This window comes from Leopardus geoffroyi, chromosome B4 (genome assembly GCF_018350155.1).
Source record: "Leopardus geoffroyi isolate Oge1 chromosome B4, O.geoffroyi_Oge1_pat1.0, whole genome shotgun sequence".
Lineage (NCBI taxonomy): Eukaryota > Metazoa > Chordata > Mammalia > Carnivora > Felidae > Leopardus > Leopardus geoffroyi.
Genome location: NC_059341.1, coordinates 123,666,202 through 123,810,380, shown reverse-complemented (window position 1 = coordinate 123,810,380; position 144,179 = coordinate 123,666,202). Strand labels below are relative to the sequence as shown.

The following is a 144,179-nucleotide window of genomic DNA, read 5'->3' as shown; positions in this document are numbered from 1 at the left end:
AGGGTGTGGAGAAACTGGCTAACTCATGCGTTGCTTGTGGGAATATAAGATGGTCCAGCCACTCAGGAAAGGAATTATTTATTTTAGTTTCTAATAAAGCTAAATATTCAATTATCACACAATCCAGCATTGTACTTTTGGGGATTTACCCCAGAGAAATAAAAACCTATGTCTACACACACACACACACACGCGCACGCGCACACACACACACACACACACACAACCTGTATACAAATGTTCATAGCAGCTTTATTTATAACAGCCAACGACTGAAATAAGATTGCATGTCCTTCAACAGCTGAATGGTTAAATGGGTGTGGTACACATACACTATGGAATACAACCCAGCAATAAACAAAGAGCAGGCTACTGGTACACAGAACAACGTGGACAAATCTTCAGGGAAGTATACTGATTGGGAAAAAAGAAAGCCAAGCCAAAAAGATTAGATTCTACACAATTGCACTTCTATAACTTCTTTAAAAATTACAAAATTGTATAACCGAAGGGACAATTCGTAGCTGTCAGGGGTTAGGGATGTAGGGAAAGAGGAGGGTCTATAAAGGGCAACAAGAGAGATCCTTGTGGTGATGTGCCCGGTCAGTATCTTGACTGTGGTAGTGGATACACAATCCTGCACAGGTGGTAAGATTGCACAGAATTAAAGACACACAGAACTGAAGATGAGAATAATCACACTCATAAATGGGTGCATTGAATAAGATTGGTGGATTATAGCAATGTCAATATCCTGGTTGTGATATTATACTATAGTTTTGTAAAAGGTTACCATTTGTGCAAACTGGGAAGAGCGTACATGGGATCTCTATTATTATTTACAACCACAAGTGAATCTACCATCATCTCAGTAAAAATTTCAATTAAAAATCAAACCAAATCATACACTTACCCTACAATCCAGCCGTTCACTTTTCAGGTATTTGCCCAAGAGAATTGAAAGCATTTGTCATACAAAGACTTTTACATCAGTATTTATATCAGTCATAGTCAAAAGCTGTTAACAACTTCGATGTCCATCAACAGGTGAATGGATAAACAGAGTTATGTTGCATCCATACAATGGGAAACTACCCAGAACTGAAAAAGAATGAGCTACTGATATACACAACAACACGGATGAATCTCAAAATAATTATGCTGAGGGGCGCCTGGGTGGCGCAGTCGGTTAAGCGTCCGACTTCAGCTAGGTCACGATCTCGCGGTCCGTGAGTTCGAGCCCCGCATCAGGCTCTGGGCTGATGGCTCAGAGCCTGGAGCCTGTTTCCGATTCTGTGTCTCCCTCTCTCTCTGCCCCTCCCCCGTTCATGCTCTGTCTCTCTCTGTCCCAAAAATAAATAAACGTTGAAAAAAAAAAATAATTATGCTGAGTGGAAGAACCCAAACAAATAAACAAGATGAATACATGCCGTATGTTTCCATTTCACAAAAATTCTAGGAAATGTAAACTAGTCTACACTGACAGAGAGCAGATCAATTGTTGCCTGGGGAGGGAAGAGGGGTTGAGGTAAAAACAAAAACAAAACAAAACAAAACAAAAAACAAAAACAAAAAAAAGGAGGACTTAGAAAAAGGCCCCAGGAAACTTTTCTGGGTGATAGATCTGTTCATTACATTAACTGTGATGATAGTTCACAGCTGCACATATACGTCAAGCTTATCCTATTATCCACATTACACACATGTAATTCATTGTATATCAATTATTCCTGAATGAAGCTGTTTTAAAAAGATGATTTAGGAAAAGGTAAGCGAGGAAGAGATTATTATTTCCGTTAGCCTAAGAACCGAGGCTCAAAGAGGTTTCCCCCTAAGTCCCACAGCTAGTAAATATTTGGAATTCAGGATTCTAAACTAAGTCTATCTTATTCACAAATCTATATTATTTCCATGACATCTTATCGAATGGCAAGATGTGCGCATGAGTTATCACCACAATAATTCTGCGTAACGAACCATCCCCAAATTAAACATATATCCTTGCTCATTCATCAGCAAGTCAGCTGGAGGTCTGCTGATCCAGGTTAAGTTCAACTGGGCTTGGCTCCTAGGTGAAAGTTTCATGCAGGTGGGTTCCACAGAACATGCTGTCTTCTAGGCAGTGTCAGTAGGGCAAGTGTACAAAGCCCAGCTGCTTAAGCGTGACTCAAGCCCCTGCTTCTATCCCATCCCATTGCCCCAAGCAACTCACCTCCACAGGAGGGGCAGGAAACGTGCTCAAGTGGGAGGAGCTGGAAAGCCACATGGCAAAAGCAGTTGATACAAAAAGTACAAAGGGAATGAGAACAATAATGCAATCTACCCGGGCGCCTGGGTGGCTCAGTTGGTTAAGCCTCTGGCTTCAGCTCAGAGCCTGATCCCACAGTTGGTGGATTCAAGCCCCGTGTCCAGGCTCTGTGCTGCCAGCTCAGAGCCTGGAGCCTGCTTGGGCTTCTGTGTCCCCTCTCTCTCTGCCCCTCCCCTGCTCACACTCTGTCTCTCAAAAATAAAGAAATGTAAAAAAAAAATTCATTAATTAATTAAAAAAATAATGCAATCCCAACGCTTGATCAATAAAAGGAAGAAAAAATGAATACCATTTCAAGATAGAGGCAACACTGGAGTGGATCAAGGAGGACCACTTCTGTGATGGTGACCTCAGGTACTGGGAGGTGGCAGCAGGAACCGGAAGCCAGGGTCGGGAGCCTGACACAGCCATACCCGAAAGGACAAGATGACTATTTCTTTTTTCCCTACAAGCATCCAGCCGGCCCATACTTCAGTTAAAGAAGCCTAATTTCCATCAAACGAAATTTCCTTCCACTCCCTCTCGGCAAGTAGGGCCACGGCAACGCATTCAGACTATCTCTGTGATGCTTTAACTCTTGAGTGGAGTGAGGTCCGAGTCGTGCCGGACTCACCGCAGCGGAGAACCCAGGAGGACCTTGCGTCCTGGCCCTCAAAGATGTCTCTGCCCTGCTCTCCACCAAACCTGCTTCTTTGACCGTTCTCTAGTTTTATGAGCCTCCCCACAGCTTTCCAACGCGCTTCCTTTTTCCTCACGTCATCAGAGTTAACTGGCTTGCAGCCCAAAGAACAGAGTAACAGAGTCCACGTTCCTGTTTGTGGTGCCCCAAAGACCACAAGGTCTGAATCAAGTCTCCGGTGGTTCCACAGCCACGGTAGCAACTGCCCCCTCAGATGGTCTTCATCACAACTCCTCTGTACTCAGGACTCAGTCCCTCTCTCTGCCTCCACTCCACCTTCTCCTCCATACAGGCCTTCCCTCCACCCGTCAGCTGATTCCCCTTCCTGGTCCATATTTCCCTCAGGCTGTCTCCAGTCCGACGTCCTCAAAAGAGGAGAGCTGTCTGGGCGCTGAGGTCACCATGAGGCACTGAGCCCCCTTGCTGGCCAGAAGTCATAAGCCACAGCCCTCCTTCTTAGGCTGCCTATAGATGGCTTCTCCTGGGGCAGACACCTGTGGTCAAAGTCAGGCAGCTAGAAAGCATCAAGACTTACGCATGAAGTGGCCTCTCCCAGGAAGGGCTGTAGGCACGCCAGCACCGGGAGCCCTGCCCACGTACCAGCCTTTGAGTGATGAAGCAGCGAGGGCGAGATGTGGGAAGGGATGAGAAGGGGAGGTAGAAGGCTAACGTTACAAATGAGGGATCCCCAGGGGTGTGGGCGAGGGAGCCAGGCAAGTGTTTCTGCGGCCCATTAGAATACCCCGGTGAAGACCTTGACAGACGTTCTGTCTTGCCCCGAGCTGCTGCTGCTCGAGCTGAAACAGGTCTAGGGAAGCCAGCCGCGCGGCAGCTCGGAGCCACCTCTGAGCCATGCTCTGATGCGCGCTGTCGGGTCACGGAGTGTGCAGACGAGGATTAGCTAATGAGGGATGTGTCAAGAGACCCTGAGATCTTACAGAGCCTAAACCAGGCTGCTGGCGCTCCCCCTATTTGGGGAGTGGTGCATCCAGGAACTCTTGTCCCGCTCCCTCGTGGCGGGAGCTTTTGTCCTCCCTCCTACGTGGCAAATCTCCAGCCAAGAGAGTGGCTCTGCCTTTAGGGCTGCGCGGAGGCTTAATTACAGCTGGGGTCAGACCTGGGTGATGTTCAGTTAGAAAAAAAAACAGGGAAATCACCCTGCCTTCTGAGAGCACCTGATGCAAATCAGCCCCAAAATAAAATGCACTTTTAATAACTGGCATTAATTAAAACTTTGCACTTTAGAAAATGCTTTTAAATACCTAACTATAGATCATCTTTGAGGTCTCGCTTACTCTTGGCAGATACGGAGCTAAATGTGTTAAATATATAATCTTATTCAATCTTTTCAATAAATTCTTAAAGTAGAGGATATTATCTCCCTTTTACAGATTAAAAAAAAAAAATCAAGGGCTTGGGAAGCTTATACAACATGTCCAGAATCACACAGAGCCAAGACTCTAACTTAAGGTCGTTTAAACCCAAAACCTAGCCCTTACCACTACATTCTACTTCAATTTTCTAGAGACTCATAAAAATCAGTGAAGATGACATTTATTAGCTCCATTTTAAAGAGGAGAGATTTCAGCAAAATTAAGAGATCGAGAGACTTACTCCAGGTCACATCACTTAGTAGAAAATGGACCAGGACTAGACCCTGGGTCTGACACCAAAGACAATGCACCAGGCACAGTAGAAAGATCATGTGCTTGAAATCAGACAGACTTGGTTCAAATGCCTGTTGCAGAATGTATTTACTGTGTGATGTAGGCAAATTTCTCGACATCTCTGAGTTATAAGACAGAATTTTTATACCTACCCCAAAGGGGAATTGTAAGGATTCAATGAGGTAACTTACATGCTATCAATGTTAGCTTCCTTTTTTCCTCTCCAAAATGATATAATCTCCCTTGGTGATCTTTTCACCAAGCTGGTAAAAAATGGCATACTCCCAGCTTAAACCCACAAATATATTCATAAAAACTAGAAGCTTAACTTATCAATGATGGTATTCAAAAGATTCCTTTAGCAGGTATTATTTAGAACCCTGGATGGATTTTCCAATAGAAGTAATTCAACAGTGGGTTAAATTGTGTCTCCCCAAAAAGATACATTGAAACTTCTGCCCCTGAAACCTGTGAATGCGACCTCACTGGAAATAGAGTTTTTGAAGATGTAATTAAGATGAGGTTGTACTGGATTGAGGTGGATCTTAATTCAATGTCTGGGGTTCTTCTGAGATGAGGGAAGTTTAGACAGAGGCACAGAGAAGAGAACACAATGTGGTGACACAGGCAGACACGGGGGGGGGGGGGGCAATGCATCCGCAAACCCAAGGAACATCAAGGATTGCAGGTAAGGATCAGGATCAGAAGCTAGGAAACCCGGCAGGAAACAGATTCTCCCTCACCATCTCCAGAAGACACGAACTGGCCAATTTCAGACTCCTAGTCTCCAGAATAGCAGAGAAAAAATTTCTGTTGTTTTAAGCCACCTTGCATATGCTACATTGTTACAGAAGCCCTAGGCGAGAACACAGTATATTACATGGAGTGTCAGCTTCTGCTGCCTAAAATATAAAACCAGCATGAAGCTTCCTGGCCTAAAGCAACAGGTATTTATGTAGCCCATGCTTAGTGAGTCAGCAATTTAGACTGGGTTCTGCCAAGCAGTTCTTCTGGTGCTGGCTGGGCTTATTCATGCATCTGCTGTCAGCAGGGAAGTCAGCCAGGAAACAGCTGATCTCTGTTCCAGCCACCGCTGGGATGGCTGGCTTGCCTGGCTACTTCTGATGGGGGCAGGACAACGTTCCAGAGGTGCACAGGGTAGAAACATACAAAGCCTTTTGAGACCTAGATTTGGAATTGGTACACCACTCTTGCCATATTTGGCCATATTTGGCCAAACAAGTCATAACTCCAGTCCAGATTCAAACTGGGGAAATAAACTCTATCTGTTGGTGGGAGATCTGAAAGCCAAGCATCAAGGGGGCTTAGTCACCTGGAGGGGAATAATGGTGGCCATTTTTACCAACAACTCCCCTCAAAAGGCAGAGAAAGCCACTATCCCCACTCAGGAGGAATCTCTAGTGGGTTCTGATGAGGACCTCTCCTCCTAACAAGTTACAGGACAAGGGGATTTTCCTTTGCCTTCCCCTTTACCGCAGTAGCTCTATTGGGCATCTGGGGCCTCACCCTCCCTCTCTCGGGTCTACAAGCATCCTGGGATACCTGGGAGAGAGCTGTCCTGATAGATGTGCAAGGTGGGAATGGAGAAAGTCTTGGGACACAGCTCTCTCCCCACTGCCCCACCTGTGCAATGCAAGGTGCTGGGGCTATAGAAAGGATGTCCACGTCAGAGGCTGACCATAAAATAAGCTCTCTCAGTCTTGGGTCACCAAGGATGGCGGATAATGCTCACTCATGGGAGGGCTTGGCAGGCTACAGGTGATTCCATTCCCGGGTACTCCATAGAGGCCCTGCATCTCTAATTCCTGAATGCATGGTATTAGCATCCCATTGACCTTTGTCACTCTTTCTTCTAAACATTTCATTTTACCCAGAATTTCCTCCGCTACTGAATGTGCAGGTGATGGAAATGAGTCAATTGGACCAGGTAGGGGCTGTGGCCCACAGGGGACCCTGTCTCTGCCATGTGGGAGGGTAGGCCGTTGTACCCAGACTATCCAAGTTTTTCAAAGAAGACAGCAATCTGAATTTGTATGTGAAATCCAACTATTTTTACATATTAAAACAGTTAAAATTCTAAGCATGTGTTAATATAAAATTCTAAGATGTGTTAATTGGAACCTATCTTCAGGATAGATTTGGCCTGAGGGGCACCAGATTGTGAAATTTCGGAAAGGAAGGAATATTCCTTTACTTCTGCTTCCAGTCTTCTCAATCCTTTCCCTGAGGCGGAGTACAGAACTGACTCTCTTTTTCACTAAGACCTGATGAGGGCTGGAGGGGCACAGGGGATGTTGGAAAATTGTGGACCATGAGGACCAAAGCATATGATATTATCACTGGTGAAGCCTAGTGTGAAGTCAGCCTGTGGGAGTTGAAGGCATGGCCCAACCCCCTTCAGAACCTGGCATCTGGCAAGTGGATTGATCCCTTGTTAATCAAAGTATGGTCCAGGAACCAGCAGAATCAGCACCATCTGGGAGCTTGTTAGAAATCTCAAGCCCAACCTAGCTAGGCCTACTGAACAGGAACCCACATTTAAAAAAAAAATCCTTGATTCTTACGCACATTAAAGTTTGAGAAGGACTGAATTAACACATCTAAGTCTCAGGCTCCCATTAATAAAATGGGGAGAACCATAGTAGACTCATAGGATATAGAAAGATTGAATGAGTTAATGAGTGTAAAACATTCAGCACAATGCCTTGCCAATACCACACGCTCAGTCATCTTAAACAAACAAGGCTTAGATTTCTAGACCTCCGTAAAATGAATGATAAGAATGATAAAAAGAGTCATATGTGAGAAGCTAACTCCACCGCCCCACCCCCCACCATTGCCAATGTTTTTTGGTATTCTGAATTCTGGCTGAGAACACAGGGATTTGTCTTTTTCTTCCCTTCTCTGTGTGGCAGCCCCAGGTCCCACCAGAGAGGACCTAGCAGAGGGGGCCCCTGGATAGGATTGCAGTGGGGGTTCAGCAGCCAAAGTGAAATACTGTTTACCAAGTGCCCAACATCCTGCCTGGCACATAAAGGGTGCTCAATAAATGGCATTTTTATATCCCATCATTAACTTCCTATGAATGAATCTGTGAATCAAACCCAGCTTTATTCTGGGCTTTGTGAGTCAAAAAAAACCCCCAGACTCTGAAAAAGTACTTATTCCCTAAATCATTTATGATGCATACTGGGAGTAGGGAAGGAGGGAAAGGGAGGCTGCTTGTTTGTCGACCTGTTGCTAGATTTCATACCATTTGCATTTTCCTGTTTATATAAATAAAATGCACTCTCACACAGGAAATGTTTAAAAAGATAATTAAAACCATTTGAAATCCTGCTACCCAGGAATGTTAGCATGCTGTTTCTTTTCTTTTCTACTCTCTCTGGGTGGTTGTATATACCATATTTATACAGTTGGGTGGGGGACGTACTGAATATGCAGTTTCCGGATCCCTCTTTTCACATTTCACTTCACATTTTATTGTGATCATCTCCATGTTAATAAATAGACTTCAAACAAACACTTTTTTTTTTAACATTTACTTATTTTTGAGAGACAGAGAGAGACAGAGCAGGAGTAGGGCAGAGTCAGAGAAAGGAGACACAGAGCCCGAAGCAGGCTCCAGGCTCTGAGCTGTCAGCACAGAGCCCGACGTGGGGCTCAAACCCATGAACTGTGAGATCATGACCTGAGCCAAAGTCCAACGCTTAACCTACCCAGCCACCCAGGCGTCCAAAACAAACGCTTTTTGATGGAGACTCTAATAGTTCTCGTTATGGCTCCACCATCATTTATGTTACGATTCCTCTGTTGTTGGTCACTGAGCTTATTTCCAGGCTTTTGCTATGACAAACAGTCCTTCAATTATGGTCTTTATAGATAAATCTTTGGCTATATTTCTGATTGTTTCTTTCTGATTGTTTTCTTGGATGTTAATCCCAATGAGTGGTATTTCTGTTTTACAGGGTATGAGATTGTCAAAATACTTTTTTTTAATGTTTACATTTATTTTGAGAAAGAGAGAGAGAGAATGCGCATGTGTGAGCAGGGGAGGAACAGAGAGAGGGAGAGAACCCCAAAGCTCAGAGCCCAATCGGGGCTCCATCTCACAAACCATGAGGTCATGATCTGAGCTGATATCAAGAGTCGGCTCGACCAACTGAGGCACCCCAATTGTCAAAATTCTTGAATGTGTGTTGTAAAATTACTTTCCAAAGGGCTACATCAACTTGGATTTCCCAATTGCTGTTGAGAAATATTTATTCCCATGGTCTGAATTGAGTCTTACCAATTTGTTAAACTTTATATTTTAGGGGTGCCTGGGTGGCTCAGTGGGCTGAATGTGTCCTTTATCTATTTTCTGTTGTAAATTTTTGGTAGTCTACTGGTTTATAAAAACTCTTTTCCTTGGACAGAAGACATAAATAGACATTTTCCCAAAGAAGACATCCAGATGGCTAACAGACACGTGAAAAGATGCTCAACATCACTCATCATCAGGGAAATACAAATCAAAACCACTGTGAGAAACCACCTCACACCTGTCAGAGTGGCTAAAATTAACACAAGAAACAGCAGGTGTTGGTGACGATACAAAGAAAGGGGCACCCTCTTGCCCTGCTGATGGGATTGCAAACTGGTGCAGCCACTCTGTAAAACAGTATGGTGGTCCCTCAAGAAACTGAAAATAGAACTACCCTACCATCCAGCAATTGCACTATTAGGTATTTACCCAAAGGATACAAAAATACAGACTTGAAGGGGTACACGCACCCCAATGTTTATAGCAACATTATCAACAATAGCCAAACTGTGGAGAGAGCCCAAATGTCCATCAACTGATGAACAGATAAAGAAGAGATGGTGTATATACTTGCAGTGGAATATTGCTCGGTCATCCAAAAGAATGAAATCTTGCCATTTGCAATGACGTGGATGGACCTAGATGGCCCATGTAGGATGGACATGTTTCACTTACTAAGTGAAATAAGTCAATCAGAGTTAAGACCATACCATATGATTCCACTCATATGTGGAATTTAAGAAACGAAACAGATGAACATATGGGAAGGGGGAAAGAAAGAAGAGAGAAGGAAAAAAAACCCGCAAGAGACTCTTAAGTATAGAGAACAAACTGAGGGTTTATAGAGGAAGGCGGGTGGAAATGGGTTAGATGGGTGAGGGGTACTAAGGAGGGCACTGATTGTGATGAGCACTGGGTGTTGTAAGTAAGTGATGAATCACTGAATTCCGTTCCTGAAACCAATATTGCACTGTATGTTAACTAGCTAGAATTTAAATTTAAAAAACTCTTTTCTTATTGAAGGTACCAAATATTTATCATATGCGTTGCAAATGTTTTTCCAGATTGTCTTTCACTTTTTAATGTGATGATGGCAATTTAATATACTGAATTTTAAATCGTCCTTACAGTCTAATTTATTTTTTTTGTCTCATGTGTTTTCTTTTTGTCTTTGTGCTGAAAAATGTCTTCACATTCCACAAATCAATTAAATGAGGATGTACTTTGTCTTTTAATTATTCATGGCTCTATTTTTTTATATTCCCTCCAGTCCCTCGCCCAAGCCAGATTTTATTGCGTTATAGAGTAAGTAAGGTCAGAAGGTCACTTACTGTTTTCTCCTCAGCCAATTTTACCATCATATGTTGAATAAAGCATCCATTCCCAACTGATTTATAGTGTTCCACTATCTCATACTACTTTCTTTTTTGAAATATTGTTTCAAGATGCTGTATTCCATTCCACTGATTCATTTGTTAACTTGTGGATTATTACCATACTGTTTTCATTATTGTAGCTTTCCAAGAATCTTTAACTTCTGGCGGTTGCACTCAGACTTTTGATATAATTACTCAGTTAGAACTTCTAAACATTCTGGTAACACATGAAAAATAATCACTAACCATCAACTCCGACATATAAGAGCCCTTGTGTCTTAACTCGCTAAACAGACAAGTTTATTCGTGTAAAAAAAAAAAAAGCTGAAATAACTTGCCCAAGATTTCTGAGCTCACTAGAAGCAGGGCTAGAATTTGACCCCAGGCTGCTACAACCAGTCTAGAGTACTTTCCACCAGTTCATACGATGTTTTGCTTTTATGAGGCATCAACAAAATGCAATATTGAATGGTTTCAGTTCAGCCAGAGTGAGCGTTAAGCAAGATGCGAGTACTGTAATATGGTTCCTGACACTGGAAGCACTACTATTCTACAAGTTTCGTCAATAAAGCATCCAAGTGTGGGAGGTGTCGAACGAAGGGTAGAGAGGGAGGGAGAGAGTCATTCCAGCTGGAGGTTGGAGGTTTCCAACAAGGGATGACCTCTGTACGGAGGCTCGAAGGATGGGTGGGACTGAGATAGAAAGGAGACAATGAACAGTACAGAATGGACGAAAGCATAAAGCATAAAGCAACAGGATTTTCGGGGGCTCTTTTATTCTGTTCCCTCACCCTAACGCCACTCAGCCAGTCCATGAGCTCCACTGATGACTCCACTTTCAAAGTAAATCCTGTGCCAGCTCGTCATCATGTTAGTGATCATCTCAGATAATTGTGTTCCTTCAAAATGAGGGGCGCCTGGGTGGTTCAGTCGGTTGAGCGTCCGACTTAGGCTCAGGTCACGATCTCATGGTCCGTGGGTTCGAGCCCGGCATCGGGCTCTGTGCTGACAGCTCGGTGCCCGAAGCCTGCTTCCGATTCTGTGTCTCCCTCTCTCTCTGCCCCTCCCCCGCTCACGCTGTGTCTCTCTTTCTCTCAAAAATAAATAAACATCAAAATGCTGCTTATCCCTGTGGTCCTGTCTGGCTGCTGAGCTCCCAGAGCTGCCTCCCTGCATCCTCCACCTTTCCTCTTTACCTCGTTATTCCAATAAGCTTTCATTTTTGCATCTGAAAAAAAAAAAAAGAAAAGAAAAGAAAAGAAGAAAGAAAAGATCTTCACTTCTCTCAGGAAACCCATTCTCTGCAGAATCAACCGTTTGGGATAATAAGAGTGTATTTCATTAATGACCCAATGAGGCTTTTAAATTAAGTACAGCAGGTGACAATGCTTACTCGTAATGTAATTTTCCAAACCATCCATTTTGTCAGATTCTTGAGCCTGCTTTTCCAATTCACCAGCTTACATGACAGCAAAATGAGACAACATATATGAGAACACTTCTTAAAACATAAGTGGCTGTAGAGATGCAAACTGCGATTGTTCCACGGTTGTGAAAATCCTGTGCAACGGCCCTTTTGACATGTACAGCAAGCCATTGTCTGTCAACATCTGATCTCGCTTTCTCTTTCATAGTAATGGAACCATTGTTGGTGGGTTTGTGTAGCTGAATGCTTGACTATATTAAAAAACAAAACAGCTCAACATTTCCCAGACACCTTTGCAGATAGATGTGGCCACGTGACTAAATTTTGTGCATGAGCAGCGAATGTGACTTCAGGGTGCATGCTCCTCCTGTCCTTGGCTGGAAGGCGGATGTGGCCATGGGCCATCTTGGACAAGATGGAACAAGACAACACCTTAAGACAAGTGAAGTAAGATGAAAGGCTCTGCGTTCCTACCACGATGGATCTTCAGAGCCATCCCTGGACTTATTACATATTGATGGTTATGTGTGACAACTCATTTTCCAAACTTAGTTTAGCCACTATTATTTTGGATCTCGGTTCTCCACCCTAAGTGATGCAACATGGATGGGCCAGAGGTTTTACAGTTTCTGTCATTTTCAACCCCTTACTCTGAAACGCTGGACCTCTGCTTAGCTCAGTTGGTCAAAGCACAGTGCTCAGATAAGAAGTACCACCCCTGCCTGGGTCAGGTAATTCCACAGTTTCCACCACCTCTAACGGACTTCTCCTGTGTTGGAAATGAGAGTGTGGATAGATCTAGGCAAATATATCCCTTCCATCGTGGGTGAGAAGATTTCAATGAATACAGCACCTACAAACAGTAGTACTCTGAAAGACACAACCAAGAAATGGTACATGATCCTATAGTCTGGTATAAGTTGGTTAGGTTATTGAGGAGGCTAATTTGGCAGTATATATTAAAATTAAAATGCTAATGCTCTGTAACCCAGTAATTTCACTTTTCAGTAGCTATCCTAGAGACAGACTCGTTGATGTATGACAAAGAGGTATGCAAAGCATTTTCATGGACAGTCAGGCAACACTGACAGACGACGGATGTCTTTAGAATGTAGATGCATACTTTGAAACTCTGTGCAGCCATTTCTTGAATGAGGTGATTCATGTATACCGATTTCACAGATATTATTGATTAGGACTAGAGTAAAGTAAGAATTTAAACAAAAGGCATGAGTCCATTTTACACATCTGTGGCAAATATAATGAAGTCGTAATTTGAATGAGTTACGTTTGTGATACACTGACAGTCAGCATCCCACAACAGGCTTTACTATTCTGTGCAGAGCTCAGTGTCTGAAGAATGGTTATCATGTGTCTTGTCTCCCCAACAGCACAGACCTTGCTCTCCTTTGCATGACCACGGTTGTGCATATAGCCTGTGCACAGAGAGCTCTTAATGAGATATTGCCTTTGAACCAAGTGACAGCTAGTTGCTTCGATATTGTAAATTGTAAGATGGCTTTCCTCAGTGACAAACAGCCCTTGGGAGGGTTATGTTGGGGCTGACCTGCTTGCTGTAGGTCAGCAGTTCTTGACCTTGAATGCACATACGAAACACCTGTGGAGGTTTGTAATCTCTCCGTGCCTAGGCTGCACCCCAGACCAATTAAATCAGAATCTCTGGCCAGGGGGACGAGGCCTCTGTACTTTTGTAGTTCCCAGGGGACTTTTGACATGTAGCCAAAGTTGAAAACCACGAATCTGTGATAAAGCTGCCACCAGCTAGCTAAGTGACTGAAGGACAGTTGATCTTAAGGAAAATGACGGCCCCAATAGATTCTTAGACTGTGAAGGACTTCACTGTAGGATGTTCTCTCTGCTAGAATGCTTTGCCTTTGTATAAATGCGTCGCCGACTCTCTCATTTCCTAAAGGTTGCCACCAAATCCCACTTTCTCACTGAGACTTACTCTGACCACCATATTTCATACTTCAGTCTGCCTCGAACCCCACCCCGTGGGGTTCCTGTGCCCCTTATTCTGCCCTCCTCTTTCCTAATTACCTTATAAAATGTACACTTTACTCATTAATTGCCTTTATTGTTTATGATGGGCTCATCCCTCTAGGATATAAGCTTCTGGGGCACAGGGATCTTTGTCTGCTTTCTTCCCTACATATCTCAAGAGTCTGGAAGAGTGCTGTGTACATGGTAGGCGCTCAGTAAATATTTGCTAACTGAACAAAACTCAGAGCCAGCAAAGGCCTGTGAGATCGTTTGCTCAACCCAACCTTCTCATTGAACTGATAATAAAACCGCTGCCCAGAGAAGGGAAGAAAATGCATCCAGGGCCACAGAGCAAGGCAGTGGCCGAACTGGGACTGGACCCCAGTCCCATGATGCCCAGCCCAATCCTCCCTCAATCCAGTAAGCAGATTTTCTGTTTAGAAGTGTGCATGCAGGGGCACCTGGGTGGCTCTGCCGGTTAAGAATCAGACTCTTGGTTTCAGCTCGGGTAACAACTCACTGTGAGTTTGAGCCCCACATCGGGCTCTGCACTGACAGCAAGGAGACTGCTTGGAATTCTCTCTCCCTCTCTCTCTGCCCCTTCCCGGATCTCTCTTTCTCAAAATAAATAAATAAACACTAAAAAATTTTTAAATAAATAAAAGGACGTGTGCATGCAAATAAGTTCCAAACTGTGAACCATGAAGAGAAGGCTTTGTTTCTGCCAGCATTTGCAAAAATCTCTTTGCTTTGAGAGGGCATCATTGGCATTAGGCCTTGATGAATGTGATTCAAAATTTGGGAACACCACTGTATGCTGTCTATGTAATCACTCAGAACCTAGAGACCGTATAGGCAGATTGGTTTTTACCAGGCTTTTCTCCCTTCCTTCCTTCCTTCCTTCCTTCCTTCCTTCCTTCCTTCCTTCCTTCCTCTTTCTTTCTTTTTCTTTCTTTCTCTTTCTTTCTTTCTTTCTTTCTTTCTTTCTTTCTTTCTTTCTTCTCCTCTCCTCTCCTCTCCTCTCCTCTCCTCTCCTCTCCTCTCCTCTCCTTTCTTTTGTGATTTTTGTTTGTTTTTTGTTTTCCCTAATCTGGGCTGAAATAAAGAAGCCCTGAGATCTGCTCTTTGGATGTTGTAAATGAGCCCGCCGCTCATCGCACTTTCCAGCAAGATAAGGCACAAATGGCATTTGCAGAAATGCTTCGCTATCTCTCAAGCAATCCGGCTCCTGTGTGGGCCCCTTGGTAACAGCTTGGCAAATCCGCAAAAGGAATGCGACTATATAGTTTGTGTGTGGACTGCGGAGTTATTATGGCTTCCAAATTGCCTAGCAGGTCATTAATCATAGGCCAAGATAGGCCATCGCCGCGGCAGTGGAGTGAAAGCGTCCAGCATAATGCCGGCGAAATCATGTTTAACATGCAGCTCTTGGCGGTGTAGATATGGAAGGGGGAGAGGCAAGGAAAAAAATCACTCCCCTTTTAGGAAAGAAAACTTCTACTTATCTTTGATTTGCATTCAGTCTTCCCTCAATAGTCCTTAAGCCTGTTATTTAATTCATTTTGGTGCCAGGGTTCATCACAAAGCAAAAACCCTAAGCGAGACCTATGCAGTCTGTGACCTCCAAACCCCCTGTCTTTTCTTGTCAGTTCTATGTCATTTGTGCAGTTGAACTCCACCAATTTGAAATGCTGACCTCTTCCATAGACAACCTTATTCTCCTCCAGTGAAAGAAAGGCCCAGGGCCGACAAACCACTCAAGCGGAGATGGCAAGAAAAGAGAAAAGTGGTTGACTCGTAAATCAATTTCCACAGCCCACCCAAAACCCACACACACATTGAATTTGTATAAATTAAAAAAAAAAAAATTGCTGAATGGATCTATAAAGAAGAGGGCTCCAAGAACAAAATAAAAAAAATTATGAATCAGGGCCAGAAAGAATGGGAGTCGGATCCCCGCTCCCCGTGGGCCCAAACAGGACTGAGCCTCCCCCCACCCCCACTTCTTTTACACCTGGACTTCCTTCCTGAGGTTGTTTGAAAAGAAAAGTTGAAAATAAAATGCAGGAATAAAGTTCCATGTCACTGGCAAAGGCAACAAAAGAAAGGGGGTGGGGAAAGTGCTGGAAAAACAGAACTTGAGTTGTGGAGCCCAGAGCTGCTAGGCACAAGACCTGGGAAGTGCATACGGCCCCCATGCACCGTGTTCCATGTATGCACAGGTAAGACAAATTCCCCAGGGCTGTGCACGGGTCCTGTCTACCCACAAACACAGAACTAGATCATCCCCTGTGGCCTGTGATTTTGCACAGCCAGTGTTTTTTTTTTTTTTTTTTTTTTTCTTGCCATGACTACCACTTCCTTTAGATTTTAGATCTTTTCCCATCAAAACCAATCACCAGCTAGATAATGTTATTTAATTACAATCGGCACTTACTGAGCACAGACTGTGTTTCTGCAGTAGGCATTCAGGATATAAACCACAGTTGCTTTCCCAAATATCCAACAATCTATTGTGAAAACAAAATTCAAAAGCCCCTCTTATGGGAAAAAAAATATTATGAGAATAGAAATATGAGTTTCTCTTTTAACACGTGAATCCGTTTTTCGTAGATTCTTTCCATACCCCCCCTATTCTTGCTACCTGGATTTTTTAGGGTGAGAAGAAAAGCCCAAAGTCAGCTTGCATTTTGCTACAGACTGTTCTTTCTGCTCTCTTCTGACACCTAAAGAGAAAAAAAGAAAGAATGAACGAACCAACGAAAGAAAGAAAGGAAAGGAAAAGGAAAAAATAGTTCTCTTCTTGTGTTCTCAAAATTGAGGGTTTCTCCCTAATTTGAAGCACACACTAATACCCCTTATATTCAGCTACTTTTAAAACTTGTGAAGCATTGGTAGACAATTAATGAGGGTTCACAAATTGTTGTAGTTGAGAAGCATCATGGAGTTTCCTGGCTCCTTTTCTTAAGAGCTATTGTTCTCAGAGCTACAAAATGCTCATTGTAACTCCTGGTGGTCAATATGAAAATTGTCATCATTTCCCTTGTTGATACAGCAGAGTCTACTTAATAAAAGTGATTAGTGCAGTTTTTCTGAATTTTAAACACAATTCAAAGTCCTTTTGTTTTAATCATTTCTTTACCCAAAAAAAAAAAAAAAAAAAAAGGGGGAAGATCCATAGTCAAATAGAGGAGGGAACATTGTGATAAGGGCAACTAAATAACAACAGCATATGTAAGAGTTCCGGAGAAAAAGTGATTCATCCGTGTAAGGTGAGGTCAAGGAAGGCTTCCTGGAGGAGGCAGTGTCTGAGCTGGAACGTAAAGGGTAAACGAATACACCAGACTAACAAAGAGGGCATGTGCAAAGGTAGTGAGAGGAGAAAAAGCAGGAGCATGCAAGGGATCAGAAACTGATTGGTGCTGCTGGGGTTTCAAGGTCCACGGGGATGACTGGAGATCTGGATGGGGCTGCAGGCAGAAGCAAGGTTTATCAACCATTCATAAGTGAAGCACTATCATGGGCAGAGGGAAAACCATAGAAGTGTCTTAAACAAGAAAGATACATGGTCACATTTCAGAATGGTCACTTCGGTGGCAGGGGTGTGGTCTGCATATTATGTTTAAAGTACTCAGTTGTGCACAGTACAGATTGGATGTGACACAACAAGGGGAGAGGCAGAGACCCAGGGAGAAAAGAGAAGGTCTTAAACAAAGGTAGGAGCAATGGGGCTGGGAAAGCAGGAGCTGAATCTAAGAGATCAATCTAGGGTGTCTAAAAAGTCTGGAAACGGAGAAAAAAAACTATGTCTAAACACTAGATTTGCTACATTTTCAAATAACATGCTCCGTATGTTTCCTTCAACTGCTAGATGCCTTTACAGGCAAAATATCTCTAAATTAAAGCCTAATGGGTCTAACTTTTAATCTGAGGAGTTCAATAACAATTTGGGTATGTTCCCTATTTTTATAGATCTTTCAGATATTATATAGCATCTTTTGGATTTAGTGATGCTCCCTGGGTGCCAGTTGGAGAGGATGTGAGAGAGAGTCTTGCAAATGACTCTTGGGTTTCCAGTGGAAGACACGGGGTGTGTGGCAATATCAGCCACGCAGATTTGGAAACTAAGTTCCGTATGTTCTTTCAATTAACATATTCAAACCTCCTACACACCTAATGACCCTTAGAGGCTCCAGGAATGGAAAAAACTAGGAAGAACTGAACATGGAGTTCCAAACATCAAGGTCAGTGCCATGGGCTTAAACGTAGAATCCAGCAGCAAAAGGAACTAGTTAGAAAAGATGCCACCTGGTCTTGATGGTTTGAGATTCTTGCCATCTTGAAATCTGAGAACATAACCCTTTGAAAGGATATACCTGGCATTCTGTCCATGTGTTCTAATCTTGGAAATACTCCTTCCTAGCTGTGTGGTGTCGGGCAAGTCAGTATCTCTGGGCCTCCGTTTCATCATCTGTAGCTCACAGGACTGAAAGAGGACACCTTCAAACATTCAGTGAGTCCACAAATGAAATTGGTGATGCTGTATTGAGAAATCTGATCTAGTTTCCAACTTAAAAGTAGAGACAAGTAAGGGAGGCTGAAAGGACTGAGAACAGATGTGTGCTTGGCGTGGGCCCCAGGAATCAGTAAAAAGCAACTCTTGGGGTAGAATCTACTGTAGAGGGACCTTGAGTGCCTTTGAGACCCAATGTTCAGCTTCCTCTTGTTGGCTAACAGAATCCCATTTGTGTTTGAAGCAGCCACATTCCCGGCTTAAAAAGTTGACTTCTGGCTTTTTTTTTTTTCTCCCATTCCATAAGCCATTTGATATAGTTCTGGCCAAAGGGATAAAATCGGGGCTATGGGAAGAGGTTTCAGGAAAGCACTTCAGAGGAGAACAGCTTTGGTGGGCACAGCCCTCCTTCTCCTTACGCTCCCCTCTGCTTGCCTTAGAAAGCAGACATGATCTGGAGGTGGAAGGGCCACCCTGGGGCCACAGGGCACCGAGCCAAATGCTAAGTAAGGATGGAAAGGTAGTCAGCACGGGTGGCCTGGGAGCACCATGAGCTATCACCCCAACCCTAATTCCAACAGCCAGACTTCTTGCTCAGAGAGAAAGGAAAGGAGGGAGGGAAGGAGGAAGGAAGGGAGGGAAGGTGGGAGGGAGGGAGGAAGAGGAAGGGAGGGAGGGGAAGCCCCTCGTGTCTGGCTCACCATCATGGGTTGGCTATTTTGCACATATGCTGCCAAACCTATTTCTGATAAAAGTGACGCCTGAGCTCCCTCCTATCGTGATGAATAAACGCATTTCCCTGCAGCATTTAGTAGGCTTGGGAGACCCAGATATAATAAATGACTGCTTCTGGAGAAGAGCTTGCTTATAAAGATAAAACTAATTGCAATCCTCCAGGACAGAGACGCTATTTTATTCATCTTTACAGCCCCAGTGCCCAATGTGGACATGACATACTTTAGGATCACAGTCCCCGAGTTAAATGAATGATGAAGAGGAGACGATCTTTTTCCGTCAAGGAGTTATTCTATCTATATGACAGCAAACATTCCCCTGTGATGATTTGTCAATGAGTCCATGGCACTGACTTTCGGGCCCCCCACCCTCCAGGTCACATAAACCAGCCTATGGGAATGTCACATACAAAATATAAGAAGCTATTGATTTTTTCACCAGTGTGGTTGACAAGCCTCAGGAAGAAACGAATCTCTAGGCTCCTGGAGTAAATTAAAGGCTCTTCTGGTACCATCATGGCAAGCAATGATGACGCTTGCCCTAAAAGATGTACCAGAGCTGCAGAGAGAAGCACCTGGGAGAGCCAGGGGGCCCCTGGGGTGACCGTGCAGGAAGGCAGAGACAAAGAAGGCTCTTCTTTTGCTGCCTCTCCTCTGCCACACTCCTCACCTGGACAGTGTCTCATCTAAGGCTTAGCTCTGAACTTCAATTCTATTCAGATGCAAACCGTTTCTCTGTTTTTAACCCCCCAAACTAGGAAACAATTTTCAGAGAAACCAACAGTCTCCAGTGGCAGAGGCACCGAATGAGGGGAGATATCCTGCCAGAGCACAATGTAAATATTGCTCCTATCTCCACCTGCATCCATTTCCAGCCAGGACCCGAAGGACAGTTTCTAAAGTTACCCTAGTTGTCACCATCAGCATCGCTCTAGAGCAAGTAGCTGCAAACTATGATCTGAAAGCCAAATCCCGTCTTTGCAAATAAAGTTTTATTGGAACACAGCCACCTTTTCATTTCCATATTGTTCCTGCTCCTCTTAAACTGCAATTGCAGAAACCATCTGCTTGTTACTCTTTACAGATAGTTTCATGATCCCTGCCCTAAAAGCTGTTTGTTGGCTTTTATTGTTACTTTTTTGTTTGTTTGCTTGTTTCTTCTTTTGCTTTTTTGGTCTTTGTGTTGTGCTACCCAGCATCTGAGTGTCCTTCCTTGCATGCTGCTAAGCATTTTGGTCGAAAGCAAAGCCTATCTGCTGCTCTAAAAGCTGGCGAGGCCAGACGCTGCCTTCCTGTCTCCCCTGCATCTATGTCTCAACCAATCAGAAGCTCCTACTCCAGCTGTGGACTTGACAGCTAGTGGCACAAAGAAGCAGGGCCGGCAGAGAATTCATCTTTATCACAATCGCAGCTGGGGCTATGGCCGCGGCCGGCCAATTTCACAACCAATATCTAGTGCTGGAGATGGTGTCAGCATCAATGGTGGTATCCGGAGGCTGGAGGCAGAAGGGACTGCAGCTTTACCCAACTATTATGGAGAAATATGTTGGCCATGATCTTGACTTCTGTCAGCCTCATTTTCTGACCCCCGGAATCAGCCTTTCCAATAACTCTGTGAACAACTGAGAGCCTTTTAGTAAGTTTCTTTTCAGTGTAAGCCACCCAATGCATCTCTGTAGCTTACAACTGAGAGCTCTGACCAATGAAACCACCTTGGGTATTTTTTGGGGTTTTTTTTTTTTACACTAGTAGAGCCACTAGCAGATTACAAAACACCATCACATAACCTGTTTTGTTCTTAAGACAATCCTGTGAAGTGTGTTTTTATGCCCTCTTCACAAATGAAGAAACTGAGGCTAGGTGATGTCAAGCAATCTCTTTGAGTCAGTCGACCCTTGGAATCCCTTTTGCTGCAATCTCTTTCTATTGTGCAAAGCAGGCAGAGCTGTTTTATAACATCAGGGACATGCTTATTGGTTATACTTACAAATTAAACAAGTCGCATCTCAGCCTCAAAGGGCACAGAGGGTTGAAAGCTCTGTTAATCTTGTCAACTTTTGCCTCCTTTATTCCAGTCCAGGTGGCTTTATTTTTGCATTTGAAAATGTCATCACCGCGTCATTAGCAATGCACTGTTACCTGGCAGTAGGAAGAAGCATCCTGGGCCATATGGCTGAGTTTAATCTACACGGTCACGGTGTAATCCCGTTGAAATGGCTTCCCTTTGCAATCAAAACCGAATTTCACACTTTACCAAGATGGGGACAGCTCTTGTCTTCCCCAGAGTAATATAGATCTCCCCAGGCAGCCAAGGCCAATGGAAATGGCTTTCTTCTCTAGGCCAGCAGCAGGTGGGGAGCAGGGCTGGGAGGTCAGCATGAATGGGACGAAGCTGGAAAGGAGAGAGGCGGGAACACTAAGGGAGTCAGAATCCAAAGTAATCCTTCACGTTCCCCATCTATGGATCACCATTGGGAACATGCAATCTCTGGAACTTCAGAAAAGTAACTTTGGGATATAAATCACTTTTATGCTATTGGTGGTTTTATCCCATTCACCGTTGTCATTTCTAATGTTGGTTCTCTGACTTACCTCCCCAGGAGGGCTCTAACATTAAAATCACTGTCCACAAACAGGCCTTACATCAGAATCATTTAGTTCATCAGAATCTCCAGGAATATGTATGTTAGGCAGATATGCCCCCATTTCTTATAATGCAGCTTCATTATAATGCAGTCTAGTATATGAGAAACACTGGTGTAAATAAATATGGAAAAAAATTGAATGTCACTAATGATGTAAGACAAGCAGAATGCAAGAAAGAGATGTTGCTTTTAAAAAAGCAATTGGTAAGGTTGTTTGTTTGTTTGTTTGTTTGTTTAAAATATAATATTATCTAGTGAGGTCATGGTCTTCATCATTGCTGGTGAAATTGCAACTGATTCAGCCTTTCTGAAGGCAATTATGTAACATGAATCCAAAAGTCTTCAGAAAACACATTTCCTTTAACAGAACCATTCTCCTTCTTCTCATATGTCCTGAGGATATAATTATGTTTGGTTATAAAGTTGTTCATCACAGGATTTAGTCACACATGGCAAAAATAAAAAAAATAAAATAAAGAAAAAGAAATCTCTTTGTGTAAAACTACACAGATTAGTTAAGATGTTATGGTACATTCAGTCAACATTTGAAATGATGTTGTAGAAGACTGTGATGAATCAGAAATATGTAACTACAAGATTTTTTTCATGTCTTTCTTACCGCACAGACTGTAAGGGCTGGGGTCATGTTGGTCTCTCATTCTGGTATCCTGAGGGTCTAGAATAGGCCGTGGGAAAATACGTGTGGAATTAATAGCTAAACTGATTAATGTTCATATTTTAAGTAAAAAAGTGAATTATATGAAACCACTTTGCCAAAAAATATATAGATAATTGTACATTGGTTTTCTCTGGCTGGTAAAAGTATAGATGATGGCTATTCGTTTTACTTACAAGATAGTTATATCACAGATTTACCAATCTACATAAATTTCCTAAATATATATCACTATTTACAATTCTGCACAATATACTATCGTAGAATCCTGCCAATACGTATTTGAACCAAAACTCCAACATAGAAGTTTTGGGTTGTTTTAAATTCTTCAACACTATAAAAATAAATAATAATACTACAACACTCTTTGCTGTGTGTCTTTTGAGCATATCGGATTTTTTTTTTTCCCCCCTTAGGAAAAGTACCTAGAATTAGAATTAGCCTGTTTTTTTGGGTTTTTTTTTTGTTTTTTTTTTTTTTCATCTCTAGAGGATCTCTGTCAACATATAAGCTGTTCACTGAAATGTTTACCCTATTTAGGTGCCACGGAAAAAACTGCCCTTTGTTTGTGTATCCCAGTGAAGCAGGGGAATATTCCTGAGGGTGGGAAGGTGGGTACAGAGCAAGCTTCTTGGCCACCCTGACAGGAAAAGACTGGGAAAAGAACATGCCCAGAGCGGACTCTGCCTTCTCCCCAAGCCTTTGCCTCCATCCCCTTGGAAAGTGGAGACATTAGGAACTGTCTGAATCCTGAAGCTGGACTGGTCCAGCCTGGCCCCCTCCCAGGGCTGCGATGTTTGCTCATTCTGTTTTTTTTTTTTTTTTTTTTTTTTCCACAGAAAAGATATCATCATCAGTTTATATAAACCACTACTGGCTGTATCCCTGCAGTAAAAGAAACCAGTTTTCACTTCAGCCATCTTCGATCATGTGCTTGAGGAGGGGGGGGCACTCCTAAAGATTGGCCTGCCTTTCAACATGACTGCATTCTGAACATACTCAGGCAACGTAATATTCTCATAAAATATGCTCAGAGTAGACCCTGTGTTTACACTCCTCCATGATCACGGCCAGCAGTCCATGAGGTAATGATTATTTATCAAGGACAGACTCTGTCTTCTGGAAGATGGAGAAGGCTGTTCAGAGAATGAGTGAAAATGAAAATGTGGGAGAGACAAAGGACGTGACAATCATTCACTCCTGTTCTCTGGAAACCAAAACATCCCCACAAGAAATCGGAGGAAAAACAATGATGGAGAAGCTGACCAACTGTTGCAGAATTATTAAAAATTCCTGGGCTTATAAAAAAGCTTTATTGGTTTCCTTTCTTTCTTTTCCTTTTCTTCCTTCCTTCCTTTCCTTCCTTCCTTCCTTCATTTTCTTCCTTCCTTCTTTCTTTCTTTCTTCCTTTCTTTTTCTTTCTCTCTCTCTCCTCCCTCCCTCCCTTCTTTCCTTCCTTCTTCCTCCCTCCCTCCCTCACCCCTCCTCTCTCTTTTTCTTTCTCAAATTGGTGGTTAGGAGCCTGGAAGAACTGATTGGTGGAATTACAGAGATTTGAGAGTTGATACAAATGTAAGCAATCTCAGGAAGCCCAGGTGGCTCAGTTGGTTAAGCAGCTGACTCTTGATTTCAGCTCAGGTCATGATCTCACGGTTTGTGGGATTGAGCTCCCTGTCAGGCTCTGCAACGACAATGCAATGATTCTCTCTCTCAAACTAAATAAACCTGAGAAAAAAATGAAGTCATCTCACCAGTGCCAGATGCAATGGCAGTGATGGCCATCCTTGAATTTCTATGAATGAAATGTGCTTCCTTTCTCCTGGCAAAGCGATCACTTCTTGGAGCTACATTTTTGCCTTCCACAAAATGGGCTGATGATTTCCTGCCTGTCTTGCTGGGGAGCAATAAGCCACAGCCAAACCATTCGGCTCTTACTAGACGGTGACTGCTCTCTTCTTGGGGGCCCTGGAATTCTTTCCCACCACCAGACAGTCTCCCTAAGACCCATCCGCATGGATTCTGCTGTAGCTCATACCTTCCCGTGGTAGGAGCACCACAGAGCAACAATACAGAACCGCCTGATGGCTTAGCCATAGCTGTCATCACATCCAAAGGTCATTTTTGTTTCACGGATGTAATTGCACACACAGCATTTTTCTCCTGGTCCACAAAAATAAAGGACTCAATCCTGCTTAATTTTCACCTGAATTTTCTTGAGCAGCCTACTGTGTGCTACATACCAAGCTAGGCACTTTTACGTGGTTTATCCTATTCTATCTTTGTAATTACTCTCACGGATAACTGTTGTTATCTCCGCTTCTGCAGATGAGGAAATGGAGATTCAAGTCCCTAGCTAATTGATGATGGTACATGGAGAACCCCAGCCTGATTTCTTGATCCCAAAATCAAACACCTGGAACCTGGAACAAAATCTTGTTCAAAGAAAATCAGAAGCACCATTCTAAGGAATCCCACCCTCCCTTCCTCCTTTCATTTCTTCCTTCCTTCGTCTTTCTTTCCTTCCACAAGGTTTTGAGTGTCAAGATGTGGGCCAGATGCTGTTCTACAAGCAGGAAGTGTTCTTGGGAATACAAGAAAGAACATGCTTGCGTCTTGGTCATGTTTTCAGAAGCAGACAAACGGAAAGTTGGTCTCTGGATCTTATTGGAAAGACTACGTATGGGCTAGATTATGGTTGAAAGACGTGGAATTGGGAGTCAGGCAAAACTGAGTTCACATCCTGACTCTGCCACTACTTAGCTTTGTGATCATGGAGAAGTCATGGAGCCTTCCCTGAGCCCCTCATTTTTTTCCATCCATAAGGTAAATATAATAACACAGCACCTTACAGGATTGCTCTCATTATGAACAAAAGGAGACGCCTGGCACTTGGAAAATGCTCAGTCAGGAGAGACGAGGGTCTGGCCACGTGCGCCCAGCCGCACCACGGCCATTGCCAGAAAAGGGCCTCCTACACTGCCCTCGTCCGGGAGGCCCGTGTGCCCATCCACAGGACTATCTCCTATGACCTCTCCCAGGCATCTGGTGCTGACTCTTAGGAAGAAGAAGCCGGAGGTATGTTTGCACACCCCCGACACTGAAGGAACCCCACTCGGGACCCATCTCCTTCCGCTTTCAAATCTGCGCCCCTTCGGCCCGGCGGGTGCTTCACCGGGTAGCCGGGCCAATTCGCCATGGCGGTTTGTATCTGCAGCATGCCTGACAGGCTGGGAGAGGAAGGCGTTAATGTTTTCTGACAGGCGACCCCTAATTGTGGGAGCTTTTCTTCTCCGGCTTTCTGTGAAATTCTGACTTAGGCGAGCAGCATAACAAAGTGGTAGGGCATTGAGTGGGGCTTGCACTACACTGAGCTGGGGGGGTAGGGGGGGTTGGCCCAGCATTATTCATGAAGACTTTCAGCTGTTTTTGTCTTTTAACTAACCTTTGAGTTTGATCAGAGGCCTGGCCGGCCTCCCTTTCGCCAAAGGCCTTGCTGGCATCTGCACAATGGGGACAGACTGTTTTTCCTAGTAAAGAGCGATAGCTGGGGGAGGCCAGGGCTGTGTGTACTGGAGGTGGGAGGAGAGGGGGAAGCCAGCTTTACTTCTGTCCTGGTCTTAGGAGAGGGGTGATTACTGATAGAATTTCCAAGCCCCAGCGCTATCGGCCACTCTGATGGCTCCGAGACTTTACCCAGGAAAATGCACACAGTGGGCTGTTTTTCCCATTTGATTTTCAAATGCCACACTCCCTTTCGCCCTAAATATTTTTCTTCCTCACCCACTCCCTCCTTCCAAAGGGTCCATTGGCTGGAGCAGGGGTCCCATCTAGAAGTGTTTGGGTGTTGTTAATTGAAAATAATGATGGGGGGAAAGAGGAGACAGCAAATGAGGGAAGAAAGGCGAGGGGAAGGAAGAAATAAGGGGAGAAAGGGAAATGAGAGTGGAGAGGGAGAAAGTGACTCAAAAGGCAGGGGAGAAGACCCAAAGGAAGGCTGGCCGAGGGATCCCGCCAGGCAGGGCCTGGGAGGGCGGGCTGAGCGGCGGCAGAGTCCACAGGCGGCGGGGCTGGGCAGTGCCCGAGCCCAGAGGCGCAGCCTCCCCGCCCTCCCTCCCGCAGGGGAGTGTGGGGGGGGGGGCGTCGAGACGCGAGGGGGGAGGTGCCCTCCAAGCGCTCTTGCGTTTGGCAGGTGCCGCGCTTTTGTCCCCGGAGTCCACTTCCTGCCCCGACTGCCCGGACCAGGGCCCAGTCCTCTCCAACGTACTTTGCAGAAAGTGACTCCCGTCAAGGAGTGTGGGTTGGCGCCTTTTCCCCCCATCTCATTCCCAAAATAGCCCTGGTAGCCAGCGCATCAAAGGCGGCTTTGTGAGCGGCCGCCTGCAGGCTGCCTGGAGGGGGGCGCACGTGGGACGTTCTGGGAGCGCTTCCCACTCCCCTCTCCAGCCTCTCTCGATTCTCTCATTCATTTCTCCCCCCTCCTTCTTTGTCTCTTTTCCCCCTCTGGTTTTCTCCTCTTCTGTCCCCTCTCACCTCTCGCTCTCGCCTCCCCTCTCTACCCCGGACTTCATTCTCGAGTTTTTCTTCCTCCTCTCTCCTGCCTCCCCTCTTCTCCCCCCTCCCCCCATCCCAATCTCTCTTCCCCTTGTTCTCTCCCTCTCCTCTCCCCCCACATCCCCCGTCTCTCTCGTCTCCTCTCGCTCACCTTCTGCCTCTTCCGCCCTTTCACACCTCCGGGCTCCGGCGCCCCCCGCCCCGCTCCCCTCCGGCCCCTACCGCACCCCTGCAGTCAGGTAGCTGGGCGAGGCAGGCGCGCGCAGCTGACAGCGGACGCATGCCTGGAGCCAATCAGCGCCCGGATGCTCTGCAGCTTGAATAAATCATTAAACCTGACACGCGCTCGGGGCCCGCGCTCCGCGCTGCAACTTGCTTCCTGCCATTAACCTACACACCCTCTTTTGTAACAACCTAATCTTGCATACAAAGGAAGAAGGAATATAACTTCGACCTGCCTTAGAGCCCAGCCCTTTGCACGCGCAGCGGGAAAAGAACGTTAGCGTCAGTGAAACCACGTCCCTCCCTCCCGTTGACTCGGATAACCTGGAGTTTCTGGGGGAATCCGAAAACGGATCATTTCTTGGCCCGGGAGTGGAAAGAGGGAGAAAAAAAAAAGTTCAGAGCCTTCTCGACAGTGGCAAAAGGAACATAGGATTGAGGGCACTCAATACTATCAGAGACGCATCCACAGTGTTCTGAAAGGAGGTTGCAATAAAACAAGCTTCTCAGAGAGTTCACTCTAGCAGATACAAGTTAGGACAATGAAGTCCTAGAAATGTGGGCTAAATTTAGTAACTCGTTCCTCCGTTTCCGTGAGGACATAAATGGCTGAGTGAATGAACGAGTGGCTCCCCCAACCTTAAGCATGGCCTTTGTCTTCGTGGCAAGCCTCCAGCACCACCTTTCTATCTGGTTCAGGAAGATAGGAGAAACGGTTATTTCTTGCAGTAACGTTTCTTGTGCTGTCAGCTCTAAAGCCCTTGTGTTTTCTATTTACCAAGAGAGGGTGTTATCCTCATTTTCCAGAAGAGCAAACTATAATTGACTTCTTTTGCCAACGCTCTGCTAAGTCATTCCTAGCTCAAAAAGATGAAGTGATTCTCCAAAGTTAGGTCCTGAACAGACCTAGGTCCACCTCTGACCTAAGAAGTTTCTTACTGACAGACCTATGAGTCCCTGGAAATCTTAAACAAAATGAACACATCCTGGAGATCCTGTAGAATAACCAGTGTACCAGCCAAGGTCAACAGGACCAAATGGCACACTTGAAAAGGTAAATGAAAGGAGTTTAACGGGGAGACAGAGTTGTGGGTGGGACTAAGGGAAGCAAAACCGTGCAGCACCCTGAAGACTCCCAACAAGGGGGAGCCATTACCACCTCTGTGCCTGAAGGAGCAGGATGAAGAAACTGTTACTACATCCCAGCAAGATCTGCAGTCGTGGGAGAGAGGCCTCCGGACAAGAGCCATGGCCTTAGACCAAGGAGCAGAGCCACTGCCAGAGCAACCGAGCCCAAGCAGTGAGGAACAGGTCTATAAACCTCCCAGCCTACCTCCCCTACTACCTCTCAATCTCCTCTTGGTGCCTCCCACTGGCCACACCCAGCAGAAAGCCGGAGGGCAAGGGAGCCCTCCTGAGGAAGTCCACAGCAACCAGCCTCCTCAAACACAAAGCAGAGCGGAGAACGGGGGAGGGGGGAGACTGGAGGAGGAAAGGAAGGTTAAGTAGCTCAGCTATGAATCCAACAGGGCAGACCATTCAGTCAGCAAATACCTATCTCCACAGCAGGGGCTGTGGAGATTCCAGTGCGCAAGACGGGTAAGGTCGCTGTCCTCATGGAGCTTACTGTCTAGCAGGGGGCGACTGACAGCAATCCTATAAACAAAGATATAGCTTTCTCACATAGTAGTAAATGCCAGGAAGGAGAAATAGCGTAATGGGTAGAGAGTGACTAGGGCCAGCGGAGAGCTGCTTTAGATAGAGTGTTCAGGGAAACTTCTTGGAGGAGGTGGATTTGAAGTAAGGTGACCCGAACTTCCCGGTAAGGCGGACCTTAACTGCACGTCGACTCCCAGACTTCTTTCTGTTTTATGGGTAAGCCTCAAATCTAGGCTGTGATTTACACGCATCAGCTGACCGTTCCTGTGGAAACTAGGGGCAGGACTGGAAGTCAAGAATTCACAACCACAGGCTCTGCCATTTCCATATAGCTTGTAAACTCCCCCAGAAGGCAAATGCTAACTGCTTTCCATTGTCTCCTCTTGCTGCTGTGGGGACCATCAACACCAGGTTACAAACAAGAATACTGAAACTCAGAAGGAATCGAATTGCCCTGGCTTCTGTGTTCCACCAGCCCCAGCCCTGCAAAAACAGCCAAGTGGGAATGCACAGCCACTCCTTTCTTATTACATCTCAGCCCTATTCCTTTGATGCTCTGTGCAGAGAACAGACCCATTTCTTCACTCTCCCTTGGGCCAGCCTGATGTGAACTAGAGATAAGTCCTCCACACACTCACAGTCCTACTGCCAATTAAAAAAAAAAAAAAAAAAAAATTTAAGGCTTTGTTTGCCAGGGAGGTGCAAAGTGTGTCCCAGCAGCTCCAGCTCAGCCTATACTACTCGCGTTCAACAGTTCGGCCGCCAGCGAAAGTCTGCTTTTTTCTTTAGCTCCAGCATTTTGCACTCCTCCTCGTCAATTTCAGGCGTGCCTCCGGTCTTAACTCGGTGGTCTCCAGGCTATTCTTTGAATAGGTAAGATTTCTCAGTCAATAAAGTCAAGGCAGTTTTCTTCTCCAGTTACCCCTCTCCAAAAAAAAAAAAAAAAAAAAAAAAAAAAAAAAAAAAAAAAGTGAGGTGGGGGCTAGGACGGGGGAGAGGCCGCGATTGCTAGTCGCTGGGGTCTACATTTTGTATTTCGCTGACAGCCCAGGGCCGCTGCAAAGCCCGCGGCGCAGCCAATGGGCAGCGGTGATTTATGGAGCTGACTAATGCTGGCTGAATGCGGCCTGTCAGAGCAGTGTGAATGGCTTCCCTTCCCCGCACAAGCCCCGGCTTTGTGTTGCTAAGCGATTAGAGCAGATGTAATGAGATTTTGCCCAATCCCCGCTTTGCCCTTTCCTAGCTTCGGCAAAATTGTGTGTGTTTTTGTGAATTTTTAGAGTTTGCCTTCGCATTGTGGCAAACAACGGCTAACTTTGCCTCGAGTTTAACGAGACTGGATATTTCCCATTCAGAAGTGAGTAAAAGAACACCTGTCTTCACGAGGAGAAGGGGGGAAAAATCCCCTTTGTGGGTGCTGAAACATTATCCTAATGTTATATTCATAGCCATAAATGACTTGCTACACTTTCTTTGCATACCTTATCTGGAAACTTGCAAAGGAGCTAAATTAAAAGAAATTGGGGGGGGGACCCCAGCTCTGGTCCTCCAAATGAGAAGATAAAAATAAAGGCAGGCATCACAAAGGCATTACTTCCCTCAAGTAAGCTCTAAATTGGCCCACTGCTGGCAGAAAGTCCGATTATTTATGGCGATGAGGAATTTACTGATTTTTTTTCCCCTTAATTACGCTCATCTCTTTGAAAAGGACTGAAGCTTCAATGTGCATTCTATAGAGGGTCATTTACCAAAATGACATCAGACGCTGTGGCGTGCTCCGTGCATCGCGGCTTTAAAAAATGATTATTCTGTGCACTAAATGGTATAGATGTACCAACACAGACTAGATTTTTAACTCTGGAAGACATGCTGGCTCTCCGTTCTTTGTTGGGTTTTGTAAGATGCATTTTGCGCTAGGCTTTCCGCTTGGCTGGAGACACGCAAACTGAATCTGCAAGTAATGCAGGCAGGAGCGAAGAGCCAACGAGAGAGGGGGTAGGATTCTGATCACGTCCTTGCTAACTGACAAGAAGCAAGCCAGCCAAAAACCCACCAATTTCTTTTTGAATCTTGGTAATTGGGTACTTTTACACGCAGCTCACGCTATTCGGAGAGAGTCACAAACGTAGATAGGCCAGTGTCTCAAAGCGACCACACATTTCTAAGGCTTTTATTCATTTAAATCTAACTCCTTGTGCAAAGAATTCATATCATAGGTGCTCCTTACTTAAAATCAATATGGGAAGTGTGTGGAGTGGGGAAAAGGAACAGAAAATGTGTGCCTAGAAGTGAAGGAAGAACACACCCACCACTGGGAGCACAGCAAAGACTGCCTCCCCCCCCCCACCCCTGCCCTGCACAAGCTCTAGTACCAGCAGCTTTACCCCCACCCCTAATATCCATTATCTCATCCAGCTTTTCCATGGTTTCACAATGAGAAACTCTCCAAATGGGGCTAAGGGTTAGAAAGTGAAGGTGAGGATCCTCTCCTTCCAGTTCATTTTTCTGGGACATTTTTTAAATATACAATCATGTCATCAAAAGACATTGCAGCCATTACTCACCACCTGTTCTCTAGGTGTGTGTGTGTGTGTGTGTGTGTGTGTGTGTGTGTGTGTGCACGCTTGCGCGTTTGCAGCATAAAAGTGGAAGAAAGTTGTCTTTACTTACCTATCTTTTCCCTCTACGTTTGTCATAGAGTCACCTTGGGTAGGACTGGTTATAGCACTTATCTTTGTCAATTCTGCCACTTAGCATGCTGTATACCACCCTCTTCTCCCCCACCCACTCCTCCCCTTTGGCATTTCGAAAATAACTTGTACAGGGACCGTGGAGTCAAGGAAGACGTGGAGGAGGCTGATTGTTTTCATTTGTAAAAAAAGAAAAAAGTTTTATTATGAAACTAGTTTGTATAAAACAGGGTTATACACGTTTCTTGTAAGTCTGTAATAAAACAGTAAGGAAAAAAAAAAAAAAAAAGGCAGTGATAGAAATTTCCCAAAAGGCAACCTATCAAAACCAACTGGCTGCCACTTTACGTTTGGACAGTAGCTGCATAAACTTTGTTCTTCTTGAACAGTATTTAATAACATCATTAATACATTAACAAAGTTTCTATAAAGTAAGACACATTGGTGCTGAAGTACATCTGGTGGCCTCTTGATCTCACCTGTGAGGAGAGTTCTTTACAAAACCACGTGGGGAAAATGGCAGTTGTAAGGTGAACTACACATCTAAGATAGGCAGAGGTAATAGCATTACATGTTAAAGTATCAAGATATACACATTTTAAACCATTTGTACAAAACTCTATAAATTTTTTCTCTCTTTCTCTCTTATGTACAAAAATATCTTAATATATCCCCAAACTGGTTAGGATAGATACAAATAGATTTTTCTTATAATAAAAAAATTCACAAAAGATTGGAAGCATTCTATGATGAAAATGGTAGAAATGGTGTGAGGAAATGGGGTTTGGGGAGCCCCTCCCCCCCGGGGAGGATCTGGGTTTCAAAGGACTGAGTATAGCATAATTTCACTGCAGACAAATGTCCACAGCATATTGGGATGGGGATAATGAGAAGAAAGACACCAACCCATTTCTACAGGGCTTAGAACTGCACTTTCAGAGAGGGCGGGGAGGTGAGGGCACCCCAGCAAGTGCTTTCAGTTCTGCCTGTTACTGGTGGGTGGGAGTTTTCTCTAGGGCTGTGCTGCTCCCTTCTGCCAGGAGCCCACTGCTTTTGCACGCAAGCTGCATTCTGCACTTTGACTCAGGTCCTAGTCACCCTTCATATCTCCGTAAAGAATTGGGAGTGCAAAGATAGAGTTCTGAGCGCATCCCTGTTTCGAGAGAGCCTTGCTTCTCAGGCATGCGCTGCTTAGTTGGTCTTGCGGTTGGTTGCCTGAATTTATTTTTTTCTTTCCTTCTTCTCTTCTTTTTTCTTTTTTTTTTCCTCCCTTCCAACATCGCTGACAAGAAAGCACTAAAGATGTAGGTTGTGCGGTGACCCTATAACTTGAGAAGAAGGGGAGAGGTTAGTATGAACTCGGAGGCTGGCAGTGGGGGAAAGTGGAGGTTTGAGGGAGGATCTGTCAGGTGCAGCACTTCTTTTGACAGGTCCTAGCACTTGGTTCTCCATCGTTCGCAAACCGCCCCCCCCCCGTTATCCCTCCCTCCAGCCACTCTTAGAGGCCAATACTGAAACTAACAAACCAGGGTTTGAAACCGACAAACTTTAAATTAATTTACAAATTCTTTAAATCAACCCCTCCCCCCCATCTCCGTGGAGACAGTCCCCCTCCTACAGACACTAAGACGGAGGAAAAAGAATGAAGGTAAGAATATCACACTGTTCACTCCCAAATGCAACCTACCTGCTTCCAAAGTCCACTCGCACCGGGGCCAGGACAAGGCCGAGCCCCTCAGAACCAGTTGGTGAAGTCGAGCAGCTCTTGCTCCTCGGGGCTGAGTGGGTCGTAAGAGCCCTCGTCGGACGAGTAGGAGGAGACCGGCGAGCCGGCCATGGAGTTCATGTCGTTGGAGTAGTTGGGGGAGATGGTGGGCGACAGGACGCCAGCCTGGAAGGCGGCGCTCACCGCGTCGTGTTCGTCCAGCAGCTGCTGTAGCGCGCGGATGTACTCGACCGCGGAGCGCAGCGTCTCCACCTTGCTCATCTTCTTGTTGGCCGCGCCGTTGGGGACGTGCTCCCGGAGCGTGGCAAAGCCCAGGTTGACCAGTTTGACGCGGTTGCGCTCGCGCTCGTTGCGGCGCGCCACGGCGGCCGGCTGCTGCTGCGGCAGGCTGTAGCCGAAGCCGCTGAAGTTGAGCCGGCGTTTGCAGCGCATCAGTTCGGGCGAGGACGAGCGCTGTCGCTTGACTTGCTTGGACGCTGACTTGTGACCGCCCCCTGAGGGCTGGCCGTCGGCCGCCGGGCTCAGCTGCGGCGCCTGCTGCTGCTGCTGCTGCTGCTGCTGCTGCTGCTGCTGCTGTTGCTGCTGCTGCTGTGCGCTCTGCGCCGCCGCCGCCGCTGCCGCCGCCGCCGCCGCCGCGGCCGTGGCAAAGAAGCAGGCTGCGGGCGGCAGGAAGGGCTGCTGCGGCTGCGGCTGCGGCTGCGGCTGCGGCTGCGGCTGCTGGCCGGCGCCGCCGCTCTCCATCTTGGCAGAGCTCTCCATGCGCAGCGGCCGCCAAAGAGTCGCCGAAGGGGAGCAAGCGGGGACGCGAGGTGCGGGCGCGCGAGGGGACACAGACAGGACTTGGGTGCACGAACAGAGAGGGAAAGAAGGGGAGAGATGAAGAGGCAGTCCGGAGGGAAGTTAAAAAAACAAAACAACAACAAAAAAACCCAAACAAAATCCCAGGGAGACTTCTTTGGGTGGGAGCAGCGAAGGTGCAAACGCTTTTCCTCCTCCCTCCACTCCTCCTCCTCCTCCCTCCCCTCCTCCCTTCGCGGGTTGGCTTCAGGAGCCTCGCGTGGCGCTCGCGTGTGAGCCTGCCGCTCGCGCCTTCTTGTTGTTTTTTTTTTGTTGTTGTTGTTGTTTTTGTTTTGTTTTGTTTTGTTTTAAAGGCAGAAGGAGCAAAAGTCAGTGGTGAGCACGCTCTGCTGAGTCTCCCGTTCCTCGCCCCCTAGGGCTGCGCTCGCTTGCGCCGGGGTCTCGGTCTCTCCAGCCGTGGCTCAGGCTGTTTTTGTTTTGTTTTGTTTTTTTAAATTTTGTTAACTCCCTTTCTTTCTTATTTCCTTCTTGCCCTCGCCCTCCCTGGCCGGTGCCCTGTCGGTGCGCCTTCCACGTTCCCTGGCCAGAAGTGAGAGAGTGCTGGGCGGCCGGAGTGCGGCCGCCTTTTCAATGGGACACCCAGCCCCACGCGCAGCGCTGGCCCCGCCTCGCCCCCCACTCCCCGCTGCTGTAGCGAGCGGCTGCAGCCCCCACTCCCCCCTCCTCCTCCCTCCTCCTCCCACCCACTCCCTAAACTCTCCCTCCTCCTCTCCCCTCCCCCCGCCCGGTCCCTGCGCCGGCTCCTTGCAAACTCTCCATTCAGCCGGGTTTGTTGTTGCAGTGCGTGCGCCTGGCGCGTGCCGGACTCCCGGCTGAATAAACAGGCGGCGCGCTTAGGGCGGGCTGCAGCCGGGGGGTGGCTCTAGAAAGGGGGGGCCGGCGTGTCTGGACGGGCGAATGGCCTTGGGAATTGGGGGTGTATGGGTGGAAAGGTTTGGGGTGAAGTGCCTCGGGATTCTCCTGAGAACTTGGAGCAAAGCTCAGGGAAGGCTTTGAGCAGAAAAAGTGCCACGAGGCGGTGTGCGGGTTGACGAGACTGGGGCTCCATTTTTCCTGCTTTCTTCTACCTACTGTCATTCTCTTGGGGGGGGGGGGAGGGGTCTTCGCCGTTCTTGGGAGCTGAAGCAAATTTGGGATCGAAGGTTAGAAAGATGGGGAGAACTCCGTGGGAATTACTGGACTGCGAAAGTAAATAAAAGTACCGTTAAGGCTGGGTTCTAGTCCCAAAGCATCCTCTCGCTAGCTCTGTGGCCCTTGGTGAGTGGAATCCGCTCCGAGCCTCAGTTTCCTCGTCTGTAGCAACAGAAGTTTGGATTGGATGGTCTCTAATGTCCCATCCAGGTATAAAAACTAGGATATGCTCCTCACAACTGAACAACTGTGGAGGGGGCCGATAAAGACGGGAGGTGATCTCCTTGAGGGTTGGTTGGGATCAGAACTATACGTAGGTGTTTGGCCGCGATGCCCCCCAGGATGACCTCAGTGGCTTTATCCCAGAGGATGATTTCCGGACCGGCTGGGGGATGCATAAAGCGCGGGGCGCTCTGGGGTTTCCCAAAGTGGGTCTGAGAAAAGAGTTGGGGGTGGAGGTTGAGGGGCCAGAGGAGTTTCTCTGGTCGTTGGGCACCGCCGCAGTTACCTCGGCTGCCTTGGCGCAGCCTCCATCCCGCCCCAGGCGTGTGCCCGGCGGGCCGGTGGCAGGCGACTGGGAGCGGAGCCCGGCGGGGCCGCGTGCTGGCGCCGCGAGGGAGGGGGAGTCGCTTGCAGCCGTCGCTCGGCCGCTGGGACTGCGCCCACCCAGGCGCCCTTCCTGGGCCTCGGCCCTGGCGCTCTCCGGCCGGAGCCGGGTCCAGCTTCGGGGCGCCTTGGGAAGCGGCCCTTTGGAGAATGCGGACCCAGCCGCCGCTCCCATCTCCGCACCGCTCTGCTGGAGGCGGGGGAAGGAGGCTGGGGGCACGTCTCAGGTCGCGTCATAGAAGAAGAGGGAATCGTCCGCTTGATTTGTGCAGTAGAAATAGACAGTTTTGATCGGAGACCTGAAAGCAGGGACGATTGTGGAGAATTACCCAAATAATTGCTTCTCATTGGACTTCCCTTTGGGGAGATGGGTCTTTCTAAAGACCTATGGGGGTGACCCAAGGAGCCACCTTTGGTTTGTGTGCCTAGCTTCGAGGGCTGCCAGAACAGTAGCGGTGGCGGTGATGGGCAGTGAGGACGAATGGCTCCGAGGTGAAGCACCTGTCTTCTCTGCCTCAGTTTCCTCTTTGAAAACGTGTGGGTTTGGGAAGCACGGAACCTAACCGTGCCAACAGAGACCAGTTCTGTAACCCTCTTTCCCCACCCAGCCTCCTTCCTCACAGTAACCTGTGGCTTGTCGACCCCACAGGACTGATGGACTCGGTGGCATTTACACTTCTGTCCTCTCCCCTCACCCCCAACCCCCCGCCCCCCACCCCAGGAAAGGAGTTGAGAGGACTCCAAGATAACTTTTGTCTTCATTTCTGGGAAGTATAGGAGGCTGTGAGGCCTAAAACAGCCACATCACCGCTTTGCTACCCCAAGAAGCCCCTGGTAGACCACCTGACCAAATAGCGGTTATTCAGGCGTGTCTCCCCACCCTCACGCCCCGGCGGTGAGCCCCGGGTGCAGGCCGCTAGGAGGCGTCCACGAAAAGCCGCCTGTGCCCCATCCACTCCTCTTGAGCAAAATGAGCGGAGTCGCCAACACGGACCCATCGAAGTGCGTTTTCTTTCGCAGGCTGATTCAAGCGCCCTTCCAATTCAGACGCTATCATTCCGTCATTTGACAAAGCCCGTGGTCCTGGCTCTAGCACTGTTTCTGCGTTTTAACCTTGAACAAGCTCCTCTTTCTCTACGGCCCTCAGTTTCTGGATCAGTGCAAGAGCGGCGAACACCAGCTCATTTCCAGTGGTGTGTCTAGGGGTGCGGAAAAGTTGCCAATAGCCCGCGCGCGTCCTCGGTTTCTTTTTCGGGGTGCGGACTTCACTCGTGCGCGCGGAGATCCTAATTGTCAGAGACTTCAAGGCCACAGCCTAAGCCCAACCCCTAGCCCCCCCTCCCACTCCATCACATGGGCTCCCGAATACTCCCACTAGTGAAGCCATGCATTGTAGTGGTCCTGCGTGTTGGCCTCCGCCCAGGAGAAAAGACAGCGAGCGCTGGGATCCTTCCGGCCAAAGCCACCAGAACGTTTGTCCCTTTTCTCCCCGCTCCAGCCCAGAGCCAGCTCCCATTCTCAACCCGCCCCACTCCCGCATCCTCAGCCTGAGACCTTACCGGCTTTGCAAAATCTCCAAAAACCCAGGCGTTCCCTTCTGCCTACTTGAGTGAGCGCAAAGCAGGCTCCTCCTGCCACCCACCCTTCCCAGCCGGGCAGTGTCCTCTCCATCTTCTCCGACCACAAGGTTCAGTGGGCTAGCTTCCCTTTCGAGGGGCTTGGCCTCTGTCTTTGGGGATTGTGCACCACCAGCAAGAGTTTGCCACGGAAATTGCCCTTCTGGTTGTTTCATCAGTTTGAAACAAACACTGAGGCTTAAAAGGACATTGGAATCCTGCTTCTGACCCTGTGACCTAGATTAGGACCCACCCCTGCACACACACACACACACACACACACACACTCACCCCTGAGAGAACTGCCGTATACTCTCTGAGGCCCAGGGAACCTAGACTTTGCACTGGCAGATAGAACAAATAGATTTGATTTGGTATCCAGGCTCTGTTGCTTAACAGCTACAACTTTGAGCAAATAGCCTCTGTTCTAGTCCTCATAGCTAGGACTTGATACAATCCTCACCTGCCCTATGCTCGAAGTTATGGTACCTACTTCCAAGAGTTGTGAGGTTTCAACCAGATGTATGTGGAGCGCTCTGGGCCAGGGGTAAATAGGAAGGGATTAATGAGAATAGCCTTTCTAAAACTATGAGGAAGTCACTGCTCACACAGCCCATCCAGGAAAGGGATTGTGGGAGGATGCTTCCTGGTACCACGCTGTGATAATCGCTGTAGCCATTGTCCAGCCATGGGATCGTCATCACCACCCTGTCCCACTGTCCCAGCACCTGGAAGTGGGTAATTCCCGTCATTTTAGAGGAATGGGGTGATGCTCAAAAATCAAGGTGGCACTGAACCCAACATTTTAACATAAAACAGAAGCAAGTGAGGTCAGATACGGACAAGCTTCACGGCTTGCGCATGTAGGGGCTTTAGCAGAACCACTGGCCCTGACCTCTAGCTTTCTGTGGCTCTCTTGGCAACCAGGGGGCCTGCCTCTGAGCAAGTCCCCTGGGCTTTACTTGACTAGGACACTCAAAATGCCATTTATCTAGATGCGGAGGGAGAAGAAAACTCACAAAAGGAGTGTTTAATACCTTCATCCATAAATGGAGTAGTGACACTTTCTTTGCTCATCTGTCAAGGCTGTCAGGAGAATTAAATCTGATGTTTGTGAATTCACTTTGTAAATCCCTCCACACATATCAGGGATTGCCATTCTTGTAATGGGGTGGCAGGACATTGACCGCCTTTGGTGTGTATTACCCAGAATATAGACATCCCAGAAAGATGGGAAGGTTTCTCTTTCTCCTGCAAAACAATGAAAGCCGTTCTGTTTTAGCATTGCAGGCCCCTCTTCTATGTTAGGGAATCCTGGAACTGGACCATACTTTAGTTTAATCCTGGTCTGCCTTCAGCACTGGTATCTACATGGGGAGCCGGCTTTCCTGGTGATACAGGAGGATCTGCTGCCCCGGAGACCTGAGGCCCTGGTACCCCAAGTCTGTTACCGTAATTTCCACTCACAGTTAAAGGCAGACCAGTGCTACCTTTGCTCACACACTCTCTTCAAGCTCCAGAATTGTGCACCTTCTCTCCACGGAAAGGAGATATGCCTTATGTCTTTTAAAAGGTTCCATCCATCCTTTTTGTTTGGGGGGAAGGGAGTTAACATTAAAAGTGAAACTAGATTTTCCGTTGAACAGATCACTTAACAAAATTACATTTAAGTACAAAGATGAACACAGGCCTTGATTCTTGATTTGGAGACAATATCTTTAGCATAAACCTCAATTTCAGTGAGCGCTAAGTCCCAGAAGTCACAGATGCGTCAGGAAAAGAGGGTATACAGAGTATTCATGGCCTGTACTCGACACCGTCCTATCCAGGAAATATGAAAAGTTTATTAGTGCTTAATCTGTTGTCTCCAAGCTCACCCTTCCCAAGGTAACTTCAGAAACTGTTGCTGCCCAGCCCCGAGTTAGGTCTGACCGGCCTGGGATGGCCTGGGGAAGGGGGGTGGTGGTGGGGGGGGGGGTGGGTGAGGCAGAATAGCATGAACCACAGATTTGGCTTGGCTTCTTGGTCACAGCAGCCAGGCCTGCACCTGCATTAAGGAATCCAGGCTTCAAACAAATCTATTTGCTTTTTCAATACGCCTTAAAAAGGAGAAAAAGAAAAGCTGGGAAAAAAAACAAAACAATAAAAGCACAAACTATTATTTTATTGTGGCTTTTGGGTTAGGGAGGGGGGGTTTCGGGCGGGGTGAGGGAGTAATTTGCAGCCACTCTCACAAGTCCTTTTGAAGTTCTCCAAATAGGAGAACTAACGCTGCTAAGTCTTTATTTTTTCTAAAGCCCCATTTACATTATGATTAAATACCTTCCTGGGATAAGCATAAAGAAAGTCGTTAATCTATATAGCTCTCCAAAGAATCAATACATTCTAAACTTTTGTAGGATTTGTTACACTCTATTTTGTTACAGTAGGCCAGCTCCTCTCGGTCTAGGCACATGGCTCTCTGTCCCTCCCCCCCACCCCACCTCCTCCAAGAATGAAAATAAAGTAAAGGTCTTTCACGGTAAACAAAACCAGCTGATTCTTCACAGAGACCCCATGAATAGCTGCAGAAGAAAAAAAAAAAACTTACAATAAATGGTGCATTTTTTTCTCTGCTGGGTATAGTATTCAAGGATCAGGGCAGTATTCAAACAGAGGTCCATTTTTTGCTCAGCAAGAGAGTTTAGAAAAGAAGCGTGGGGTCCATTCAGAGCTTTCCCCCCTTCACAATCGCAGGGTTCTATGAAACCTATATTCCATGCCTTGTCGGAGTGTTTCTGGGGACCAATTATTGCTTTGTTGCACGGCTTCTTTGCTGAATCTTTGAGCAGCAAGAAAAAGAGCTCTCGAGGCTACCCTTATTTTGACCATTTCAGTCATTACTCAGTGTAATAATTAATATGACAACTGGACGCTTGAGTTTGTATAGAAACACCTCAGCTACAGGAGCGAGCGTGCAGTGGGTGGTAACGAGCCGCACATCAGCCAGGGAAGCCACACACACAAAAAAAGGAATGAATGGCCAAAGAGAAAGAGAAGGAATAAAGATAAAATAGTTGGCACAACGCAGAGGAACATAAAACAGACTCGAATGGAGGGCGGGAGGGGGAAGGGGGGACAATTAGAAGGGGAGAGGGGGGGACACCCTACCGAGGTTAACTTATTTTGAAACTGTTTTCTGAATAGAGCCCTGGACATGAGTGGCCGGCTTGCAGCCGGGCGCCTTTCCCCCCAATTTACCAACTCTCTCGGAACGCGGCGGGGGTAGCGGTGGGGGAGAGGGGGAAGAGGGCTCCCCCCACCTTCGGGCTCTCCCCAGGTTCCTTCTGGGAGGTGCACCCAACATACCACCCAACCCAAGCTCCAGCTCCTTGTTCTTTTGCAAAAAATGCTGTTTCCTTCCCACCAACTTCGGTCTTTAGATTTGCTAATTCAGAGGACCCGGAGCAAGTATAGACTGGAGAGGCGAGGGCTGCACCACGTCACTGGGATGGATGCGGGGGGGGGGGGGGTTCTGGTACGCCCCAATAATTCTGCCGCGTTGCCCTGAGGAACAGCTCCCCGCGGGGCTCCTAGCAAGGAGGATCTCACCCTGGTAGCTTAGAGTCGCACTGGGCGCTGCGCCCCAGCGGCGCGCAGTGTCCGCCTCTGCGGGTCCCCGCAAGGGCGCCCCGGGGTTGCGACCTGCTCCGTGACGGCATAATAAATAATTAGAGGGTTTAAGCGCGTTCGCCACAGCTCATGCTAATGAGCCAGATAAGGGCTCACGCTAACCCGAAGTGACAGTTTGCATATAAGGAGGGAAGAAAAAAAAAAAAGCCTTGCTATTTTTTCCCCAACTTGATCGCTCCTTCTCAAATTCATACGGCCTCCACTCCCATCCCCCCTTCCTCTCGGTTGCCTCTCCTCCTATCCCTCCCCCCCCCCCCCCCCCACCTCCCACAACACCCTCTCCACCCTCTTTTGGCCTTTCCTCTGTCTTTCGCCCTGCCCCGCCGCGAGGAGGCGTCACCCAGTCCCTGGGTGCCGGCATCTGACACGCGGGGAAAGTTCGTTCCCAGCACGTCCTGGCCAGAACCAGCCCCAAGGAAATGGTCCTTGTGCCTGTCTTCACACAGTGTGCACCGCATCAAGGCTCCCGTGCTCCAGGAAAGGCTTTAAAGCTCAGGGTGAGGGGCCTCAGAGCTCTGGCGGGGGTGGGGGATGAGCGCCCTTGGGTGCTCTCTGCCCTCAACAGGGTGACACGAGCTACGGGCTGGGGCGAAGGACGCAGGCGCCCAGGGTTCCAGAGCTCCTGAAGCTTTCCTGCCGCTCTCTGAAAGCAGGGGCAGTTTGCCGAAGTGACTGAGGTCAGTCGTGTGTCCCCATTGTGTGGCCACGTGTCCTGTGTCCATCATCACCTCCCAAAGTCCGAGCTCAGCCCGACTCCTTGCGGCGCGGCCCGGGAATGCGCTGGCCTATAAATCAGCCAGGCGGCTGTGAGCCGTCTCCACCTCGGTGCAGACCTGGCCGTCTGCCCCAAGGGCCAAGGGCGTTTGCTCACTTGAGGTGAGGAAGGAGGCCACTGCCAGGGTCCCGGAGTCTATTTGGGAAACTGAGCCCCCAGGTGGGCCAGTTAACTCTTTCCTTCCCCCCCAACACTCTTCCCTATGCCCAGTATTGCAGGGTCTTTGGGGGGCGAGGAGGAGGGAGAGGAAGAGGGTGATTTCTGACACATGGATATTTATTGACAGGGAACCTTAGAGAAACAGCAACAGAAACGAAATGAAATGAGTTAGTATTTGTAACATTCTGAGAACAGTGCTTGGCACAGAGTGAACACTATATGCATTTGCTAAATAAGTGTGAGCATACTGAGTACATAACAGGAGGAATGTGCTATTCATCTAAGGTGTTAGAAAATGCCACTTTGATCCCAAAGTGATCAGGGTCGATATGCTCATTGATGCATCAACTAACTATAGAGCATAGTTAGAGGTAACTAAGACAAGCATTGCCTTCACTAAGCTTGTAGTTTAGCAGGCAGAAAAGGAGGTGTGTAAGAAAAGGAGGTCCATTAAAAAGTCACGGTGGGGCAACAATGGAGAGCCCTCTGACTCAAGTTCCATTAGTCTAGACTCTCACCCTCCCTCATCCGCCAGCCTACCCCCATTGGGTAAATACACAATCTAGTTAGGAAGGGGAGATTCTTCTTGGAATCCTAAAGTCAAACAGCTTCTCTTCTCCAACCAAATGGTCATCCCTAGCTTCTCCCATATGGCAAGTCATGAGCAGACACTGGTGAACTGCAGACACATGCATACCCGTAGTGTTAAGGACAGTGCAAAAGCAAGCCACTTGAATTCAAAGAGATAGACTCCAGGTTCTGGAACTTTCTAGCGCTGTGTCCTCAGGCAAATTGCTCACCTTCTTCCTAGACTGGTTTTCATCCACAAAATGAGGGACCGAGTAGGATACCTCCCCTCCGGCTCTGACTATATAGACAATACAGACATCACCACGTGACCCTTTCGTGGTCATGGCTCGCTTCTTTGAGCAGACAAACATCTTTTCCAGTTTTTTATGGAAAGAACCTTCAGGGGGCAAATGATCTCATCCACAACTTCATGATGTAGACCAGTACCTACTGGTACCAGTACCTGCCAGACCAGTACCTGCTGGCCTCCTGAGGAAAGGGAAAGACGTGGGTGGGCCATTGCTCATCAGGAATCCGGTGTAAAGGGAAGTAACTCACCTTATCACTAACAGCTTTGCTTAAGAAACAGGATTCTTCTTTATTGGCCTGAGCAGTTTTTGGTCAGGGATTTGGGGACCAGGAAAACTCACAGTCCTCCACTGCGGGTTGTGTGAGTCGCTCGCCACCTGCCGGTTGTTTCTAAATCTGCAGGGAGTACTGTGTGAAAAACCTTGGCATTTCGATTCATTCTACTGATTCTACTCTGTACAATTGACTTCAACCATAGAGTGCTGTGCGGCTTGTATCGCGTCCCCACAATACCCACATTAGAAACACACGAGGGGCGCCTGGGTGGCTCAGTAGGTTAAGCGTCCCACTCTTGATTTCCGCTCAGGTCATCTCACCGTTTGTGAGTTCGAGCCCTGAAATGGGCTCTGTGCTGACATTGCAGAATCTGCTTGGGATCCTCTCTCTCTATATATGTGTTCCTCCCCCACTTGTGCTCTCTCTCTCTCTCTTTCTGTCTCTCAAAGTAAATAAATGAACTTTAAAAAAAAAGAAACATATGCGGTGATTGTTAACGTTCAGATTCTGAAACTTCATTCCTGACCCATCAAGTTATAATCTGGGGCCAATTGACCTTTTTAAAAAATGTTTATTTTTATTTTCTTTAGAGAGAGAGAGACAGAGAGAACAAGGGAAGGGCAGAGAGAGGGAGACAGAGAATCCAACACTATCAGCACAGAGTCCAACGTGGGGCTCAAACTCAGGAACTGTGAGATCATGACCTCAGCTGAAATCAGGACTCCGGCGCTCGATTGACTGAGCCACCCAAGTGCCCTCCAATTGGCCTTTTTGACAAGTTATAGAGTAAAATTTTTGTACTCTGAAAATGGAGTACTCTAGAGGTATTCGAGATGATGAGACACAGTCCATTATTCAGAGCTGTGAAGAAGGAATCTCTTCTGGTAAAGAAATTACACTAGTCCCATAGATACACTCTCTTTGGGTAAAGGGGATGCCCTGGTGACTTCTGAAGGGGGTGGAGAGGTTTGGTAAGTTATTACAGAGATAGTCTTTGATGATGGCATGAAGAATGGTCAGAACTGTTCCGTCTGAGTAAAAGGGCCATGGGAACACCCAGTACCCAGCTTCCTTGACTTTTGAAACTCAAGCAAACTTCACTTTCCCTTTGGCCACTCCTTTTGAGGCTACGTCTTGGACTTTGCACCCAGAACAGCTCCACCTTGGAAACCTTAGCTTTCCATTCTCCACTTTGATTCCTTCTCATCCTTATTCCTACTGGATGTCTCTCCAGCCTCCTTTTCCAAGTTCTATTTCTTCCCAATCTGGTCTCTCCCCAGCTGAGTCTGGAAGGTGTGATTGATTATTTCATAAACCTGTAGCATAAAATGCTTACCTTCCCATCCTAAAAATCAGCCAACCCACTCCTTGATCTTATGACCACCCTAAGCTGTCAATCATATTTCTTAGAACAGTAGTCTACACCACAGTTCCATTTATTTAATTCCAAAGGATGCTCCGAGGTTTGTCCCCAATGTAGGTGGGGAGCACCCAATTCACTGAAGGCCAGAATAGAACCAAAAGGGAAGTAAGGGAGAGTCCCCCCCACCCCCCTCTCTCGTACTCTCCCTGATTGTCTTCAAGCTAGAACATTGGTTTTCTCCTATCTCTAGACTTGGACTTGTACTGGAACTTACACCATTTGTTTTGCTAATTCTCAGGCCTTTGGATGCAGGCTGGAACTACCCCATCTGTTCTCCTGGGTTTCTAGCTTGCTGACTGCAGGTTTGAGGACTTTTCAGCCTTCATAACCACTGACCAATTTCTTATAGTCTCTCTCTCTCTCTCTCTCTCTCTCTCTCTCAGTATTTATCTATCATCTATCTATCTATCTATCTAATCTAATCTATCATCTATTTACTAGTATAGATATAGATAGATACATATATAGATACAGATCTCTCCTACTGGTTCTGTTTCTCTGAAGAATACAGACTAACACACTCACCAGTACTCCACTTTGTTAAATGTAATAGCTACTTCCGGTCCTACATTACTTGGCTGTCCCAATGTCCTTGGCCTTATTGATTGCTCACCTCTTCTTAATGTTCTCTCCTCCTTTGGCTACCATGATTCTTCTCCCTTGGGTAATTTTTTCTCAGTACTAGTTTTTAGTTTCCCATCTCCAGTTTCCCAAGGACACATGTTATCTGTAGATTTGAGCTTCCACATCTTTTGCTGACGACTCTCACATTCCTTTTAAACTTTTAAAAATATTTTTAATGTATGTTTATTTTTAAAATTTGTCTTTTTGAGAGAGAGAGAGAGAGAGAGAGAGAGAGAATTTTTTTTATTTTTTTTAGGTGAATTCTACCAAACATTCATTTATTTTTTTTCAGGTCTTTAGATTTTAACTTTTTTAATTTAACTAATTAATTAATCTTTAATTTTATTTTAAAATAAATAAAATTTATTTTTAATAAATAAATATAGTGTAATAATGGTTTCAGGAGTAGAATTTAGTGATTCATCACTTACATATAACACCCCGTGCTCATCCCAACAAGTGCCCTCCTTAATGCCCATCACCCATTTAGCCCATCCTCCACACCTAACACCCCTCCAGCAACCCTCAGTCTGTTCTCTGTATTTAAAAGACTCTTATGGTTTGCGGCACCTGAGTGGCTCAGTTGGTTAAGCTCCCGACTTGGCTCAGGTTATGATCTCACAGTTCCTGGGTTCAATCTCCACATCAGGCTCTGTGCTGATGGCTCAGAACCTGCAGCCTGCTTTGGATTCTGTCTCTCCCTCTCTCTCTGCTCCTCCCCTGCTTGCACTCTGTCTCTCTGTCAAAAATAAATAAACATTGAAAAAATGTTTAAAGAGACTCTTATGGTTTGCCCTCCTCTCTGTTTTTATCTTATTTTTCCTTCCCTTCCCCTATACTCATCTGTTTTGTTTCCTAAATTCCACATATGAGTGAGATCATATGATATTTATCTTTCTCTGACTGACTTATTTCACTTAGCATAATATACTCTAGTTCCATCTGTGTTATTGCAAATGGGAAGATTTCATTCTTTTAGACCCCTGAGTAATATTCTGTTGTGTGTGTGTATATATATCTATATATCTATATCTATACAGAGATATATATATACCACATCTTTATCCATTCATCAGTCAATGGACATTTGAGCTCTTTCCATAATTTGCCTATTGTCAATAGCACTACTATAAACATGGGGGTGCATGTGCCCCTTCAAAACAGCACACCTGTATCCTTTGGATAAATACCTAGTAGTGCAATTGCTGGGTCATAGGGTAGCTCTATTTTTAATTTTTTGAGGAGACTCCATACTGTTTTCCAGAGCGGCTGCACCAGCTTGCATTCCCATCAGCGGTGCGAGAGGGTTCCTCTTTCTCCGCATCCTCACCCACATCTGTTGTTTCCTGAGTTGTTAATTTTAGCCATTCTGACACGTGTGAGGCAGTAGAGACAGAATCTTAAGCAGGCTTCACATGTGAAGCCTGATGCAGGACTCAATCCCACGACCGTGGGACCATGACCCTGGGATCATGACCTGCGCCGAAATCAAGAGTGTGACGCTCAACCAAGTGAGCCACCCAGGTGCCCTGACTCTCAAATTCTTATTTCTACCCTGGACCTCTCCCTGGGATCTCAAAGTGCACCACCAACACGGCTACTGGGGTGTTCCCCTGGTGTATCCACTACAACACGTGTAACACGGGGCTCATCATTCTGACTCCCTCAAATCCTTACCTCCTTTTTGTTCCATAATTCAAGGCTTGGCATCATCCATCCACGCACTCAAAACAAAATCATGGGAGTCGTCCTACATTCTCACTGCTCTCTCACACCCTCTCCACAATGGCCAAGTCTTAACTATATATAACCTCTTTCATCGTCTGTTTGTATAATTTATATATTGTTATATCGATCAATGTATATATTTAATTATGTATTTATATGGATTTAAAAATATATATTTATATAAATAAATATTTCCCTCCCGTCTAGTGCTAATATCATTGCCCTATGACAACAGTCTTCCAGTTGGTCAACCTGCTTCGGGTTTTTTCCTGCTTCCAGTACAATCTCCCTCAAACATCGTCACTGCTGCCAGAACAATATAAGTAGATGACGCAGTCAAATGCGTAAAAGGCATCGGAGTGCAAAGAAATGGTACTTTATGTCGCAGCTCAGGCAAAGTAAGTTTTTCAAAGTGTAACGTAACCTATTGCTCCTCTATTCAAACCTTTCAATAGCCTCCCAATTTTCTTAGGACAAGAATCCACTGCCCTGACTGCTCCATAATAGTAGGGGTTCTGCTTGGCCTCCTTTTGCATGCTCAGCATGGTGTCTGGAACAAGGCAGGTGCTCAATAAATGCTTGTTGATTGAATGAATGGACTTGGTGGAACTAAAGCTGCTTGAATGTGTGCATCTGTGATACAGAGAGTGGCATGCAAAATGCTCTTAATGAAGAATTTAAAGGATTCAGAGAAACCATCCCCCTCCTTTGGGGTGTCTGTCCCCTCACTTCCACTTGCCCTAGGCTCCCTAGAGTCAGCAGTGATCTTTTATGTGAATAGCTTCCTCGCCTCTAGGAAAGCAATCAGATCTTCTCTCCAAGGAACACACAGAACCTGGTATTTAGCAGGTACTTAGGATTCGGTGTACTTGACATTGATGGGGTCACATAATGAGGGTTGTTAACGTGTCAGAACTCTTCGTGTCTGTTTTCACACACGTGTGAGCAGGGGAAGAATGGGAGGAGTGGGGGCCATGTTATGGTGAACGGTAAGGGCTGGGTTGGGTTGGTTTGGGCAGGGTAGGCTGGGCTATGGGAAGCCTTGAATGACCGACTGATGGTCTAAGTGTGGTGGTCTGGGACATTCTAAAACAGGAGAGTGACACCATCATATCCATGGGGTCAGTCTGGAGCTAAGGAAGAGAGATGGGTGGGGACAGACTTTGATTAGCTCAGTTCCCTTTCCTAACATCTCTTTTAGTGAGCTGTTTTAACATACACACTACCATTCATTCATTCTTTCAACAGACACTAGAATGTAGGCCCCAGGAGGGCAGGGATTTTGCCTGTTCCGTTTATTAGTGGGTTTTGGTGTCCAGAACAGGGCCTGACACATGACAGGAGCTGAATAAATATTATTTGCAAAAACATTTATCGAATACCTCCTCTATGCCAAGCATGTAGTATGCTCCAGGATGCAAAACTTGAAAAAAGACTCAGTTCCTGTGTTCTGAGAGCTCACGTAATATTCCTTTTTGCAGGAGGGCAAGCAAAAAGGCAGTTTTCAATGCAAGACCAGACCGAAGGAAGGGGCAGTTGACTCTCCTTGGTGAAGTTGGGCCAGGTAATTCAGGGAAGCAGTAAAGGAGGAGGAGCTCCTGAGCTATTTCGAGTCATCAAAGCTTTCATTAAAAGCATTCATGAACCTTAGATCAGCTAGTGAAGATTTCATGCCACACTTATGTGAGCTCAGGCTCTTCTTTCTACCTAGGAATTTCTCACCTCACCTTGCTGCTTGGGTACCAGGGATCCCCTTCCTTTCCTAACCATTCCCATGTACCGTAAACACAGTAGGGCACTTCCGATGCTCTCCCACACCACTTGGCCTTCACCTAGCCTAACCTGTACTCACCTGCTGCTACTGTTTGTTTCATGGTCTATTTTCTCACTAGACTTTACGTTGGATCCAGGCAGGGCACTTTTTTTTCCTGTCTTAACCACGTAATTCCTATGCGGGGACAGATCCAGATTAGGGGACTCTGATGCATATAAAACTTTGGGGGCTCTATTTAGGAAAAAGATAAAAAAAAATATAAATATTATGTAGAAAAATGAATATACCTTTAGAGCAGAAATATAAACAAATCACACATTACATAAAGCTAGCAAAATGCCACACAGTTCAGACAAATTAACATATTTTTATAAATTAAGTGCCTGATAAACTTCTACAACTTGTTCTATATTTTTGGTGAACACCCTTATCATCTCATCAAAATGTTTACTCTTACCTACAGAGCAAATGAAAAGATAAATCATTTTTTCCTATAACATATGGTTGATAGTTTGGAAGCTTAAAGCATATTACTTTACAAACTAAAGTTTACAGAACCGCTGTAGATTTGTGCCATATAAACATGAGAATTCTCATAAATTTATTTCACAAAATACTTATTGAAAAAGGAAAAAATGATGTGTTAATAATTTTCATGCTTTACTGTCAAGTATATTCCTAATAAGGAAGGAAATTCTGATTTTTTTAAATTAGGGGAGGGGTTATCCAGGCATATATTTTTCTTCAGCTTTGTTGAGGTATAATTGACCAATAAATATGGTGTATATTAAAAGTACACAACTTGATGCTTGGATATTTGTAACACCACAATCAAGTTAATTAACATACTCATCATGTCACATAGTTACCACTTTCTTTCTCTTTTGTTCTCCTTTTTTCTGTGTGTGTGTGTGTGTGTGTGTGTGTGTGTGTGTGTGTTTAAGAGAGAGAGAGAGAGAACACTTAAGATCCACCCTCTTAGTAAATTTCGTGTATACAACACAGTATTTCTAACTGTCGTCACGTTGTATGTTAGATCTCCAGAAAGGAAATTGTTTTGACCAGGGTTGGAAGAAAACTGGACACTTAGAACATCGCCTCAAGACTTCTGTTCCCAAACCTTAAGACTCTCTGACTTAGGAGGGTGGACAGTGGGAGTGTTCCCGGAAACCCTTCTTATAGCCAGACAACCAGCAATAAATCTCCATGAAAGCGACCACAAAGATAATAAATGCATCCACCAAATGCAGTTAAAATGCACTTTCATCTTAACTTCTCCTTAGGTCGATCTCAAAGATGTCTGGACCACTGGACACAACAAGTGTGATATAGAGGATGTCAGAGTAGAAAGACAGGGCAGTCTTGTCTGACTGTGGTATAAGTATCTTTGGAAAGCTTTACAAAATAGAAGCCCACTTATGGCCAGATGAAACTATTGCTAGGGTCCCTTCCAGGGCCATGGAGTGGTGTTTGTAGGCGCAGGGCCCCGATGAAGCTTTAGCGACATTAGCTCTGTGACAAATCTGCCTTTGGTGCCTGTGAGTAGGTGGTAAACATAGAGAATGAATGGCTGAAACAAAGTTTTAAAAGCATGGAATTTGGATTCAGATGGCCTGTGTGACTTTGAACAAATCACTTATATATTCAGGGTTTATTTCCTACATTTTTAAAACAGGAAGAGTACTTCATATCTTACTGATAATGTGGGTGAAAGTACTCTATAAATAAAAAAAGCAAAATACACATAGAAAACTTGTTTTTAGAAATACAGCACGTAAAGGGAGATCTAGCTTCTCCACCTTTAATTTAATATCCCAATGAGTTTCAGTTCCACAGGGATCTTCTCAATGGCTAGCTAGAGAGTCCAACTCTGACAGAGCTCCTTGGTCTGTCAAGAGCAGGGACACAACACCTCCAAGAATGGTACTATCTTGGTCGACTCAGCAGCTCAGTATTCATCTTTGACCTGTTACTCCCCTTCACTCCTCATATCTAAGCTGACTCCTTTTTTCAATCTTCTGACTCTCAAATCCATCCCATTTTCTTCACCACCGCCATCCGTCATCGATGCCACTTTAATCTGAGGAACCATGGCCATTTTTCACCTGGACAACTCTATTCATCTCTTAACTGCTCTTGTTGCCCTCCCTCCACTCTCCACACTGAAGCCAGAGTGGTCTTATGACCATTTATGGTCAAATCTCAGAGAAGCACCTTCTAATTATATACCTTGCTGGCTTCCCAACTTTTTTAAGATAAAGGTTTTAAAAAAACCAAAAAAACATGGAGTTCCTCGGTGGTTCAGTTGGTTAAGCATCCGACTTTGGCTCAGGTAATGATCTCATGGTTTGTGAGTTTGAGCTCCCCATCAGGCTCTCTGCTCTCAGCACAGAGCCTGCTTCAGATCCTCTGTCCCTCTCTCTTTCTGCCCCTCCCTTGCTCATTCTCTCTCTCTCTCTCTCTCTCTCTCAAAATAAATAAATAAACTTAAAACAAAAAACCCTCAACATGGTCTACAAAGCTGTCCCTAGTTCTCCAGTGGCATCTTCAACCATGAATCCTATTGTTTATACCACATGAATTTTGCATACACTGCTTATTTTGTGCGGAGGTGCCAGGAAGTTCCAAGTTCTTCTCTTTCCCTTTTGTCTGGGGATTTTCTACTTCCTAAGTTTAGACTGAGAACACTTCCTGTGGTGAAGTTCTTACAACAGCACGTACATCTCCTTCATGCCATTCATTGCAGTTGTAAATTTAAATGTATTCCTATGGTTTGATTAATATCCATTCTAAAAGAGTATTCTAAAAAAGAATATAAATTCAGGGAGGCGGTTACATCCTTGAACCTAGAACAGTGTTTGTCTTACAGCACAAGCTTCATAGGTATTTTTAGGTTGTATGGATGAATCTCACTTACTTCTAGTTCCCCAAATGTCTTCTCAATCTTAGAGTTCATCCACCTGCCTCCCTGATGAGACAGAGGCAGAAGAATCCAAGCTTCAGAGCACATATTTGTCTTATCAAGAAACCGAGCACTCCATGGTCTGGTGGGTTGAGTGCCTCAGTAGATGTTTCCCAAAATTATTACTCAATGAGTAGTGACAGCGGCCTCCAAGACTTAGATTTCAAATGGTCAAACCTACTGAGGAGGCTCCACAGGGGCCAGGAGTGTTTGAATGGACAGGGATGTTTATACCACCGTCTTCTTCTGCAGAGGAAGGATTCATGCAGGAGTCAGAGAGAAAGGATAGGAGGTAATTTTCCCAACCCTAACATCACCACCCCAGGTCTTTTGCCCCCTACCCCACAAGACCACAATATCCTCATTCATCCAGTGAGAATGCTAAAAATCTATCTCATTGGATTGTAGAAAGCATTAAATAAGATGACCTCTGCAGTATGCCTGGTACTAAATAAATATTTAAGTGCTGAATAAATATTTATCCATTTCTCTTCCCAGAGAGGATGAGATGGAAAGAATAATGCTGAGGGATGGCTAACTAGAAATCCAGTATGGCTCTGGGCAAATTCTTTAGGTAAGCTACTTTTTCTCTTTGCAACTTTTCTTCCATACAAATATAAATGTGAAAGCACAAAGATAACAAAAAAACTCTTTCCTAATCCTACAATCTAAAGAAAACACCTCTTTCCCCTCCTTTTTTGTGGTTGTATGCCTCTTTACATATTTGCACAATGGGAAATACAAGACTTTATATTTTATCAATCACCAATGGAATTGTGAGCGTTTTGAGATACACAAATTTTTAATGATTTAAAAAATAATTTTTATGGCTGAATCTAATATGAGAATGAACTGTAATTTAATTATTCCCTTACTGCTGAAGTTTTCATTTCTCCCTAAGCTTTTTTGTCCCAGACATTTTTGTCTTTGTTTTTCTACATTTCTGATTAAACTACTATGAGTTGGGTGCTTAGTATGCACTAAGCATCATGCTTAGTCTTGGAATTTGAAAAGACTAAGATTTGGTCTCTGGTCTGAGAGCTCTTTATCTAGAAGGAGGAGACAGAAAAGTGAAAATAAGACATGAAAGTTGATGAGTTTAGTTATAGCGGAAATTTCAAGATGCTGTCTGAGTTGACTGGGGGCAGTGAGAGAGAAGGCTTTTTGGAAGAGGTCGTACTTGGGTTACGACTTGGAGTACTAATTACCTACTTGGTGTATACACTAAGCCTTCCTTCTGAGTCCCGCCATTGAGGCGCCTTCCCTAACTTTGACTTTGGATTTTTCTTCAGACTGAATCTTACCCTGATCTGCTTAGATTTGATGGTGTAACTCCACTGACCGGTGACTGAGTTCATTCTGCCCTAAAATGTCTTCAATCACTGAGTGACATTGCTGTCCTGCCCTCTGAGGTATCTGGCTTCAATCCGGTTCTACTTGTGGTTTTGCTGCCTTAGTTATGGTCAGTGGGATGTGGTAAATGTTTATTTAGCAAACCACTGACTCTACCCCTGATTTGTAGTGTTGGCTGATTTCCCTGGTGTAAATATTCCCGCTATGGCAGATGTCACGCTACCAATATGAACACGAAACTGAGAAGGGGTATGCAGTAACATTTAATATAGTATTTCTACCACACAGATATCATAGGCATAAATAACCTTGAGAGCATGGACAAGAAATTGGTAAAATAATTGTGAAATAATGAATTTCGAGTATTTATTACCTTTGTTTTTAATACACTTCATTCAATCATAAGTTTAGGTAATTTAGTTTTTAATCATGGGTATGTTTAGCAACAGGCTCACCAAACCTCTGAAATATCAGCTCTCACAAGTCTGTATGAGCTGACCTTCGGACACCACTGGTCATAAATACAGGAACTGGTTCTGCCCCCTCTCCAAACTCAGTGCACACTCCTTTGCCCTCCATTCTTTCTACTTCAACCACAACTGGCCTCTGTCTGCCCTTCAAAGAAGTCCCACATGTTCAATATCTCAGAGATTTTGTACAGAAGTTCCCTCCACTGGGAGCCTCTTCCCCCAGATCTTTTTATTTAGAATGAAGCCTTCTCATAATTCAGTTCTCAGCTCCAACAATGCCTTCTTGAATAGGTCTTCCTCGTGTGTCCCACTGAAATCAGCCTCTCCAAAACAGTCGATCTCTTTTACAATACCTCTTTTTAAAACTTTATTTCTACTCGGTGCATCTTGCTGTTTTTTTTTTTTTAATACTGCTTGTTCACTGGTCATGTTCCCTAATAGAATCAATGAGAGCTTTGACTGTCGTGCTTGTTACTATGTGGAACGGTTTCTGACACCTAGTACATTCTCAACAAATATTTGTTGAATCAAGTGAACGTATGAATGACAACACTCAGTGACCTTACGCTGATGTTGCCAAGAAGGAAGGCTAATGTAATGACTTCAGAGTCTTCAGACTACACATTCATTCACACACACACACACACACACACACACACACAATAAACCTCTGATCAAATACACTTGATTTACCAGCTGATTTTATTATAGTCTGAAGAAATGTCTAAGTTTTCCTGAGAATTCCAGGAAGAGCCCGCTTTAAATTTTATTTTGGTTAAAACCACAACTTCACATGTTAATTGCATTTAGTGTGTGTGGGCACCGGTCGGCGGTGATCTTCAGATTTCTGGATCGTCTACATGGGAAAAGCTAGACGAAGAAGAAGTGTGCCACAGAAATGAGGATCTGAAGAAGCTCACAGTTAACTGATTTTGCTGGATGGGAATTTCCCAAGTTTTTCCAATGAGACATTGCATTGTTCTCTAAATTCTGATGACAAAAGAGTGGTTCTTGGACAGAGAAATCCATCTGAAGTATCATTTCCATGCTTCTCATATTCTTAGAATTAGATTTGGCTGTGAGTGACAAAAATTTCAAAATAAAGGCTTGAACAAAACAGAAGTTAATTTTTTTCCTATATCAAATAAGTCAAAAGTCCAAGGCTGCCGGAGTGATGCTCCATGATGTCAAGAACCAGGCTTCTTTTACCTTTATCCTTCTCTCTTCTTACTCTGAAAAGCACAGCCCCCACTCCTACATTTACCTCATAATCCAACACGGCTGTTCCGATTCCAGTCAGCATTTCTGCCTTCCAACCTGCAAGAAGGAAACCATAGAAGGAGAAAGGCATGCCTCCTGCAGATACACCTCTCCGATGTTGCACAGACCTCTATTCCTTGCGTTTCTTTGGTCGGATATGAGACCTGCAGTACGTCTAGCTTCAGGGAAGGCTGGGAAGTGTGGGTTTTTATTCTGGAAAGTCTTGGGGCTGGCTAGCTAAAATTTAGAGCTTTTGCTTCCATGAGAGAGAAGGAAGGAAAATGCTAGCCATCATATGCCACATCTCTGTGCTTTCTCTGTCAAGTAGGTCAAGTGGTTCCTAAACATCAGTGTGACTGTTGGGATATTTGCCATACTTCCGTGAAATTGGCCAGCAGGGGATAATGAGCCCAGTGGTTTAAACAGTTTATTGTTCAGAGCACAACAGACATATGCGTCATGTTTACATGACTCGTCGCCCACGTCCTATGGATGTCAAAGCACAGTGGATCTGGTGAATGCTGAGCAACCACTGGATCTGTGTCACGGAGGAGGAACACTGAGCTTAGGAAAGTTACATCTTCTCTGGGGCTGCTGGCAACTTCTACAACCTTCTCTCCAAAGAGAGGCGTTTTCTTTACTCTGGGATGTAAGCACATTTTCTTCAGGGAGAGGGGAAAGACTTTATTACCATGGGATATTTTGGGGGATGGATATCTTCTCTATCTTTCATACTGGTCAGGAACCAAATCTGCCCTTTGACCCAGAAGGAGATACCATCTCCTTCTTCCAAGGCTGTTTCTGTGCAAAGATCCTTGAAAAGATGGTCCAAGGTGGGTACAAATGCCAGGGAAAGTATGTCTCAACTTTCACCTTCTCTAAATTCTGCATACATGCATAGACTTCGTTAAATATTTAAGGGAAAACCTCAAATTTAAAAACATCCATCAGTCCAGTTAATACTCCAATTATATGTTAAATGTGATTGTTTTGGAATATGAGACTTTCTATACAGGACATGGGGAAACCCATTTTGCAATCCTTGGCTCAACACTTATTGTAAAGATTTATAAACGGAGACTAAGACACTAGCACAGATGACTGGAAAGAGAGAATTTTATTAAAGAGAGTTCTGTTAGTGTGCTGTGATATTTCTCTTTTCTTTCCAGAAATCCCTCTCCTTCCCCTTGTACCAGGTTAAGGAGGGTAAAAAGAACCTATCAGAGAACAGCCTATGTCCTCTGAAATTTGAGGGCCGTAGGGATTCTACCTAAGTCATGTATAAAGGCAAGAAACTGTCTAGCTTCTCTGAATATTAAGTATAGACAGATGGCCACAGTGAGGACAAGCTGTGCTTCACCATTGGCAAGAGAAAGGTATATAGTTTACTGTGAGATGGACCTCTCTTAGCGTGGATCACAGAACCGTGTTTCAAAGTCCCTAGTGAGTAATCTCCAAGGCACATACAAAATTCCCCACTAGAGAAATCACCAGAAAGTAGACATATTTTTTTGGTACCAAATGACAACAATGCTACATTGTAACTGTAGATGCTTCCATGAAGAGCACGTACCTTCCGTGGTTTAGTGTATCTGATTTTGGGGGTGGAGGTTAGGGATGAAGCCTAGGCCAACGTACCACCTGATGATTTTAAAAATAAGTGGCAGGGATATAATCCAAGGTATAGATGGTTCACGGAAAAGTAAACGCAAAGACAAACCTTGCTCAAAATAAAAGATATTGTAATGAAAAGTATAATGAGTTTTTTGTTCTCCAGATGGTCAGGGATTTAAAAATTTGGTAAGTTCAGGAGCCTCATGGCTGGTCTAAAGGCCACATGTCTGGGCATCTAACATTTGTTCTGGCCCCACAACAATAAATTCTTAAGTGTTCTTAGCTCAAGCAGTTTATGTTGTTAGTGTAAGGAGTTTGAATGTGATGCATGGGAAATTGGTTCTGAGTTTTGTGCTACATATAGCCTCTCCACCAGCCTGTGGAATGTATGGCTGAGATTAATGAGTTATGTCTATTTTAGAAAAGACTCTGTCCAGAACTGCTTTAATCTCATGGCCATTAGTTGGGTATAAAGGTGGTGGTGGCGTTGAGCTTCCAGAAGGGGTGATACATCTCTCATTCCCTCCGGTGTTACCATCCACAAGTGTGTGCTCCTTGGTGAGGGTTATGGGCTGGAAACGTAGACGCCTGCTTGTCCCTAGATAATGTTGACGATCTTTTTGCTGTGACTGTTGACTCAGCAGGCTTGTTTGATTTACCCAAGTGATATCTGGTCTTTTTGTGTATCTGAACTGATCTGTGGACCTTTCTTTTTTCTTTAAACAGAAAAGCACTACATACGCTTGTTGACATTTCTTAATACTGAGGTAAGCAACCTCCCATGGGGTGGAAACGTTATAAAGAAATAGAAGCTGTCACATTTTTGTTGTCGTGGGTAAATTGGCAGAACACGTGTGTATTGGGAGACCATACATAACAGTTTGCCTGTGATAGTCCCAATTTATACCCGTTGTCTCACTATATATACCACGAGCGCTTCTTTTTGTTCTCAAAAAACTCCAGTTTGGGTAATAAATTATATGGGCACCCTCTGGAGGATTATTTGTCAATATCTACTAAAGTGGTAAATGCCCATATCCTTCGACGCGGAAATTCTGCTTACAGTATGTTTTCATACAGACATATCCTTCCGGGTATATAAAATGTGCACACACGTGCACACATGAAATTATTCATCACAGCATTAGTCGTAACAGCAAAAGATCGGAAACAATAACATTAACAAGTACTGATTAAATTATGACAACCCATACAAAGAAATACAATGGAGCTATTAAAACAGATCGAGGAAGATTTGCATGTAGCAAGCAGGTGATCTCAAGATACATAAATTAAAAGTTTGAAGTGGCAAGGTACATAACCGTGGCCGCTATGCTGCCATTTGAAAGGGAGAGGAACACAGGCGCACAAACAAACACGAATCAGATGTGTTTAAAAATCCCTGAAAGAGGGGCGCCTGGGTGGCGCAGTCGGTTGAGCGTCCGACTTCAGCCAGGTCACGATCTCACGGTCCGTGAGTTCGAGCCCCGCGTCAGGCTCTGGGCTGATGGCTCAGAGCCTGGAGCCTGTTTCCGATTCTGTGTCTCCCTCTCTCTCTGCCCCTCCCCTGTTCATGCTCTGTCTCTCTCTGTCCCAAAAAAAATAAATAAACGTTGAAAAAAAAAATTAAAAAAAAAAAATCCCTGAAAGAAACTGATAACACTCGTTGTCTTTGGGGAAGAGAATCAGGTGTCTGAAGGATAGGGAAGTGTGAGAGAATTTTCACTCTGTGTGTTATAACTTTTTTCTTTTTGATTCATATGAGTATTTAACTCTTCAAAAATAAATAAATGACATAAAAATTATGTCTAACTTAAAAAATGAATAAAGACTTAGAGATAACCAGTTTCTTAAGCAGTGTGGGATGGCACGTTTAAACAACAAACATTTATTTCTCACAGTTGTGGAGGCCACCAAATCGGAGACTGAGTCGCTTGCAGATTCACCCTTTGGTGAGGGGCCCCCGTCTGGTTGGCAGATGGCCATCTTCTTGTATCCTCAGGCGGAGAGAGAGGAAGAGCAGAGGGAGAGGAAGCAAGTTGTCTCTACTGGGAAGGGCACTAATCCCATTTATAAGGGCTCTGCCCTCATGACCTAATTACTTCCCAAAGTCCTCAAATACCATCACACTGGAGATTATACTTTCGACAGAGAAATTTGGTGGGGTCAGGGGACAAACATTTCAGTCCTTCATGACCAGAAAAGGAATTAAAATAGAAAGGAGAACTTTCAAATCAGCAAAAGAAAACTTGACCTATGCCTCCAGTGGAAGGCTTAAAAAGAGAAAACGAAACAAATGGAAGTGTGGGAAGTGGAAAATATGAGATAAAATGGCAGAAATATGTACTAGCATAAAAGTTTTTATAACAAAGTAATGGGCTAAACTTACCAGTAAAAAGAAACTATCAGATTAGATTAAAATACAAGTTATACACACACACACACACACACACACATTTGTATCTATGTGTAAATGCAGGTTCTACAACTTTTTTCTCTGATTTATGTATTAATTTATGAAATAGGGATTTTAAAATATAATAGATATATGTACACACACACACACACACACACCACATATATACCTTCAAGAAATAAAGAATACCCATTCTTTGCTAGTATACCTGAACATTTATACAAATGGACCATATGTGCCTGGTCACAAAGCTTTGATAAATTTCAAAGAGTAAAATCATGAAGACTGGCTTTTTAACTATAATGTAATATAGTTAGAAGTTAAAAAAAAAAGAAAGAAAACCAACAATATCCCAAATACCTTGACTTTAAATAATACACTTTTAATAACTCTTGGGTTATTGAGAAAATTACATTCCAAACTTAGAACTAAACAATGATAAAAACACTAACTGTATCAAATTAATGAGACACAGCCAAAATGGTACTAATAGTACTTAAAAAAATATTTCATTTTAAATGTTTTCTTCAGGAAACAAAGAACTTTGAAAACAAATAAGCCAAGGGTTCAACTCAAGAAGTTGGGAGCAGTGCAATAAATAAAGCAAGCTCAAGTAAGGAAATAATAAAGAAAACTGGGGAGAAACAATTCAATAGAAAACAACACAAACACTAAAGAAGATCAGTCTTATGAATGCTGAGTCTTCACGGACAAACATCTGGCAAGATGGGGAAAGACACAAATAAAATATAGAACTAGAAAGAGAGAATAAAGACAGACAATATAACTTTTAAAAACAAGGAAAGAATGTTATGAACAGGAATATGTCCGTTTTGTTGAGACCTTGATGGACTGAATTAATTTTGGAAAAATATAGAATGAGAAGAGATAGAAAGCACAACTAGGCCAATAATAGTTAAGTAAATTGAAATATAATCTACTACTTTTCCTGGCCCTTCAGATTTTAGATCCATTGTATTTATTTATTTATTTTTTTTTTTTTTAAACTTTTTTTTTTTTTTTCAATCTTTATTTTTTATTTTTGGGACAGAGAGAGACAGAGCATGAACGGGGGAGGGGCAGAGAGAGAGGGAGACACAGAATCGGAAACAGGCTCCAGGCTCTGAGCCATCAGCCCAGAGCCTGACGCGGGGCTCGAACTCACAGACCGCGAGATCGTGACCTGGCTGAAGTCGGACGCTTAACCGACTGCGCCACCCAGGCGCCCCTAGATCCATTGTATTTATAAGAAATATTACCAAATTTTCAAGAAACAAATAATTTGCATCTTCTGTAGTTTTTCCCAAAATTATAAAAACAGGGAAAAATTTTTTTTACAACTCCTTGTGTAAGGCTATTGTAATCTTGATTTCAAAATAAAATAATGATGGTACAAGTAGTAAAATGGTTTATCTTAGTATGCAAGGAGAGCTTAACATCCAAAAGTTTTGCCAGTATAATTTTCCATGTTAATAGACTAGAAGGAAGCCATCGCGTAATTTTCTCAGTAGATGCAGAAAAGGCACTTGCTAAGTTCCACACTTCGTGATGAAAACAAACAAACCTCAGCACACGAGGGATAGAGAGGATTTCATAAATTTAATGATGGTTCAGACACCAAAACCCTATAACACACATAATAGGAATGGAGAAACTTTGGCTGCATGTATGTCTGCTATTAATGCTATTGTTTAACACAAGCATCCCCTGATGAAGCCAAATCAGAGCCAAATTCAGAGCCAAATCAATAAAAATCTCAGCTGGAATATGGAAGAATAAATGTGCACAACAGATAAGCACACTTCGGGAGAAATAAGAGAAGAAGGGGGACTTGCCAACTTGATATTAAGATACATTACCAAACCATACTGTGATATTAATAAATGCAGCAGGATAATGACACAAAAGGAGGCATAACAGAATGAACCAATGGAATAAAAATTAAATCTCAGAGACAGACTCAAATATAAATGGCAATTTTGAAAACTGTACATGTGGTACCAAAAGTCAAAGGGGTGTCTCTTATTATGCATCTCTGAGAAGGGGTCATTTCATCTCAGCTGAGAAAGTTCTGACATAAAAAGTCAATGACGAGGGGCGCCTGGGTGGCGCAGTCGGTTAAGCGTCCGACTTCAGCCAGGTCACGATCTCGCGGTCCGTGAGTTCGAGCCCCGCGTCGGGCTCTGGGCTGATGGCTCGGAGCCTGGAGCCTGTTTCCGATTCTGTGTCTCCCTCTCTCTCTGCCCCTCCCCCGTTCATGCTCTGTCTCTCTCTGTCCCAAAAATGGATAAACGTTGAAAAAAAAAAGTCAATGACGAAAAGTCTTTGTCCATGTTGTTGAAAAACTGACTCATGACATGAAGAGAGGAGAGACAGAAAAACAAAAACAAAAACAACTCTGGGTCAGTACTCTATCCCACCCACAGAGAGGTACAGATAGATTAAAGATCCAAATGTGAAAGATAAAACCAGTGATGAAGAAAGGAGAGAATATTTTTGTAACTTGGAGATGAGGAAGGACTTCTTCAACAAGACACTAAGAGTACAAACCACAAAAATTTTGAAAGATCGATCTGTATTACATCAGAATTATTATTTTTTTTCTCAAGGAAGAACACCAGTTGTCGACTGATGGTGATAGATTAGCGACTGAGAAAGGCATATGGCTGACATCTAGACTATACAAGTTATGCCTGCAAGTCAACATGGAAAGACAGGAGTCCTAGTAGAAAAATAGGCAAAGGATATAACGAACTATTGACAGCATGGGAAATCTAAGTGGCATAAATGTCTAAAGAGATATTCAAACTCAGTTGTCACAAGAGAAATGCAAAATAAAAACAGCAAAGGCATACTTTTTTCAAACTGATCAGATTGACAAAGAATCAGACATTTAGAAGATGCCAGGTACTGGGGATGCTCAGCAACAGGAACTATTTGGCCCTTTTGGTAGGGGTGTGGGCTAGTACAAGCCTTTCTAATGGGCAATCTGGCAGTAGTTTGTGCAGTTAAGAATGTATGTTCCCTAGGATTTAGGATCCTACCCCTCCATCCAAGACAAATTCTCACACAGGTCTCTAAGGGGACAAGGAGTAAGGTGTTTCTTGCAGAATTGTTTGGGGTGGGACAGCCGAGGTGTCCATCACTGGGGAATGGAGAAATCAAATATGGTGGAGTAGTCCACACCAGTTAGGAAAGCAAAGAACTAGATGCACATTCACAGCGTGGTTAGATCCTAAGGATATGGTCAAAGAAAAAGTTAGAAACTGTGAAATCTATAGTCCATCTATGTTCTATAGTAATACTATACCACAACATCACTCACATCCACGAAAAGTACATACAAGCACCAATATTTCCATACATTCTAAAAATCCAAGGCTAGGGGTGCATGGCTGGGTGGCTCAGTTGGTTAAGTGTCAGAGTTCAGCTCAGGTCATGATCTTGAAGTTTGTGGGTTCGTCCCCCGAACGTCAGGCTCTGTGCTGACAGCTCGGAGCCTGGATCCTGCTTCAGATTCTGTGTTTTCCTCTCTCTCTGCTCCTCCCTCACCCACGCTCTGTCTCTTTCAAAAATAAATAAACATTAAAAAATTTAAAAAAATAAAAATCCAAGGCTAAGTATTAAACACCAGGATGATACCTCCGGGGGAAGGGAGTAGAGGTAGGGAATGAAGATGAAAAAGAATGAATAAATTAAACAAGACAGGACCTTGTAGGTTTTGATTATGTGCCATGAATTCATAGATTATGATTAACTCAACTCTCCGCATATGAGGTTAAATGAAAGAGATTGATAACCTGCAGTGGTTGGGAAATCTTCAACTTCCAAATCGGTGAAGGTCAGCTCTAAGTGTACCATATACACAACTTGCGACATGGTGGACCTCTCTGTGGCCATTCACGATATCTCAATGGTCTGCACACTGCATTCTTGGATGCTCCTTCTAGACTTGCACCGGGGTCCAAAGCAATTTTTTTTAGGACTCAGCACCACCCTTGTTATAAGAGCAACACATTATATTCCACACACATTTAACAAGAAGACAGCTTAAAAATCACCTACAAAATTTATATAACCACCATTGGGAGTTTTTATCTTCGTGCATAGAGTAATGTTCTCTTTTTTGCCAGAATAATGTTTTTAAAAGAAGGCATTCGTGTTTTTCTCTAAAGTAACTGAAAATTAAGTGTGCTCTAAAACCCAGGTCTGGGGCATTTTTATGTGGGACTAGCTGTCATTGTTTGCTTTTATTTATGGCATGCCTGTTATATGGCAGTTGCCATCACATCCGTTGCTGTCCTTAGGATGCCAACAACATCAATGGATGAAATGATGCTTGTGAGGCAGTCCTGGGGCTGAAGAAAACTCTTCCTCTCATGTCTACCATGCTAAAAAAAGTATTGACATTAGATAAAGGATAGATTCTCCTGAGGGTGGAAGTCAGGGTTTGCCCTTTCAGGTTCAACAACATTGATCTCTCAGTTTACCGTAGGAAATACCAATCAGACACTCAAAGACTCCTTTTGGACCAAAGCCACATTTAATTATGTCTATATTCTTAGCAGCCAGTAGAAAGCCTGGCACATCATAGAGGCTCAAGGGACCCTAAACAACAACCCTTAAAACCCCCATTTTGAAGACGAAGAAACTGAGGCATGGATTTGTCCAAAGCTACATAGCATGGCTAATCAGTGATGGAACCAGGAGTGAGTCCATTTGTTTTGGATCTCAAATAGAAGATTTTTTTTTTTTTTTTGGGGGGGGCAGATGTTTGGTCATTCTGTCACAGCATCGTGGGATAGGAGGGGGTGGATCTCTAGCAACCTCTATTATTGGCTTGTTTTCTCTCCTGGGTAAATATTAGGCAGGCCCTCGAGGCCTTGATGCCCCTGATTTTTTCACATCTCTTCTGAACCTCTGACGTGGCTGTGTCCTCGTTATTTTGTTTTCCCGCTGGCAACGAATGCTTCATCTCAGATTCCTGCTCTGAAAATATGGGAGTGAATGACATCTTCCTGCTCATTTGGAGGAGTCCAGTCTCCAGTACCCACCAGCTCTGTCCTAGCCCGTCTCCTTGTTTTATATTCTTCAGAAGGCTTAGCTCTGCCTAAATGTATTTATTAACGTATTCTCTGTCTCGCTCACAGAAAGGCAGCTTGGCCGGGGAGGCGGGGGGCCTCTGTTTCATTCACTGCTTCACCCTCAGTGCGGAGAATACCTCCCCACACACAGTACAGGTGTTCGATGATTATTTGTGGTCACATACTTTTAAACAGGATCTTCCATTTATTGAGGGTTCAACTCTACGGCGAGAACTGTACTCAGTGCGTAATACGGTACCTCGTTCTCATTCTTACTCATATTCTCACAGCATCCCGGCCAGGTGGCTCTCCCACTCTCCTTTGGGCGCTCCAGGCACTTGCGTGAACAGCTCCAGGGCGTGCGAATGCATTTCTGAAGTCCCAGCACAGAAAGTCTTGCTTTCTGAAGTCCCAGCACAGAAAGATGGTTGGCTTAATGGTTAATAGAAAGGACCCCGCCCCCCACCAATGTAAATCTAAATTAAGATCCTGGCTGTGCTCCTATGGGGAGGGGGGTTGGGGAAGAAAGGATTATTTCTTACAGGTTTTGTCTTCAGGGGATCGCGGGGTTGTTCGCGCTGCACAGAACCCGCTTCCCGTGCTCTTGCGTCCTGGAGGTGCCAACCCTGTCTCATCGCCAGCGCGGAGGCGGCCCCGCGCCCCACCGAGGGCGGGCAGCCAAGTCCTGCCTCCCCGCATCCGCCACACCCTCCCCTCTGGGCGGTCGGGCCAGGTGACCCCGAGCCCACTACGTCAGGACAACGCCCACCTGGGGCTTCACTGTGGCCGGTAAGTGGCAGGGGACATCCTTGCAATCTCTCCTCTCCTCCTAACCCCAGGTTAAAAACCTCAGCAGCAGCACTTGCTGTTTGCGAAACCGCCTGCCACCGACGCCCCGGAGTTAGACGCCTCACTAGCGCGGGGAGCCAGCATGTCGGCTGTGGTCCTGGAAAACCGAGGTTTTGGCAGGAAACTCTCTGACGGACAGGTGAGCCGGGGCTGGCCTCAGGGAGGGAGGGACGTCTGGTCCCCGGTAGGAAAGGGTCTGAGGAATGTTGTTCTTTCCTACTCCCTTAAGCACACCGAGAAGTCTGAATTTATTTGAAGAATGATGGAAATGTCCAGGAAGGCAACAGATAACACGTGTCCTCAACGACCGCTCCCTAGGGAAGGACATCTGTCCTGTGTGGCTTTCAGGGAAAGAGCACTGCTTTAGGAGATGGGGATCTGGCTTCCAGAGCTGCCCCCAAGTAGCTGTGTGTCTTTTGACAAGTCACCGGCCCTCTCTGTTGCCTGCTTTCTCTTTCCTACAGTGAAGGGGCTGGTTCTCCATGATCCGGTATGGGAGGTGGGATTCTTCTAGATCTGCTCTCCTGTGGTGTTTATGTAGCGCTCTCAGCCAGCTTTCAAAATGGCAACGTTGTAAGAAATTGTATTCTTTTTTTCACCTTTGGGAGAAAAGGAGGCATGAAGAAGTCTTGGACTTACTCAGACCTGGGGAGGGAGAAAAATTAAACAGAGAGGGAAATGAACAGGACTTAGCCTTGGACTTGGAATGTGAGAGAACCCTAAACGTGACTTGGGGATAACACTCAGGGTGCATTCTGTTCTTCGGGACCCGTTGCCTTTCTCTTGAGGTGAAAAATGGCAGCATACATTCTTGAATTGACTTATCACACTTGCAGACTCTGGGGTTCAGACGTAAAACCCAGCCCTGGGAGATAACGTGAGCTTACAGACAGCTGTCATTTACAAGATCAGTGAGACCCGTCTAGAGAACAGAAGCTGGAGGGGAGAGGATAGTTGATGTGTTAGCATAACTAGAGAGACCACAGAACTTTGGACTGACTTTTTTTTTTTTCTTTCTTTCTTTTTTTTTTTTCTTTCTCTGTGAGAAAGACTTCCTTTGAAAAGGTAGCACTTGGGAGACAGTTTGTGTTGAGGAGGGACAGTGTGGTTGTCAGATGGACCACAGAATAGATTCTGGCCCGGTCATCATTCAGTCCTGGTGTTTCTGGCAGTGGGGCCCCTACAACCATGGGAGGAAGTTAGGGGCTATGATCTGGTTAGGGAGCCATGGGGGCTTAAAGCTCTCTTCATAGAACACTTAGAAGATTGAGAACCACAGATGATCGCTCTTGATGACTGGGGGGTAAAAAATGAGAGTTTACAGCATGTCTTACCTTTGCATGGAAAGCAGGGTATTTAACTTTGCAAAGCTGCAGGTTTATTCATTTGAAAAATTAGGATAAAAGCACCCATGTCCTAGGGTTAGGATGAGAATGAAATGAAATAGTGTCTGTAAAGCTTTTAGCACAGTTCCTGGAACACCGTGTCTAGCCAGAACTGACTTACTTGTTCACCGAACTGGGTATGGAACATTGGCAAGAGACACAGGCACTGAGTCAAGCGCAGTGGTTGGTATAGCTACACCATGGAAGGATGCTAGACATGCAGTCAGCAGACATGGGCTCTTGTCTTTGGTTTACCGAAGCTGTGTATTGGGGAAGTCATCTAACTGGGGCAAAGAGGCTCAGTTTGGTATTTGTAAAACTGAGGGCGGGGGAGTTGGACTGGAATAGTCTTAAGCATTCCTTCCAGCTCTGAAAGTCTGCAAGAAAGACCTACTTTACGCCCTCTCGAAGCTCCCGACCCAGATGAACAGCACGTGCTGGACGTAGTGCTGACATAAGGCTGGAGAGCATGTGATGTGTCAAGTGCTCTACCCACGCCACAGGCACAACAACCCTGCGAGAGATGTTCGGCTCATTCATTCACCCAGTAGGCCTATTGTGCACCTACTATGTGCCAGGCGCAGTGGAATTTCTGCGCTAGTGAAACTTACATTCTAGTGGAGGACAAAAGTAATACAAAACTAATCAAATGAACAAATAATTTCGGGTAGGGGAAAGAGCTGTGAAGAAAAATAGAACAGGGCAGTGGAATACAGGATAAGAGGAACTCCGAAATCATAGCTCTGAATGGTGAAGCCAGTGTTCAAATGTAGATCACACTTCAACACCCTGGGCGCTCGCTGCCACACTTCTTCCTCCTGTAGAAACACGCTGGAATATGGGGTGTAGTGTGTCCATGGCAGGATGTCTGCATCTTTTTTTCCGGTTGTTTTACACTGTGCATGTGTATACATATAATCACACTTGCAAATACAGGCCTCTTACCATGACACTAAGATTGAAGGTGCCCTTAGAATACCTTGCTAAAGAGTATTATTGTTTGCAATTTTGAAAAATGCTCTTTTCCAAGGATAACAGAATGCATTTGTTAGATAAAACCATAGGGAATATATTTCTGCTGTTAAACGTATTGCCCAATGATCAAAACTCTTTCCATCCTGGGCGCTAGTAAAGTTCATTTTCCCTGCACTATTTCTTCCTATCTGGTGTCTGAGCTACTTTTCTCTACCTCTGCCCATCCCGGGTCTACATGTGTTTCTAAGCCAACTCATACGCTTTTGGGAAACAAATAAGGCATGGATGAAGAGCCAATACAAATATATTCTGGAAGAGACTTGCCCAAGGTCCCATGCTGGATCCACATAGTGATGTTGGAATCAGAATCTACCCAAGACCACCTTATTTCACAAACTCCCTTGAGCTTCTTTTCATTTAAAGTCCCTCAAGTTTTGCAAAGGGGAGCTATATGTTGTCTCCCTCGGGTCTGTCACTGGGAGGCAGAATACGGATTTTGGAACTGTTGGACTCATGTTCAAATCCAGGCTCTGCCACCATTGGTGGGCTGTCCTTGGACAATCCACTTAAGCTGGCAGAGTCTGTGTCCTCCTTTGCAAAATAACATCACCCACCTCATGGGGCTATTGTGAAGACCAGATGAGCTACAACTTGTAGACTCTTATAACGGTACTAGCCGCTGCCAATGATGATGCTTATTGACTATAAAAATCACCAAGTATGGCTCCTGGCACATAGTGGGGATTCATTCAATGCCACGTCCTATTATTAATATTAATAACAATAAAGAGTAGTACCTTTCCATATGGCAAATGTGAATTTGCAGACGTATTTGGGAAAAGTCACAATTTAAAAACTTGGGCTGTGTATTTATCAGTGGTTTCAAAATCTTCCACGGTGAAGAATCATCTGGGACCTTTTGAAAATGCAGATTCTAAGATCCTACCCCACATACTCAGATGTGATGGGCTAGGGCAGGGCCCAGGAATCTGCATTTGAACAAAGACTCCCCAGGTAATTTTGGAATGGAGAAAAAAGGAACACTCATTGACAATCTGATCTAGAAAGTGAACCGGGGGAAAGAAGAAAGTGAAGGGGGCAGGTGTGGATTAGTATGGGCTGTCAGGAATGATATTGGATAACTGGTCTGCAAGACACAGAGGCCTTAATGTGGACATAATGCACATAGCAGAAGGAATTGTACAGAATGATACTTAGGAGCCTGGGTTTTTGACCTGCTACCCACCACCTGTGTGACTTCAGAGGAGTCACACCTTTCTCTCTCTGGCCCATAGTTTCCCCATCTGCAAAATAAGGGGGTGGAACTAGATCAACTCTAAAGACAGGGCCAGCTCTGCCAGTCAAGTCCCACATGGACATCAGAAGCTAAATGGAATGCATAGGTCAAGGAGGGATTATTCACTTCAGCTGGGGAGGACAGAGGTCTTCTGACAGAAGTGAGACCCAAGAGGGCTTTAGAGGCAGACTTAGATATTTGAAAGGGGAGTGTGGAGGCTGGGGCAGGGCATCTGTTCTAATGAGCTGAAAAGGCAAGAAGAAAGATGATTTGCTAGAGAGGCAGTTCCTGTGGGCGGCCTCGGGAGATAAGGTACCAAGGAACTCTTGAATATCAGAAAGAGGTATTTTCTCCTGCTGGCCTTGGGAGCCTTTGGGGAATTCTGAGTAGTAGAAGGACACAAGCAAAATTCTGTTAGAACCAGACTGATACAGATCACTAAGGCTGGATCACAGTGGTGGCAGTAGGAACAAAAGAAGGACCTGACCCCAAGGGGCACTTCTAGAGGTCAGGTGGGACTTGGACATGTACAGGAGCGGGAAGGTGGTGGTGACAGAGTTTTGAGCCCAGGTGCCTTCAGGTCTGAGTTGTCCCAGTTATGGGTGGCACCTGTTGAGGTATATCTGGAATGTGTTATTTTCTTGGAGGCCAACAGAAGAGAACGTTGCCAAGTGAACCAGAAATGGAAATCTTTTGTCATTTCAAAGAAATCAGAAAAGACTAAGGACTCAGTGTTCTCTGGGAGGAAGAAGATGTATATCAGACACTCCTCCGCATGTCTGTGGCAGGGTTTAAAAGAGGGAGAGGCAGGATAGAGTCTTACGAGAAGCCGTGATTCATGGATGAATGCTGGGCTCAAATGGCGTGGGGTCTCACCCTGGCTCCATTGCTGACTGTATATCTCTGAGACTTCATTTTGTCATCAGTAAAAGCAGACACCTGCTGGATAATAAAACCTGCCTCCCAATTGTATCAAAATTAAATGAGATAATCCAAATCAAGTGCCTATTATAATGCCTGGGACATTACAGGCTCTTAATAAATGGTAGATTAACTCTACTGGAATTTTTTAAAAGGACAAAACAGGGGCGCCTGGGTGGCGCAGTCGGTTAAGCGTCCGACTTCAGCCAGGTCACGATCTCGCGGTCCGTGAGTTCGAGCCCCGCGTCGGGCTCTGGGCTGATGGCTCAGAGCCTGGAGCCTGTTTCCGATTCTGTGTCTCCCTCTCTCTCTGCCCTTCCCCCGTTCATGCTCTGTCTCTCTCTGTCCCGAGAATAAATAAACGTTGAAAAAAATTAAAAAAAAAAAATAAAAAAAATAAAATAAAAGGACAAAACAAATGTTTTTTTAAGAAAGATAATATCATGGTCCATATAGGGATATATAACGGTTCAGTCTTCCAGTTCATTTGAAGCCCTCTCTAATTACACCTGCTGATAATTTAGAGCCTGGGTTATTGACCTGCTACCCAACACCTGTGTGGCTTTAGAGGCATTACACCTTTCTCTCTCTGGCCCACAGTTTCCCCATCTGCAAAATAAGGGGGTGGTTGCCCCACCTCTGTGAGGTTCTGGGAAAATCTGAAATTTCTGAATGAAAAGAATTTCATCCTAAAGGTCATCAATATTCATGCAAGGGTTATTATGCCATCACTGGTAGAGTCTGCCCAACACAGCCTCCTCATTAAGATGATGTAACATCCATCCCACTAATTTCATTAACTTGCTTATAAGAGAGTAATTGTTCTGCATGGTTTTTTCTTCCTAGTTTGGGGTACGTGCTATTTATTTGTCAGCACACATGGAGCTTTGTATATTATTATTGCAAACTTTATAATTTTTAAAGGTTTCAGCTAACCCTGAGACGCCAACCCTAATCCCACATTAGTTTGCTGACATGTGCATGTAGAAAGTGCTAGATCCTTGACAAGCTTTGCTATATAGTTTAGGACATCCCTCTGCTGGTAGGTTATTTGTGTTTCTTTTATGCATTTTGTGACTTTTTCAGTAATTGGGTATCATAGATCCCAGCATACAGGACAATGCTTTCCTGAGCATAATGCTTCCCTGGGATCTTTGCCAAGGCTAAAGAGTCATTCTTGTGTATCTACAATATTTCCATCATTAAAAAAATTTTATTGTTATTTATTTTATTTTAGAGAGAGTGTGTGTGAGAACAGAGGAGGGGGGCAGAGGGAGAGAGAGAGAGAGAGAGAGAGAGAGAGAGAGAGAGAGAGAATCCCAAGCAGGCTCTGTGTTCAGCACGGAGCCTGACATGGGGCTTAATCCCACAACCCTGGGATCATGACCTGAGTTGAAATCAAGAGTTGGACGCTCAACCAACTGATCCACCCAGGTGCCCCGTATTTCCATCATTTTTATATGTAAACTGTTTTATCTTTTTTTTCATCATGTGAATATTGCTTTGACAGGGTTTATTATTAGCATGATTTTCCAGATAAGGAAACTAAAAAGGCCAAGCTATTGCCCAAAGTGTTTCAGCTGATAACTGGAAGACAGAGGGCTCCAACCGAGGTCTTTGGTCTCAACCACCCATTTTTAGTACTTTCCACACCGTAGTTTTCAGTGTTTTTCTGGACACTTTTTGAATTTTATTATACTACCTCTAAGGATCTTTGTGTTATGTGTCTATTAAGCCAAATATTGAGCTCCTGAAGGATGGGAATTGTTTTATTCATTTTTGTATCTCAGGGCCCTAGTAGTGCCTGGCACTTGGTAGATGCTCATTAAAAGGTACTGGGTCTATAGGGTGACTGGTGATATCAGTGGATAATGAGAGTTTTCTAAAAGAGCATCATTGTAAATATCACTCCCCTTGACTTACATATTTTCTACCAGAAATCATATACTTACTGTGTAGAATATATGTAACTCATTGCATTCCAAGCCTTAACTAGAAGAAAGGGTTTATGCCTCTTGCTTGCAGATTTCGTAGGAAAACATTTTAACCAGGAGCACTTCATCTTGTAGGAAACAAGCTATATTGAAGACAATTCCAATCAAGATGGTGCCATATCACTGATCTTCTCGCTCAAGGAAGAAGTTGGTGCCCTGGCCAAGGTCTTGCGCTTGTTTGAGGTAAGTATTCATCTCCGCCTTGGATAATGCATAGCAGGCTTCTGTGTTATTTCCTAGTTGGATGCAGTGAAAAGAACATGGGATCTGGAATTGGAACACTTGCTTTTCAGCTCAGGCGCTCACGTTAACCAACTATGAGACCTTAGTGAAGTCTTTCATTCTCCCTGGGCTTCAGTTTCTCCGTTCATAGTCAGAATCGTTCAGAATCACTGGTTGCACACATGGGAAGCTAGCCCTGATTTCAGACTTCTTTTATCGAGCTTTCCTTGAATTAATTACTATCTTCTCAGTGTTCCCAAAGCATTTTACTTTTAACTGCAGCACTTATTTGCCTGGTTATGCATGCACATTTTCTGTCTGGGCCTGTTTCTTCAGGCAGGGAACCTTGGCTCAGCCATCTTATATCCTCTACAGACCAGTGTTATATATATTAAATGTTCAGTTAAGAGTGAAATTAGGGGCGCCTGGGTGGCTCAGTCGGTTGGGCGGCCGACTTCGGCTCAGGTCATGATCTCGCGGTCCGTGAGTTCGAGCCCCGCGTCGGGCTCTGTGCTGACAGCTCAGAGCCTGGAGCCTGTTTCAGATTCTGTGTCTCCCTCTCTCTCGGACCCTCCCCCGTTCATGCTCTGTCTCTCTCTGTCTCAAAAATAAATAAACGTTAAAAAAAAAATTAAAAAAAAAAAGAGTGAAATTAAATTTAAATACAAGCAAAGTCAATTAGGCTTTATTTTTTTCTTAAATTTTTTTTTGCCCTGGATTTTAAGAAGGAATGTTTTTGAACCAATTAACTTTTACCCCACGTAAATTTTATTCTTTAATAAAATTATATCTGGTGACTGGATCCATAAGTAAATGGGGTACAGACACATGTCCATGCAGAAGATTTCAAATAATCTAAATAGATATTCTGTACTTACAGAAGAAGAGTATATGCACTCCTTAAATGTGAGTGGCACAGTGTGACTTTCTTCCAAACCAGATGGGATGGAAAGGGCGTGGGAAGCCCAACAAACAGTAGCTCAGCCAGGTAATCAAGGTCAATACCAGCAATGATGAGTCATGTAGATCGTATGAACCTTTGATACGACATGATGAAAATGACACTTTACCTCTGTGGTCTTCTTCCCCTAAAACCATAACCCAGTCTAGCTATGAGAAAAACATCACACAGCTCAGTTAAAGGACATCATACAAAATACCTGACCCATACTTCTCAAAACTGTCAAGGTCATCAAAAATAAGAAGTGTCTGAGGAATTGTCACAATCAAGGGGAGCCTAGAGGAATGTAACATCTAAATGTAATGTGGTGTCTGGAATGAGATCTTACTACAGAAAAAGGACATTAGATACAAACTAAAAAAATTCAAATACATTATGGTCTTTAGTTTATGAAAAGGCATAAGTGTTGGGCGCCCGGGTGGCTCAGTCGGTTGAACAACCAACTTCGGCTCAGGTCATGATCTCACGGTTTGTGAGTTTGAGCCCTGCATCGGGCTCTGTGCTGACAGCTCGGAGCCTGGAGACTGCTTCGGATTCTGTGTCTCCCCCTCTCTCTCTGCCCCTCCTCCGTTCATGCTCTGTCTCTCTCTCTCAGAAATAAATAAATGTAAAAAAAATTTTTTTAAAAAAGAAAATGCATAAGTGTTAATGCATTAACTCTGACACATTCCACACTAACACGAGATGCTAATAATAGGGGGGTCTGGGTACAGAGTGTGTGGAAATTTTTCATACTATCCTTTCAATTTTTCTATAAATCTAAAATCTACCTAAAAAGTAGGGTCTATTTTTAAAAATACTGAACTTGGCTATCCAAAGGAGGCAGGGGTGGGTTGGGGAGGGGAAAGTCTGCCTGAGTGAGAGCAAGAAATGAGAACAGAGAAGAGAGACTGAGTACTTTCTGAATGACAAACTGTTCACGAGAAAGAACGTTATCTGTAAAATGCTCCTATGCAACATTTTAGCCTTTGTATTATATAGTTAATCAGCATTTTCCCCTTGAGAGGTCAGGCCTTAATCAGTTAATAAATTAAATAATAGCAAATTAACAGGATGTTTTCAACCTAATTAATAAACCACAAGTAACTAAATTACCAGGACTAGATAAAATACACCCAAAGGGTGTGTGTGTGTGTGTGTGTGTGTGTGTGTGTGTGTACTCTGGCTGAACTTTTTAAAGCATTATCCCAAATCTCAACTTCCATGGTCAGTAAGTGGTATTATTCTACACATTCACAGAGGAGGAAACAGAGGTCTATCAGTGATTGGTGAAGGGTTTTTTGTTGCTGTTATTGTTAGTGTGTGTTGATTTTTTTTTCCAAATATATTTCAGAAGCTGCTCTAGGCATTGTACAGGCCAGCATGCCTTCTACCCTTCTTAACAGCCTGGCAAAACGCACAGTTAAGTTACAAGCATTCAAAGTGTTGAGGGAAGATAGAAAGTCAAATTCTAGTGTCCGTGGAACCACAGTATGTGACAAACCAGACACGGAGTGGGCGGGATTTGGGTCCCATTCAATTTGGTGGAGGCGGTATTACTCCATTTTACGCATGGAGGAGCTGAGGTTCTGAGAGGCTAATTTGTTCAAGATCACGCAGCTAATGTGTAGTGATGATGGGAGACGGGATCCTGGTTTTCAAAGCCATGAGCTTTCCCTAGCGCCCCACACCTCTGCCAAATACAGCTGTCCCTGCCGTCTGAATACTTCTGGAGGGTTTTTTTTAATGCAGATATCCTGGCGCCATCTATGGGGACAGGGATGCTTTCCTATTCTTTGGGGAAAGGGATCTGTCACCAAGTATTCTTTTTTTTTTTTTTAATGTTTCTTATTTATTTTTGAAAGACAGTGAGAAAGCTCAAGCAGGGGAGGGGCAGAGAGAGGGGCCAGGGACAGAAGATCTGAAGCAGGCTCTGTGCTCATAGCAGAGAGCCCGATGTGGGACTGGAACTCATGAACCTCGAGGTCATGACCTGAGAGGAAGTCGGACGCTTAACTGACTGAGTCACCCAGGCGCCCCACCAAGTATTCTTTCTTTCTTTCAAATTGAACCATGTATCAAAGTGCAAAAAAAAAAAAAAAAAAAAAAAAAAAATTGAAAAAAAAATAAATAAATAACTATCCATATTGCCCTCATCTGTGTCAACCACTGTTAAAATTTTGCCAAGTTCATTTTCATTTTTTCATGTTTGATTATGGTTTCAAAAATTACAAATTAACATACTGTTTCTTAAAAAAAGAAATACAATGTTAAATAGTCCTTTCTGATTTCTCCTCAATCTCGTCACGCTGCAAACTTCCTGGCCAAGGCAGCATGAAAATGAGTTTAGTATACTTCTTCCCATATTTTAGTCCTTTAAAAAATGATATTGATACTAACAGCTACTCCCCTGTGCACACGGTTTTGCAGCCTCTTTGGGTCAGGTGAGTAGAGCCGTCAAAAGCACGGACTCTGGAGAGACAGAGCTGTGACTTTGGGAAAGTCGCTTGACATGTCTGTGCTTTGGTTCCTCATAATAATGATAGTATCTGCTTGAAATAGTAGATCCGAGTATCAAACAACTTAATGCATGTAAAACCCTCAGAGTAGATACACATTAAGTGTCCAAGAAGAATTGCTACATATATTTTTTCTGAATGCAGTGTTTTCGAGATTTATATAAATTAAGTTAAAAACTTCTGAAGAGTTGTTCTTAAAATGCATGGACCATATTTTATTTATCCAGACCCCGGTTTTTTACATCTATGGTGTTTCCTATTTTCTGAAGTCACAGACAATTCTGCAATACTTTGTTCTCTTTTTTTTTTTTTGTATGCAATGTGCAAATATTTCTCGAGGGTAGATAGCAAGAATTTTGATTGCTGGTCCTGGGTCATGGACATTTTTAGTTTTAAAAGAAACTACTAAGTCGTTCTCCAAATGTTCTTTAACAATTTATGCTCCCATTAATTCACTGTGGGAATACTTATACTTCTAAAGTTATTCACGTATTACTGCTTTTTAATCATGGACAATATAATGGGTGGGATGTGGTGATTTATTTTTTAATTGTTTTTTTAATGTTTATTTATTTTTGAGAGAGAGAGACACACACACAGAGTGCGAGTGGGGGAGGGGCAGAAAGAGAGGGAGACACAGAATCTGAAGCAGGCTCTAGGCTCTGAGCTGTCAGCACAGAGCCTGATGTGGGGCTCCAACTCACGAACGAACCGTGAGATCATGACCTGAGCCAAAGTCGGGACGCTTAACTGACTGAGCCACCCAGGCACCCCGGGATGCGGTAATTTATTGTTTTAATTTTCGTTTCTCTGATTATGAATGAAATGATGGGGTGTCTTCATATTACATGACATTGGGTTTTATTCTTTTGTAAATTGTGACATGTCCATTCAGGCTTTAAACTTTTTCTGCTACAAATTTATCTTTTTCTTACCAATTTCTTGACATTGTATCTAATCTGAATACCATTCTGTTTGTAACAAATATTTTCTCCCTGTCTCTTTATGTTACTTGGGTTTATCATATTATTTGTCATACTGAACTTTCAAATTCTACTGTGATTAATATTTTCAGTCATTTCCTTTATGAGTTTTGGATTTGTTTGTTTGTCTGTTTGTTCTTGAGTTTTCCTTAAATTCCACTGGTGACTCTGATGCCCAATCAGGAATGAGAACCACTGCTCTAAGCTGGTGCCGGGGAAGGAGTTCCTGCTGTCGCCAGGGACTGTACCCTCTACTTTCCATGAAATAAATCATATTTAGCACTCAGAATATTTTAATATTTTCCATAAATTAAATAACTTAGTGGAGGTGAGTGATACCATACTCATTATAGAGACAAGGAAACTAAAGTTCAGGGGGCTCAATAGCTCATCTCAGGTGAACACATAATGTGGTAGAACCTCAGAAATTGACTAGGATTCTAAAATGCCAAGCTTATCATTTTTATCAGAGTACAATCAGTTGTTTATGAGAAAGCAGAACAACTTAGCCTTTATCTTGCATGTGTTCTTTTCAAGACAACGGTCTTTGAACTGGGAACGTTGGAATAAAGTATTGAAAACCAAGAGAAACATGGCTGGGCTTTAGTATTTCAGGATCTGGGTCCATGGTGAAGTCACTTTATCCTATCATCCATCTGACACTTACAAATAGGTGGATTAGGGAACTTTCCGGGGCCAAGACTTTATGAGGATTCAAGGGATCACTCATTTGCCTTTAGATGAGATCCTATCTTTGGTTCTAAATAGCATACTAGCTACATGCTGTGATATAAGGCGTATAAGGAGCAGCAGTTTTGTACTGTGCAATTTAGATCCTAGATATCATTGACTTTGGCAGATAATTTAACATATGTGCCTGTGTTTATTCATCTATACAGTGGGGCTGATGATCTACCTCTAGGGGGCTATGAGATTTTACATGGTACATAAAATGTGTGATACAAGTTGAGCCTGCAGAAGATGCTCATACGATGTCTTTTCCTTTATCCCTTCCACATGTGATCTATGAACCCTATTAGAAATCTTGGAAAAGATATAATGATGGGGAGGCTGTTAGAAGACTAGAGAGAGTCAGAAGCCTTGATGTTTAATTTTTCTTTCCAAAACAAAGTGAAAAACCTAGAATGAATGACTTAATATAGCCTGTGAGCATTCACAGGCAAATGGCAATGAGTTGGGGCAGGGCCATTAAAGAAAGGCAGAGTAGCTTGGTAGAGCAGAGAGATTGTGGTGGCCAGAGAGTGTTTGTGTATTTATATCTCTCATCATATCTTTGCGAATGAGGTGTATGAGCAAGCATTAGGTGAAAATACAGACAAACCCCCTAAAGTGTGTCATTGACACTGAACTTCTGGACCATGTGTGATGAAACCAAAGGTAATAAAAAGAAAAGCCAAGGAAGGAATCTAAACTACACCTTATACAGTGTTTCCTAAACAACAGTCTATCAGATTCTACACATTAGTAGGTGTTTTATTAGAAAAGAGTTCTGAGAGGGGCTATGTCTGGAAAATTCTACATTTAGATTTTGGAAATCCGTTGTACGCGTAAACATATTAAAGGCTCTGAGAAGCCCTGCAGAGAGGAAATTTATCCACTGTTATGTTGCTTGGTATTTCCCAAATGTATTTGGCCAGGAGGTATTGTTCAAGAAAGGCCTATTAACATTTTTGCAGGCATGAGCATTCCACTAAGCTTATGCTGTTTCAGAGTTATGAGCTCCAGACCATCAGTTGTAACCTAAGTTTGGGGCCCTGAGGAGTAGAACAGGACTGGGTCAAGTGTACTGTTGGGAACCAAACTGAGTTCAACACCCTGTTGCACCACCTGTCAGCTGGATGGCCTTGAAAAAGTTATTTATCCCTTGGTAGCTTTGTTTCCTTATTTTTATTGATCTATTTTTAAACACAAGCTGTTTGTTTTAAGTTTCTTTATGTATTTTGAGAGAGAGAGGGAGGGACAGAGAGAGAGAGAGGGAGAGAGGATCCCAAACAGGCTCCATGCTGACAGCGCACAGCCTGACGTAGGGCTTCATCTGACCAACTGAGAGATCATGACCTGAGCTGAAATCAAGAGCTGCACATGTAACCGACTGAGCCACCTAGGTGCCCCTTCTGTATATCCTGTTTCCTTATTTTTCAAATAAAGGAAATACTAAGCCTGTATTATAGGGTTGCTGTGAGACAGGGATTAACACATGTAAAATATTCGTCACAGTGTCAGACACAGGGTAAGAGCTCTATTAACTGTCATTCTATGCACCACATTTTTAGAGTGCCTAGAACTTCAGGAACTCTTAAATTCTTGGCAATATAAAAAGGAGTTAAAGGGTTAGAATTGTTTGCCTTGAAGAGGGAAGATGGGGCAATGAAATCTCTTTTTTTCCTCCCAAATATTTGAAGGACCATTACGGAAGAAAAACCCTGCTTACTTTCCATTACTTCAGAGGTAAAAGGGCAAGGTGTCGCAATTACAAGAAGCATATTTTAAATCAAGTAAAGGCAATATCTCTGTGGTAGAAGAGTGCTAGAAGGCACTAGTTTCGAGCATTACTACTATGAAAACAGGCAGCAAAAGGCAGGGCAGAGTCAAAGCAGACATTATGGTGTAAACAAACCTACTTTCCCTAAATAGAGACAAAGGATACAAATCTCTCCACCTCCCCCAAGACTGGCAGTAGAGGGAGAACATTCCGTATGGGAGAATCACCTGTACCCTGTGAATCCTTCACTGCAGTCCCGTCCATGTTTAATGAGCGGGACCATCCTTTGATGCCTTGTAGCAGAGATACATCGGGGACTTTTAACTAAACCTTAATACATGCTCAGAGTAATAAATGAAAGACGAACAGTCATGGGAGCCTAGACCATCTGACCCCCCCCCCCGGCCTGACTCCATATTGTGAAAACTTTCTTAACCCCCGAGCTACCAGGGGCACACACGGACATCCCAGCCCCTCAAACAAGAAGTGAGATCTGCAGAGTGAGCGCAGATTTGTCCCTGCATCGCCAGGCTTCATTCCTTGCCCAAGAGCCTGTTCTTTTCCTCAGGTGCTTAGCACCAAAGTCACCATTCCATTAAGATGTCACCGGGCAGTGGACGTGTGTCCTTGTAAACCTCAGCCAGGGACTACATCAGAATGTAACACAATCAGTTTGGTATTTTTCATAAAGATACAGAAGAACTGTGTTTACGTATGTTGTCTGGGTGGTGAGACAGGGAAGCAGATGTTTTAGTAATTGGGGTCCAGCATCCCCTGTCCCCAGTTGTTCTAACTTTCAATTCTTTATGCATTTATTTAAGCATTTTCTGTAGCTCTCTATATTTTTAGCCTCTGCTGGCTCATGTCTGTGCCTTCTTAGAAAAATAGTCTCCTGAGAGTCTTTGCTGCAAGTGGCTTAGTAATGGGCTATAAAATTAGATGCCAGCTCCCTGGGGAAGTTGCAAAGAGGTCTCTCTCCACCAGTCAGCATTCCACTAACCACCTTACCTGAGATCCTCTAGGGAAGAAAACAAGCAAATGCATGGGTATACAGAGCGCTGAAGTTCATGGGTATGCTCAATTAGCATCATTTAGTTGATGGAGACACAGAGGTTCTGACTAAGCAAGCTGCCCAAGGCTAGACGCTTAGAGCCAAAAGTGCCTCAGAGTTCACCCTCTGTTTTCACAGTAGCCTGGGCTCTTGGAAACAAATGGAAAGGGCCAGTCAGTGTTTGTCACGTTCACGTCCTATGCTCTGCCTCTGCCCAGCTGACCCATGTCTTTTCCCCATCGGATATTCAGTGAGCTCATCCTCCCTCATTTACGTGTTCAATTAATATTTTTTGAGTACCTACCATTGTCAGACCCTATATGGGTGCTGGAGAGCCTGGGGTGAGTCAGATAGTCATTCTCTGACCCTACAATAATTAGAGAAGCTCAGGGCTCCGTGAGACAGAGTCAGCCAGGGAAGGCTTCTTGCAGATGGAATGTTCAAGCAGAAGCTTGAAAGCGGTGGACCGGGAGAGAGGAAAGGGGAAGTTCATTCTAGAACAAAGAAACAAATGGCTTGACGTGAGTGAACAAACACGTGGTCAGGTCACAGGATCCTGAAATTCTATCTCGCCACCTCAGCGTTCCTGGGGACAGAGGCTGGGTTGCAGAGGGGACATCTAAGCAGATATTCAATGTTTACTACTCTAAAGTTTGGACTTTAAGGTCGCGCCTGTGACCCCTGGGGCCTGGTGAGCAGGGCAGGATCTAGAATGACCCAGGAGGGTTATTAAGGGTTGCCTTAACCCCTCTGGGCTTAGGTCCGGAGCAGTCGTGAGCAGTACAGCGTTTGCTGGAACATTGCTTCTTCCATCAAAATAAGAAGAGCTTTGAGTTTCACTGGAAGAAAAAAAGTTCTTAGAGCCAGGATGACTTTCAGAATTTTCTTTAAAGCCCCTAGTACAGATAGTGATGTAAAGAACACCCATGTAACTCCTTGCTTAAGAAATGAAACCTTGCAAAAGGATCACTTCTATAGTTTGTTACTAGAGAAGTTTCTCTGAATGTGTAGAAATGAAACATGGCATAAATGACTGAAGCCCCTGGGGACCCTTCACCAGTGAACTTCCTCTTCATGTGTAGCTATTAATCTGAATTCGATGTTCCTCCCACTTATCTTTTTATGCTTTGCTGTATAGAGCCACCCATTAATGATCTACGGCATAGTTTTGCATACTTTGACTCTTCATAAAATTGGAATCATATTACAGCTATATTTTTGCAGTTTTCTTTCCCGATGACAGAGAGGCGAGCATTGTTTTTGAGGTTTGTCCGTGATGTCCTGGCTCATTCATTTCCCCCTCTGTATGTTCACTGGGTGACTATACCTTACCTCTCCTGTTGGTGGGATATTTAGGTCATGATCGTTGTTTACCCCTAGGAATGGTGCCGCACTAAACTTTTTGTGCAGCCAGATGACTGTATTGACTAGAAGAGCCTCTAATTGAAAATCAGTGCTGTTTTTAGCTGTTAACAGTTTAGAGTTGGACGTATTGGAGAATTAGCAACACAGAGCTTACGTTTTGAACTTTTATTATGAAGTTCGAGCTCCCATGGTGAAAATTTGAAGCGTGCCATGACCCCCTGATGGCACGTGAGTTTGGATTGCTCTCCAGTAGCTTGGACTGAAACAGGACACAGGGGCTTTTAGATCTTATGACTCTGGTGGCAAGAAAAGGGGTACAAAGAGGAACACACGGACAAAAAGGCTCTTTTCTCCAAAGCCTCGAAAAGAGCCTGGATTGAGCTGCTTCCCCAGTTATCCCCAGACTGGGGTCTTCCCTGAGTTGAATGCAACCCCAATAAGTGGAGGGGAGGGTGGAGAAGAAATAATCTGACAAAGAGGGGGAAGGCTGAGGAAGAAAAGGTCCAGAGATCACAACAGAGACACTTCCAGAGGAGGCAAGAGTGTGTCCCAAAAGATGGTCTCCAGGGTGTGAATCCTGCTTGAACCTGTCCAAGAACGCTTTTCCAGAGCAGAGCGGGGAACAATCTGAGCTCGCTCCAGGATTTAACTGTGCTGCCCGTACTTTCCTGAATGTTTTTGGTTTCCTGTTCACCCCAGTGGGTTTAATTTCTAGATTCTTGGTCAACCAAGGCCGTTCCTGGCCCCCTCACAAGAGGAGATCAGTAAAATATATAAGCAGCCTCGCCCACGTCTCCATGAGACCTCTTCTCTAATCTTTTAACTGTCATTTCTTACCCCAAATAGTGTAGCGGCCTCCAGACGGCTTCTACCTTTGCCTCATATGGTCTATTCTTAAAACAGCTGCCAGAGCGGCCCCTTTTGAAACGTGAGTCAAAGACCGTATCTTCTCTGCCTGATTACCTTCCATAGCTTCTTAATATCACTCTGCGTGAAAAGCTCAGTTCAGGTAATGGCCGATAGGTCACGCTCGGTTACTGCTCTGCCTCAGTCCTGTTGCCCGACCTCTTGCTCATTCTGCTCCAGTCATGCCATTCCTCAGTCATGTTGTACACTGTCTTGCCCCAGGACCCTTGCACTTGCTGTTCCCTCATGGCTTGCTCTTTCATTGACTTCAGGTCTGTGCTTAAATGTCACTTGTTTATTTTTTGAGAACTTCTGACCACACCGTTTCAAATAGCACCTTCATGGCACCCCCGGGTTATCCGATCCCTCTTTCTGGCTCTGTTTTTCTCCATTCCATCTGAAGACTGTAAATTCTACTTATTTTTCATAGTTACTGTTTGTCTCCTGCTTTGAGAATATAAGCTCCAGAAAGGCAGGGATTTTTCCCTCTCTGTTCACTGTTGTATCCCAGCACCCGGAACAGCGTTTGGCACATGGAAGGTGCTTCATTAAATAAGTTCTCGAAAGCTCCTGTCTGTTTACTTGAGACCAATGATTTGGGGGCATTCTTTGTGAACATCTTTGATGTTGCCCCTAGAAATCTCTGAATAGGCCAGAACATAACTTCATTTAAGTTTATTCTAAGGCAACAGCACGGAGTTAGTCCAAAAGATCTTCCTTTTCCAACCTAGTACCATATGAAAATACCCTCAGCTTTTCCTTCTCCTTTTTGAAAGGACCTGAGAAAAATTTAAGGTGAAGCAAATATTAAAGGGTAAAATAACTCATAAAACATAATGTGTTTTGCCTCCCAGGAAAGTGTGTTTATTTATACCAAATTGAGAGAGGCAGAGTATAGTAAGTCCTTAGTGGGTCTCCAGCAGCAAAGCCAAAATCATATGAGGTGAATTTCCCCTTTTTGTTACTGAGATGCCATGTAATATGATTAGTTTTACTTTAAACACAAGCAAACAGTTTAGAATGACCAACTAATGTATTCAAAGGTGGTGAGCAGCTGAACCAGACCTTGAGCTAAGATTGGTTCCAAAGCCCACACTCTCTTCATTATACCATTCTCCTTTTCTTGAGGAATGAAATTAAGATGCAAAGGATGGGCCCTAAGCCTGAAAAGATCCAGAAGGATAGATCCCTTTTGCACCATTGTGAAGTCTGCATCTGTAATTTTATTCACCAGTTGACCAAACCCCCTCTAGAAAGATTTTCCTCAAGGGCGGGAACAGAAAGGGATTTCTGGCCAATCCCGATTGAAATAGGCTCTTCATTTCTATTTACTTTTCTCTGAGTCCTCAATCTCTGCTCAAGAGACCTGATTAATTAAGGTGTTACACGGCTGTCTTTTATGCATAAATTAGCTATTGGACAAACTATGAAATTGTCTTCGAAATATTTAACTCTAAACCTTTCTTGCCTCTATCCAGATGTCCATGTAGAGTAACAGGCAGAGTTCTTTGTCCCTCACCCAAAGATGCGGTGATGTTAGATGGGTCGATTTGCAAACCTACACAGACCCCTTGTTTAAAAATAAAAATTCATTTACTGAATGGTAATTATGATCATAATCAGGTTTAGAGGTTCATTTCTAAAGCCTCTCTTAGCAACCAAAATTAATGGTATCTAAGGATCCACACTGATAAGCTGGAAAAACTCCAATAAGGAAATTGCATGCCAAACTTGAGAGTTAATTATTAACAAATTGATTCAAAAGGGAGAGAAATGGTTTAGAGAATTTGGCTGAGTGTTCTTAGCCAAAAACTTCACTCACATTTTAAAAGATATATTTTTCTTTTCATTATGTGCATAATATTATTTTTAAATTATTTTTTAATTTTTTTTAGAACAAGACCAAAGGAGTGCAAGTGGGGGAGAGGGGCAGAGGGAGGGAGAGAGAGAGAGAAAGAGGGAGAGAGAGAGGGAGAGGGAGAGAGAGAGGGAGAGGGAGAGGGGGAGGGAGAGAGACGGAGAAAGTGAGAGGGAGGGAGAGGGAGGGAGAGGGAGGGAGAGGAAGGGGGGGAGAGAGAGAGAGAGAGAGAGAGAGAGAAAGAGAGAGAGAGAGAGAGAGAGAGAGAGAGAGAGAGTGCCAACAGGCTCTGTACTGGGCTTAATCCCATGACCCTGGGATCATGACCTGAGCTGAAATCAAGAATCAGACCTTCTAGGTCCATCCATGTTATTGCAAATGGCCAGATTTTTTCTTTATTTTTTATGACTGAGTAACATTCCTATATATATATTCCTACATACACATGTATACATATACATATACACACATGCACACACACCCTATCTTCTTTAGCCATTCACCCATTGATGGACACAGGTTGTTGGCATATCTTGGCTGTTGTAAATAACACTACAATGAACATATGTGTGCATATATCTTTTCAAATTGATGTTTTTTTTTTCCAGATAAATACCTAGAGGTGGAATTGCTAGACTGTGTGGTAGTCCTATTTTTAATTTTTTGAGGAACCTCCATACTGTTTTCCATAGTGGTTGTACCAGTTTTCATTCCCACCAATGCTATACAAGGGTTCTCTTTTCTCCACATCCTTGCCAACACTTACTTCTTATCTTTTTGATAATAGCCAATCTGACTGGTGTGAGGTGATACTTCATGGTGGTTTTGATTTGCATTTCCTTGAGGATTAATGCTGTTCAGCATCTTTTCATGTACCTGTTGGCCAACTGTATGTCTTCTTTGGAAACAGGTCCTTTCAAGTCCTCTGCTCATTTTTTAATTAGGGTGTTTGCTTTTTGACATTAAGTTGTGTAAGTTCTTTATATATTTTGGATATTAATCCCTTGTTGGATATACAATTTGCAAATATCTTCTCTTATTCAGTTGCTTTTTTGTTTGGTTTCCTTTGCTATGCAAAAGCTTTTCAGTTTGACACAGTCCCATTTGCTTATTTTAGCTTTTGTTGAACTTGCCTTGAGGAGGCTGGTCCAAAAAATATTGCTAAGACCAATGTCAAAGAGCTTACTGTCTATGTTTTCTTCTAGGAGATTTATGGTTTCAGATCCTACATTCAAGTCTTTAATCTATTTTGAATTTATTTTTGTGTATGGTGTAAGATAGTGGCCCAGTTTCATTCTTTTGCATGTGACTATCCAGTTTTTCCCAGAACCATTTATGGAAGAGATTGTCCTTTCCCCCATTGTCTTCCTCCATATTCTTCCTCCATTGTCATAGATTAATTACTATATATCCATGGGTTTGTTTCTGGGCTCTCTGTTCTATTTCAGTGATCTGTGTGTCTATTTTTGTACCAGTACCATACTGTTTTGATTGCTACAGCTTTGTAGTGTAGTTTAAAATCAAGAAATATAATATTTCCAGTTTTGTCCTTCTTTCTCAATTGCCCTGGCTACTTAGGGTGTTTTGTGGGTCCATACAAATTTTAGGATTTGTTGTTCTAGTTCTGTGAAGAATGACACTGTATTTTGATGGGGATTTCATTTATTTAACCTGTTGATTGCTTTGGGTAGTGTGGACATTTTAACAATATTAATTCTTCCAATTCATGAATACAGTGTAGCTCTCCATTTCTTTTCTTTGATCCGTTTCTTTTATCAATGTCTTATAGTTTTCAGAGTACAGGTCTTTCACATCCTTGGTTAAATTTATTCCTAAGTATTTTATTCTGCTTGATGCAATTGTAAATGGGATTGTTTTCTTAATTTCTCTTCCTGATAGCTCATTATTAGCATATGGAAACTCAACTGATTTCTGAATGTTAATTTTATATTCCATAATTTTACTGAATATATTTATTTGTTCCAGTTGTTTCTGGGTGGAATCTTTAGAGTTTTCTTCATGTTGCATTAATTATGTCATCTGAAAATGGTGATAGTTTTACTTCTTCATTTCTAATTTAGATTCCTTTTATTTATTTTTCTTGCCTAATTGCTTGGCTAGGACTTCCATGTTTTGTTTTGTTCCAGATCTTACAGGAGAAGCTTTCAATTTTTCACTGTTGAGTAAGATGTTGGCCATATATGGGCTTTATTATGTGGAGTTATGTTCCTTCTGTACCCTACTTTGTTGAGAGTTCTTATGATAAATGGATATTGTATATTGTCATATGCTTTTTCTATGTCTATTGAGATGACGGCGTGGTTTTATCCTTCGTTTTGTTAATGTGTTAATGGTGTACCATGCTGATTGACTTGTGATTGTTACTTGCTTTTCAATGGTTGCATAATCTCCACGGAGTTATTCCACTGCAATTCACCTAATCATTCTCCCATAGCAGGAGTTTAGTTAGCTTACGGATTTTGGTGAAAATTTCCCCCATATGTTAGATCTCCAGAATTATAAAAACTGAGTCATGGCTATTGCGAAAGTGAGAGACTTCTCTCTGGAAGTGCTTTTGCTGAGGGTAGAGTGTGGGTGTTGAACATTAACAGCCTATAGTCTGTCTGCCAGCCCTCCCAGCCCCTTTTCCACCTCCCACCCCTTCCTACCTCTCCCACCCCTGCTGTACTCTTGTAAATAAGCATGCCAGAGGTGTGTCCACTCTCGGTTCTTGGCTTTGATGTATTCTCTGGTCTACACAAGGCAGGAATTGGTTATCTCTTCTTGTAAACTTTCAACTTAGGCAAATAGTAGATGAAACTTATCCCTTTTCTTTCTTTCTGAGCCAAGAGGATGACGTTGCTCTTTGCTTTGTTTAGGAAGTCACCTCTGTTTGTCTAGAAAGCTTCAGAGCGACCGCTATCTCTCTGGCCTTCCCTCCTCTAAGCACTCTCTCTCTCTCTTTAGTTGGGGCCCTCAAATTGGGCTACCTGGCCATCACTGTTAGGGGTATATTTTCTGCAGCTGGTGCCCATAAACAATGGCTCCATCATGTGTCTTCGGGGATCATGAGGAAGAAAGTTCAGGAAGAGTACCTGTATGGGGTTACTTATTGCTGTGCTTGCTATTTCCAGAGGGTTTCATTTCTTGTGCTTGCCACACTAGTAGTAATAATGACAAAAGCTAGTGCTTGCAGAATCCTCACTGTATCTGGCAGGAAAGGCAGTGTAGTCAGAACACCATGACTCCCAGGTTGGAAAAAAATGGTCCTCTCTCTCCAGCCGCTTTCAGCAAAGCACCATCATCTCTGATTTCACATATTACATCCCCCTTAACCTACTCAAAGGCTTGTTGGGAAGGTCATAGAACATAATTCTAAACTGTGAAGTAATACTCAAAATGGAAATGTTATTGGGTCACCTGGGTGGCTCGGTCAGTTAAGCTTCTGACTTTGGCTCAGGTCATGATCTCGTGATTTGTGGGTTCAAGTTCTGCATCAGGCTCTGTGCTGACAGCTCAGGGCCTGGAGCCTGCTTCACATGTTGTGTCTCCCTCTCTGTCTGCCCTTTCCCTGCCCACACTCTGTCTCTCTCTCTTTCTCAAAAATAAATAAACATTAAAAATTTTTTTAAAAATTCAAAATGAAAAGGTATCATCATTGTAATTATCCATATTTTCTTTTCAACCCTATGCTACTAACAATCAAGGAGAAAGATACACTTCCCGAACTACAAGGGATTTAAACCCAATAAGCCTACTCCCCTGGACCCTATTTAAAACCAGGCAATGTTGCTTCTGTATTGTTAATTTAATGAGATATTATTATTGAGATTCTATGGGATTTTATTTGGGAAAGGAGGTTTCCTTATGTAAACATTTTTGGCAACCGCTGCTCTAGTCATTTGAACCAAACCAAAATCTTAGGTTTGCAACACTAGGCTTCTAGCAGATTTCCATGTGATTAAATTCTGTCATTTGCACTGTTTCCCCCACCTTTTGTTACTTGGTTTTGCCAAGTAAAGTAAACAACTTTTGCTACTTGAAGGACTTGCTTCTACTCCAACCTGTGTAACAAAAGTCCTGTTCCTCCTCTCTCTGCCTTGTATTGTGTTGTATGTTTTGCTCTGGTTTTGCAGGTTTTGTCTGTGTTAATTCCACTGACTGGCCCCTCGGCCCTCCTACTTCTCTCTTTTAGGAGAATGATATAAACCTGACCCACATTGAATCCAGACCTTCGCGCTTGAAGAAAGATGAGTATGAATTTTTTACCTATCTGGATAAACGTAGCATGCCTGTCCTGGCAAACATCATCAAGATCTTGAGGCATGACATCGGTGCCACGGTCCATGAACTTTCCCGGGATAAGAAGAAAGACACAGGTAACAAACAGAGGGATTTTGCAACACCAGCAGTTTGACGCTCTCTTCAAGAAACAGTGGCAAAAACACCATCCACTCTGGTAGACCATTGTGGGGGATTAATCTGGAAGGTGTATGTTAGGGACCTGGAGGAACCCCTGGATATTTTAGACGTTGAGTAAATGTTAGTTCTTTCTTCACTTTCTCAAGATAGAGATTTCTTATATTAACAATTTTCTTTCTCTTGCTGCAATTTTTTTATGTTCTGAATTTTGGCGATCACGAGTAAAGCTATTATAAACATTCGCGTGCAGGGTTGTGTGTGGACGTGAGTCAAAAACTCATTTGGGTAAATACTTAGGAGCGCGATTGCCGAGATGAACTATTTTTTCTCTTAAATAATCAAAACGCTTTTTCCTACCGTAAAATCAAAAGTTTTGCATTTGTTTTTGTTTTGTTTTGTTTTTGTTTTTTGCCAACACTGAAGAATTTAGGTCAGGAGGATTTCAAACGTTATTTTAAATAACAATTTAAATAACAATTTGAATGGGCAGAGATGCTTTCAAATGAGACCCACCTCTTCACAGAGGCCTTTGAAACATTTTCTAAAAGATACCCCCAGGGCCTTCCTAGGAGACCTCTCTTGTTTTCCTGCCCCCATCCTTCTGTGGCTATCACCAGGACAAGGAAGTTTATTCCCAGATTCTGCCCCTGCGGAGCCCAGACGGCCGCGCACATGGGCTCAGGTCACCGAGGGGCGGCCACTTGGAATTCCTCCTCAGTTCAACCCTTTCTGCCCTCCTTCTCTTCCACCTCCCGAGCTGCTTCGCTGATGACCGCCTTCTCTTGCTTTTCCGGCCACCTGCTCCCGACAGGAGCTGCAGGCCCTCAGGACAAAGGGCCTGCCGGATCCTGGGGCTAACTGCCTGGCTTGGAGCAGGTGGAGGCTGGGCCGGCTGGGGCCCTGGGGTAAGAAATCAAAGCAATTGACAAGCAGGCAGGCAGCCCCTTGGGGAGCCAGGGAAAATGTATGTAGATCAGCTGAAGGGCTGGTAGCCTGAACTGGAGGCTCAGAAAGGAGGTTCTTAACGGGGACGTGCAACAGTAGTTAGGAGCCCAGACCCCTGAACCAGGGGTGACTTTGGGCAGATGACTGACCTTCACAATCTCCCGCTGCATCGAATGGGAGTAACAAGAGTGTCTGCTTCGTAGGGTTAATGAAACATCACCGGTGGAGCATCGAGAACGGTGCAGAGCATGTTTAAGGGCTTAGGACATAGTCTCTATTCTTAACCGTTATCATCACTGTTACTATAAATAATGGCCCCAGCGCAGGAGCGGTGAAAAGCCAGCCTGTACACAGCAACTTTTCCAGAGAATCTGAGACCTGGCAAATGACCTCAAAGGTCGTGCGGCCCAACAGACGTCTTCATTTTTCATTGGAAAAAACGGAGGCCATGACTTGCCTTAAGGCACAGAGTGAATTCTGTGCCGCTGTGGGTAAGCATGTGTCGCGGGCTTCTCTGCGCCAGGCCTGGTGATGCGAGCTGCGGGGAGAGAGGCCCAACACTACCTGTTCTTAAGGCGCTCACAGGCTGACCAGGGCGACAAGACACCCAGGTGAATACAGTCCAGGGACAGGTTCTGTAACGAGGACAAGGTGATGGAATCTGGCAGGGTGCTGACCTTTGAAGATGACCTTTGACATCTGACCTGTGAAGACAATCCTGGAGGGACTAACCCTTGACAACAACACGTTTCATTTTATTTATTCATGTGGTCGGTCATCCCATCCCATACTGGCTGTCCCTACCTGACGCAGTTTCCTGACCCCAATGTCCACATAACAGAAGGGCTGCTAAGGGTGCTGGTCCTGCTCGAACAGCACAGCCTCACCCCTGCAGGGAGGGGCGGCTCTTGGGTTTCTCGGTTTTGAGAATTGCAGTCTGGGCCCAGAAAGATTTTTTTTAGGGAAAACAACCCATCCCTTTGCAGAGTCGTTCTTGCCATGGAACTCAGTGGGAGAATGATTAGAGGGAGAAAGGCATCGTGGTAGATCTGAATCTTTGATTCTGTCACTTGACAAAATGCCCTTTCTTTTGAGGGGCTAAGATCTCAGGAGCGAGTCTGACAGCAGGTTGAAGTGGGAGATCTGAACCCCTCGAATCAATTAGGCTAAATCACTTTTCACTCTAGTTTTTAAGCCATTCAAAAGGCCTTGTGGATGATAGAGAATGAAAGTTTCCAGTTTCTTAATTGCCAAAGTTCCCCACCCAAAACAGCTTAAGGGAAGGTTAATTATGGTGACATGTTAAAGAGACTCCAACCTTCTAAAATGCCTCCTGGAGGAGCTGATGTGACTTTAATAGGATTTTAATCCAGAGAGTCTTTTGAATACTTGAGATCTATTCTCTTGCTACCCTCTCTCCTGATGACCTCAAATCCTTCTTCAACCCAACATGAAAGAGCATTAATATCTTCCATCGATCAATCTACTAATCCTTTTACCTTTCCCTTTGAGTCTTCTGCATGACATTACATTTAGAGGGGGATGGAAAATTCCTACATGGAGGCAGATTGCAGCCAGGAGAAGCAGACGGACAGAATGCCTTGGCTAGACGGAGGTATAGGATTATCACCTTCTTAGAAATGTATCCGTTTGGAGTTATTTTCCAAGAGCAAATGGACATCTGGTGGATTTTGTTCAAGTTGTGGTAACGATGGGAATCCTGGTGTGGAAGCAGAGGGAGTCCAAACTTCCGGTACAACTGTATTTTCTGTGGGGAGTGGAAGGGCTATTTATATATTTATTCGTCTGTCTGTTTACCTGTTTCTATCTGTCTGGCCTGGGGGCATTTATGATTTTGTCTTTTTTATTTGGATCAATGCCTGAAGCAATGATTTTTTTTTTTAACGTTTATTTATTTTTGAGACAGAGAGAGACAGAGCATGAACGGGGGAGGGACAGAGAGAGAGGGAGACATAGAGTCGGAAGCAGGCTCCAGGCTCCGAGCCATCAGCCCAGAGCCCGACGCGGGGCTCGAACTCACGGACCGTGAGATCGTGACCTGAGCTGAAGTTGGACGCTTAACCGACTGAGCCACCCAGGCGCCCCATGAAGCAATGATTTAAGGGAACATATGTTGTGAGAAGACAAGAGCAGCATTATTACTCAGCCTACCCCGGACACTGCCCCTCCGCCCCCGCTCCCAGCTCCGTCTTCGGGCCCCCTTGCTGCTCCAGTAGTGCTCCCCTGAGAAGCCTGAGGTCTCAGACCGGTCGTCGGTGGAGGAAGGATGGGACTCCTTGCAGGAGTCTGAAAAGCCCCTGGGGATTGTGGGCAAGACGGTACACATACGTGTGCATGCATATTTTTCAAGAGCGATTTTCCAAGGGGTCGTGGTCCCCAAGGAGTTGAGGACCCTTAGAGAGAAGCCAGTTTAGGGCTGGTGGGGGGTCCAGATGGCTGGAAGTTTCCCCACTCCCACTGCCCGTGGCAGCCTTTCCTTTCTCCCTTCCTTTGCTCTTCTGTTCTGTGCTTCCGCCTTCCCTCTGTCCTCTTCCCCCTTCCAAATCATCTCCGGTGCATTTCCCTTCGCCCCAAAGGGTACATCTCAGGGCTATAGGTGCTTGTGGCCCTGGGTCTGCAGGGGACCAAGGATATTTATGTTTGTAAAAACACACAGGATTGACAGCCTTTTTCAGTCTGCCTGGAAGCTTTCAGGATGCATTGATGTTGTCATAAGTCATGGCAGCTGGGGATGAGACTTTTATTCCGGCAAAATGCCTCATTGATACAAGCCGACACACTCCTAAGAGAGTAAGCAAAGCATGGGGTGTGTACCGAGCCCTGAGCTGAAGCAGAAGCTCTTGGGGTTGTCAGCATAGGGCGGCTCCCTTGCAGTGGGTTAGAGGCAGCTCCATTCACCTGTGAGGGAAGGTCCAGGGCAAAGGCTCTTTCTACAGCCCAGTCCATTTGCCAGGCTGGGAAATGCTCATGAAGATCAGAAATTTAGAAGCAGGCTCTCTTTCTAAGGTGGGATCCCTCATCTGCATGCCAAGTCCAGTGTTTTCAAAATTCTTTCCTATTAGGTTGTTTCAGTTAAGCTTTGCAACGGCCACCTCAGCTAGAGCAAGCAGATGACATTATTGTCATTTTCCATATTAGGAAATGAGACGCAGCGCATCTTTCGGAACAATGAAGACTCCACACTCCAGGCAGCCATTCAAGTTTACCCTGTCAAATATCTTTCCTCTGGGTGGCAGGTGTGTTCCCTCCCTTGGAGGAGGTGCTAAGAGAATATGAAATGATTGTAACGGCGTTGGTTGGCCATTCATGTTGGATTGAGGGACCATGATAGCAACTCAGAAAAAGCCATGAATTTAGAGCCAAGAATTAGGATTTGGACTCCTATTCTGTACACCGCCTGCTAGATTTGACTCCCGTGTGACCCCCTGACAGCTGGGTGGCCTCATTACCTCTTCCTTCTCATAGGTGAAGTAGAGCTGAGACCGACCAGGCCATTTTTTAGAACTTATGGGGAAGATCATGCAAGATGCTCTGAAGGTTATGGTGTGCTATGGGTTGAACTTGCTTGAGTTGAATAGCCCCTGAACTTAGACATCCTTAAGCCTCGGTAGGGAGGGGCTCTATGATCTACAACGCCAGCCTACTGTCGGGCTATTTGACACCCCCAGCTCCGTGGGTCTGGACACTGGCCAGGCTAATAATATATAGAGAGTTGGTGGCAGCCACCCCCTCGCTGGGTCCAGCCTCACCTGGCAGCCAGGGAGACAACTTCATGTGTGAGATGATAGGAGGGGCGCTGGGAATGACCTCTCATTTCCAAGTATCACTTCCTATGAACGTGATTGTGATGCTTACCATAATCCACTTGGCTGTGTGTTATATTGGAAACAGCACCGTTCTGAGAGACAGAAGGCCAGCTGCTCATACGGGTTCCCTCCTTCGTCCTCCCTCCCTCCCTCTCTTCTCCCTTCCTTCTTTTTTTCTTCTCTTCTTCCTTACCATTCTAACAACAGCCATTACCGAAACCAGTAGCCTCTTTTTTTGTTGTTTTCATTCCTTTTGAAACTTTTGTAGCGCTTGACCATGCTGCCCCTGGCATTCTCTCTTTCCTTAGCATTTTGTAAATTATGTGGCTCTTATTAAGATTCTGACTCTTGGGGTTTCCTTTCATATTCTTTTACTACTCTTTCTCAAAAACCACAGTCAGCTGTGCCACCTTCTCCTCTTTCATTCACATTTATGCCCTAATTCAGTTGATCATTCATTTGCGCAATTCATATTCATTGAGCCCCCATTCGGTGCCAGTCACAGGATGGTCACAGGACGGGGACAGTGGGAAAAAGGATACCCACGGTGCTGAGACCCGTGTGTCTTATAATCTAGTAGGTGGTTCCTATGTGGCACGATGCGGGCAGGATTAGGAAAGTGTGGTTTGCATCAGGAGCACTTAGGAGGTGCCCTGAAACCAGTTTGGGGCGTGGTGGGGAGAAGGGGGAGCAGGGTCAGGGAGGGACACGTGGAGGGAGACAGACATACTGTGGAAGAGGCTTTAGATGTAGTCTGTTTGTCTCAAGGTAGGTCGGCCATAACTGCAGGGGTAGGTGGCAGGTATGCAAGGAAGGCTCTCAGAAAACACGACTCGGTATCTGGGGACAAAGGGGGCAATTCGCCAGTGGATATGTTTATAAGATACATGGAATCTTAGAGAGGATATTGCGAGGATAGTTCCAGCTTAAGGTGGAGATTGGAACAAAGGATTCTGCAGGCCGTTCTTTTATTTATTCATGATTTCACACGTATCCATTCACTCATTCCATCACTGATTTATTTCAACAGCCTTTCACCCCTTTTTGCCCCTTTGCTTCATGCCTGGGTCCTTTTATTTGCCTGGTTCTCATTCTCATTTTAACATGGGGACGCAGAGGTCAGAAGCTTTGCCATCATGTCACCGATACAGGTGCACCCTGAGCCCTCCGCGCCTCCGCTCTGCCCAGGAGGATGCAGGAACTAACTCGGCACCGTCAGCCAGCATTTGGCTCACCCGTTCTTGCCAAGACCTTTCTGTGGGGCATTCCTTACCGGGAAAGAAAGTCGAAGCACCTTAAAAGAGAAAACATAAAACCCTCCAAAGCCTTCATCCTGCAGGGTGTTGGCACTCTACCTTCTCCCTGTTGGGATCGGCACACCAACGCTTCTCTGCGAGGCTGGAGGCCATTGCCTCAGAGGAGACATCCAGGAGCCTGGGAAGACGCCTGGGAAGGAGTGAAAACACCCTTCTATTTTGGGCCCAGGAAAGGAGGATTTATTGCCCTCCCTGAGCCGGCTGGAGGCAGAAGTCTGGGGCAAGGCTGGGTGCCTCACTGGCTGGACCCTGGGGCTGGTGAACGTCTGGTGGACGGAGGGGGTTCGTGGGACTCAGCCTGCACCTTGAACTGCTATAAATTTAATAGACCTCCTCTGACCCGTTGGCCAGGAAGCAGGCTCCCTCCAGGCCCGCGGGGGCCTGTTGCTCAGGAGTACTCCTGAGCCAGCCACCCCTTGGCGTCCGGGCTGAGCAGTTGACCCCGACTTAACGAGACCACGACGTGGGTGTCCAGGGCCGGCTCTCCTGCAGGCTGCTTCCCCTGGAGCCAAATCAATATTTATTAATGATCTGCGCCCCCTCCAGTGCCTCTGACTTCACAGAGGGCCTCTGTTGCACCAGCCTGCCCAAGTCATTCATTAACGCCGAGCCCAGCGGCCCGTGAGGCAGGCGAGGGGCCCGCAGAGGCCAGCCCACCACGGAGATATTTGCAAAGGTCATTAATGAGCTAATCTGATTTAACTTTTCAAGACGGAGGCGTGGGTCGCTGGGGTCAGTCTCTATTCCCAGCACTGGCTGGGGTGGGGGAGAGGCCCGCCGCCGACCCTGAAGAAGAGAATGGAAAAGTGAAGGTGTCTTTGAGGAGCTGAGAACTTTGGTGTTAAAGAGTTCCTATCCCCAAATCCAGGGAGGTTTGGGATGGGAGATGGGGAGGACCTGAGGCTGTCCGAGGGATTTGCTTCCAGCGCTTTAGATTCCTGCTTTAGCTCGTTGCCCCCTTTCCCTCTCCAGGTGGAAGATCCGGAATCTAAGACACAGCACCCGCCCCCCTCCCCACCTTATTCTGAGCTTGCCCAGCACAGCGGGAGTTGCAGAGTCCTCATTTCCAGTGAGCTCCGTCATCTCGAAAAAGTCCCTTCCCCTCTGTGAGCCTCAGGTTGCTCATCAGTAAGGTGGAAATAATGTCTACCTCCTAGCATTGTTTTGAGAATGAAAACAGACAATGGAAGTGAAGCGCTTAGCACAGTATCTGGTGCAGACTCAGCTCTTAAAAAATTAACTTCGGGGGCACCTGGGTGGCTCAGTCGGTTGAGCGTCGGGCTCAGGTTATGGTCTCATGGTTTGTGAGTTCGAGCCCCAAAGAATCGGGCTCACTGCTGTCAGTACAGAGCCTGCTTTGGATCCTCTGTTCCCCTCTCTCCACCCCTCCCCTGCTCACGGGCTCTCTCTCAAGGATAAATAAACATTAAAAAAATTAACCTCAAAGGGAAAAATGTAGCTGTAACTTTTGGCTGGGAAAATCGGAAGATCCCAGGTGTAGAGGACAGGGGCACAGGTGTGAACTCTGACCCTCCCGCCAGTGGCCTGTGCGACCCTACTTAACCAGACAGGTGTCTCTGGGTTCTGCTTGTGAATTCACGTGTAAGGGTGACAGATCGACCTACAGTGAGCCGGTTGCTTCTCCCCTCAACCGAAGAAGCCAGCCGGGGTTTGGTGGCCTCGCCCATTTCACAGATGAGAAGCCAGAGGCTTGGGAACCAAGTGACTTGCTCAGAGTCACAGAGCTTATGGGTGGGAGAGATGAAATTTGAACACAGACCTGCTGGCTTCAAGTCCAGGATGCCCTTTGCACGGTATGCGATGTAGGCTTTGCAGCTGGGTTTGCAACCAGTCCGCCTTCCCTGGATCCTGACAGCCTCTCTGACTCCTGGGCCCGGTGAGTGTCATCAGCTATAGACAAGGGACCCCTGCTCCTGCGGGACACCTGCTTCATCAAGGTTGAGGCACTTAGATGTATAGACATATAATGGCTCTGAACTCTGATACACATGCCTACCTACATACATAAATATATGTGACTTACGTATGTAAATATATATGTAATAGTGCAAGAAATAAACACAATAGACCGTAAAAAGAAAAAGTGTAGGGGCGCCTGGGTAACTCAGTCGGTTAAGCGTCTGACTTCGGCTCAGGTCATGATCTCGCGGTTCCTGGGTTTGAGCCTTGTGTCAGGCGCTGTGCTGACAGCTCGGGGCCTGGAGTCTGTTTCGGATTCTGTGTCTCCCTCCCTCTCTCTGCCCCTCCCCCTTTCATGCTCTGTTTCTCTCTGTCTCAAAAGTAAATAAACAATTTTTTTTTTTTAATGGTAGGCTTCCTATAAAAATGTAAAGGCTTGGTCCCGTTTTGTCTGGGGTCCGCTGTAGTCTCCTTTAGGACCTGGTGTCCATCTGCCACACTGCTTCCTTCCGGCCTTGCTGAGTGGGCCTCTTTCCCAGGAAGTGAGCCATGTCAGAACCTTGCTTCCGCCATTCCCAACAGCTTGCACTCGCCTCTCTTGGGTCTCATCTCCTTAAACCTTGTCCTGCTCTCCAAGGTGGTGGCTGGTGAACTCCTCTTAGCTGTGAGGCCTGGCCTGTGTCTTCCTTCCACCTCGGATGACACATTGGCTGTACTGAGCGGCCTCTGGGAGGTGATGCTTTAACCTCACGTGGGACCTGGGGAGGCGACGGGGAACAGATTTAAAGGTAGGGCTGGGCTGCTGCCTGGAGAGAGACTGTACCGGACTTACCGCTCCTTGTCACTTGGCCTCCTACAATGATTATAATAAAACCAAATACTTATAAAGCACTTGCTGTGTGCCAAGCCCGGTTCTGAGCACTATTCGTGCATTAGCTCATTTAATCCTCACACACTCTGAAGTGCATACATTTACTCTAGTCTTTTTACCAATGGGACACTGGAGGACTTTGCCGGAAGTCCCGAAGTTTCACAGTAGCAGAGGCCAGGTTTGGACCCAAGCAGTTTGGCTCTGAAGCCGATATGATTAGCCAACCAAGCTTTGCTGCTCCTCCAACCTGGCTGTGTCCTGGGCCTCTTCTGGGTGGTGACAAGGCCCAGAGGGTACCAGAGGCCCCTGGACATGGGTGAGCGCCCCACAGGCTCATGGCGCTGTCTGGGGGTCCCTCACAGTCTCTGTGATAAGGGCTTGGGACCTGGTGGGCGGCTTCTGCCTTTGTCTTCTCTTGGCCAAACCTTGAACCCTTTGAGGTTTTGCCACCTTCTCGTGTTCTCTGATTATTTTTTCGTTTCGACCAAGAAGTCTGAACTGAGCCATGTGGTCCAACAAGTGTTCTCCCTTTGGAGGAGGAGGTGGGGGGGGGGGCGGGGAGGTGGGGAAGAAATTAGCCAGAGCTAAAAATATGCTGATTCTGCTGCCCTCTGGTGTTCAGTGGGGAGCCTGCAGGCTCGCACAGCTCTGAATCGAGGTGGGAAAAGGCTTCTGTGGAGTAGAACCTTGTTCTCTTGGTGAGAGGAGCAAGGGAAATGGGAGGTGCAATGCATTTTGGGAGCTGTGGTTATGCTTCCAGAAGCAAGCAAGACTGACCCAGTAAGTCCCTGGAAGCGTGTCTCCATGTCCCCTCTGACCAGCCTCAGCCCTTCACCGGCATTCTGTGGGGCTGAAAACCCAAACCCAAAGAGGATTCCAGCCACAGGTCAATCCAACTCCTACATTTTATAGAAGGGGAAACTGAGGCCCAAGATTAGAAAGCCTATTAATACTGGAGCTTGATTGCCAATGGGCTTCTGACTCCAGTTTCCCTTCTTTCCTCTTCCTCCTCCCCCTTTCCCTCCTTCCCTTCCCCCTCCTGCTCTTCTTCCTTCTTTTTCTTCCTTTTTATCATCATCATTAGAATCTCTGTCACCCTAATGGTTAATACAGATAAGCACTTGCTGTGGACCACTTAACTGTATCACATTGGCTGTAGTATTTAATGCAATAATATAGAAAGATGCTTCTGACCGATATGGTGGAATAAAAACTAAGGCTCCGAGAGATAAACTATTTGCACAATTACACAACAAAATAAGTGGCCTACTTTCTAGTCCTGCTGGAAGGCTTTCAACTCTGCTCTCTGTGCTACGCTGAACTAAGGACAGAGTGTTAAAAAAATTCCCGGAGCTTGCAGGTGAACAATAATAGTATTTACTATGTGCCAGTACTGTGCTCAGTGAATCACGTGTATTAACTCATTCAACCTTGTACTGTTCCTATAAAGGAGTACTTTATAGTGCTATTATTATCTCCATTTTACAGATAGGGAGACCGAGGCACAAAAAGATTTAATAATTTGTTCTGAGTGGCACAGATAGTAAGTAGAGTGACAACATTCCAGCCTAAGCTCTCTGGCTCTGTTGCCCAGGCCCTCGGCGATTGCTAGACTGACTCTCCCTAAGTCAGACGGGGAGCCAGCTCTGAACTGAAGACAGACTCTAGCTCTCCCAGATCCCCTTGAGCAATGGGAAGACGACATCAAGTTGCCAAGGCCCTCGTTCTGGGGTCTGGAGCCACAGGATGACATAGGAGGTAGTGTCCCCCTTCCTCTCCATCTCCTGAGTTCAGGAACTTCCTGGCATTGGTATCTATTTAAATTTCTTTATAATTTCTTTCTTGTCACCCATACCCACTAGAATGGAAGCACCACAGGCGTGAAGACTCCCTCAGTGTCTAGTGCCTGGTAGCAGTCGGTGCTGAACATATATTTGTAGAATCTACTTCGACGAGGTTAAGGGTGACCAGAGTCAGAAAGTGGGGGAGCAAGACAGGGCTGGCCTGTCCTGTCTCTGGGGCAACTGTGACCGCTGGAGCTACGGATGACTCCCAAGCAAGAGAGATAATGATGGCATGGGGAAAAGGTGCCTTGGGAGAGAGTTGATGGGACGGCAACATGCTGGGGAAGCAGGAATGGTCTCAGAGGGGATCCCGAGCCCTGGCTGACTACAATAAGATGTCCTTTCTGAAGTCCTTCCAAACCTGAGTAAGGGATAGACCCCATTTTCAGTGCCAACAACAGAGATCCATTGTACAGGGGGAAGCAGTGGACTCAAAGAGAAAGAAAAGCCTGGAGAAAAGTTCAGGAGACAAAGTGGGAAGCCAGGTGCCATGCTGGGTGAGCCGCGCATGGTGAGGTCGTCCCAGACTCCAAAGTCCGGCAGTTGGGACTCAGAAGGTCTATGAAGAGACTTATCCTCTCTGTTCTTCCTTGTCCTCATCTGTGAAATGGGGATAATAATAACGCCTACCTCTTGGGGTTATTATGCGGATTGGGTGAGGTGCTACATGTAGGGTGTCTAAGACAGCGCCTGGCACAAAGCAAGTGCTATATAAGCCTTAGCTCCTGGAATATTCCTGCAGTGTCTGTTCCTGTGCCTATTACCACAGAGAGCCACCCTTGAGCAGTGGGCCGGGCTGTAAGGGCATGGAAACCTCCAGCTGGGAAACTGAAAGGACAATCAAGCAGTCAGGCTCCGGAGGCCAGCTAACAATGTGCTCCGTGTAACTCCCCAAAGCGGCAGGATGGATCCATGGTCAGGACGGAAGGTACCAAGTCATCCAGGCCTGAGTTTGAATCCTGACCTCCTCTGTTTCCTGGCAGTTAGGTATTTGGGTTTGCCACTTAACCTCTCTGTACCTCAGTTTCCTCATTTGTAATGTGGGAGACTACAGGTTAAATATTTAGAATGGCACTCAGTGCTAGTTTTTATCACTACCATAGGCAGTAGAGAGCTTTGCACCTCTTATCTATGGAAGCAGCTCTCTAAATGGATCTTTATTAATGCTGTTGAAGTAAGCGTCTTGTTTTGGTGGAATGTGGAAGATTCTTGCCTGATGCTTCTATGTATAGATCATGGCTGGCATTTCCCCAGGCTGGCCACTAGATGGCATGCATGCCCTTTCCCGCCTGACCTGAGCTGGGCCAGAATCAGAAAGAAGGTGCCAGAGATGGAAAGCTACCTTTTACAGGCTAGACACTGGGCCAGCCCTTTGCCTACATTCTTATTGACTCCTCACTGTAATACTCAGATTAAAAGAGATATTGAACCAGAATAGTAAGCATAGTGGATGCCACATGGTTAGGCCTCAAGAAACATCTTCTTCTTATTACTGTTGTTATTATTGCCATTTTTACAGTTAGGACTGAGGCACAGAGAGGAAAAGTAGGTAGATGGAGCCTGAATTCCAAGCCAGACCTTACTGACTACAAGTTCAGCATCTTTTCTCTAAAGCTCATTTCAGGGGAAGCATTGGATGGCTGGACCTCACTTCACAGCTCTCCCTGCCTCCCATGTCCTCTTTGGCTGTTTTTCTGTCTCTTACTTCCTGTGTGGTCTTCAACTAGTTATTTAGGCTTTCAGAGCTGTGCAGTCTGTACAATAGGGGTCACTGTGCCTTCCTTATTTTGGGGATACTTCAGAAATAGCAACTAGATCCGAGGTGATGCTCCATGGATGACAGTTACTGTTGTGAATGCCTTACAGGTTAGCACAACCAGGCTTCCTTCCTTCCTTCCTTCCTTCCTTCCTTCCTTCCTTCCTTTCTTCCTTCCTTCCTTTCCTTCCTTCCTTCCTTCCTTCCTTCCTTCCTTCCTTGCCTGCCTTCCTTCCATCCTTCCTTCCTTCCTTCCTTCCATTCATCTTTCCTTCCATCTTTCCTTCCTCCTGCCTCTACCGCTCCTTCCCTTTCTTTCTTCTTTCTTTTCTTCCTTGCTGTCTCCCTCCCTCCCTCATGACCTCCCTCTCCTCCATGCAGTTGAACTACAGTGCACTTATGGTTCCTACCCTCATGGACCTTACAATCCAAATGTCCTAGTCTCTGTTTATTCCCGGGGCAATTCCATCCCCAGGGGGTCTTCTCTGTAGACCACAAGCCCAGGCCTGATCTACTCCCCCACTAGGCTGCTCCAAAAGCAAGCTTGCAGATTCTCTAGGTACTATGATGTGCTGTCAGATCCTAGACTGACTGACTCCATTCTGTTTCACCAGTGACTTTCAAATTGGCTTTGGCATCAAAAGATTCTGCCAGGATGCCCGGAAGTCTTTGTGAGGGAAGCATGTGTTAGGAAGATGGGGTCATGAGATAGGGTCCCTTGCTTAAGACAGAACAGCTCTGGTTTTATCTAATTTATGTTCTGGGGTTACATGCAATACTCTGCCACGAAAGAAAACTATAAAAAACCACTCCCCTTTGCTATTAGAGGTAGGAGGAGGCAAATTTTGAGGAAATTCAGAGAAAATCTCCAGGAAAGAGAATATGTTTGAGAATATGTTTTAAAATTATTTTTCCAAGGTGCTAAGTGAAATAAGTCAGAGAAACACAAATAATGCATGGTATCTCTTATGTATGGAACCTTTAAAAAAAGGCATGAAACTCATAGAAACAGACAACAGGTTAGTGATTGCCAAGGGCTGAGGGCTGGGGAAAATAAGGAGAGGTTGGTAAAAGGGTATATTTCAGCTATAAGGTAGATAAGGTCTGAGGACCTACTGTAAAACGTGGTGACTGTAGTTGATAACACTGTATTATATAACTGAAATTTGCTAAGAGAGTAGAGCTTAAATATTTTTACTAACCCCCAAAGGTAAATATGTGTGAGTTGACGGATATGTTAATTGACTAGATGGGGGAAATGCTTTCACAATGTATACCTATGTCAAATCACAACGATGTACACTTTAAATATCTTATAATTTTATCTGTCAGTTACACTTGAACAAGGCTGAAATTTTAAGAAATTAGTTTCCAAGGAAAATGGGAGTCAACTTTTGAATTACAGTAATTTGGGGAGCCCACTTGCCCCCTTACTGGTTTGTCTAATTGGGGCTAATCCCATGCTTCTGACCTTCGGCCATGTCCTGCCAATCCCCTACTCAGGATGTTGCCCTCTCTGTGTTTCAGTGCCCTGGTTCCCAAGAACCATTCAAGAGCTCGACAGATTTGCCAACCAGATCCTCAGCTATGGAGCGGAACTGGATGCAGACCACCCTGTGAGTCCCCGTGTCTGTGGTCCTTCCCATGAGATCCTTTCAGCCCACCCCTCCCCGCCCCTACTCCCCTCCCTGATCCCCAGCAATGTGTCTTCATTTATTTGCTTGTACTACAGACATCTGGAGGGTGTCTTCTTGTACATCATCAGCACCATCATTATCATGGTCATTTTTATTGTTGGAGCAAATATGGATCGGCCTCCAGAAACTATTGTTTATGTATAATATATGCATGTAGGTGTGTGTTTGCACACACACACACACATACACACACACACACACGTAAATCATCTTTCCGGCTTTGTACAATTAAAGAGGTTCAGTTCAAGTGTTTGGGAAACAGTAAACCACTAACGACTCTGCCAGGTACAGCAGGACAGTAAGGAGAGGTGACATTGGAACTGGATCCCCCAAACTGAGTAGAAGATGCTGAGGGAACAGTATATGTGAAGGCTCAGAGTCCTGAAAGTATCTGGAATATTTTGGAATGGCTGGCTGGTGCATGAGGTGTGAGGGTCAGATTTTAAAAGGTCTGATATACCAGACAAAGAAGTCAGACTGCATCCCATCCCCTGTGGGCAGGGGAGCAGGTTGTTCTTTACTGGTTTCTGAGAAAAGGCCCAGGGTGGGGGGACTTTATCACCATTTTTTTGTGTGGTGCAGGGGTTTGGGGAGGGGGAGCAGCTCAGGCTGGACTCAGGGTCAGGACCAGTTCTGACAGCCTCCATAGATGAAAAGTGCCACAGTCATATCGGCTGTCACTTACTCTCTGCCCGGGTAGATGGCTCCTTAATCTTTAAATGACTTGGAAGCTGTTTCATTACAGTGGTTTAGTGGAACTCAATGAGAGTGTCTGCATTTCAGCGGTTTTCTTACATCTCTGTGGGTCTTTACAGTTGAGTGAATCGTGAACTTGCTCTTGACAAAGGCTCTTTGCAGTAAGCAAAGCAGATGTCCCCATTTTACAGGTAGATGCATTGAGGCCCAGTGAGAGTAAATGGGACTTTTCCAAGGTCCCATGCTAAGCTTTGGGTTTTAAGATTCCTAATCCAGTCCTCATGGTGCCAAAGACAAAGGTCTAGCCAGTGGCAGAAACGCTGGTGCTTTCTCAGAGACAAAGAGAGACCTATTTCTGGAGTAGACTGGCCTTTTCAAATATGAACACGTGTTGCTTATTCTAACTCAAATAGTAAACCCCTGATAGTGGACTCAAAAATACAGAAAAGCATGAGAGGAAAAGGAAGAACACCCATAATTCCAGTTATTTCCCTTTTTCTCTTGGTAGTATTCTGCATTTTTTTTTACAATGAGAAACTATTTTAGAAACAGAGGCGAGTTCCCTCCTGACACCCACACATCAAAATTGAAAAAAAGTATCCCCTATTGTCACACTGTCTGGAAACAATCAGTGTTAATTTTGGTGTGCTCCCTTTCTCTTCTCCACATCTCTTTCCCCCGCTCTTTCTATTATTTAGAAATTAATACATATTATTAAATTATATATATCATAAAATTATTATATATATAATTTTTTGTGCATTGCCATAACTTACTAAGCAGCCCCCAATGGCAAGCGTTTAGGAAGTTTCTAGTCTTTCCCTAGGACAATAATTTGCTTGCCTGGGTATCTTGATGTGGGCTCTCCATAGCTTTCCTTGATGCTTCCTTGTGAAACTACTTAGTCTAGGGATAGAAATTGTAGTTCAGTCTCCTAATATATATACTTCAGTACCTTATCCCCCCCAAAATAAAGCTGGATCCCCATTCACCTTCCTGGGGATGGTGCAGCCTTCTCCTGTGGCTCCTGGGGGCGCCAGACCTGAGCCAAGAGAGGTTCTAGATCCCCACTGACAGGTCTTCGGCCGTGGGCCTTGGGAGCAAAGCATCTGCAAAGATATTGTTCCCTGGAAGACCTGTCCGGCCACCTTGGCCCAGTCAATGGAAAATTAGCCCATCTTACCAGCCTCCAGACCTCCTGCCGTGACCCAAGACCCTTCTGCTGGTCACACTCACCGCTCACTTGGGGGAACGAGTATGGCCAGGAAAGAGGGAAGAGGTCACAGACATGGACATTTCCCTCCCTTTATCCTTGTGTCTCCTCAGGTAGATAAGCTGGACTTAGAATTCTCTAGAATTCATTTCTCCTTACAGACCCAGCCCCTATCTTTGTTTCCCTGGCCTCTCACTGTGATGAATTTTATCATAAAAAAAAAACCCCATCTGTCTGGTACATGGTCCTCCCGATGAGGAGGCCAGGCTCTCTCTGTTCCTTCTTGTGGCTTTTCATCAGATCCTGGGAACTGATGGGCCAAGGACAGAGTAAACCCTCCAGAGTGCTCACAGGCCCTGGCTGCCATGTGTGAGGAGTGGCGGTGTTCTTCCCGAAAGGACCCTCTGTTCCGCTCTGTACCAGGTTCGCAGCATGCTCCCCTGCCCTTGGCAGTGTGCACTGACGTTTGACCCAATATCTCACTTCAAGGCCTCCAAAACAGCCACTCTGAAGAATGCGGCCAAGGAAGGATTGTTCCTGCCCCAGAGGGTAAAGGGCATCTGCCTGTGTGCGTTAGCCAAGTGGGAAAATAAATTAAGAGCTGCATTCCACCCCGTGCACACTGCCTTCTTTCCTTTGTTGCCTGTGTCTCCCCTTTCTTCCTTCCCCAGGCATTTACTAAGCGAGTGACATTCATAGCAAACGTTTCTTGAGCGTGGACTGTGTGCAGGCACTGTGCTAAATGCTCTCCCTGCATTTTTAAAATTTCGGTGTTATAACCATCCATCCTGGGAGAGTTGCGCTTTCCGATTTTCAGAGAAGTCTCAGACGGAGACGGCCGTGTGGCCTCACGTATATGTGAGCCGCCTCCCAGGCTATGTAAAGGAAAGGGGGCTGAAATGATTAATACGGCATGACCTCTGCCCTCCTGGGGCCTCCAGTTGTGGGGTGGAGGGAAAAGGGGTGTCCGCTCTTCCCAAAGGGGTGCCAGAGGTGACGGGGATACAACTGTAAGCTTGGTAGACAGAATCCAAGTGGTCTGTTCGATTTGCGTTCTCCAACGGACTCTTTTCTCTGCCTGTTCCCCAGCGTCTGTGGTCCTGTCCCTGTTGTCTCCTTCACCTGGGGTAATTTTCCTTATCGTCTCACCTGTTCTTGCCCTGCTGGCAAACCTCTATTCGTTTTCTACGGCCTAGCTCATATGCTGGCCTCCCTGAAGACGTCGCTTCCACTGGCCCCTTCCCCAGGCTAAGTTTTCTGACACTGATGTCATAGAACTGTGTGTGCTGTGCTTTATACTTTGAGCACAGACTGTCAGAGAAAAATAAATTCACTTCCTCATGACTTGTAAAGGCATAAGACAGATACACGCGCGCACACACACACACACACACATGTGAAAGGGTCATATGCATGTTTCCCAAACTATAATCTACGAAAGAAATGTTTTTCATGATCAAAGGGAGAAACAGTATATGCTAGAGCCCCATTTGAAGCATATGCAAGTCCCATGATCTCATTGGGGATGTTGGAAAGTCCCGTAAACATGAACTCGTTCAACCTAATGTTTCTCAAACTTTTTTTTACTGATGGAACCCCTTTTTAATGGCATACGTAGCGATATTATCTAAAATGGTAGTGTTCCATGGAACGCAGTTCGGGTAATATTTAGTTTAAATCATAACACACAAAAAGTAGATGATTAGACACCAGGTTTAATGAGTCAGACGGCATGTACTATCACTGTGGACCGGAATGGTTAGGGAGGACTTCTGGAAAGAGGGAGAGGTGAGTGGAGTCTTGTAACAACTAGGGTAGGCTAACCGCTGATCAAACAATCCCCAAGTCACCATGGATTAACCGAAGGTGTATTTCCAGTGTAAGCCAGTAGGGAGATTTCTCCACACAGTCTTGCAGAGACTAAGCCCCTCCCACTTCAGGGCCATACCTTCCTTCAAGCCTCAGACCCTTTTATTTTTCTGCCAGCACCTGGGAAAAGAGAGACAATTGCTCCCAGGAGGTTTCTGTGGGCCATGTCTGGAGGTGACTCACATCCTTCACTCAAATTTCATTGACTGCAGCCCAGTCACATAGCCGCTAGGAACTTCAAAGAAGACTGAGAAATGTGGGTTAGCAATGTTCTCTGAAAGAGGGATGAGACACAGACCTTCGGGAGCACCAGCAGCCTTGGCCACACAGATCCTAACCCCAGAGCTCCCTATGTCAGCTCCACTGGCACCCACACCAGTGTCTAGACTGAAGATTCACACGAGGGGGTGCTTTCTGGTGGAGAAAATATCTATCAGCAGTACTGTGCATCTGTGTTATTTCTTCTACTATCCAAAGGTCTCAAACTGTTTTTCAGTCTTTCAGATGTAGGTACGGAGTTTGTCTTCTCTCCAGAAAGAGCCTTGCTCTTCCCCGAGTGGAGGGCTATCATTCTAGTACTCCTCTCCTCTTCCTTTCTGCCAATTAAAATTCTCCACCCGAAGGCCCCGTTAAAGTCTATTCTAAAGATGTCGGCCAGTTATCAAAGACTTGTGGCCCTCCTACTAAGTTGCTCTGTCCAAACATAATTTTCAAAAAAGTAAAAACAACTATCATGCAGGTATATTGTCAACATCGGTCAAAAATCTATTAGCTCAGTAGCGAGGGAACCAGCAAGATGACGACGTTGGTGCAAAGGAAGCTATAAGAGACTAAACTGTGGATGGTCATTGAAAAATTGAGTGCTGGAGCAAGACCACAGAGATGGAGATACAAGTGATTAATGCTCTCAAAGGCAAGAAAGCCATAACTGTGAGTGTTTTTATCTACTGGACATAAATCATTTGCAACTTGATCATAAAATAAATCTTCTGCTACTTGCCCATCTTCTGTAAGTTGGCATCTAACCCTGAAGAATCTGGGCCTTACTAAGTAGTAAATTGCCCATCAGACAGATATACAAGCCTCTAGAGCTTACCGTGAACTTATTAGGCGATGATCTAATGTGACTTTGGAAAGGCACATGGTAATTTTTTTGCGTAATTTTTTAACAGCTCCTACCCTGAAGTACGCTGAGTTATGCCATGCACTTAAAATCTAGTGATAAGTAAGACTAACAGAGCCCTGAGTTTAATGATATTAACAAGTGTAATGATTGTCTGAAAGGAGAAACACTCAGGTTGTTGAGAAAGTGTGTTGTAGGGGAAAATCAATACATTTGGGAAAAAGCAAAGAAGGTCTATAAAGTGCAATTGAACCAGATGGAAAGGCCAATTAGTAGCTTATTGGTCTAGAAGAATGGGGAAGGGTATTTCAATAACAGGGAACAGCATGTGTAAAGGCCTTGATGTGGCAAAAAGCCTGGTGGGTTTAAAGAATAAAAATAAAACCAACTGGGACAAATTTGGGACATAGTATGCAGGACTACCATTGTAGTTCAACACAGAATTGGAAATGTAGGAAGAGCCAGATTGCATAACGCCTTGTGGACTGTGTTAAAAATTTTGGACTTTACCCTTAAATTGATGAGAAGCCATTGAGAGTTTTTAAAGATGAGAGTGACTGCATCAGATCTGTACTTTGCAAATCTACAGGGGCTGCATGAGGGGGAAGGTATGGAAAGGACACAAAGAAAGTCCACTTGGAAAGCAGTTGTGCTAGCCCAGGCAAGAAGTGATGGAGTCCTGAACGAAGGGACAGCAGTGAGGATAAAGTAAAAAGGACAGACTTAAGATATTTGGAAGGAAGAATGGACAAAGATTGGTTATGGGATGTGAAGGAAGAGAGGAGGAGAGAAGTAAAACAATGACTCTCGGGTTATTGGCTTGGGCAACCAGGTATCTGAATCCTTTCCAAAACAGACTTTGTGGCTTTATAGGTGGTAGGCACGGCCAGCAACAGACAGTGGGCAAGGGGCAGGGCTGTTGTTGGTGCTGCCCTGGTCTATTGGTTTGCACATCTCTGGGCGGGGTCTGCAGGGTGGCAATGGCAGTTACTAAACCACTTTGAGACTCTTGTCTCCTGTGTACCATCCTTTCTCCACTTGGTGTGGGGCTGATGGAATGCAAAAAGTCTCTCATTGTTGGCATAGATGGAATATAAATAAGAAAGAAAGAATTGTACAGATGCTGTTTAGAAGGCCCAACCATGGGTGATGGGGCTCAGCGACACTTTCCAGACTCTATCCTTTTTATGTTCTGAACCAGACTTCTCAGCTTTTGAATTTTCCACCGTTTTGCACAAATGTGTCATTTTTTGATTGTCTCCTTTGTGTTCAGAGTTTTACTTGGTGCCCTGTGTACCTTACCTACTCTAACCCACCCAACACCACGAGGGAACTGGAGCTAACAGTCTCACTTTACTGATGAAGAAACGTAGGCTCTGAGAATCGAACTGGCCAACCTCAAGCCAAGCTCCTAGTGACTGGGGTTAGTAATCCACCCAGCCTGCCTGACTTGAAAACCCCTGTTCTCCTTGCTAGTCTAAAGATGGCATTTCTGAGATTTAACCTCAGCCATGATATCAAGAAAGGGTAACATGAAAAGCTCAGTATGAAATACCCAGAAGGCTTTTCCGTACGGTTACCTGCTCCCTGAAATCCCCACAAAAACAGAACCACACACGTCAACACCCAAGTCACAAAAATGCTGAGATTTAGGAAAGTGATTGCATGTAGACTGCCTCCTGTAGAATTCCCTCCACTTTGTCCCTTCCACTCCTCCCCCCCCGCCTTCCCCACTCCTCCTTCACCAACAATATATTTTCCTGTCAAAACATACTTGGTTACACGCAGGGCAACCAAAATTGCTGCTATTAGCTTAATTGAGACAGGGTGATTATAAATAAATTACATGCAGTGCTACTGAAATTGCTGCTATTAGCTTAATTGAGACAGGATGATTAGTCATCATCAACTGAAGCTTAATTCAGAGTGTACTGTGCATGGCTGCAGAGATCCTGTGGTCATCTGGCTGCCCAAAGGATCAAGGCCAAACCACCAAGAGATGGACTTCGGGGCCACAGCTCGCTTTCCCTGGCAACTGAGAGAACAAAAGTCCTTGCAGCCTGGTTGGGGGGGGGGGGGGTTTCTTGGGACGGCTGATAATGAACTTCTTAGGCACTTTGAGCTGGAAAGGACTGTGGTTAGAAACGTTCCCTGTGGAAAATCTGTGTAGAAAAGTATATATGTATGTGTGTCGACGTATCTCAGTATGTGAATCTTCTGTCGCTTCCTCACAATGATTTGAGACGGATTTGTAATGCTATTTTACTTTTTTTACTAATTATAAAAGAAATCCGTACTCACAGTACAAAACCTCAAAAGCATGAATCGTATAGAAAAATCAAAGTTACTCTCTCATTTTTGTAACGTTTGTTAGGCCCTGGTGTACTTTTTCCATCACTTCATTTGTACATTCCCTCCATCATAGTTGATACCTCCTGGCTATGAAATTTTATATTAAGCTTTTTTTTCACTGATGAAAATATCTTCAAACTACCTAGACAACGTACATTAGGGATCAAAGATAAAGAGCCGAATAGGGCAGAGAGATTGTCATGGGCTTCTCACTCCTGGAGGCAGCATGATGAAGTGAAAATCCACTGGTTAAGGGAGATCTTACCTCATCCCCCTGGTTTCCTGCCTCAACCCTCAAACCTCAGCTCGTCAGCCAAGGGTGCAAACAGAAAACTCCCATGGAGGTGCACCGTGGGCTTCATTTTTCTCATATCTTGATCAAAATATAGAAATATTCTCCAAGACGGCTTATAGGTGCAAAAGTCTATGCTGTATACTTAAGGGCTGGGGAGAGCCATTTATTACAGACTGTTATTTTTTTTTTTTAATTTTTGTTTATGTTTATTTATTTCTGAGACAGAGACAGAGCACGAGTGGGGGAGGGGCAGAGAGAGAGGGAGACACAGAATCAGAAGCAGGCTCCAGACTCTGAGCTGTCAGCACAGAGCCTGATGTGGGGCTCGAACTCACAAACCGTGAGATCGTGACCTGAGCCGAAGTCGGTCGCTCAACCGACTGAGCCACCCAGGCGCACCTATTACAGACTGTTAAATAAGACTTGTAGGTGAGGATGACTGTGGTCACCAGACCTTAATGACTGGCAAGTATTAAATTCATATTTTGAGTCCTAACTATGGAGATGTGTTCTTCCTTTAGCCCAGTAGGCAGGCTCCTAGAGGGATGCATTCAGTGCTGCTTGGAAATCAAATCATGGTGCCCAGTTTACTTACTGCACCATCCCAAGGCAACTTATCTTCATCCAATAGAAGGGCACCAAGGGTAGTTTTAAGTTTTCAGATTCCTAAGCCTTCCTTCCTGTGATTAATGACTCCAAACCATTCAGCACTGTGAGGAAAACCGAAGAGCTATATTTTGTAATAGCTGTGTCATGGAATGTTTTCCAAACTGAATAATCACTTAATTTACTTGGGATTTGAATTTGGAATAAGAATACGTAGTAATTTTAATTTTCTGGTGTGAAACATTTAGATTTCTCTTTCTCAAAATATATCTTAAGAAGCAAACTAAGACATTCTTTCTTCCCTCCCTCCCTCTGATCATCCCTTCCTCCTTCCTTCTTTCCCTCTTTCAACAAGTGTTTGTAGTTCTTTCTGTATGGCGGACTTTATGCTACAGACTCTCAGATTACATATATATATATATGGACCCTGGTTCTTTGGAACTGCTGGCAGACTCTGATTGAAAAGAATGACACCACCAACAACAAAATAACCAACCAACCAGCCAATCAGACAAGACAAAACAAGAAAATATCTAAAAATCAGGGAGTACTTATCCTTTAAAAATACTTCTCTAAATATGACACTCCATGATGCAAGCCCTTGTTTATGATTCATCAACACCTTGGTTTGAAGGGAAGGTGGGGCAGGTGGTAGAGGTCCTCCTTTATTGGGAAATTCTTGGAATGAACAAAGTAAGTTCTAGTATGATGTTAGTCTCTTGTTTTTCTAAAATTCAGGTACTATCATTTTTTTGGTAAAATACCCCCCCTCCCTTTCCAGGTTTATTAAGATATAATTGACATATAACATTGTGTAACTTTAAAGTGTATAACGTGATGATTTGATGCACATATATATGGCAAAATGATTATAACAGTAAGGTTAGTTAACACCTCTGTCGCTTCACATGATTGCCGTTTGTGTGTGTGTGTGTGTGATGAGAATATTTAAGATCTACTCTGTTACCAACTTCCAAGTATATAATACAGTATTATTAATTATAGCTACTATGCTGTACATTACATTTCCAGAACTTACTCATCTTACAATTGCAAGTCTGTACCCTTTGACCAACATCTGCTCATTTCTCCCACCCCAGCCCCTGGCAACCACCATTCGACTTTGCTTCTATGAATTCAGCTTTTTCTTCAGTTTTACATAGAAGTAAGACAATGCAGTATTTGTATTTCTCCGTCTGACTTACTTAGCACAATAACTTCACAAGTCATCCATGTTGTTGGAAATGGCAGGATTTCCTTCTTTTATGGTTGAGTGGTAGGATATATATCTGTATTATATTACTATACTATATATTATATATTATAATACATGTGATATATATGGGTACATCTTCTTCATCCTTTCGTCTATTGACAGACACTTAGGTTATTTCCATATGTTGGCTATTGTGAGTAATGCTACAGTGAACATGGAATATAGATATCTCTTCAAGATCTTATTTTCATTTCCTCTAGATGGAAACCCAGAAGTGAGACTGCTGGTTCATATGGTAGTTCTGTATTTAATTTTTTGAGGAACCTTCATATTGTTTTCCATAGTGGCTGCACCAATATACATTCCCATATGCAGTATGTGAGGGTTCCCTTTCTTCCATATCCTCACTCATTCTCTCTTGTCTTTATGATGATAGCCATTCTAAAAGGTGTCAGGTGGTATCTCATTGTGGTTTAGATTTACATTTCCCTGAAGATGAGTGTTGGGCATCTTCTCAGGTACTTACTGACTACGTGTATTGTGTCTTTAGAAAATGTCTATTCAGTTCTATGGCTTATTTTTTAAATGGAAAACTTAGGGCTGCATTGTATGAGTTACTTATATATTTTAGGTATTTACCTTATATTAGATATATGGTTTGCAATATTTTTTTCACATTCCATTGGTTGCCTTTTCATTTGGTTGGTTGTTTCTTTTACAGTGCAAAAGTATTAGTTTGATATAGTCCTACTGGTTGACTTTTACTTTGTTGCTTGTACTTCTGGCGTTGTATCCAGAAAAATTATTGTCAAGAAGCAATCCTTGAGAAAGAAGAACAAAGGTGGAGGTGGCACATGTCTTGATTTCAAATTATATTACAAAGCTATACAAATCAAAACAGTATGGTACCGGCATAAATTGACCAATGGAACAGAATCGAGAGCCCAGAAGTAAAGCCATGCATATGCAGTCAGCTAATAGTTGACAAGGGAGCCAAGAATACTCAATGGGGAATGGATGATAGTCTCTTCAGTAAATGGAGTTGGGAAAACTGGATATTCACATGCAAAAGAATGAAATTAGATGCCTATCTGACACCCCTTGCAAAAATTAACTTGAAATGGATTAAAGACTTAAGTGCAAGACCTTAAACCATAGGACTCCTAGAAGAAAGTGCAGGGAAAATGCCCTTTTAATTAATTGGGCTCATATCTGACTAAGGTATATGTCCCACCAACACTGAAAGACACCCTTGGCTTCTTTCCACTCTTCAGAAATATGCTGCTTATGGGGGTGCCTGGGTGATTCTGTCGGTTGAGCATCTGGCTCTTGATCTTGGCTCCAGTCATGATCTCACGGTTCGTGGGATCGAGCCCCGCCTCAGGCTCCATGCTGAGTGTGGAGCCCGCTTGGGAGTCTCTCTCTCTTCCTCTCTCTCTGCCCCTCCCCCACTCACATGCCCCCCTCAAATAAATTATATATATATACATATATATATGTGTGTGTATATATATATATAAAAGAAACATGCTGCTTATGATTGTTGGGGGAAAGGCTGCCTGCCGGTGGGTGAGCCTCAAAGGAGAAATGATTATCTTCATTTTTCTATATTGAGATTGATTTCTCAGGTGAGCCCCTGCTGCGGTATAAAGGTTGACCCTGAAGTGCAATGAAAACAGCATGAAACTGGGTGCTTCAAACCCTGGTCTCATCTTTGCTTGACTCCTTTTCCTGGGCCACTGGTTACACTGGATGCTTGAGGATAATCATACTGAGCTACCATGCAAGATTTTTGTGGGACTTACAGATAAAGTAAGTCCCTAGCACACATAGACAGGCATATCATAAAGACCCAATAAATACTATTTTAAAAAAATTGCAATAGCAGCAAGCATGTACCTGTTTGTTTATCAAGCAGCTGAGGAAGGAGAGCGGGGCTGTCAGAGCTCACAGAGCCCCCATTCAAATCCCACAGGGACATGCTAGGCCTCTCTGCCCAAGCCTTGAGAAGTCAAGTGTCTCCTCTCTCCTAGGGTTTTAAGGATCCTGTGTATCGAGCAAGACGGAAGCAGTTTGCTGACATTGCCTACAGCTACCGACAGTAAGTCCACTTTGCTGGTCTTGGGGAAGAGAGAAGCGCACGCTCCTGGCTTACCTTTTCCTTGCCCAAGTTTGGAAAATACCAGCATAGAGAGTCCCGCATTCGGTGTGCGTGCGCGCGCGCGTGTATGTGTGTGTGTGTGTGTGTGTGTGTGTGTGCGCGCGCGCATGTGTGTTTAAACCCTCCCTTTAATAACACATGTTTCAAAAAAAAAAATCGCTGCTAGACAAAACAAAATTACCCACCGTGCCGGGCCGGCCTTCTCCCCAGCTTTGTTGTGTCCTTATGCGCTAACGTCTGAAGTAATTACAAAAGGCCTCGCCCTGAATAACACAGCCTCTGGTATTCTCCACATTAAACAGGGAAGAAGGAAAAAGAGAATCATTTACATTCAAGGAGGAGTTGGCTGCTTTACTGAAATAATGAATCATTTGAGGTTTTAGATGAGCCGTGCCTCAGCGTTCTTCTTTGATCTGATCTGACCCAGCTGCGAAGGGCAATTTTCAGAGGAGCTTATTGTTTTCTGTCTGGGATTCTACCCTATTTTAGCCAAAGGAAAATGCAAATATCAAAGATGTCAGTTTGGGAAGGGAGCTGTTTTTGCTGTTTTGAGCCCTCAGGAACTACAGAAATGCTACCACGGGGAAACAGCGTTTGAGGCCTGAGCTCCATTCCTGAGTTAAGACGTGAGAAAAGACATGCTCAAGATGAGACATAAATGTTGACCAGGATCCGGGACACCTGGGTGGCTCAGTCGGTTAAGCATCTGACTCTTGATTTCAGCTTAGGCCATAACTTCATGGTTCGTGGGTTTGAGCCCCATGTCAGGCTCTGCGCTGGAGCCTGCTTGGGATCCTCTCTCTCTCTCTCTCTCTCTCTCTCTCTCTCTCTCTCTCTCTCTCTGTCTCATTCTCTACCCCCCCACCCGCCCATCTCATTCTCTCTCTAAATAAATAAATAAAAGTTTTTAAAAAGTTGACCAGAACCCTGAGGGATGGTACTTTAACAGCTTTGATAGATTCTGAGGGCGATGAAAATAATAGGGCTCTGTTGACTGAATACAAAGTTACCGTCCAGATGGAAAGACCTCCGGAGAAAATAAGACAATTCCCTTCTCTGAATGACTCCCGGCAGTGGAAAGATCCAGAACTTTGGTTAAACCTGATTTTGGTTAAACCTAGGCCCATTTGGGTTTGGGGCCTTGGCTTGTGACAAACAGGAACCAGAGAACATGGCAACCTCTCCCCACTTTGCCTTTGCCCTAACATGGTCAGGTGAACACCATCAAATCAGGTACAGACAGGAGCCTTTTTCAGGTAGCCAATAATAATAACTTAAATTTATGATCTCCTTGCTCTGTCTGGGGCTTTGCTAAATGCTTTGCTTACATTATTTCATTATCTTATTTAGTCTTAATAATAATTCCCTGGCTTTCAGATGGGAAAAGTAATGCTCAATACAGTTAAGTAACTTACCAAGGTCATAATATAACTAGTAGGTGGCATCATCCCCTTTTGAATTCAGATTTCTCTAACTCCAAAGTCATTCTTACCCACTTCCCTGAGCGCCGGGATTCTCAGCGTCAAGAGACCACACTTCTCCATATAATCCAGGAGCTGCTTAGGAAGGACATTCACTTACTGCCTGGCTCTTGTGATTTGAGGAGAGAAACTGATCCCCTAACCTCCTTTCCATAAAAATGTTAAACCTGGGGCACCTGGGTGGCTCAGTCAGTTAAACGTCTGACATCAGCTCAGGTCATAATCTCACAGTTTGTGAGTTCAAGCACCGCATCTGGCCGTCTGCTGTCAGCGCAGAGCCCGCTTCGGATTCTCCGTCCACCTCCCTCTGTCTGTCCCTCTCCTGCTCACGCTTTCTCTCTCTCAAACATAAGTAAACGTTTAAAAAAAATAAATAAAAATGTGAAACCTAATGGAGAAGCCTGGAATGGATTGAATGCCTCACCATTCTCCATGTTTATCAAGTAAGTTAAATTGATTATTGAAAACCATCCATGGATGCCTGGCTCTCTGAGAATCGTTAGAGATCTTCTAGTCAATTTCCCCATTTTTACAAATGAATCTCAGATGGTTAAGTGATGTGGCCAAGGTCATGTGGCTAGTAGGGCTGAACTTGTTCTCAAATTCAAAGCCTATTTCAGAACTCATTTTAGCGCCTCTCTTTTAAACTTTTGACCCTGTTTACCATCCCTTTCTTCTTTGAAATGGTCTCTCAGCTCAGTATCTGGCACAGTGGATTTTCATTATTCGAGGATTACTTGCTTCTTTATTTGAGACCTCCAATTCAATTCTTGTGGCACTTTTGCAATCATTCCCACACATGCACAGAGTGGGGGAAGATTGGAGTTGCCTGATGCACGAGGTCTCAGACTGAACAAGGTGACACTGCCTTCTTATTTCAGCTTCTATACCAGAAACAACTATTCTTATTGAAGTCTATTTAGATTAGAGACCCGGTTGCCGAATTTTTGCATTTTTTTGTTGATATTTTCCTGTTTAAAATGCCCCCCTCGGGTGGCGCAGTCGGTTGAGTGTCCGACTTCAGCCAGGTCACGATCTCGCGGTCCATGAGTTCGAGCCCCGCGTCGGGCTCTGGGCTGATGGCTCGGAGCCTGGAGCCTGTTTCCGATTCTGTGTCTCCCTCTCTCTCTGCCCCTCCCCGTTCATGCTCTGTCTCTCTCTGTCCCAAAAATAAATAAACGTTGAAAAAAAAATAAATAAATAAAATGCCCCCCTCCCCCCAGCACAGTGGTGAAGTGCCGTCTAGGGTTCCTAAGTGTAAGAAGGCTGTAATGTGTTTATGGAGAAAACGCGTGTGTTAGATAAGCTTCGTTCAGGCAGGAGTTATAGTGCTGTCGAGATCAACGTTAATGAATCAGCCGTATATATTAAATAAGATTTCTTTATACAAAAGCCCACACAAAACGAAGTTAGGTGTTATCAGTTGGTGAAAATGTGACGAGAGCTCATGGGACCCTAGTCCTGTATTTTCTTCTGGACCAGTGGTTCTGCGTTCAGAGTTCAGCTCAGAGCTCATGGTGACCTTATGTAGCACAACTACCACATATAAAGAGAATCAAATATATTCTACTTTCTACTGATTTCCCTCCCTCCTTTCTGAGGTTCGTTCCCAGTTCTCCCTGGCCTGTTCATCTCACCCCAGGCTTGTAATGTCTTTCAGACCCAACTTTGGCCCTCTTCCTTGGTTTCTGCCACCCTCCATACCAATAGCCCCCACATTCAGATCTCTGGCACTTTCCGCATGGGGAATGAGGCCCAAGCTCCTGCGTTATGAGTCATGGAACCACAGGATATTGATCACGTGACAGAATGTATCTACTAAGTTCCAGGGCCCACCCCAAGAGCAAGACCCACAGAGCCCATGCCCTCTGGGGAATACGGGGAAGGCAGTGACAAAAGTAACAGTAAACGAGATAGGTGTTCCCAAAGTTAAAACTTGGCTGTCCCGAGGCCCTATAATTAGGAGTTGGAATGTAGATTGGGCAACTAGGTCAGCAGGAAGTAAAGTTTAGGCTGAGAATTAAAGATTGAGCTGGAGTTTACAGCCAAAGAGAATGGGAGTAGTGAAGGAGAGGGGGTGGCCCGTTTAGCTACAGGGCTTTTGTTTTGAGATGTGAATATTTGGGGCCAGAGTCAATTCCTATAGAGAGTAAAGAAGCAACTAACCCCCACCACTGCTAACTAACGACCTCTTCTCTGCCCATCTGCTGTGTGGTGCTCCGACTCTCCTGCCCAAGAACATTTAATGAAAGTCTTAAAACATCAGATTGAAGAGGCGCTGAAAAATGGCAGTTGCAGTTCTGAGGCACCAAATTATTTGTCTTGTAATAATTACCTATGTGGGAAGATCTGGTGTAAAATAAGACTCCAAGGAGAGGGGAGGCTATGCCAGGTGCTGGAGTATCTTGAATGCCGTATTTGGTTGGTGAAATAATTCAGAAACAATGTCGTCTACTTAAAACACTTTTTTGAAGAAGGATCCTAATTGGCTTAACTAGATATCTCTTCCTTATTTCAAACTAAATGGACACTCTACCTAAAATGTCTTAGTTTAGTTTACTTAATGAGACCATGACTTGATGAGAATAATTGACAATTTCTTCAACGATCAAGGATCTTATGAAACCTCAGGTCTCTTGATGGAAATGGAAGATGGAATAAAATGTGCTGTGTTTAATTTCTAAGTAAACCATGGAAGTTAGTGTGTACGTATGAGACAGAGAGAGAAAATAAATTCTGAAATGTTTACTACATCCAGACAGCACTTCAGAGATGACGTATTTGATTCTTATTACAATATTACAAGATGGATTTGACTGTCCTTATGTTGAATATATATATGGCTCAGAAAGTGGCAATAACTTGCTCAAGTTGCCACACGCTTCTGTCCCTCCCACCCTCCCTCCCTCTCTCTGACTCTGGAGTCCTCTGCATTGGCCCTGCTCTCTGGCCATTGGTGGCGTCTCTCTTGGAGGTGGGCCCAGCACCACCAGGCTGACACCTCAACACAGTTGGAGGTTCTATCTCCTTCCAACAGGTTCCACAAAAGTTTTCTCTGTGAGTCTCATTGGCTCTGATTAGAACATGGGCCCGTCTCTCAACCACTGTCTGTGACCAGGGAAATGAGATGCTCTAAATAGCCAGGCCTGGTCACATGCCCAGGTAAGAGTGGTGGAGTCTCCTCCCACCTGAACCTGAGGCTGGGAGGGGAGGAGGCTGCTTTACTGGAAGAATGGGGAAGGGACATGGCACACCTGGAAAGGTAACTATTAACCAAAGGGACATCATGGTACCCAGGATGTTACTATCTCTTTTTTTTTTAATTTTTTTTAGCGTTTATTTATTTTTGAGACAGAGAGAGACAGAGCATGAACAGGGGAGGGGCAGAGAGAGAGGGAGACACAGAATCTGAAATAGGCTCCAGGCTCTAAGCTGTCAGCACAGAGCCCGACGCGGGGCTTGAACTCACGGACCATGAGATCATGACCTGAGCTGAAGTCAGACGCTTAACCGACCCAGCCACCCAGGCACCCATGTTACTATCTCTTAAAATTGTATTACCAAATAGCAAATCACCTTTCTTTTTAAATAAGACTCAGTTATGATAATTATCCATTACCCAGTGGTATTATTATTTGTCAGCACCAATATTTGGTACTTTGTACATAGTATTTCACCTAATTCTCCTCTATACCTCCCAAATAGTTACTTATCAGCCTATGTACCAGCGGCACAGACTAGATTTAGAGAGGTTTACTAAACTGCCAGAGCATTTATTCAGCTAGGAACTTGTAGAGCCAAGTAGTGAACCCTTCTCTGTCCATGTTTGAAGCCTGCTTTTTCCCTCCATCAGCACTTAGCCCGGAAATAATGGTGCATCCTCAGGCAGGGGCTTGCCTGATGTTTTCTTTTCACAAACCCTGCTGGCCATTATAGGGTCTTCTGAGTTTGTGTTGCTTCCAATGCATCAGCAAAAATCTGCTCTAATCTCTGCCCACCTTTCTGTGGAACATAACACTGACTTTGCTTTAATGGCCTTGGATGAGCTACAGCTTCGAAAGGGCAGGAGAAACCTAGTTTGGAGCCTGAGGATGATCCAGCCTGAGAATGATCCAGATTCTTAAGCAAAAAGTTCTGCCTCGTCCTAGACACTATGTACCCTGTTAGGAAACAGGTCTGTAGTACAAAGAACAGTCGCTAGATTTTTAAAAGTCAGGCTCTGTTTGATTTTCATTTGTTTTTACTCTTGAGAACACAGCTCATTCTTAGATGTTTTTCAAAAGGACCTTTTGAACTACTGACTCTCAAACCATAGTGTATCCCCTGGAAGCTTATTGCAGTCCAGATGCCTGGGCTTTCTCCTCCCCCACAGATTCAGGATCTATGGGACAGGGTCCAACATATGTATTTTAACCAGCTCCCTGTAGCTCTGTGATGTCATCACAGAAGATGCTACAAAAGCAGATCTTATACCTGGCATGGGTTTAAATACCTAAGGTCAGAAATATCAAATCTAGGGGCACCTGAGTGGCTCAGTCTGTTAAGCGTCCAACTTCGGCTCAGCTCATGATGTCACGGTTCATGAGTTCGAGCCTCATGTCGGACTCTGTGCTGACAGCTCAGAGCCTGGAGCTTGTTTCAGATTCTGTCTGTCTGTCTGTCTCTCTGCCCCTCCCCCACTCATGCTCTGTCTGTCTGTCTCAAAAATAAATAAAACATTAAAAAAATAAAAAAAAAAAAGAAATCTCAAATCTAGCAAGTGCATGCCCACTAAACAAGGGTCTCAGGCTCACAGTCCATATATTAAATCCACTTTAGACCGCAGATATAATTGCGTTAGTTGACATAATGCAAAACACGATATTGCTTTACTTGAACTTGGATGCCTTTGTTTAGAAAGAAGACGTGTCTTTCAGTTGTCTTGGCTGCCACCCTCCACTGTCCATACCCACTACTTTGCCCATTTACGTTACCCGCTGGGCCCTTGCAGTTAAGTGAATTTCCACTCTGGGTAAACAATTGGAGAGAGAGAAGAGCAGAAAGGCCAAGTGATTTTCCAAAGTGAGAACAAATCTCTGGTGTGGTTGGTGAGTTGAGAGCTTGTATCGTGGCTTAGCCAAATTGCATGAATGTTTCCTATATCAAGAAGTGGAACTTTCTGGGGCGCCTGGGTGGCGCAGTCGGTTAAGCGTCCGACTTCAGCCAGGTCATGATCTCGTGGTCCGTGAGTTCGAGCCCCGCATCGGGCTCTGGGCTGATGGCTCAGAGCCTGGAGCCTGTTTCCGATTCTGTGTCTCCCTCTCTCTCTGCCCCTCCCCGTTCATGCTCTGTCTCTCTCTGTCCCAAAAATAAATAAACGTTGAAAAAAAAAATTAAAAAAAAAAAAAAGAAGTGGAACTTTCTTCTTTCGAATAACTTATGAAACCCCCTGTAGTCTGTGATGGTTCACAGATTCTGGACCTCCCTTCCTCTGCTAATGCTCCTTCTTCCTCTGCTTTACACCTGCCTTTCTGGAGACAAATCTTTCATGCCTATATTCCAGTGGGCAGCCCATCCCTCGAGTGGAATACACAGAGGAAGAAAAGAAAACCTGGGGGACGGTGTTCAGGACCCTGAAGTCCTTGTATAAAACTCATGCTTGCTATGAGCACAATCACATCTTCCCGCTTCTGGAAAAGTACTGTGGCTTCCGCGAAGATAACATTCCCCAGCTGGAAGAGGTTTCTCAATTTCTGCAGAGTAAGTCTACTTCAGGGACAAAAGTGGGGGGAGCAGGAGGGAAGGGAAAGGGAAGAAAGTAAATCACGGCTAGTACCAGGGTATGTGTGGTGATGCAGGCAGGTTGATGGTCGGAAAAACAAATCTCACTGCTGGGCTCTGCCTCACCACCAGCTTCCACTGTTAATCCACTCTCATCCAAGACAAGGCATCGTGTGTGGGTTTTGCCATATCCCTGTCCCTGAAAAGCATTTTTTTCCCATTCTCAAAGTCCCAGGTGCCCAGGCAGGGTTCTCCTCGCAGTTCCCGCTGGGTTATAGATGGCTGCAGTGTGCGTTTGTGTACGAAATGTGTTATTTGTGGCAGTACCAAGAGCCCTGAGCTCTAAGTCCATGCCTCTAACTAGTAGGAATCTTGCTTTGACCCCATCTAGTTGGGTGAACCTGCCTCAGTTTGCTCACCTGTCAAATAGAGACCGTCTCGTAGGGAAATTGTGGGAATCAAAAAAGACGTAGTAAGTGAAAACACCCAGCATGGTGCTACATATACGGGGGGGCTCAGTGAATTTGGGCTGAATTGGAATCTGAGTAACTCTTGGGGGGAAAACATTATTGGGATGCCTGGCCTCTGCACATCATTTCCAAGTGAGGTAAGTATTTTCCTTTCTGCCTGGAGACATTAATTTGGCAAAACCAAGATAAGACCCACCAGCTAACGCATACTAAACACCTAGTATGTGGCAGGTAGAATGAGAGAAAGTAGGAGGACAGACCACAGGTTTACAGAAATGAAGAAGTTTCTATGGCTCTGAGCTGTGTGGAAATGGTATGGCCGGCTCTGGGGCAAGTAGCCAGGGAAATTATGTGGCAGGGAAGGAAGTGGCAGCTGGGATAGACTGGGGATGAGCTAGATGAGCTTTGGGTCCCTTCTATCTAGAGGGTCTCTACTTGCCAGTTGAAGAAGGAAATGAGAGCTCAAGCAGAGTGAATTTCAGCCTGCAGGTCCAAGGAACATAGGCAGATGGACAGCAGGTCCTAAAGGCATGCTCTGGCTAAATATCCATTTTGCCATGACCAATAGTGAGATAATAAAGTGGTAACACTAGCAGCTGGGGAGTTACAGAGAAGTCATTCAGAGAACAGACTTTGGAGCCAGACTGACTGTAGATGTAACCTTGGACAAGAAATTAAACTTCTCTGTGTCTCAGCTTTCCCATCTGTAAAGTGGGAATAATACAAGTATCTACCTCATAGGGTTATTAGGAGGATTGGTTAGTAGATATAAAGTGCTTAGAACAGTATGGCAGGTAGTATATGGTGCTAGCTATCATTACCATCATCATCGTCATCGTCATCATCATCATCATCACCATCATCACTGATTATTATTCTCCTTCCAAGTTTGAAACAAATTGGGAGACAGATAATTGGAACCAGAGAGAGGATCAAAATGTCAACTTTATTACTGATAAAAGCTACTTAGAGAATGCGGTGTGGATGTACAAACAAAATGAACTTCCTAATATTTCACCTCTGAATATGTAAACTTATCTACCAACTCATGGTCAAGTGTATATTCCATTGCATGGCCAAGAGCAGACCAGAATGTGCACCTCTGTGAGCAGACAGGTGAGAAAGGACCAAAGAGGTCACACGGAGAACATTCGTTTTCTCTTCCCAAATGCTCCAATCAGACAAGTCCTTGCTCTTTGGGGGGTGTATGTGTGAAGGGCAGTAAAGAAGCTGGAAGTATTCCTTTCATCCTTTTCCCTTCTGGAAGTGGAGTGAAAAGTCCCTTTCAACTCTAGAGACATGAGAAATAGGGAATAAGTGTTTCATCCTAATAAACAAGAATGAAAGCTAAATTTATTAAATGTCTCCAATGTGCTAAGGACTTTATATTTACTAGCTCGTTTGATTCTTGGAATAAAGCTAGTAAACATCTATCTACATTTTGCAGATGAGGAAATGAGGCTCAGAGAAATGAAGTTACTTGATGCAAATCGCCCAGCTACAAAGCGTAGGGACAGAGCTGTGAAGCCCAGTCTACTTGGCATCGGCATCTATTCTCCTAGACAGTTGGGTCTACTGCTCCCTTGCCTAAAGCTTTTCAGGCTCCTCTGCCTCGCCGTGATGGGCATTGAGTTTTCTTTCTCTTTTGCTTCCCAGCTTGCACTGGATTCCGCCTCCGACCTGTGGCTGGCCTGCTTTCCTCTCGGGATTTCTTGGGTGGCCTGGCCTTCCGAGTCTTCCACTGCACTCAATACATCAGACATGGGTCCAAGCCCATGTACACGCCTGAACCGTGAGTATTCTCCTCCTGCTACCAGTATCCAGCCACCGTGAGTGCCATTGATCCCTGCTCCAGGACTGAGGTTTGGGTTCATCGTGGGCTGATCAACAGGACTAGTTTTCTGGATTGTTTGATGGTAGTACAAAGAGAGAGATTCATCTCTTCTGGGGATTTTCTCTGTCCAGATAGACCTTACTGATTGGATATTTGGGCATCTTATGAACCACATATTCAGATCTTCTCTGGCTGTGGGAATAAGAGGTCACAGTCAACCTCCAAAGGGATTGTAGGAATCAGAGCTATGAACCTCCAAATGTGAACAGGAGCAAGTGGTGGCCAGGTGATCTCAGCACCTCCTGAATACACATCTGGATGATTCTGATCTTTCTATGTCTAGATGTGTTTGTATGGAGGTAGAGAATGAGCTTACTTTGACAGTTAGCCATCTTCTTAATCAAATCAAATAGAACTTATGCAATTTATACAAAAAGTAGGACACCTGGGGCACCTGGGTGGCTCAGTCAGTTTAGTGTCTGACTTTGGCTCAGGGTATGATCTCACAGTTGGTGGGTTCGAGCCCCGTGTTGGGCTCTGTGCTGACAGCTTGGAGCCTGGAACCTGCTTTGGATTCTGTGTCTCCTTTTCTCTTTGCCCCTCCCCTGCTCATGCTCTGTCTCTGTCTCTGTCTCTCTCAAAAATGAAGTAAAAAAAATTTTTTTAATAGGACACCCAAAATATTTTTTGCCTGTCCACAAAGTTTATAACTACAAATCAGAAAAGACCTATTTCTAATGGGCCTGGCACATTAAGTGTTAAATAAATGTAAATTTTCTCCTCTGAATGACTTTTGCCCCTCTCTTGAATAAATAAGCAAAGAACAGCACTATTTTTTAAATTTAACTTTTATTTCTCATGGGGAATAACTGAACACATTGTATTTGCCCATGATGTCACTACCAAGATGAAGACTTGGGATGGGAAGTGTTTGTGACCTACAGCTCACTCAGGTGTATGGGAGGAGGTCCATGGGAATATTGGCTCTTCTGTTCTGCATCCCACTGAGGATATATCTAAGGCCCTCTGGCGTTTGTTCCCTGATTTGCTCCTTACTTTTCTTTTCCCTTCTTCCTTTTCTCTTGTATCTTGCCTCATTTGATCCCAAGCTTTGCATGCCACTAATGCTTGGGAATGAGGTCATAAACCTGAATGGCTTACCTCCTTTCTACCTGCCTATTTCTCATGTAGAAAGAATGCATCTGGCTTGACTTATAACCTTCCTCACTTCCAAGCTCTGTCCTTTGTGTCTTTCAGTGACATCTGCCATGAGCTGCTGGGACATGTGCCCTTGTTTTCAGATCGCAGCTTTGCCCAGTTTTCCCAGGTGAGGAGTGAATCTTTTTGGCCTTTTAATTATAGAATGAGATCTGGGATTGCTCAATGAATTGAACATATGGAGGGGTCCTTGTGTCCTCTGCAAGGGTGGAAAGCAGACACAGTTCTGTGATCCCACTAGAGATGGGCGTATGGTCTCACGGAGATGGCTAAATACCCTTTCAGGGACCCCAGCATGGGGTTGATAAATCCCTCATCCTGGGAATTATATATGTGCTGTTGAATTTGCTAATCTCATTCATCCTACCAGGTTTAGCTTAAGGGTCTTTTTGTCCATGAAATCTTGCCTGATCCTCACAGAGAAGTAACCTTACCTTCTTCCAAGTTCTCCTGGTACCTTTCCCCTCCTCTTTAGGGACTTGTCGCTTCCAGGCAGCCATTTTTGTATATGCTTTAATTAGATAAGATAATATTTGCTAAGAATCCAATGCTAGTAGCCCAACTCATAGTTGGCAAAACTAACTAACTAACTAACTAACTAAATAAATAAATAAATAAAGTGCCAAATGTCTTGCCATTATAATCAAAGCTGTAGTCTAGGCCTTGATTCATCTATCACTGTAGTGAGCTTTCTAGATGAGTGACAGGATCCTAGTAATAGCTTCAGGGCACTGAGAGGATAAACTGTGGTTGGGGAGAATTGAGTGATGCACCCACATATCCCACCCTGACTCTAACCAGCCATGTGACCTGTGTGCCTCAGTCTCCACAAATGTGAACCAATACAAAGCTTTGCCTGCCAATCTTCTTCCTCACAGGGAAGAATAAAGATCAACTGGAATAAAGATCAACTTGAGATCACATACTGCAGCAAATGTGAATTATGGGTTTGTGTGTATTGGGATTGTGTGTAAATTTCATAAGTTTCCCCTCAGCTGGAAGAAATAAATATTTCTATTGTGGATTGAAGAGGCGATCATTTAATACCTGAAACAAACAAACAAACAAACAAGCAAACAAACAAAAAAGCTGAATTAACTGCCTGCTAGGTAAGGGAGAACTGCACTTGTAAGACACAATCTCTCTAAACAAAGAAAACTATTGCTTTTATGTGGGGTTTTGGGAGCTGTGATGTTCAGAGATTGTTGGACTTTTGTAAATGGAAGTGTTTGAGGATTAGCTAAACTTTAACTCTCAAGTGTCACCATTGGATTGAGGCTATTGTTGACCAGCTGACCTTCAGAAAAATCGTTCCTGCTGTCAAGTTGTCATTGATTGCTTTGGACAGCTTTAAAACTGGGTTTTGTTCTTTTGGCCAAAGAAAAATCAGTTTCTTCCTTAGAACATAGGAACTTTTTATTCTCACTACCAGAAGCTATTCTGCCTAGTCAGAGGCTAAGTGACAATCCTCCATATGCCATTCCCAGAGGAGTGAACAATTACTTGAGTTGATAGATGGATGCTACTGGGCCATCAGTGTCACATGCTCCAACCTATGCCTGGATAGTCCCAAGGCAGGGTGTCATTTTGAAAGCTCCCTGAGCACATTCTTTTTGGATCTAAAAGGAGGACTTACTTTCCACTTCAATGTAAACACCAGGAGGTCCAGGATCTTTATTGATCTTGTACACTGCCATCCACACAGAAGGCATTCGATAAACATTTTGGAATAAATAAATGCATATAGTAGAGAAGGCAGCATATACCTTTATAGTATCTACACTGTCTGATACAAGACAGGCTGGAGCTCTGATGAGAAGTGGTCCATAGCATTTCAGACTCTCCGGCTATGTATTTACCTGGGTGGCTGTCAAGCAGTTCTCTGCAGTTCTCCTGTGGTATCTTCGGGGTACATGACTAAGACACTCCTCTTGTATTCCATACATGTTCCACTTGAGCTATGGGGGGATAATCACTGAGCTGGAATCAAGGAATGAAGCTTCATACACAACTTACTGTGTGAATTTGAGTAGATCACCTCCCTTCTCTGTGCCTCAGTTTTCTTATTTGTAAAGTAAATACAAAGGGCCAAGTGATGAAGTAAGGTTTCCCTGCTCTTGAGATCTGTGATTGTATGATGTGTGGCTAGGGAAGACTTGAAAGAATAATCAGGGTCTATCTGAGCCCTTGTGAAGGCATCTTGTCAGCTGTCACCTTCCTGTGGTCAACTACGAGGTTGGAGCTGAGGGTGAAGGTTGAAGATAGGCAGACCCCAGCCATGCCAGTGACTCTGTTTCTCTATAATTACAGGAAATTGGCCTTGCCTCTCTGGGTGCGCCTGATGAGTACATTGAGAAACTCGCCACGGTAAGTCCCCTCTCTTCCTGGCAGGTAGTGGGAGTGCTATAGACTATAGCCCTCAGATCTTCAAAGCTTTGATCCTCCCCTGAAAGCCACGCCAATTGGGGGAAATATCAGAATGTGCTGACTTACATGAACACAAATGAAATTTCACATTTTGATTTTTCCTTAGTGGTTTGATTTTGAAATCAGCAGCATGCAAATATTTACATGTGATTTTAAACAAAGAATCTTAAACACAAATAGGCTGTAATGACAGCACTTGAGAACCTTTGGGCATAAAGTGTGTGTGGGGGGAAATAGCTTGGATTCATGGCTTTGAAGAGGAAATATTTACTCTCTACCTTTGCACTGGAGCCAGCGTGAGGATCTTTCCTTTATTCGATAGGAGGTGGAAGTGGGGGTGGGCTTTCCTCTTCTTGTCAAGCACTTCTCCCTCTCCAGTGAATGTGATAACACTCATCCATTGAAGCATGGAATCCATGACTCTGTACAGCAGGGGGTTTTCTTCCTACAGACTTCTTTCCAACTTGAGTGCATCCCTCCCCAGCCTCTGAGTCACATTTCTTATAATTTTCTCAGCCTGGAAGATGAAAAAGAAAGCTTTGTAAAGATATTAGAACATGAATGAATGCAAATTTATCATTAAGCTATATCAGTTTAGTAGTTTATTCTCTAGGGTAATAAACCGACTTAACTAGTAACCCATCCTTAATTCTCCAAGACCATGACTGTCTCCAGCAGCTAACTGGGACCTGGGTACCTCTTGGCCCTGGTCAGTAGGGTTATGCCAGAATTCCAGGACCATCTTTCCCAGGCCAGGCATCTAGGACATGTTGGGCTTGGCTATTTGGAGAGGATAGATGCAGTGGTTGGCAGTACATCAGAAACCGCTCCCCCAAGTTTTAGCAGAATGATGGGATACCCCCTCAATGATTTTATCACTACTGATCTCCTACCTCCCATGACTGATGGGATTGTTGGCAAGTCTGACCAACTAAAGGGAACATCTCACTGTAGTCATGCCACAGAGAAGAAAGCGAAAGGGGTTGAGGAGTTCCTGTCCAATAGACTTACTGTTGGGGGTATCTTCTTTGGGCTTCCTCAGTACTCCCTCACTGCTTCCCAACACATCTTGCATTCAGCCAACTCTTGATTCAGCCAGTGACTGGATAGGGTGGGACATAGGACACAGAGAAGCGACCCCAGGTCATGGTGATTCAGAGAAGAGACCTGCACAAACTCCCACCTGGGAAGTCCTGTCTTTAGCCCTGGGGCATTTGCTGCTTTTCCCCTCCTTGGGGTGTGCTCTCAACTTGACTTTCCATTCCAGATTTATTGGTTTACTGTGGAGTTTGGCCTCTGCAAACAAGGAGACTCCATAAAGGCATATGGTGCTGGGCTCCTGTCATCCTTTGGTGAATTACAGGTAAGACTCCACTTATATCCATTTTGAGATTCAACCCAGGGGTTAATCCTCAAGTGATTGGTACCTTAACACCTGTGTTTACATTGGTATGTAAACCCCAGGAGGTCCAGGATCTTTATCCATCTTGTACACTGCCATCCACACAGAAGTCATCCAATAAGCATTTTGGAATAAATAAATGCATATAGTAGAGAAGGCAGTATATACCTTTATAGTATCTACACTGTGTCTGATACCAGACAGGCTGGAGCTCTGATGAGAAGTGGTCCATAGTATTTCAGACTCTCCAGCTATGTATTGACCTGGATGGCTGTCAAACACTTCTCTGCAGTTCTCCTGTGGATACATGATTTCTTCAGGGCACATGATTAAGGCGCTCCTCTTGTATCCTCAAGTGATTGGTACCTTAGCAGCTATGATTTATTCATGACTTTGGGTATTAGATGTAAACTTGAACTGCAAGTACCCGGGTCTCCAGGGCAGAGGGGCCTCCCGATCCCAAGGCTGAATTGTGCACACAGATGTATGGAAATACATGCCAAAAAATGTGGTTGGCTCTCATATCCTCTACTGATCATCTCACATGAAAATGGCTAGTGTGAATTCCTTTCTACCTTGACTACAGATTTTAGATGGGCTTTGAAGGGTAGGATCTTCTATATGCAAAATAACTCAGTTCACTGCATTTGGGCTGGGGTGTGGAAGGAATCAGGGCGAGATGACAGAAGGTATACAGACAGCCTGACCCCGATTTAACTGTGAAAATTTTCCACTCGGGGCCCGCAGTACTGCTTGTCGGGCGAGCCGAAGCTCCTCCCCCTGGAGCTGGAGAAGACAGCCGTCCAGGAGTACACTGTCACGGAGTTCCAGCCCCTCTATTATGTGGCTGAGAGTTTTAATGATGCCAAGGAGAAAGTGAGGTGAGGTGGTGACTAAGGTGGGTCAGCGGCTCTTGGGGCCTCCTGATTTATCTGGTGCCACTGATCTGTGGGTGGTTGGCCAGAAGAGTGGATTCCAATGCTTATAACAACACTGCAGCAGACGGAGCCTCCCCACCTTTGTCCCTTTCACTCTCCGTTTTGAAGAGGTTCCTTAGTGGGACCCCATTTCACAGCTAATTGTCTGGATATGCTGACCCCTGCAGAAACTCTGCCACTGGATCCTTGCTTAAATGTAGCCACCAAGTCCAGGTACTGAACTCTTCTGTGTACATAGTAGCCGCAGAAGGCCCCCAACAAATCATTCCAGAAATCTTCTAACCTGGGGGAATCCCTTGCTCACTTTATTCTCCCAACACCTGCATCATTCACTTGCTCAACTCCTTCAAGTCTTTTTGACCTTTTTGACCCTTTGATCTTTTGATCTTTTAACCTTCTCTGTGTGTCTTTCTCTAACCAATTTACTTTGTTTGTTTGTTTGTTTGTTTGTTTGAGAGAGAAGGTGTGCAAGTGGAGGAGAGCGGCAGAGAGAGAGAGAGAGAGAGAGAGAGCGAGAGAGAGAGAGAAAGAGAGGGAGAAAATCTTAAGCAGGCTTGATCCCAGAGTTGTGGGATCTGAGCCAAAATCAAGAGTCAGACATTCAACTGATTGAGCCACCCAGGCACCCCGTAACAAATTTATTTAAAATTCCCACACAGGGGCACCTGGGTGGCTCAGATGGCTAAACCTCTGATTTGAACTCAGGTCATGATCTCACGGTTTGTGAGTTCAAGCCCTGCGTTGGGCTCTGTGCTGACAGCTCAGAGCCTGGAGCCTGCTTCAGATTCTGTGTCTCCCTCTCTTTCTGCCCCTCCCCTGCTCTCTCTCTGTCTCTCTCAAAATGAATAAAGTTAAAAAAAAATTTTTTTAAACTGGACTCTGTTGTTTTCTTTTCACTGTCCTTCCTTCATAGAAATGGGAAAGGAGAGAGGGACAGATATGTCTGCTTCCCAAGCAGATTCCTTTGCCATATTTGCAAAATCAAAAGTCTTTTTTGGTACACATTGGCATGGCTAGAAGCCTTGATTTATGTGACATCAGATTTCATTCAGGAGGGAGACCCCTATGTGGCTCTCACCTAAGACCTTGATGGGCAATTCTTGGACCAAGTGACTTATTAAGAAAGCCTCTGAGGGGGGAGGGGCTGGGTGGTTCAGTCAGTTAAGCATCCAACTTTAGCTCAGGTCATGATCTCACAGTCCGTGGGTTCAAGGTCTGTGTCTTGGGCTCTGTGCTGACAGCTCAGAGCCTGGAGCCTGCTTCAGATTCTGGTCTCTCTCTCTCTCTGCCCCTCCCCTGCTCATGCTCTGTCTCTCTCTATCTCAAAAATAAATAAAAACATTAACAAAAATTTTTTTTAAAGAAAGCCTCTGCGGGCACCAGGGTGGCTTAGTTGGTTAACCAACTGACTTTGGCTCAGGTCATGGTCTCATGGTTCGTGGGTTGGAGCCCCACTTCGGGCTCTGTGCTGACATCTCAGAGCCTGGAACCTGCTTCAGATTCTGTGTCTCCTTCTCTCTCTGTCCGTCCCCTGCTTGTGCTCTCTCTCTCTCTCTCTCAAAAATAAATAAACATTAAAAAATTTTTTTTTAAATCCCTACCCAGCCCCACCTCACATCCTTACTCCTTTCTGCAGTTTGTTTTTCTGCTTACCACTTGCTAATGTTTAATACACCAAATGATTTAAGCTCCATTTTCATAGGAATTTTTGTCCTTTCTGTTTTCCTGATCTTTCCCCCGGCTCTAGAACAGTGCCTGATACATAGTGAACATGCAATAAGTAATAGGCAAATGCATCTGTCTCAGAGGCAATTCAGCAAGAGGCTGACGGTGATGGAAAGGAAGCAAGACTCAGGCCAGCCTTCTGAGCTGACCGCCCTGTCTATAATCTGCTTGAGTGTCTCTCCTCCCAGCAGGAGACAGGCTGGGCAGAGGCCTCCCTGGACATGGCTATCCTGATACTCAGTGTTTGTTACCACCTCTTGTTTTATATCTGATGAGTAAGGGGTGATAGACATAGATACAGAAGTTTCTGGGACCCTATGAAGCTGAGTGTGCAGCTTCCACTGCGTTGAACTTAGATGATAGATGGTAAAACGTTGGCTCCCGGGTCCGCATGGTTTGGCCTAAGATGACTCCCTTCCTCCTATCTCTCCAGGGCCTTCAGGTTTTTTCAGTTACTCCTTTCTAGTTATTTCTTAAATCTCCACCCCTCCCTGGGAGCCTAGCCTTCCCTTAGCCTCTAAAGGCTATACTCTGACATTTTTGGGACCTTTTGGGAGTTATGGATTTCAGTGGATTAGTGCATTACCCCACTTGGGTAATAATGATGATGATGATCATGATGATGATAATAATAATAAGCAGGTTAGATGTCTAATACCTATTATGTACCAAACACTGTTCTAAGTGCTTTTCATGTATTAATTTATTCAATCTTCAAATAAAACTACAAAGTTTGAGGGTGGGGGTTAGAAGCACAGAGGTGGTTAGTAACTCACCCAGGGTCATACAGCTAGTAAGGGACTGACCCAGGGTTTGGACTCAGGCTGTGGGGCTCAGAGCCAGTACTCATAACCATTCTGTCAAACCAGGGTCACATTTAAATGGGTCCCTCCTGGTGTTGACTTTCTAACCCAGGAAGTGATCTGCTCCAGACCAGCAGGAAGAGCTTGCCAGAGCCTGGGTTTCTCAGGCCTTTGAAATCCCACCCATTTTGTCAGTGCTCTCCGCCCAGAGGAGACACCCACAAAAACTCCATTCTGTTGAGAGGTGACTCGGGGTCAAAGGGAATGTTGAAGAACAGGGTTCAGAGAAGGAAGGGATGTCCTCAGAGCATCCCAGTTAAGAGAAATCAACTTTGACCATTTTCAGTGTCAAGAGTCAAGCTCTAGGCAGAAAGAAACAATGCCGAGTGTGGTCATGTGCCCATTCTCTCTGTCTGTCTGTCTGTCTCTCTCTCTCTCTCACTCACTATGTATCAGGCACTGTTCTCTGGCTAAAGGAGGGATGGCCCCAAGACTGACTGCCTCACTGAAGCATTTCTAGTGGTGTGGAGGCAGATTGCCCAGAGCAAAGATGAGGTAAACTATGTAAGAGGGACGAGGTGCAGAGCAGGCCACATCACAGATATGCGCTCTATGTATCATGTCACCAGCAGGGCTGAGAAAGCTCTCTTCAGAGAAATAGAGGTGGAGAGACATACTTAACCACTTGTTCATCTTGAGTCCCCGGTCGCTGATGAAAGAGAACAGCTATCGCACATGTAGCACGTACTCTATTTTATAACAGCGTTGGCTACAACCCTCTGAGGTAGCACTGCTCTCGTTCCAGTTTTATAGAGGAATGAGGACACCAAGGTGCAGCCCACAAGGGCTGTCACTAGCAGAGGCAGGATTTGAGTCCAGGCGGCCTGGCTCTGGAACTTGGGTTTCCAGCCACCATAGTCTACCGCTCTTGCCGAACTTGGAAAACCCACTAGTTTCCCTTAAAGTTTGTCTTGTTGGGATGGCAGCTTTGACTCTTACCAGCAGCCAACTTAGAAGTATCATTTGTGATGCTGTTGCAATCTATAGGCCATTTTTGGAGTATCTTGTTCATTACATCGCTTGACGTTCTTCATAAGGCCCTCCTGGTACTTTCCCAGATCCAGGAGTAATGCATCAAGAAGACACAGCAGTGAAGGGCACAGGCCAAAGTCAGACTACCTGGGTCCCTTCTCAGCTGCACAATTTATTGCCAGTGTGACCTTGGTATTCACTGAAACTTCCCAAGCCTCAGTTTTCTCATCGGTAAAATAGGGATAGTAATAGTACCTTCCTCCTAAGGTTTTCATGAAGACTAAATTAGGAATGATAGTTGTAAAGCGTATACAACAATTGGGATTTCATATAGTTCTTGGTACATGGGAGGCACTCAATCCATGTTAAATTTCATTAATAGCATGGTGTTTTCTTCCACTCTTGAGAGAGGTGCTTCCCTTTCTGCATTGTTTGTCAAGCATCTCGGAGCTTATTTCATTCTATAGCATTCTTTGGCTAGATTTACTTACTCTTTTGATTTTATTTAATGGCAAGAATTTTGGCCTCAATGTATTCTGTGCTTTTACCATAAGCTACCTCTGTCTTTTTGGAGGTAGGTAACTAAATAAATATGTGCCTATGTGTGTTTGTATATACACCTCAGTACATACACAGCACACAAATGCGCCCAACAGGATCCCACTAAAACTCCATTTCCCTTCTCAGTCTGCTTTCTAAAGCCCCGGTTCTAGTAAGATTGAAGTGAAATGCCACTGAGAAATCTTTTAGAATGATTTGTCCCCAAATGGTGCCCTTCACTGAGCTCTGTGGATTCGGTTTCAGGAATTTTGCTGCTACAATCCCACGGCCCTTCTCAGTTCGTTATGATCCATACACCCAAAGGATTGAGGTCTTGGACAATACCCAGCAACTTAAGATTTTGGCTGACTCCATCAACAGTAAGTAACTAACACCTCAAGAGGCTACTCCGTTTACTAGAAATAGAGAGTTGGATTTTCTTACCTTCACCATAGGAACAATAAGAAATTTATTAAATATTGAATTAGGGAGAAACGTATCTCCAGGTAAGCTATTTGTTTGTTGAATGAGGAAAATTTGGCAAAAAGGCCACAGTTGCCTTGAGTGTCTTTTCTTCTTTGACTTTCCTGGATTCCACCCTACCTCCTCCCATCATAACATCCTGGCTTGTCACTGCCGTGTTCCTCTTCCTCCTTTGCCTCTCCACTCTGTTTCCTCTAAGTGTCCAATGCATATTTCTATGCCAGGGCTTTCAATCACTACAAGACAGATTCTCACTGTTTTAATAGCCATCTACTGGCTCATCTGTCCTTCCAGGACAATGACGATATTATAACAGTTGCTCATAAAAATGTCACAGTGTTACATTGTTCTTCACTGGACTCCCTCTCCAGTGCTTCAGGCTCCCCTCCAGCGACACTGGCCAACTTTTAGTTTCCACACTTCCTCCTGGCTTCTGGCCTTTGCTCATGCAGTTCTTTGTGTTTAAAATATTCTCATTCCCGCTCCCATTTAGAAGTCCCCAACTCTAGCTCATCTTTTAAGTCTTTCATAGACATCTCTTCTTGTAGGAAGACTCGTCTGGGTGTCCTTCCTATGTCTTGGCATCCACACAGATCCCTCTCTCAGAGCATGTATCACTATATTGTTTTGTAATTATTTACTTGTCTGACTCCCCAACAAGACATGAGCAGAGGGCCAGGTTGGGTTCACTGTCAAATCCCTAGGGGTTAGCCCTAGTCCTAAAAAAGTATATTAGGTGCTCAAGAGTTGTCAAATGGATGGATGAAACTACTGAAGGGGTGAGCAGCCTAAACAGAGGAATTCTAGACCAGGTGGAGGTTCCTACCTTATGTAACGCTAACAAAGGCCAAAAATGCAGGTAGGCTTGAAGTATCCCTCTAATACCCTACTGATGTTGCCTGAGGCCACATCCAGTAGTAGAGCTGTCCCTGGCCATTATAGTCATTCTTCATTAGGTATGGCCACCTGTGACCAGGCATTTTGAAAAAGTTCAAGGTTGATTCCCCACCCCTGCCCCATAGACTCCATTTTGGATACTCAGCTGGAATAGATCTGTTCACCAAAAAGGCCAGCCAACTGCTCCAGAGGCTGGGATGTAAGACAGAGGGGTCAGTCCATAACTTTTTTTGTCTCTCTTATTTACCTTTGAAAGGCAAGAGTAACTCTTGTTTTTAAGAGAGTTTTTTAAATCACAGAATAACAGATTTAGGAATTGAAGGGTCCTTAGAGCAATGTGACTTTATGTAAGACTCCATCACCTCTCTATACTTGTTTCCTCAGGATCTAGGAGAGCAAGGCTTGTCCATCTCCAAGATTCCTTCCACTTCTCTGAAGTGTCTATGCTCCTGTGGCCTCTTGGCATGTGAGAACATGGCATGAATGGGAGTGGACTCCGTCATAGTCCAGTGGTCCAGCAATCTAGGCTGAGTTATCTGCTCAAACCAGGCATTCTCATGAATCAGAATGAGTACATCAGAATCATTGGAGAGCTGGTTAAAAACGAACAGTCCTGAGTCATAACCCCAAACTAAATTTGCTAAATTTGTGGTAAGGCTGAGAAGTTTGTATTTGCAATAAGGCCCTAGGTGATGTTGACACAGGAGGTTTGTGTGAACCACATTTTTAGGTTTCATGGCTTAGATCCTTGCAAGCATGTATAGATATCCCTATAAAAGAAAAAGAAAGAAAACTAACTCTTTCTATGGAAAGGTGAAGCTAACTACCTCAAAACTTGTAAGTCCCTATGCTATAACTGCCCAAATACTATCACCATAACTATTCTGTAAGCTCCTTGAAGGTTGGGTTGGTGCCCAGAATATCCATACATCCCACGCATCCTCTAACATGTTGTACATTGTAGACATTTAAAGGGTATTTTCTTAAGATATGAGTGGCTTTTTTTTTAATTTGTAGGTGAAGTTGGAATCCTTTGTAGTGCCCTTCAGAAAATAAAGTGAAGCCATGGACAAAACCTGTCAACTGAGAATCTGTTGATGGAAATCCAACTACTTTCATTTCATCTGAAAAAGTCTGAAAAGCAAACCTAATTTGAATTGAGAGCCTTAAATCCTTTTTTGGAACAAGATGGAGCACAAACAAATAAATCAAAATAAGTTGAAATGACAGTGTATTAAGACACACCCAAAAGCCTAATCTTTTGGGGGTCCTCTTTGATTTAAAGATGGTAATCCCATACCCTCAATTCAGTTAAAATCAATAGTATGTCACATTTCATCAGTTAATTAAAATTTGGGACCTGATTTATTCAAGCTTCTATATGTCACTCGATGTAAAACACAAGCCTGTCATTAGAATTGAATTTGTTGATTTAATCTAAATCTTAACCTATGCAAGTAATTTTTTATTTCAGTGAACTATGATTCTAATATTGCTGTGTTTTACCCATGTAGATTTCCTTTAATTCAAGAGCCCATTAAAATACTTATAAAGGTTGAAGTTCATAGCATAATATCGAAGCATTTCTTATATTTTATTGTAATCGTACATACTACTGTGGAAAGTAGTGGAAGTTCTCACCGGACTCCCACAACTTTGAATCTCATCTTCCAGTTAATTGTCAAGTCTGTTTTGGAGATATTTTGCAGACATGTGTGATGCAACAGATGTTGACTGAAGGCCGGGCTGGTAGATATTCAGTAAATATTCATTCAAAGAATAAGGGAATACATTATTAACTAGCAAATCCTCAACAAAAATGAGAATTTTAGTTATGTTTAAAAAAAGTCTAGTGGTTATAAAATTTTGCAGTTTCAACTTCATTCTTGGATTGAAATATTCCTCTCCATTCCCCTAGAAATACATTAACTGGATAATCTTGTGACATGAAAAAATGATCAGTCAAAGATTTCCAACCCATTACAGGAGTGCATTGTGATAATCGATGTTATGTCTGGATAGTCAACAGATTTTGACTTCTTATTGCTTGTGCATTTTGCACAAACACATGAAGATCCAGGAAATGGTGGGGAAAATAACAGTGTCTTTAAAGCTATGCTTTGAAATTCTCAACCACTTTAACACCTTATTTTGGAAATAGTTCAGTGTTAAAGAACTTGCATAATATTTCTTCACATGTGATTCTCAGGCCAGCTGTATCATCATCAATGATAAATCCTGGGCACATCCCAGCTCTATCCAACTAGAATCTCTGGGTAAGGGGGCCACTGAGACCTGCATTTTTAAGTACCCCAGCTGATTTTTTTAATGCCCAGCCAAATCTATCAGGTACGTTAAATTTGAGAAAACCTGACTTCCGGTGGCCAGTTCTGCCAGTTATCAATTATGTCACTTTGTATAATTCACTTTGGATCTTGGTTTTACTTGAACAATGAAGGAGTTTAACTGGAGGAATCAAGGTTTCTTCCAGCCTGGAAATACAATTCAAATGCTACCATGTGTCTTTAAACAGATGTCCCTGATCCACCAATAGTGTGTAATAATACCAGCCCAAGTATGCTACCAGGTGGGAAGAGCGATTTGGTCTGATTGTGTCTGAGATCTCATTGCTTTGGAGTTGGGTTTTCATGTCTGTATTTAGTTCCTCATGGCTCTGTAGAACCCACTGACAAACGCTGTTTCTAAAAGTGACAGTGTTCTTTTTTTCTGTTTCTTTAGGCCCCAAATACTCTGCAAAGGGACTTTTTTTTTGTAAATGTTTCTTTACACTAAATGTAAATCCGAGAATCTCTTGATTCAGGAACTAAAATGTTTTATAGTACTTTAGACTGGGTATTTTATTTTATAGTGATTTTTAGTCTTACTGAAAATAGTTTTGTGCATTTGAAGTTAAATCTTAGGTTTAGGTTGCAATTTTGCAGGAAGAAATTACATGCTGAAAGATGATCTTTAAGTGTTTAGTAATGTGTTACTCAGCACTTAGCTCTTTTTATCTGGATGTAAAAGCCCAACCTACAGCAATGGATTCAACATGTTTTCATGGGTTAGTATTATTATCTGCCTAATAATTAATAAATGGGCTGTTTTTTTTAAAAAACAATAGTAATGCTTTACTGATAGCTATCCTGTTGTATCCAAAAAAGAGAGATAAATGTAAGAACATTACAAATTTTTATTATTAGTGTTCAATAAGTTTCTAAAAGGATGAATCTAAATTTCAATTATAGGTTCCTAAGTTATATAGTTTAACTGTATCAAATAATCTACCACTAAAATGTCAACTTCATAAAAATGTGAACCTTGCCTATCTTCACCTCTAAAAGCCTTAGCATATAATACATAGTAGGTGCTTAATAATCTTTAAAAAAATTTTGAGTGAATTGAATCACAGGGAGTGTAGTGAAGATTTTCTCTCACACATAAGCTATTTTTCAAGAAAAACTTGGGAAACAACTAAATCTGCAATTTTCCTTTTTAAATTCTGTTGAAAATGTTGCATCTTAATCTAAATTATGACCTTACTTTAAAAATATATGTATTAGCCCTTTAGACTAGATTATGGCTAGGTAGTTTGTATTTATACTGCTTTGATAATAACTGACATATGAAAGTGCTTAATAAATGTTAATTAATAAAGGAAGCAAAATGGCATCAATGAAATGTCTCAGTTATCCACGGTGGGGCTGAAATGGTCAGAGATCAACGAATGGCTTACCTAACAACTGCAAAAAATTACAGAGGAGGCAAAATAGGAAAGGCTATAAATATGGACTCCGCAAAGGGAAGAGAAAAAAAGTGATCAAAGCTTCTTCTCTTCAGTAGAGTGTGTACCCACCTCCCTGCCCCCACACAACATCCCTGCCCTCTAATAGCTTTCTTGTGCAGTTTCAAAAACTATAAACAGTAACAGATTTGATATGTGCTAGTAACGGCTCTAACAGTTTGTGTGCTGTGAATTTTCTCATTTATAATCTTAAGTTCTGCTAGTTCCAAGATACAGTTTGCCTTCTCATATATAGTAAGCTTAAAGAATAAGCTCAGAGAGATAAGCAATAGCAGAGAAGACTGAATCTAGCCCTCCAGCGTATATATACAACTCTTCTTACAATATAATTCATAGTTGTTCAGGGTTGCTCTTCAACAGTACTTCTTTTGTATGTTTCTTGCATTTTGTTTGTTTCATGACAGCAATCTCTAAATAATAGAACATTAATGGAAAAAAAGACAAGAAGATGTACCTCCCTGAGATATGGATGGACTTCTTACGCCTCTTAGTAGATGATGTTGCTGCAGAAAGCGTAGCACCCGCTTATTTTCCAGTTTGCCCAAATGGATAAAAAAAATAAATGATTATAGCTTGAACTGCAGCCTTTATTTTTTTTTCAGACCATTCTTTGGAAAAAGGTGATGCCAAAAGAAAGTGAGTGTATCAGTATCCCTTATTGAAATTATAAAAATTGGTGCATACTTTGATGTTTATGATTTATTCTTCCCAGAAGTGAATTAAGGAATATCTACTTAAAAAGAAAGAGCCTTGGTCTTCCCTGAGATGTCTTTATTCCTAAAGGTTCTCAAAGAAATGTCAGTTGCATCCTGTCCTTTTTTGCAATAACCTTGCAAGTGGAGATATTTGTGTGGCAAAGGGCTGATTTCTACTATTCCTTGGAAGTGGTCAAGGGAGAATGGTGTTTGGATTTAGAAAAGAAGGTTAGGAATGTATCTTTGTGTCGTTGAGTTTTTCCCTTATGTCTCTCCCTTCAAAAGTGTGGGTTTCTTTGAGAAGTCACTCATCCAGTCACACACACACACACACACACACACATACACACATGCACACACATGCACAAACCATCCCTTTGACCTCTAAGAGGACATAAGATGATTTGGGAATGAGTTGAGGGCTCTGGCAACAAGGATAGAGAGGCTGGCCTTTCCCATAAACCTCTACTGACCCTGTTTGAGAATAATGCAGTTTGAAGCCATTCTTTGGAAGGCCTTCCGCGATTGGCACCCCCCAGAAGTAGAGAATCAGCCTGGAACAACAGCATTACTTGCAAAGGGTAACTGTTGGACCATGAAGGCTTTTAAGCTCCTCCAGGGTCCTAATACTCCTCTCCACCACCATCCCTGATGCTGTGGTGTCCGAAGAGCTCTGTTTCCTTGGCCTAACAAAAAGTCAGACTTGGGAGTAAGGAAGGAGAAAACAGAATCTTTCCAAAACTTTCAATTCCCTGGATGTCCTTGGGAAAGCCGGAGAAACAAGAGGCTCCCTGCGGAGTCTCTCTTGGGAAAAAGAAAGTTTCCTACAGTGGAAGGCAGTCTGGGACTAAACAATCATGGTTTTATGATTTGACTCCTCGGAAGAGAGTGTGCTGAGGCTGGAGAGCAATGAGAGGATAAGACCATTTGAGCCTTTCAGAGCAGAGTTTCTCAGCATTGCCGACAGTTCCCATGACCAGCAAGGTGTTGTGGGCACAGAGGGGAGTGGTAAAACCCCAAAGCCTATCCTTTTATAGAACAAAAGTCAGAATGGCGTAAGGCCATGAAGAAGTTAGTACCCAGACCAGAAAACACGATTCTGATGATTTTCTCTGCTCACTGCAGACTTTGAATACATTTTGCCTGAGTAACGGAAAGACAGAATAGATAAGTGTGATATTTATTCCCTTGGTGGTAATGACCAGTTTTTTGCACTTTATACAGAGGAAAGCCAGGTGATTTCATTTCTTTTCTTTTTTCTTTCTTTCTTTCTTTCTTTCTTTCTTCTTTCTTTCTTTCTTTCTTTTTTTTTTAGTGATGCACTCCCACATGATACTGTTTGAAATGGAAGGAGTAACATGTCTCAATAACACTGCTCTGGAGATCTTGATTCAAATGCCAGTTTTTCCATCAAGGTGAACCTCTCCCTGAGCCTCAGTTTCCTCCTCTGTAATATGGGGAAGATGCATGCCTACCTCACAAGATTGTCACAAAGATCAAGCAGCATATTGTGTGTATAGAAGCCTCTCAATTACTTTCAGCTGCATCTAGCAATTTTAAATGTTTATTATTCTGTTACAAAGCACAAATGAGCTCCCATAAGAATTGGTTATTACTTGTTTTTTGGTCGTCTTGGCCCAGCAACATGATCTCAGATGGCCCCTCTTTCAAAAAGAAAGAAAGAAAGAAAGAAAGAAAGAAAGAAAGAAAGAAAGAAAAAAGACAGTTGTTGGAGTGTCCTACATAAAGAGTCTGTCTTCCACTTGAGAAAAGAGTTTGACCAAAGCAGAATTTAAACCTTTCAACACAGCCCAAATCTAGATGTACACATAAATTAATGTTGTGAGCAATAAAAAGGAAATTTGCATCAATTTGAAGTTAAAATTGTATCATGAAAAAGACAACTTTGGAGATTGAAATGGAAATGTCCTGTTTGAAGCTAAAGGCAATAAAACTCCACTTCACACCTTCATTTCTGACATTAACACACCATTAGGCATTTCCTTTCTTCCTGAGCTCTACCATTATCAGTAAAGTTTTAAATCATAATATCCAGAAATCCAGCATTTGCTCTGCTGCTAAGGACACTATTTTTCAGCAGAAAATATCATGTGTGCTCATTTTATGAAATAGTTAACATAAACAAGATTGATTTAAAAACCGATCATTCTCCATACATGTTGTTTTGCTGAGGAACTAATATATGAAAACATGGCTTCACTTTGCTGCCTAATTTTAAGGTCACCTTAGGAAATGAGGTTTGGGAAGGTATTCGTCTTTCCGGAGGCAGGAAGTGAATACCAACTTTAAAAATTAAAATCGTTGGAACTGTGGTCAAGCCATTTCCCCCTCTGAGCACTTTGCTCCAAAGCTAGCCCTATAAAACGCCAATGTATAAGGCAAAGTGTAAATAAAGATTGTTGTAAAATGGGGTAGGACAAATTAGCCCTTCAAATAAGGGGATGTGATAAGAAGGAATTTTGCTCCTCTAAGAGTATTATTCCATTCCCATTCATTACAAGAGGGTAGAATAAATGCCACCAGAAATCTGCCATCAGCTGTATAGTTTGGGGAAAGAGAAGCAATTAAAATGATTAAAATAGCAATTTATTCCTTTTTTTTTTATTATTAATTCAACAAGTACTTGTTTGACTGTCTATTTCCTGCTCAGCCTGAGAACAGGAACATTGAAACGTTTACTGTGAGGGCGACCCAGCAGCTCCTCTGTGGCCCCACTGCACAGAGTTGATTTAGCAGATCTATATCTCCACCTATACACCACCTCATCCTTCAACCCTCTTTTTCCTTCCCTCACCTGGAACTCTCTGAACTAAAAAGGGGGCAACTTCCATTTTTCAGTCCTAGTTCAGAATCAGCTCAGATGAAACTGCAAGGACACAACCCATTTAAGGAGGTTTAAACCTCATCGTTCCAAAGACCCAGTTTCTGTTTGACGACATTAAAGTTCCATCATCTCCACAAACAGGCCAGGTTAGTGGGTTTTAAGCCAATCCCTGCCTCAGTCTGCCCTGAAATGATCAGTATCAGCTTGATGTCTTGGGAATCCGAAGTGAAGATGAAATGAGCACGTGGCTCCGCAGTCTTCACCTCTTGCTTTTCCACCTAGGTCCAGAGGTGGGCCAGGGGAGGGAGCTGGAGGAGGAATAGATTCCGGGAAGGGGGAGAGTGAGAGGATGGGAGGCATCAAAAGAGTTAAAGTCTTTAAACCCAAAAGGTCTGGCACTGAAAGGAAACGTGAAAAGAAACTTTCAGATTTGCCCAGACAATGACTTACTCTCCGGAGGGTGCTGAAACGCGACTCTCAGACTCTCAGACCTTGCATGCGTGGGGGCTCATGAAAACCAATTCCAGCCTCACAGTCCAGGACTCCATCCTCTGTACTGTATGATGGGCGGGCTGCTCTTTGCCTTAAATATCCACGCGTTGACGTAGGCCAGGACCACGGACAGCTCCCGCCCCGAGGTCTCTGCCTCTCCAGTTCCACCCGGGACAACAGGGAGTGCGGCTGCCCGAATCGGCCTCCTCTGGCTCTGCTCCCTCCACAGCCATCCCTGGGTGTCTTCTAGGAGTCCGGAATTCCTTCTTGAGCTAGGGGCCCACAAAGCGCCAAAGCCCGAGAACCAAGAAAGGGGCGCCGCATGAAGACGGAGGTCCGCAGCTTTCTGGGAGCTTAGGCTCATCTCCCGAGAGGCAGCACCCAGGAAGATGACTTCGGGGAGAAGGCGGCTGCGGGGCCCCGGGAGACGACAGGGAGGAGGTGACTTGCTTTTTCTCCCCGTGGGAGGCTGGCTCCTCCAAGCCAGCCCAAGTCATCGAGGTACCGCTTTGCTTTAGGTCCGTTTTCGCTTCCAAGTTGAGGGAAAGGGGAGACGTGTCAGAAGCCTCTCTGCACAGTGGAGCTGAGATTTCCCAGGGCGAAAAGCTCTGTCACCCTCTTCTTCCCCCTCCACCCCTAGCCTCCAGCTCTTCCTAACCTGGCTCTTTGGGGGAAGGGGCTGGCCAGATGTGTAATGCTCTCACTCCTAGTCTCCCTTTCCAGTGGCCCAGATTCACCAACCACTGGGTGGTCTCCACACGCCCCACCTCCCTTCTTTCCAGATCTGGCAATCTCGAGGTCCGCTGAGAGGAAGGTCGGTGACCAAACCAGGCTGGGGTTGAGGCCCGGGGATTCTTGCCTTCTGCTGAAAACTGGGGAAAGAATGTGAGCAGTCTTCTCTGCTGGCTTCCACTGTAAATGTAGAGGCAGAGTGCAAGGAAAAAAAAGGTCTTCCTGTTTCTCCCAGACTGGAGAACTGTTTCACAGATACAGCCTTTGTTCAAGGAACTGGACCTTTTGTGGGGGCAAAGTGGGGATGGAGGGAGGCATGGAAAGCATATTTCAATACAACGGAGCCATAGCTTTCAAGGCTGGAATCCAAAAAGACTTAGGGCTAGTCCTGTCGACAATGGTCAGGATGGAAGCCTGGGAGATGAAGGACAGAAGATGGAGGAAGGAAGAGGGAAGGTGCCTACTAGGTTTTCTTCTTGGCTGGATATTGGAATGGGAATGCAGACACACAATTAATTGCCTTTAAGAATTCTTAATTTAAATCATTGTTACTGGTGGTAGGAGTTAAACTAGAACCAGAAGCAGGAAGTATTAATAGAAGGGAGTTGGGAATCAGAAAACCAAATAGTTAGACTACTTGGTTAGTTCAAAGGGGGAAATTCCCCACCATCTGACATCTTTTATGCTGAATGATCTAAAAAGACACCAGCTGGGCAGTGTAGGAAGATACACCAAGATGGTCTTTGCAGCACTTTTTGTATCAGCAAACAAGTCAAATGTCCATCAGTAAGAGATTGGTTAGATAAATTATAATCTGTAT

At 44.4% G+C, this 144,179-nt stretch overlaps 3 protein-coding genes across 4 annotated transcripts; 1 reads left to right on the top strand and 2 right to left on the bottom strand.

The window, feature by feature from the left end:
- Window positions 1-31,650: 31,650 nt before the first annotated feature.
- ASCL1 (achaete-scute family bHLH transcription factor 1) lies at window positions 31,651-33,962 on the bottom strand. 2 transcript variants are annotated; one of them, XM_045463159.1, is made up of 2 exons: window positions 33,165-33,962; window positions 31,651-32,805 (listed from the first exon to the last, which is right to left on the bottom strand). In XM_045463159.1, exon 1 carries the CDS (start codon window positions 33,960-33,962, stop codon window positions 33,213-33,215), a length of 750 nt encoding a protein of 249 aa, XP_045319115.1. In that variant the 3' UTR covers window positions 31,651-32,805; window positions 33,165-33,212. The 2 variants fall into 2 exon arrangements, with proteins under 2 accessions (XP_045319115.1, XP_045319116.1); XM_045463160.1 differs by having other exon boundaries at window positions 31,651-32,799.
- On the top strand, window positions 33,899-138,466 carry PAH (phenylalanine hydroxylase). Its single transcript, XM_045463158.1, has 15 exons — window positions 33,899-34,012; window positions 52,185-52,260; window positions 64,723-64,871; window positions 71,380-71,487; window positions 87,847-88,030; window positions 102,080-102,168; window positions 113,653-113,720; window positions 120,804-121,000; window positions 123,148-123,283; window positions 124,583-124,652; window positions 126,854-126,910; window positions 128,238-128,333; window positions 129,120-129,253; window positions 133,675-133,790; window positions 135,808-138,466. Exons 3-15 carry the CDS (start codon window positions 64,815-64,817, stop codon window positions 135,849-135,851), a joined length of 1,356 nt encoding a protein of 451 aa, XP_045319114.1. The 5' UTR covers window positions 33,899-34,012; window positions 52,185-52,260; window positions 64,723-64,814; the 3' UTR covers window positions 135,852-138,466.
- Window positions 34,342-38,544, bottom strand: LOC123590242 (early nodulin-20-like). Its single transcript, XM_045463161.1, has 2 exons — window positions 37,358-38,544; window positions 34,342-36,097 (listed from the first exon to the last, which is right to left on the bottom strand). Exons 1-2 carry the CDS (start codon window positions 37,467-37,469, stop codon window positions 35,697-35,699), a joined length of 513 nt encoding a protein of 170 aa, XP_045319117.1. The 5' UTR covers window positions 37,470-38,544; the 3' UTR covers window positions 34,342-35,696.
- Window positions 138,467-144,179: the final 5,713 nt, after the last annotated feature.

Coding starts and splice junctions, on each gene's coding strand:
- ASCL1 (XM_045463159.1), bottom strand. CDS start 33,962: ATGGAGAGCTCTGCCAAGATGGAGAGCGGCGGCGCCGGCCAGCAGCCG.
- LOC123590242 (XM_045463161.1), bottom strand. CDS start 37,469: ATGGAGAGGACACTGCCCGGCTGGGAAGGGTGGGTGGCAGGAGGAGCC. Junction 36,098..37,357: donor TTGGAGATTTTGCAAAGCCG/GTAAGGTCTCAG, acceptor CCCTGCTTTCAG/GTCTCCGATCAAAACTGTCT.
- PAH (XM_045463158.1), top strand. CDS start 64,815: ATGTCGGCTGTGGTCCTGGAAAACCGAGGTTTTGGCAGGAAACTCTCT. Junction 88,031..102,079: donor GGATAAGAAGAAAGACACAG/GTAACAAACAGA, acceptor TCTGTGTTTCAG/TGCCCTGGTTCCCAAGAACC. Junction 128,334..129,119: donor CATCCTTTGGTGAATTACAG/GTAAGACTCCAC, acceptor CGGGGCCCGCAG/TACTGCTTGTCGGGCGAGCC.